Here is a 144,179-nt window from a genome sequence, read left to right on the forward strand (position 1 = left end):
ATTTGACCACTTCTCACCCTCGAATATGCAGGCTGGAGAGAGAAGCTCTCACCTTGTGCATCCCAGATTTCCAGGGCCGGGATTTCCCTAAGTGCCGGGGCGCACGTCCAAGTCATAGGGAGCGCTGCTCAGCCAGGAGGCCTGAATGTGGCGATGGGAGGGGGCCGAGCCGGAAAGGACTCACCAAGAAGCCCCGAGGCCTTGAGCAACCCCTACGCTGATCCTCACGCCAAAAACTAAAGTTGCAATTGCAAAAACAGCAGGGAGGGATGCAAACGCTCTCTGGAGACCGTGAGGCCTGTGCAGAGACCACGGGCTCTTGGCTTCGCCGGCGCACTAACCGCCCGGCTGCGGGCCGCACCCGGGATTGTGGGCGGGGGCGCGGAGGGAGAAAATCCGGCCGCTTGTAGGTGGAAGAGTGTGAGAGAGCGCGGGCCTTGCGCGGGTGAGTGTGTCACGCACACTCACGCAAGCGTGGGGGGACCTTGGAGCCCAGCACCGAGCTTACCTCGCTGGAGGCTCCGGGGTGACGCCCCCGCGGCTACCGAATATCCCCTTTGAACTTGACATTCCAATAGGAATAGAGAGGGGCTGTTCGCCCAGGCCGCGGGTTCCAGGTCAGCTCCGGGTGGGTCAGAAGCCACGCTCCTGCCTTTCCCTGCCCGATTCAAAGCCAAAAACTTCAACAGTAACGACAGCGCTTCGGGATGGGTGCGGGGCTGCAGGGCCGTTTGCCACATTTCTCACATTCGTGAATTGCCCTAAATTTGGACTTTCGACCCTTCCTTCATACACCCAACAGGTTTGAAATAAGTTCATTGTTCAACTTAACCTGGATCCCGCACTGGACCACCCCGCTTGTAATCTTTTTTTTAATAAATGCTTTAATGATTTTTAACGACCCAGTTTATGTTGAATAATTTCTATGTATGACTACAGGGGGACAATTTATTACATGATGTAACCATTTACAATATAATACACTTTTTGCAACCCTGTTTTGGCGTGTCTTCATTTCAAAAACATATTTATCAGGAAACTCGAAAACTGGAGGAGACCCAGGTTATCTATCCCTCTGAGGGCCCCTTCGTGGAGCACACCACAGAGCACTTAGAAACCTCTGAAGGATGCAGGAGTTCAAGGAAGATTGCTTAAGATCAGCCAATTCAGCATTGCCCAGAAGTTCATAATAATAATAATCATGGCAACAATAATAATAAGTCCACACCAGCTGCACAGTGCTTAATGGTTTTCAAAGCACACCCACCCTCTTGTGATCCAACCACCCTGAAACCAAACGTGGGGAATGCTAGCTCTGAAGCTAAAGGACAATTCACCCTGCTGCCTCAAATCCTAAAATATGCTTCTAATCTTTGAATGACTCTGACTTGGCCTCTTAATGGCCTGTGACTTTGGGCAAGTCACATTGCGTCTTTGAGCCTCAGTTTCCCCACCTGCAAAATGGAGGTCATGTCCACCCAGCTAAAAGGCGGCCTCAAGGAACTATGGAGGGACAGGATGCAGGAAGCACTTTTTCACTTGTAATGTCCCAGACAAAGGAATAGAGTTATAGTTATTGTTATCATTGTTGGTGGTGGTGGTATGTATTGCTTGGCTGCTCCTTCCGGCCTCTGCTCCTGTTTCCCTGGCCGCTGGCGGTGCGGCCTTCACACTTTTACTGGTGGCCTGACTTCTGCAGTAGCACGGCTACACCTGCGATGCATCAATCCGCCCCGCCTGCCCTCAGCTCTTTCAAGCATATGCTGGGTCCAGCAGGTCCCATGGAGCTCGATGTGATTCCCAACGAAGACTGTTAGCAGGGGGAGGTTGGTGGCCTGCGAGACTGAAGCCCTGCAGCTCCTCGGCATAGGCCTGAGCCCCAGCACAGGTCTGCCTCGCTCCCCTCCACTCCTTCGGACCCAGAAGCTGCTCCACCAGTGTTCTGGTTCCCGGGAATGTGTGATTCTCCCCACTGCTCAGCTTTCCCCGAGGCAGGAGCCCTTCTATAAGGCGAGGTGAATTCCGTGGACTTGAGAGAGGTTGGTTTCTACCTTTCTCCTGGTGATGAAACGCGGGTGGAGTATCGGCCTGGCCGGACCGAGCTCTGGTAGCCAGTTGGGGTCCCCACCCCGCGGACGTCTGCAGGCCTTGGATGAGGTCCTGCCTCTGTGGGATGCTCGGTGTGGCTCTGACACACTCTGCCAGTTTCCCGGTCCCCTAGATGCCGCTCTTCCTCGGGCCCAGCCTCTCGGGGTTCGGGGTACCGCTACCACTAAGCTGCCTCTCAGAGGCGCGGGGACATGTGTATTGAGCTCTCCTCCGACTTTCTCAAATGAAGTCAGATTCGCCGTCACCCTCTTTCCCTTGCTAGAGTGGAGGAGCGGGATTCGCTGTGGCCCGGAAGCCCTTTATTTTCTTAAATGGAATCTATCCCCAAACTCTCCCTGCTTCACCCAGCTCTTTAGAGATACTCTCCGGGGGTCCATGAACCCCTCAAATCAAGTCACTTTGAGTGAGATGCGCCTTGGGATCGCCATGGTGAACAGGTCGGGAGTTTGAGTTACACACACACACACACACACACACACACACACACACACACCAGTGACATTTGGTAGCCTATCATCCCAAATTTGCTGCCCAGAGCAAGATTTTTAGTCTAAGCCTGATTTCTTGGAACTGATTTCTGCACGGGTCACAGCGTGTTCTGTCCCCTTTCCCAGCCATTGCTCCCAATCTAAGTGTGTGGGTCGAACCCAGTGATCTTTAAGGCCAGGTCTGAGATTCACTAAGGGCTGAAAGGGATTGAGAAGGATGAAACCAAGAGTCTACCTGACTCAGGTGACAACTGTTCCTGGCAACCAGGTCCTGAGAAGGCCCAGAGGGCAGCGTGTCGCAGGGAGTGGATGAAGGAAGATCTCCTTGGACAGGAAGCAGGGCGGGCAGAAAGCAGAACTTTCTCATCTTCAAAGAAAGGGCGCGGGTGGGAGTAGAGAAGGAAAAGGAAACGAAGAAAGTGATACTGAAACTTTCCAACAGGAGCCGCATTTGCGGCCTGGGGTCCAGGTAAAGACATACATCTTGGGTCACGAAATGCGGTGGGAAATCCTTGGAGGGTGGGCTGGACCCGGAGGCTGCCTCCAGCTCCTGGAATCAGATCTCAACGGCGTTCGCGCCAACGCCAGCCGCGGAGCAGCTCAGAGTGAAACTGCAACAATCCGGGTCAAACTGAATTCGTTTGAGTCATTTTTCCCGAGCGACTCGAGCCAGCCCAGTAGAACTGACCCAAGCAGGGAGCCGGAGAGGGAACGAGGAAGGGAAGGGGCGACGCCTGGCCTACGGAAGAAACTCCCCAGTCCTCTGGATTCCAAATCCGCAAAGATGGAGAGCAAACTACAGTCTTAGGACGCAGCCACAAACAATTGACGTTTTCAGAAGGGGAAGAAAACCCTGCCCCCCTCAAAAAAAAAACAAAAAACAAAACCCAGCAGTAATGGCGATCTCTGGAGAGAAGAGGAGGGATTCTAGCATTACTGGAAAACTTCTAACTTTCTTTAAGGAAAATGCATTCATGAGTAATGATGAAATTAAAGTGGAATTTTAAAAACATATCAGAAAGAAACAAAATGATTGCAGGAATCCTTTGGAAGGTAGTTGGACTTGGGGGCTAGGGTGTGCATCTCCTGAGGGCGTTTGCTTTTCCCTTGCCGTCTCACTGTTTCCAGAAGCGGGAATCGTTTCGTAAAGCCTTTGTCGCGACTCTCGGCCCCCTCCGGGCTGAGGGGTAGCAGAAGCCCGGGCAAGGCCTTTGGGGTGCCAAGGCCGGAGTGTCCAAGGCTGGGAAAGATCGCAGGCGGAGGAGGAGGGCGAGGCGGCCTATCTGCTGCGGTGAAATTGAAAGTAGCCCGGGTCTGGGTTTCAGTGTTTTCCCGACTGAGGCCACGGACCGGGGGCCTTGGCGCCTGCCGTGTGGCATTAACTCTTGCTTGCTCTCCCCGGACCCGACGTGAGGGGCGTGTAGCGGTGAGCGCTTTGCTCCGGTGAATCCTTGGCATCTGGGGAATCATTCTGGGGAACGCCGGCGAGGCGCGTTCATCTTTAAAATGGAGTAATAAATAACCATCTCCCTGCCCATCCTCTGCTCCCACGGTGGGCTTCTGTGCGGATCAAGTGACAACGTGTCACTGAGGGAGTGAGTGGAAATGCTTTGGAACAAGGTGCAGCGTCATTTGCACCCGGCAGGGGTCAAAGCACAGGTGACCCTCCCCGGGAGACACCTTATTAGCTCCTCAGTCTCCCCTAACCGCTTCAGAATTCCAGTGAGTTTTTGCCTATTCTGGAAATGAAATAATGGCAGGAACACTTAGAGAAAACTCAGAAAATCGAAAGCAAAGAGGATGCCGGCAGGTGGAGGAGTGAAAAGGTTAGGGTGGGGGATGGAAGTTGGGAGCGGGTTCAGCTATGGCTGCTTCCTAGACTCTGATACTAGTGCCCACGAGTAAAAACGTGAATCCTAGGTATTTGCTCCGGATTCAGTGGGATTCCTCTGTGACTCCTGCAAAGTCCCAGAAATGACGATTCCCTGAGCTGCGCGGATTTAAATGCTTCCTGAGGGTGAGCAGCGAGGAGACTTCCAGGGGGAGCGAGGTGTCCTGTCCTGGACTGAAAACAAGTTGGGAAAATGAGCCCACGTTACCGGTTCCCCCAAAGCCGGACAGAGAGAGGCTCAGAGAAAACACGGCGTCCAGGAGGGCATGTTAAACTAAAAGTTTATAAATTAAAGGAAAAAAAATACAACGAATAGAACTTCCAAATTTCACAAATCTTTTTAAAGTTAATACTCTAGTTGAGTGCACAGTGCCCTTAAGGAGGCGACAAGCGGCGAGGTTGACACGAGGTTGACAGGATCACCTGTCTTAGGTTGCAGGGACAGGGATGGGAGAATCCTGGGTCAGGACGCAGGAGTCGCCGAGGCTAAACGGTAGAGACTGGGCCCAGCGGCCGAACTGCAGAGGACGCCGAGGAAAGGCCGGTCAAGGATATTCACATTGAATACAAAAATAACCATCATTTGAATACAAGCAACTGAAAAGTGCTATAAGTTTTAACCTCTGAAAGAAAGAAGGAAAGAAAGAAAGAAAGGGAGGAAGGGAGGAAGAAAGAAAGGAAGGAAGGAAGGAAGAAAAAGAAAGAAAGAAAGAAAGAAAGAAAGAAAGAAAGAAAGAAAGAAAGAAAGAAAGAAAGAAAGAAAGAAAAAGAAAAAGAAAGGAAGAAAGAAAGGTTCTGCGAAGGACTCCTGGGTTTCCTCTCTCCTGGTTCGGGGGCTCCCAGGAGCTCCCCCAGTTGGTCGCAGCCTGGACCTCCGAGAGGGAAGATGCGGGGCCCTTGCCCTGCCCTGTGCTCAGAGGCTCCCTTCCATACATTCAGCAACCAATCAGGCGCCCCCACCTGAGCTCTGACACCGGGGAGGGGTGGGGAGGAGGGCCCGCAAACCAAACATTTCATGGTTCAATGAACCCCTAGCCTGGGGCTCCTTGGGGCTGCCAGGGCTCTAAACCCCTTTGTAACAATTGCAATTTCCAAAAATAATAGATATGTAGATACACATAGATTGGTAGCATGGATACCATGAACTAGTGTGGCCTAGCGCACGAAGCTCCCGGCAGGCCTGAAATTCTGGGATTCAGGCTTGTGTGGTCTCCAGGAGTTCTCTCCTCTCTGGGAAACGCCATCCCCAGGCAGACACAATCCAAACCCAACATTATGGTGGTAATAAATAATGTCCAAGGGCTTCCAAGCAAGTGGGGCGGGGGGTAGGAACAGGGTCCCTAGGCCATAGGATGCCTCTGTTCAAACTAGAAAAAGGCGCCCCCCTCTGGGTAGACCCAGTCCCGCTGCCAGGGCGCACGTCCTGGAGAGCAGAGCCAGGGCTGGATTTCATCCTCCACCTGCCCCCTCCACGGGGCTCCCCAGTACAGGGCACAACTTGTACAGCCATGAGCGCCCGTCTGGAGCTGGGGCGCGGGGATCATTCGCTGCCTCATCCCAGGCCGGCTCACTGGGTGCCCGCGGCGGCCGCACACGTGGAGAGTGCCCAGCCGGGGAGGCAGTAATAAGGGTAATAGTAGGAGGGCTGCAGTGGCAGCAGCGAGGGAGGCCGCAGCACCTCTCCGGGCAGGTACTGTCTCTGGTCGTCGCGCACCAGCACCTTCACTGCCACCTTCTTGGCGGCGGGCGCCGAGGCCAGTAGGTCGGCGGCCATCTGTCGGCGCTTGGTCTTGTAGCGACGGTTCTGGAACCAGATCTTCACCTGCGTCTCGGTAAGCTTCAGCGACGCGGCCAGGTCTGCGCGCTCGGGCCCGGACAGGTAGCGCTGGTGGTTGAAGCGGCGCTCCAGCTCGAAGACCTGTGCGTGGGAGAAGGCGGCGCGCGAGCGCTTCTTGCGCGGCTTGGGTGCCACGGGCTCCTCCTCCTCCTCTGCGCCGCCCGCGGGCCCACCGCCGCTGCCGCTGCACAACGTGGGCACGCGTGCGCCTCCTGTGCCAACGCCGTCGTCCTCGACCCTCGGGCTGCGGTCGCCTGTGGACACAGTGAGAACAGAAACGAGACACTGTCAGTGCCGCAGAGGAGTGAGGTCCGGCCTCAACCGCTGTGGTCGGGGTGGGGGGCGGAAATACCCTTTCATGCCGCCGGAGTGGTGGGGTGGGCCTGGAAGCCGCGGGTCCGGGAGGCAAGTCTTAGAACCCTGTCCCACTCGCTTCCTGCAGCTAAGCTTGTTGTGAGCCGGCAACGAACTCAGCCGCTGTATCAACGCTGTGCAGCCAAGAGCCAGCTCCTTGCCTTCTCTGGGCTCCAGGCTCCTCGCAGCAATGTGGGCATTGGGCCTGAGCATCCTCGCACACCTTCTCCGCCCTCAGCCCTCAGCCCTCAGCCCTGGGGTTCTAGATGGCGTTTCGGATACCCTCCCTGGGTTCACCCGCCTCCCCACACTCACACTCACACACGCATCGTCACAGCACACACTTGTTGGCTGCGCGGAAAGAGAAAGTGGGGAGATGGATCCTGGAGACAGAAGTATTCGGAGTCTTACGCCCCCATCCACCCGGAATTTTGGGAGGGCTATGGCAATAGGCTGAGTCAAGGCCATGGGTAGGCTTCTCCCTCTCTCTTACAAAGGCAATGAAAGGAGGGCTGGGGTTGAGGGTAGAAGGGTGTCCCTGCTTCGAATCCTTGGACCCTAATCTGACGACAGCTCCTCTGCCTCTTCCCCGCTCTCCCCGCAGAACCCTAGCAGGGAGGTCCAGCACTCTGGCCTGCAGCAGATAATATTTGCTTGGGGCCAGCGTGAGGCCTACAGCACCGTCCAGCCGACGGGGCAGGCACGGGGGTCTTTCTGACCAAATGACATGCCAGCTCGTGGTTGAGGAGGTTCCTCCCCCTGCTGAGTCTGGGATGACCTAAATCAAGCCCCTCTGCCTTCAGCTGGCTGCAGGGTTTGCCTCCAGCTCTTGGGTCCTCAGACCGGCACTGGTCTCCTGGGCCTGGGGTCTGGGAAAGCTAAAGAAACCCTCCTCCCGAAGCTCGGGCTCGGTTGGCCTTTGGCCCACTTGAAATTATCCCCCGTTACCTAGAGTCTGTCATACAGAGTGAAGTAAGTCAGAAAGAGAAAGACAAATACCGTATGCTAACACATATATATGGAATTTAAGAAAAAAAATGTCATGAAGAACCTAGGGGTAAGACACAGACCTACTAGAGAATGGACTTGAGGATATGGGGAGGGGGAAGGGTAAGCTGTGACAAAGCGAGAGAGAGGCATGGACATATATACACTACCAAACGTAAGGTAGATAGCTAGTGAGAAGCAGCCGCATAGCACAGGGAGATCAGCTCGGTGCTTTGTGACCACCTAGAGGGGTGGGATAGGGAGGGTGGGAGGGAGGGAGACGCAAGAGGGAAGAGATATGGGAACATATGTATATGTATAACTGATTCACTTTGTTATAAGGCAGAAACTAACACACCATTGTAAAGCAATTATACCCCAATAAAGATGTAAAAAGAAAAATAAAAGAAATTATCCCTCGTTACCTATCTTTGAGCTGCGGGGCGGGCTCTGAGACCTCGAGCTGGGAGCATCTCTGATCTCTGGGCCAGGGCCCGGATACTGGCTACCCGAGGTTTCTGGGACCCTCGCTCTTCCCTTTCCTCGATTTTGGGGATTTGGAGACAGACTCTGGACTCAAAGCCAGGGTGCAGTGGTTCTCTCCCAGTCTGGTCTAAAGCACACTGCCCCACGACGTCGTCTGAGGCTATACCCCAGGACGCAACGTTCTGAGGAGTTTCTCGGTCCTCTCTCGGGCTCAGTTGCCAGAGGCTTAGAGCAGCCCGCGCCGATGCGCAGAGCTTAGGGTCTTGGCTAACCAGGGGGCCCAGGGAACAAGGTGCTAACAGCAGGCCCACCCCACTCGGCGTGGTTGCTCTCCTTGCCCAGCCCCTCAGCCCGGCCCCCTTCCCCGCGAAGCCTTAGCCGACCTGAGACGCTGGCCGACATCTCACTGTCGCTCCGGCCCGCGGCTTCCTCCTCCAGGTCCTTGGCTGCGGGAAGCTCACAGACCGGCTGGCCGAGGCCCAGGGTCGCCCCTGTACGGCAGGCCCCGCTGGCCCCCGGCGGGTCCGCGCAGCGCCGCCCGCCCTCGTTCTCCTCGCTCAGCGCCGAGTCCGAATCCCAGCCTCCCGGGCTCTCCGTGGTCCGCCCCGCAGCCGTTCTGGTCCCAGGAGGCGACGCCAGTAGAGAGTCCTCGGCGCCCCCCAGCGCGCCCGCGTCTGTCTCCCCAAAGAGCCGCCAGCAACAGACAGCGGGCGCCGCTGCCACCGCTGTACCGCCGGGTACGGGGCGCCCCTCCGTCGCGGGCAGCCCGCCGCGCTCCTCTTTCTTGTTGAGGATCGCCTGGATGGAGAAGGGCGTCAAGGTGTTGGCGCCGCGCACAGCCATCTGCGCCGCGGGCCGGAGCGGCCGGCCGGGCGGGCGGCTGGGGCGCGGGGCAGCTCCGAGCTGAATGGAGCGCGCGGGCCGCCGCAGCGCGAGTGAGCCCCGCGAGCGAGGCCCCTGCAGCCCACTCCTGGGCTGCCCAGCAGCCTCCGCCCCCCTCTGGCCCCGGATCAGCGCCGACCCTCACTCCCACTTCCGAGGCCCACCCCGCCCAGAGACCCCCTCCCCCCCAATCCAGCGCCAGAAGTTCTCCTTTCGCAGCTCAGCTGGATTATCTCATCGCCTCGCGCCTTTAGGGGCGGGCCGGGGTCTGGCCCTCGGAGGACTTGGGGGGAGGATCAGTGAGGCCCCTCTGCGGCTGCAGTCCCCTCCTGAGCGCCTCCGGGGTGCACGGCCCGAGTCACTTTTTCTTTGCGCCTCTGTCTCTTCCCCGCCTGCAGGATTTCGCTTCAGGATCGTCGTCTCCTTTCCCTGCTGGGCCGGCTCTTCCGGAGCCCACCCCCAGCGGCGGCGGCGACGACGGCCGCTGGATTCCGAGAGGCTCGGGGCACCCTTTTACCCCTTGTCTTGGTTTTATCTGTTTCTTCTCTCTTTCCTTCCTCAGAGTTCCACCGTAGCCCACCCCCCCACACACCCCCGCCCGGGTGTCATTCCTCACTGCTGAGGGACAGCCTCAGGCCACGCCCCTTCACTGGGCTGTCCCGGGAGCTCCCGGCCGCCCATTGGTTGGCTCTTGCTGGACGACGTCGACTTGAACAGACAAAACGCGGCACGCTGCGCGGAGAAAGTCAGGGTCTGACTTAACCCCTTTCCTCCCAAGCCTGGTCCTCGAAGCATCCTCCAGCAACAGAGAGGCTCACCCACCTAGACACGCTAAAAAACCACGATTCTTACCTCTACAGATGTAGCCACCTATTCTAGCACTTTTATGGAACACGATATTTGGTTGACTCAGATCTGGGAGGGAAACCCAAAGTTAACGCAGTTCCGTAAAACGCGCGTAGTTTCTGTTCTCTAGGGAGGTTTATCGATTCGAAGAATGAAATGCTTCTTCTTCTCCCCTTATACTTTCGCGGATTCCTCACTGGAATATTAATTATTTTCTCTGAAATAATAAGTGAATTAAAATCACTGTAGAAATAGTTTTCTTTCCTCACCGGATTTTATTTGTTTCAATTTCTATAGAAGAATTAAAAAGGAAAAGATGGTAGAGATAGAGCTAAAGTCAGGAGAGAAATTAGAGGGCATCTTTGGGAGAGTTTCTGGAAATTGCGCGGTCATTTCCCTGGGCTGTCAAAATTGAATGCACTTGGAGTTTGCTAAATTTTACACGAGGAAGAAAATTGAAACTTTGTTCTTTAAATATTCTGTTACTTGTGAGTTGAAAAAATATGTTTTTGTTTAAAAGAATATCTGGAAACTACCATAGTAAAGATTCTGAACTGATGACATTAATTCGCTTTAAAAAAAATGAGTAGTGCATTATTTTATGTAATAGAAGAAGCCAGGCTAAGAAACACAAATATTGTGGATATCTCAAAACATTTGTTGCCTATTTATATTATTTATTTTTAAATGAAGAAGTTGTTTAAGGAACATACTTCACTGTCTTCCGTAAATTTTACCAGAGATTTCAATTAAAACCAAATACACAATTTGAACCATTAAATACGTTTAAAGAACTGTGATTTTAATTTAGTAAATTGCTGAGATTGGTGTTTTTGGTGCCACTAAAACAAATAATATTCGCCCTTGTAGCTTTCTTTTTGGTAGTTGTTTTTCTACACCTCAGGATGAAATACATTAGTAGATTTCAGGGTCAGTGGCGGGGGGGGGGGGGCTTCACAGCATCTATACTTTCCAGCATTTCAGCCACGTGATGCTCTTTTGCATCCCAAATACACTACAGTGCACATCCTGTAGTGTATTTGTGGGGGGGAGCCTCATCCTTGAAGAGTTCATTGCCCATTTATAGCTCTTTACTGCTACTTCAGTTTTGAGGGAAAGATGTTTAAATTTGGTGTCAGTAGGTGGCAAGTGTAAGGAACGGGATGCTCTTCAGGCCCAGAGGGGGAACAGAACAGATGCTTAAGAGGTTTCAAAAGAAATGTCCTTTCTTTCCTCCCGCGGACCTTCATTTATTAAGTTACACCCCTCTCCCACCACCCTAGACAATTTGTAATTACTCTCTGGGGGCGAGTTGAGGAGGAGATTGACTGACACAGGTCACCCAGAAGAAGAGAAACGGGCAGGTGTGAACTGCCTGTCGCAAACAGCCATCCCTTTGTGGGGTTAGGACTTGATGTGGACAAATATAGAATGACTCCGGACACACAGGCAGGCAGAGATGTTTGCGGGTTGAGTGACTGAGTAGTAGAGTGAATTTGGGAGCTATACAAAGACTTACTTGAATATATAACCACCACTTAGTTGCCCCTGCCCGCCAATTTTTTTAAAGAACCCCAAATCAAAGTAGAATATACCCCTCGCCACAGGCTTGGATAGAGGTTTTCAAAGCTTAGAAAGATGCAATTCGGTGATTTTGAATTGTCCGTTTTTTGGTGTGTGCCCGGGGTATAAAAAAGTGGTCGCATTCCGAGTCTTCAGGAGGCTCACAGAGAGGGAGGCTCGTGTCATCTCGGGCAACTGCGGCGGTTAGTCAATCTTTAGGTCTGGGGAATGGCTGCAGGCAGGGCCGGGAGTTGGGTGTTGGCGGAGAGTAAACACACGGGTCTGGAACTACCACTAGAAGCTGTTGGTGGGGTTGGGTGGGAATGAAAAGGCTTTGGGGGCCGGTGAGAGGAGGTGGACGGATGCACAGAGGCTTCCCCGGGTACGTGCAGAGTCAAGGCCGGCGAGTGGGGGTGTGGGGCGAGGGCTCAGCAGGTCAGCGCATGTCGCAGGGCTGAATATCGCGGCGATAGGGGCGCGCCGGGGCCCCGCTTCCAGTTCATAAAGGGCGATTTGCTCCGCGCTTGACCGAGAGCTCCGGGGACCCACGGCTGCCTGACGGCGCCTGAGGTTCGGTGGGCGCCGCGCTCCGGCCTGGGCCGGCCCCGGGAATTTGCGGAGCTCCGGACGCCCCTCGGCCGGCCAGTCTTCGAGGGGGGCGCCAGGCTTGCTCTGAGCCGGTGCCTTCCTCCACGGCCCCTCGCTCAGCTCTGTCCTTCTCCTTTCCGACTTCCACCCTCGACCTCCCCTTCCTGCTCGTCAGTTTGGTTCCTGCGCGCCCCTACATGCCGTACCCTCCAGCCCCGGGAGCAGCCTCGAGCCGAAGCGCTGCCGGATGGTAGGGCTTCCGCGGGCCGCGGCGCAGCGCAGGATGAGGGTGGAAGAGCCGAGGGCCCCGGGAGGAGGCAAACCCCATTACTCGGGCGCACGCCGCAAGCTGCTACGCACGCTCCCGCGCTCCCGGGACCCGAGTCCGCAGGGATTTTCCTGTGGGGCCACCGCGCGCAGCGTCCCTGCCGCCCTCCACCTGCGCCCGGGGCAGGATGGAGGGAGATCCGGAGAGGAGACCGTCTGCTGTGCCCAGAGCGGCCCGAGGGCGAGCGCCAGAGGCTGTTTTGCAGTGGGAGGCCAAGCGCGTCTCTCAGACGCCAACGGCGGTGACCGAAGTCACCTGCCGTCTCTTGGCCACGGTTTCCAGTCCCTTAAAACGAGGGTTTTTACCCGGTGCTCTCCGATGCCGTTGCTAAGTTGCCCGAGTTGACGGGCAGGGAGAGGATGCCGGTGCTGGCTCGCCTGGTAGGAGCCAGATCCAGGCAGGCCGCGCTCGGCACTTACCCTCTGTCCCTATCCACAGGCTCCCGAGGGCACTCCAAGCATCCGAAGAATCCCAAGCATCAAGCAACACGCCACTTTCCCGCCAGCAGACACTGGCTCCTGGGTTCCTAGGTCATCCATTTTCAGACCCCACCAGGATTTTTCTCGTACGTGGTCCAGGTATATCAGACCATTACTATAGGCCGAGGTAGTTTTATATTTAAACAAATGTTGCTCACCAACAATGTGCCGGGACCGTAGCTTATTGTTTTCTTTAGTCTACATAACCCTGAGGGTGGAGTGAATAGAAGACATTATTATCCCTATTTTACAGATGAGGAAACTGAGACTCATGGAGTTTAAATGATTTCACCATCAGTAAGCAGCTAAATCAGGATTCAAATCTGACTTTGTGTAATGCCAACCCAGCTGGGTTTTCTACTCTAACCGCTTTTTCTCATAAACCTTCATGTTTATTCTCATCAAATGTTTCCCATCGTCTTCCTTACTTATTTCTATGCTACGCATTCATCAGAAAAGGAACTTCGAACTTAAGGAAATCAAAGAAAGAATTAGGCAGGAAAATCTAACGATTTTTTCAGTTTCGTACTTTTGAAAATAAAGAACGCTAAGGCCTGTGGATCTGAACCTAAACCTTGTTATGTAGAAGGAAAGAAATACGCCATTGTTATTCTAATTAATAAACTAAACCATGTGTAGAGGGAGACAGCAGGTGATGGAAGTTCCGTTGAGTTCAGAAATATGGGGACCTGGGTTTTGCTCGAGGCTCCTGAGATGCTGCGATACGTCCTCACGGAAGACATTGTTCCTTTGGAGTTAGTTTTCTTACCTGTAAAAAGCCAGATTTGGAAATCACCTCTCAGGCTTAAAAAGAAAAGTACCCTTTTCGCCTGGGTACAGTGGAGGACGAGCGCCACCTAGCGGGCACCTCTGAGGGATGTGAGGATATACCAAGGTAGAGAAGTAGTGTGATAAGTAGAGTCAAAAAGAGAATGTTGGTTTCATAAAACGGAATGTTTTTGCTCCTAGTTTTATGTTTCCACAGTCTCATGTTGTCAGGGATATAATAACCTAGGTGTTCCATTGAAGAGGCTCAGCCAGACACAGTCCGGATCCCCACTGAAGACTCACCTCCCTCAAGGGGAGGGGGAAACGATGGGGGCGGTTGCAGTGGGAGCTCAGAGATCTCCTGGTCTAACATCTCCCTGATTCCTCTCTGCTAGCTCCGCTGACTGCCTTTCATGCAAACTGGACCCGGGCACCCGCTGGATGGCGATATAAGGTACATGCAGTCTGTGAGATTTACTGGAGCCATAGGCAAGTTTTTCATTTTTTTCAGAAGCTAACTTTTTCATGAGACTAATTGGGGTATTTCACCCTAAACATCAATAAGTTCTGGCATTGCAAACAAGTCTGTCTTGTCTCTCTGATTTTGTTTCTTCATTTGGGTTGTCAGTTAAGACAGTGGGTGGATGATGATGCTATTTGAGGGGGCAGTTAAGGAGAAGAAGAAGATCTGAGTGGATAAAGGGGAAGATGCTATGTGCTGTTACTTGTACTGAGTTTGAGATGCTTGTAAAATAACAAGCAAGTCTTCTGAATTTACTGTATTTCTGTCTCTAAGTAACTATCCTGAGGGCCTTCGTGGTGTTATGCAGGTTCCCTTATAAATTTTCCAGCCAATTTCCTTTTCTGTAGTCTCTTCCTATCATTTATTTAAAAATGTTCAACAAATATTTGAGTGCTTACTGTGTCTCAGCTACTGTTCTAGGCTCTGGGGCTCATGGCCCTGTAAGACACTACTCTCAATAGGCTAACATTCAAGTGGAGAAATATCAAGAAGCAAATGCCTGCATAAAGCAATGGAGGAAACATCAGATGGTGTAAGTGCTCTGAAGAAAATTAGAATGATCTGACAGAGGGTGATTTGGGGCTATTTAAAAAAAGAAAAGAAAAATTTTTTAATTTATGTTTTTGTTTTGTTTTTTCCAACTCCACGCCTCTAAATTTATGTTTTTATTTCAGTATAGTTACATTACTTTCAGGTGTACAACATAGTGATTTGATATTTGTAGAGATTATACTCCATTTAAAGTTATTATAAAATATTGGTTCTGTTCCCTGTGCTGTATATTACATCCTTGTGTCTTATTTATTTTACACTTAATAGTTTGTACCTCTTAACCTCCTTCCCCTATCTTGCCCCTCCCCCATCCCCCCACCCACTCCTCTCTGCACTGGTAAGCACTACTTTGTTGTATGTATCTGTGAGTCTGTTTCTGTTCTGTTATATTCATTTGCCTGTTTTATTTTCTAGATTCCACATATAAGTGAAAACATACAATATTTGTCTTTATCTGACTTACTTCACTAAGCAGGATATCCTCCAGATCCATCTATGTTGATGCAAATGGCAAAATTTCATTCTTTTTGTGGCTGAATAATATTCCTCTGTGTGTGTGTGTGTGTGTGTGTGTGTGTGTGTGTGTGTGTGTGTGTGTACACCACATCTTCTTCATCCATTCTTCTGTTAATGGACACTTAGATTGCTTCCTTATCTTACCTGTTATAAAAATGCTGCTATGAACATTGGGGGTGCATGTATCTTTTCGCATTAGTGTTTTCATTTTCTTCACTTATATACCCATATGAACGATATGGTAGTTCTGTTTTTTTAAAAAAAACTTTTATATTTTATTTTTATTTATTTATTTATTGGCTGCACCGTGGGCCTTATGGGATCTCAGTTTCCCAACCAAGGATTGAACTTGGGCCACGGCAGTGAAAGCCCTGAATCCTAACCACTAAGCCACCAGGGAACTCTCTCTATTTTAATTATTTGAGGAACCTCCATACTGTTTTCCATAATGGTTGTACCAATTTACATTCTACCAACAGCATACAAGAGTTCCCTTTTCTCCACATCCTCGCCAACGTTTGTTCTTTTTGTTCTTTTTGATGATAGCCATTCTGACAGGTGTGAGGTGATATCTCATTATAGTTTTGATTTGCATTTCTCTGATGATTAGTGATGTTTAGCATCTTTCCATGTGCCTATTGGCCATCTGTATGTCTTTGGAAAATGTCTATTCAGGTCTTTTGTCCATTTTTTTTTGGTCCATTTTTTAATCAAGTTGTTTGTTTTTTTGATATTGAGTTGTATGGGCTATTTATATATTTTGAATATTAACCCCTTATCGGTCATATCATTTGCAAATATTTTATCCCATTTAGTAGAGTGCTGAAACTTAATTTTATTTTTATTTATTTTATTTTTTTTGCAGTACCCGGGCCTCTCACTGTTGTGGCCTTTCCCGTTGCGGAGCACAGCTCCGAATGCACAGGCTCAGCGGCCATGGCCCACGGGCCCAGCCGCTCCGCGGCATGTGGATCTTCCCGGACCGGGGCATGAACCCGTGTCCCCTGCATCGGCAGGCGGACTCTCAACCACTGCGCCACCAAGGAAGCCCTACTTTTATTTTTAATTAATTATTTTTATTGAGATATGTTTGACATATAACTTTGTATAAATTAAAAAAAATAAATTTAACTATAGTTGATTTACAATATTGTGTTAGTTTCAGGTGTACAGCTTCAGATTCTTTTCATTATAGGTTATTACAAGATACTGAATATAGTTCCCTGTGCTATACAGTAAATAACATTGTATAAATTTAAGGTATACTGCATGTTGAATTGATACATTTATATGTTGTAAGAGGATTGCCCTTGTAGGGATAATTAGCATCTACACATATTTATTACTTCTTTTTAGTGGTTGGAATAACTAAGATCTAATCTAGAAAGTTTGGTGATTATAATGCAATATCATCATCTATGTTCCCTATACTGTGCATTAGATCTCTTTTACTACTCATTGCATCCCCCTTAAGCATCTGTCCTATTGCCCTTCACATTCCCTGATAACTACATTTAATACCAGAGATTTATCTTTAGATAGGAGATACTAGAATATGGTTTTATGTCGGTGTAAATAACCCAATAGAGAAAGATTTTTTTTTATTATTCCAGTAACCCAATTTAAAAAAAAAATATGTATTTAATTTTTGGCCACACCACGCAGCATGCAGGATCTTAGCTCCCTGACCAGGGATCGAACCCATGCCCCCTGACCCTTAGGAGCACGGAATCTTAACCACTGGACCCCCAGGGAAGTCCCAAGAAGGATAACTGATAATGCAGAAGAGAAGAGAAAACTGCAAAGTCCTTGAGAAAGTGAGAGCAGTTGGTCTCTGGTAAAAGAGAATGATATAGATGCTTTTAGGCTGGTTACTGCGGTGACTGACAATGACGTAATAATAACCATGGTTGACATTTACTGAGCACATACTATGAGCCAGGTACTGTTCAAATGCTTAATGCTTATTACTTTATTTAGTTCTGTCAAAAAGTATGAGGCAAGCTGAGCACAGAGAGTGGGGCAGGGAGGATTATGGGGATAGGGAGAAGGTGCAAACAGCCGTTTGGGACAATGGGAAGGGACGAAATCAGGGTAGTTAGGTGGAACAGCTGAGCAGGAGTGAGGGTATATTTGAGATTCATGTCCATGACCTTAAAGTGTGACCCAAAAAAAAAAAAAAAGTGTGACCAGTTAGCACAGGTGTGTGCTTTTCTCCAGCAATATTCCCTTGCTCGGGGAAACAGAGAGACACACAGATACACACACACACACACACACACACACACACACACTCACATAGCATAGGTTGGATAGATAGTTGGGCTACTCAAGGTGGGGCCATTGCTGGATCATTAACAAGAGCAGCCAGGAATTTAAGGCTGTTTGTGAGGGAGGGCTTAGAATCATGGAACCTAAGCTGGATCAGGGCAAAAATAGTGACTCAAGGAAAGTGATTGATCGATTTAGGATCAATGGATTCTTTTTTTTTGGGGGGGGGTACGCGGGCCTCTCACTGTTGTGGCCTCTCCCGTTGCGGAGCATAGGCTCCGGACACGCAGGCTTAGCGGCCATGGCTCACGCGCCCAGCCGCTCTGCGGCATATGGGATCTTCCCGGACCGGGGCATGAACCCGTGTCGCCTGCATCGGCAGGCGGACTCTCAACCACTGCGCCACCAGGGAAGTCCGGATCAACGGATTCGAAGTCCTGAAAGAGTAAAACACTTGCTGGAGTCTGAGTGTGAGTATTAGGGTTGTGAGCTGGAAAGAGGAGTGGTCATAGATTTGGGTACTTAGTCGAGTTCCAGAGGTCCGCAGGTTATCAGTGACACAGAGGTCAAGGTTGATGCTGGTGGGTGAAGCATTGACTCCTGGGGGCACTGCCTGACTTCCCCTAGCTCCTGATACAGCCGAGTGACTCCTGATGTTCCTCTGAAACCCCTCAAAACCTTCACTCCTGTTCCTACCGCCTACAGGCCGTCTGTCCTGTTCCTCATTGTGGAGACCCCACTGACCCACCAGGTCTGGCAAAGAACACAGAAACAGAAAAATGCACTATTTTAAAAAGATACTGTTCTCCACCTGTCTGGCTCGGCTCACATATTATTTCAGTCCTAAGTCCTTCTGGGAGTCTCCCATCCCTACCTGTTGTGACCTTTTCCTTCTGGAAACAAGGAAACCCTCTACTTTAGAATGATTTGCCCATGCCCCCAACCTGAGCACTTGTCTTTCATTAAACTGACTCATCTGGGCAAGTTGCCACTCAGTGATGATAAAGAAAGATGTGTGATTCAAAAGAGTGGCTTTTTTAGAGTAGCATTTCTTAAATTACAACCCTTTGCAACCTCTTTTCACATTTTTGCCCTCTGTGTGTATCCATCTATAATCTCTATTTACTTAATACCTTTATTTAAATGACTACTTTCCTTCCTTCCTTCTTTCCTTTCTTTCTTATTGAAGTATAGTTGATTTACAAAGTTGTGTTAATTTCTTCTGTACAGAAAAATGATTCAGTTATACATATGTATACATTCTCTTTATTATATTCTTTTCCATTATGGTTTATCACAGGATATTGAACATAGTTCCCTGTGCTATACAGTAGGACCTTGTTGTTTATCCATCCTATAAATAGTTTGCATCTGCTAATCCCAAACTCCCACTCCATCCCTCCCCCACCCCCCTCCCCCTTGGCAACCACTAGTCTGTTCTCTATGTCTGTGAGTCTGTCTCTGTTTTGTAGATAGGTTCATTTGTGTCTAAATGACTACTTTTTAAACTTGAAAAAATCTCATTTTTAAAAGAACATTTGTATAAATAACATAAATAACGTGAATATGTTCGTATATAAATATACACATATATGAAGCATCATTAACCTATTACCAAATATAATATTTTAAAAATATATGTATATAATGCTGATAGAACTGTGTTGATACACTAATTCGATATAATAGGATGCTGAAGGCTCTGGGCCTGAGGTTGGCTCTCTGTCATAAGGACAGATTGACAAGAGCTAGAGAGACATTACAGCACACCAGCAGCAACCTGAGACTTTCTCTCTGACATAAATAGAAAAACTAAAATGGAATTGATCCAACAGAAATGTGTAGGAAAGTTCCCCGAAAGATGTATGCTAGAATGCTCAAAGCCTCTTTTCCCAGTTTCCAAAAACCCTGAAACTACTCAAATGTTCATCAAGAGGAGGATAAGTCAAATGTTGTACATTCACAGCATAGGATACTACTCAGCCATGAGGATGAGCCACTCCAAGGCTGAAGGCAGCTGTATGGACGAACCTCACGAACATTCACCTGGGTGTCCCCAGTGCCTAGAATGGGCCTGGCACGTGGTGGGCTCTTAGCAGATATTTATTAAATGAATGGTCTCTTTATTCTCACACAACCTGAGATCAGAGGGACAGGTATCAGGATTTCTATTTACAGATGAGGACTCTGAGACGTAGAGAGGCCAAGTGATTTATTCAAGATCACACAGAGCACAGCTGCTGCATCAGGATTCCCTGCTAAGGCAGCCTGCTTGGTAAAATGTGTTAGCTCTCTAAACTTCCTCACTTACACAGCTGTTCCCTTAGTCTTTTAGCACAAATAACATATTTCAACTTCTTTTGCTGTTGTTAAATCATCTTCTGAGGCCTAATTTGGAGATGTTTATTTCCATTATGGGATATTTTGGACTGGGTTTTGAAAGGGAAAGGGACAGAAGACTGTGCTTTCAGAGAAAGGGGTTTAGGATAGGGGGGAAGCTTACTGGAGAGATTTATGTCGAGGAATTACAGCAAACTCTGTCATTCTCTCTGATAAGTGTGGCTAGAAACAGGAAAGGGAGAACAGGATATGGTGGTAACACACGGGCTTAATGGAACATCAAGTGAACAGATGGGACTGAGCTGTCCTGGCAACTGTCAAAGGAAGAAGCTTGAGGAGCGATCCCTGCACAAAAGCAGGTGAACCAGGGCTGGAGACACGTGCTTCCTGTACGTTCAAAAAGGGCTCTTAGTGCAGTATCAAAAGCCCTCTCTTTAGAATCAATCCATATTTAGCTCAGAAGGAAGTAGGGGTCTGGGGGGCCGAGGGTGGATTAATTTATTGAGACTTGAATTTCACTTAAAGGTTGTTTTTTTTTTTTTAATTTTAAATGAGCTTATTTATAAAACAGAAACGGACTCACAGACTTAGAAAACAAACTTATCGTTACCAAAGAGGAAAGGTGGAGGCAGGGGAGGGATAAATTAGGAGTTTGGGATTAACATACACACACAATATATAATAGATCAACAAGGACCTACTGTATAGCACAGGGAACTTTACTCAGTATTCTGTAATAACCTATATGGGAAGAGAAGCTGAAAAAGAATAGAAATATGTATATGTATAACTAAATCACTTTGTTGTCTACTTGAAACTAACACAACGTTATAGATCCACTATACTCCAATATAAAAGAAAAAAGAAAAAAAAGTCTGAAGTGACCAATTATATGTCCTTTTAAACTCCAAGAATGCTTACTGGGGAAAGAATCTTTTTGAAGGATCAGAGGACCCCCAAGTGACAGGGATGAAATAAAAAACAATGTTTGAGGGTAAACAGAGACACATGAGCCCAAAATAGGAAAAGGCAAATTCTTGATGAATACTTCTTTAGGGATGAAAAAAATGTTATTTGACTCTTTCAAGTAAGACTTGTTGAAGAGTGACAAATTGTTTTCTGCAAATAAAAACAACTTTGAGCTTTGATGATATACTTATTTTGAAAGAATGACATTTGCAAAAAAAGCATGGGACAGATTCTGCCAGTGATCAGAAGGGGCACATTTATTAAAAGCTAATGGAGAAGCTGATCCTTCCGGAGATAAAAACTGAGTGAATGAGAACACAGATGATTTCTGCAGAGAATGTGAAAAATGTATTTGGAGTTTCCACTTTAGAAAGCATGGCATATTAGGTATTTGTCAAGGCTCCACTGTAGCAAAACAACCAGATGCTAGACTAATTACAAACTTGAATTGCATCCTTAAAGTGCAGTGTTGAGCTTGCTACATTATAAGGGAAATCCACAAGCCAGTTGTTCTTATATTGAAGTTTAAGTATGTGTAGTAGGGTGGAATAGAGTTGAGTAGTCAGAGGTGTGGCTTTGCCAATTATTAAGCTATCGTCTCCTAGCTTCACATCTACCTTCTATATTCCATGTTGTGTTGGCTGGGCTGGGACTCGGCAAACCCCGCTTCTTCTTAGCCAGATGGCTCTCCAGGTTCTTTCTGCCAATTTGGGGCACTAAGCACAGACTAGGAGGCTGAAGTTGGAGAAGGGACTTGCTTCTCCTTGTTTGGTCACTCTTGTTAGCCTCCCCCCAGCAACGGTTCTTCGCTCCAGCAGTGGCAGCTGATTGCAGACACAGTTGGCTCCAATTTCCCATTTTTCCCCCACTCTAGGACAAGCCACCCTGTCTCGCCAACCCGGCCACACGCCTCAGGGGTCTGCTCATCACCACTGCTTGGTTTCTTCTTCAGTTTCCTACCAAACTCCATCTTCTCTTTCTGTTCCCCAAGCCAAGCAGTGATGGTGGTTGCTTTCTGAAGTTACTCTGTATCATGGCAGGATTACTCTTTTGGTCTTTAGTCCTCTAATAGCTACTGAAACCAATTGCCAATATTAAATTATTTATTAAAATAACTGATATAGTTTCTAATAGCTGACTGGACCATGATTGAAACGGGTCTGAAATGATTTCCTATAACGTAGTAGGAAGAATATGGCTCTCAACAGGCCTTCAATCCAGCACTGAGAGCTGCTCCTGAGAAAGAAATAAGGTGACCTGGAGTTAAAAATTCTTGTAAATTTGCTAATGATTGGACCCTAGGCAAACAACGAATGGTGTTTGCTAGTGGGAGAGTTGATACTTAGGAAGTGCTTTCAACAGGACATACCTGGTCTGTCCAGGATTGCTTACAGCAACAATACAACAAAGAAAAAAACCCTTTGGAATCTATTGATGTATGGGGCTTGGCTCCTGGGAAAACATCATGCAGGCTGTGTAACCTTCTGAGTAGAGATGTTCAATGACTGAAAAGACTTTTTCCTATGTAAGAAGAGTAGCTGCAGGTATTTTTTTAGAGACTTCTTATATTAATCTGGGCACATGTGCATCCTGATGAGAAAGGACCAGGGAAGTAAATTGGCTACCCCGGATCTCCATGCTTCATGGCACCAAGCAACTACTTATATCCTTGAAATTATGAGTAAAGATTTGTGCTGGCTATGGTCTCTGATGAGTCTGATTTGACAGTTGGTCCTTTATGGTATTACAGAGGCCACTTCTCATAATGCTACTGGGGCTTCATCAAAATACAGCAGTAAACAAGCAAGAGGAAGATGGGGGATGCAGATCTGAGAGGCTCCCAAAGATGAGAGTGGTGAAGGGCATCCCCAGGATGGTGCGAGGAGAGTCAGGATGAGATGGCGGCCAGCCCAGACTGGAGGTGTGTGACTCAAACGACTAATAGGCTGAAACCTGCTTTCAGCCAGATCCTTCGGCCATGGAGCATCTTTTAAAATCTAGTGGTAACTTCGGGTTTGGCCTGAATTCTTTTTTTTTTTTTTGGCCTGAATTCTTTAGTAGACTTGGCTTGCCTGGGTCATGCACTGATACACCTCTTGCTTTCTTCTCTATGCTCTAAATGTGAGAGGCAACACATCAAAACTTAGATGTGTTTGATCTTGAGTCTTAAGACACAACAAGATCTAATTCCAAAGTGAAATTTATATTCAATTACATTAAAATTAACGACAAAGTACCATAAAGAAAGTGGAAAGATAAACCATCAATTGTGTGTGTGTGTGTGTGTGTGTGTGTGTGTTGTGTGTTTGTTTGGAGGAGTGGTATTTGCAACACATTTACATGAAGGTTTATTATCCAATATATAAAGATATATATATTTATATCTTTATATTAAATATATAAAGAATTCCTACTAGTCAATAAGAAAAACACAAAGAACCAAATGGTAAAATGACATGAACAGGCATATCACAAAAGAAGAAATAAGGATGGAAAATAAACACATGAAAACATATTCAACCTCCTTATAACCAATGCAAATAAAGACCACAATGAGATATTTTACATCCACTAGATAGGCAAAATCAAGAAGTCCTATATTACCAAATGTCCAGTGAGGTAAACACACTGCTGGTAGGAGTACAACATGGTGAAAGCATTTGGGAAGAAATTTGGTTATCTTATGAACCTGAAAATATGCTTACTCTAGGAATTAGCAGTTGTACACTGAAGCAGAAAGCTGAGTGTGTCTTGGCATGGGAAATGGGGATATATATTAATCCCTCAGCCTTTGAAATGGTTGAGTGGTCCTCTGGTTCACAGGCTAATGGTCGCCTCAGGCAGCAACCAGCCTGCTCCTTCGGCTTCCCTTAATGTGCCTATAAATGTCATCTTCTATATGTATGATGATAAGTTTGGGAGGCTCTGCCCATAAAATATCCATAGAATATTCATGGAAGCATTGTTTCACCTGGAAACAACCTAAAGACCAGTAACAGGCAAATGAACAGCTTAGTATATTGTGATGTATTCTTTTAACGGAATACTATACAGCAGCAAAAGTGTACTAACTGGAGGTACGCATGTTACCATAGAAGGTGTGCACATTACCATAGACGAATTTCAAAGCACAGTGTAGAAGAAAAAAGCAAGTCTCAAATGATCCTTAAAATATGATTCTATTTATGTAAAGTTCAAAAGTATTCAAAACTTAAAATATCGTTTAGGGATGTATATACATATACAGTAAAATGATAAACTTGTATTTAGAATGGTGGTAAACCTGGGGGCACGCAGGAAGCTTCCAAGGTGTGAGTATCGTTCTATGTTTCAATGTGTTGGGGGGCCCATAGCTGGTGTATTAAATAAAGAATGTACAGATTATAACCTGCTGAACAAGGAGGCACAAACCACCCTCAAGGGGTTGGCAGGTAGCTCTTCCGGTATCCGATCTCCCACTCTGGGGAAGTGAAGACCCCGGGGTCACTTTGATCAAATGTGCAGTTTCAGTACATTCATACAAAGGAAGTAAAGTCCCAAGATTTGTTGCTTACAGATCACAGATATGGAGGCGGGGTTGAGGGAAGTGCAGTGAGCTGGGGGAAGGGCAGTCCTCTGTCCCAGATCACAAAAGAGCAGGAGATGGAGAGTGGGGTACCAAGCACCTGTTCCTTATAAGGTGTTTGGGGCAGAGGTCACTTATTTTTTGAGTACTCAACTCTAAGTGGTTATTTTAAAAGGTTCCCCAGGAAAAGCAAAGCGGGAACTTAGGGCAGGAATCCTCAACTCAGGTTCTTATGTAAATGTCCAGAATCTGGGTGGGAGCAGGGTTGTCAAATAGATGTTAAATTGTTGAGTTTGTGTGTGTGTATGTGGTGTGTGTTACGGGGAGGTAGTAGGGGTTCTAAGGTTTTGACAACCTTGGAAAATTCTGGGTTAAACAAAGTTAGCCAGATTTCTTAGAAATCCATGTGTGCTCGTGTGACTAATGAATTTCCAAGAAGGTCTGCAGTGTGAGGAAGCAGCCTTTGGAGCTATGTATGTGTTTTGTGTGGTTAGAGCTATGTAGATATTATCTGTGTGCTTCTCCTCCTGGAAGTTTCTGGAAGGTTGACTTGGCAGTGAGAATGGGGCCTGTCATTGCCAGCCTGCTCCTCAGCTTTCAAAATGCTCTATTCTTTAGGTCCTAACCTTGCTTCAAGCTCCATTTTATACTTAAACAAAGACTCTCTTGTCCACCAGGAGTTCGTCCTTTGGCCGGCTTCTCTCAGGAAGGTAACTTTCTTCCCCGCTGCTGTGTCCTATGGTGCAGTCCCAGGGCAGCACAGCTGTCTGCTGCACGTGTTGTCACCCCTGGGACTGGGGCTCACACTTGTGTCCCTGGTGTTGGGCTAGGAGCTCAACAAATGTGCATCCCAGCGCAGCAGTTTCAGCGGAAGACACTGGCTATACAACCATTTCCTTCCCCTGAGAAAAGTGTCTCACTCAGTGTATCAGGAAACACTTCCTGTGCTTGATTTAATTACACAAGGATAGCTAAGCAGTAATTTTAGGAAATGTAAGGTGCTCTCGCACTCAGGATGAACAATAAATAAAAAACAGATGAAAATTAAATCATTGAGCTCGAATCATCCCCCCACCTCATCTCAAGTCAGTTAGGTTTTCAGTTGTGGAGATGTTTGGGGATTCCTCCACTATATCATGGTCCTGCCGTGAGTGAGCCTGCTGTTGAGGTAGGAAGATCCATCCTCCCTCTGTTGGGGCTTTGCAGAAAGAACCTGGACCTGGGGTTAGAAGACAGGAGTTCAGTCCCAACTTGGCTCTCTGTGAGATCACCAGACGGCCATTCCTAATGGCTGGCCTTGGCAAGCTGGAGTTAGTAGGTTCTAATCTTGAAGAAGTCTAGGTGATGAGGGGGGGAGTCCAGCAGCATCGCCCTGAAGAAAGAGGACTGAAGTAGGCAGGGAAGGACCAGCTTCAGCTGCAGAGGAACTGGCTGCATTACTTTCAGTCAGGGGACAGGCTGCCCCTTTGGGACGTCCCGCTGCATTGGCCCAGCCTTGTGTCAGCTCCACAGATGTGTGACTGTTCAGGTTGCCTACGGAGGAGCAACGAGGCATGGCAGTGGTCACTAAGCTGAGATGAGGGAAATGGAGAGTTTGAGGTGGTGTGAAAGTGTTTCCCAGTGGGATCTCGGGGGGAAGCTCCTGGCATTTTGGGCTGTGGAGTCAGGGACTGTTCTGTGCATTGTAGGACACTCAGCATTCCCAACCTCCTCCCTTCTACTAAATATGGACCAGTGATGCCAAATCCTTGTGATGACCAAGAACTGCTCCTGTGTAGTTCCAGTGCCCCATGGGGTGGCAGCTCCTCCCTACACGGGTTTCAGAACCGCTGGAGGTTAAGTGACCCAGCTGAGTTCCCCACCAGACGATTCCTTATGCAGCTGCAATGTTTACTTCCAACTTTGTTAAGAGGCTGCATTTCCTCACCACCCAGCTACTCAGTCCCGTAAGGTCGTGCCTAGGGAGGGCGTTACTAAACGGAATAAGACTGGTTTCACGTGGAGAATACATTCTCGGGTGAGCACTTCTGGTGAACCAATCTAGAACCATCTAGTGCGAAGATGGTTTGCCAAGGAGTTTGGAGCCTTGGAACCCAGTCTGGCTTCTTACTCTTAACTAACTTTGAGCTTTGGTTAAACTCAACCATATAAATGGAAATAAGGAGTTCTCACATTCCTTGTCTCCCAAACCCCTTCCAGATCTAACATTCAATTCTACCGAGAGAGAGGCCATCACCGACTCAAATTTGAATGTGAAAATGGAACAATATATCTAAGACCAATTATTTAGAGAGATGAAACAGTTTTCACAGGGAGAAATTTTAAAATAGGGGGAAAAAAATTCTTACCACTCAAGTTTTGGGAAACATTTTATAATTTATATATAAAATCTCAGTAAGAAACAATGTAAAATGACAGAAATATCCAACTTACATTAAGAGTTCAAAAAAAAAAAATCACACACACTGAATGTAAATTTTAATTATAAAACAAGAATATGAACAAAACATTTTAAAACAATCTCAATTATTTGGCAACTCATCACATCATTGCTAGAGGCAAATTTGATCTTAAGAAAAGCTTAATCTTATGAAAAACTTAAGTTGGACAGTTTGCTCATATGAGAGTTAAAACATGTTTAAAAAAGAATCTGGCAATAAAGCCAGTTTCTATCTTGAAATAACTGTGTATAAAATAACATATAATCCTGAAGCTCGATAAACAGGAGTGACTTTAATCTTCAATGCATTTCTCTTCACTGAAAAAGACATTATGGAAAGAACATGGGGCAGCACAGAGAGGAATGGACACCGACACAGGGGTTTATGCTGCAGGTAACAGATGTAATTTTACTTGAACCGGAACCTCCTACGTCAGTGGGGCTGGTAGTAAAGTCAGAGATGCGAGTATAATCTAGAAACAAGTTACATTCTTAAAAAACAGAATCACAACTGTGAACAGAAAAGCAATGGAGACCCCTTCTTGAGCTAAACTACTTTACTCATACATGCGAGAAGAGTCTGTATTTCCTGCCAGATGAAATTCAGATAGTTACAGGGCAGGCAGAGTCCTAAAACATCTCTACTAATGACTGCATAGCATTTAAAACCCTTTTTTTTTATTAAAAAAAATAAAATAAAATAAACAGATATATAGTAAAGTTCACAGATAAGTTTTCTCTGTAAAATAAATAAAGTGTTCATTGATTAGCATCATACATACAGTAAAATACAACCTGTTTTTACATGTTTATATACTGTACACAGATTACCAATTGGCAGCCTGGTGTCTGATGGGCTGGAAGGGTTTGCGTGAGTGATGTGTCACATCGGGAAATCCCAATTTCAAATGTTAAAATATACAACTACTTTGTTTTGAGTTCAGGTACAAAGTAAACTTATTTTCCTTTATCTGAAATAAATGTACATAATACTTCTATGAACAATAGTTTATAAAGCTGTTTAAAACATAACAAGAAAAAGCTTGCACCTAGGAACTTGGAGCACATGCACGGCCTTCCCCTGGTTAAAAACGACAGCCTGTGGCCCTGAGGCTTGTCCCTCTTCTCTCTACCGTGTCCCCTTGTGGACCAGCCAGGGGTGGCCGCAGTCAGATTACCGCTTTGCCTTCTTCACCAGGGTCTCCTCCACCCTCTGCTGGCCTCTGGTGCGTGCCCCGGGAGGGCTGGCTTCTCTCTTGCGTTTGGTAGGAGGGGAGAGCTGTGCCTTTGATCTGCAGTAAACAAAAGTCAAGGTCGTGGTAAGACTTAGAAAGAGCTGCTTCAAATAATTTGGGAGTTCTTCAAAAATTGGAAGATTTTTGACATTGAGAGCCAAGAAGAGAAAACCTGGATAAGGTCCACACAGGACAAGGAGACTCTAGAAGAGCCTATGCTGACTGGTTACTTGCTGACAGCCTCACATCCTAACAGGGCACGGGTGGGGGAGTTTGGAAGCCTGTACTCTGCTTCCGGTTCTGTCCTACTCTGGGTGTGGACCTTGGTCAAGACCACTTTCTTCTCTAGGCCCTAGTTCTTCTATCTATACAATAAAGAAATCAACGGCCAGTCCCATGTTGAAACAACTGGTGAGAACACAGCGGGATGGCAGCCTCCATCTGAGCACGCGCACAACCGTGTCTCACAGGACGTTACCACAGAGGTCAGCTGGCAGTGTTAGAAAAGGCATGGGAACCTGAGAAGAGTTTCCTACCCAGTCTCCCTGCCAGCAGCCTAGCCCTGCTCTCCATTCTGCCATTAGACTGATTTGTCGGAAACTTCAGTTAATCATGTCAATATCACCGTCTTACCTCTTCTCTAGGACCTCTGATACTTTCAGCACAAAGTCATCCAGAACGCAATACACAAAGTCCTTTACCATTTGCCCTCAACTGCTGCACCATTCTGGACTATAGTCCTGCCAAAGTAGCCCCATTCCCAAACACAAAGTGTTCTCTGACATGTTCATATTTTGGCATGTGATTTTTTTTGGAACAACGCCACACCTCCTATCTGGCAAACCTCATTTTGAAGCCCCAGTTCAAAAGCAACTCCTTCTGGGAAGCCTTCCTCATCACAGAGCAAGCTGCCCTTCGGAAACCCCACAGCACTTTCCGTTGTTAATTTATCCACTGGAGTTTTTCAAATTGCAGGCTAGAGCCATTATTTTAAAACAACGTATTAATAGAACACAATAGACCATTGATATCACTTCTATTCAGTTTGGCTCATGAAAATTTTGTTTCAGTGACAGCGACAATATTGCAGAATACATTCTTAACATGAGCTGCTTACTGTCAAAAAAGTTTGAAAGTCAGGTACACATACGTCCCTCCATTAGACAGGATGTTTCTCCAGGGCAGCTGCTGAGGTTATTCCTTTTCCTCTCTCCAGTGCCTAGTACAAAGCCCGACATGTGTGAGCGAGCAGTAAATGTTATATCAGTGAAGACACTTGGAAAATAAAACTGCAGGAGATGGGACTCTACTGATGTGAAGACATGTTTTACTTATTGTTCCTTTGACAGCACAAGTAAATAAGCTCAAATCGAGTCAAATATTGTTGTATATGATGTAGTTTCAGCATGTTATCTATGCATGTGTTGAGAACAGCTAAAAACCAGTGGTTGTCAATATCCCATTTCAAACCATGACCAGGGAAAGCCATCAGCCACTAAGTGCGCAGCTATTTACCTAGGAGTGGGCGTGTGCCAGCACTGTGCTGGATGCCATACCGCAGAGAACAGAAGCTTTGCGCAGGGGCTTCCGTCTAGCTGTGTGAGCTTGGCTAGGTCACCTGACAGACCCTTTCTTTCCACTCAGAGGGTGGCCTATGACCAGCAGCACTGGCAGCACCTGGGAGCTTGTGAGAAATGCAGACCATCAGGTCCTGCCCCAGACCTACAGAATCAGAGTCTGCATCTCAGCAAGAGCCTCTGTGATTGGCCTGCACATTCATGTTTGAGAAATAATGAACCAGACCTTTCTAAGATTCTTCTCATATATAAAATAAGGATAAATACCACATTTTACTTAATGAGGATTAATGGGAGAATATATGTGAAAGGTGCCCGGCACTTCAGTTTGCTTCGCTTTCTATAACACGGGGATAACAATGCATACATACAAGTATGCTAGGAAGATCAAGTGTGATAAGAGACATCAAAACAGCTTTCATACAATGTGAAGTCTTTTATTTTTTGATGCTATAATGTACAGAAGGTAAGGCAAGTCCCTGACCTCAAGGAAGAAGCTTATGGACCAGATAGGAAAACAAAACTAACACACTTAAAGCAATGGTATATGCCACTGTCAACTGCACAGCCCCAATTAGAAGGGCAACAGGAAGGAGGCGAGGATGAGCTGAACAGGCAGGGCGGCATCCTGAAGGGGGTGGGTGTACAGGATGGAAGGACCTGGCTGACTGGGGGCTGGTGGTGAGGGCGCTCCTCAAGAAAGAGCCAGCACAAGCAGAGGCAGGGAGCAGGGGTCGGCACAACCTGTGGGAAGCGGGAAGATGAACCAGGCCAGGCTGAAGGTGTAAGCCAGCTCGTGGCTATGCCTCAAGGGCTCTCCTGTCACCTCATCGCCTCTCCAGTGCTCTGAGCAAAACAGAAATGACCCTGGGCTGTTACCTCCTGGACCCTGCTGCAATGCTTTTAACCAAGCATTCAGGTCTGTGACCACTTGGGGAGAAACAAGCCTTGTCTTTGGTTCTGGGGGGTAGGAGTTGGCAGGTAAGGCTCACACGTGTCAAGGATAAAGCCTGTGCAGGAGGGCCGTGAGGTGGGGCAGACTGGTGAGGCCACCGAGACTCCTTTTGGCAGCCCTTCCTACTCTGTTTGGAGTAGATTTCATTTGGAAAACAAATGATTCCCAAAGACAGTTATTTGGCAAGACAAGAATCTTAAACTTAGGGAGAAAGCATCACTGCACCCACCAAAACCAATCTCAGGGGTTTAAAAGTGACTTGAACGTCAGCAGGGACTTACCTTCCTAGTTGGGGAGATTTACTAACTTTTTCACTGGTAGATAATTCCTCTTTTGCTAATTTTTGGTGATTTCTAAGGGAAATTCTCTGGGCTGCCAAGTTTGGATGTTGCATGTGTAGATGGCTCGCTATGATGTTTTCTGAAACAGATTATAGAAACACTGGGCAAATGGCAGCACTGAACACTCCAGTCCCTGGGACTCCAGAAAGGACGAGGCTCCTCATGGGCAAGTCAGAGAATGGGGACTAAAAGTAGGAAAATGGCTGTTTTTCTGGACCACTGTTGGTAAGCAGGTCTTCATGTCACCTGAGACTAACTCTGCTTATATGACTCTAGCTTTACTTTCACTGTGTGGGACAGTATATCGTGATTTAGAGAAAGATAAATCTGTGATAAACAGAAAATATATTGGCTGATGATATAAGATCCCAAAGTGCTCACCAGAGTAGAATAAGGGGCCAAGATCGATGAAAGTACAGTTCACAAAGCTGAATGTTAAGGCCCTGGAACCGGGTCCAAGCAGTCACCTGCACAAGCATCAGGTGAGAGAAGAAATGTCCCATGAGGAAAAAGAACGTGCTGAGTTGGTGTGCAGCCCAGGCAGAGGGAGCCCAGTGAGTTGGATGAATGTTGAAGCACAGTCTAGAAAATAAGGTGGACAGGCCTCTTCTAGATTCATCAGCGCACACTTGGTGTAAACATTTGCTTCTTAAAAGAGAATACAGATAAACTGAGGAGAACAAACAGGATGATGAGGGGGCTCAAAACAAGAGAAGACCTAGAAGCCACCCTCCAGTGTTTAAGGGAAAGTTGTACAGGCTCCAAAGGTAGAAGCTATGGGGAGGCCAGCATCCATTGAACACAAGAGAATGCCATGAGGAGGTGGCTTTCCTGTCCTGAGGTAACACGCAGAAGCAGAAATACCTTTTCATAGGAGCTGTGGGCAGCATGATCGAGGTACTGATGGGTTTGCAGTATGGACCCACTGAGACCCCACGTGACCCTGAGAATCTGTGGGATTATAAAGATGCCAGAGCCCTGGAACCAATCAACCAATGCCAAGGAATCTAAAGTCACAAGCTCCTAAAGTGCATTAAGGAGAAGCATTGATAATCTGGGTGATTATAGAACTGTAAGTCAAATACGATTTATTTTTGAAGAATAAATTTTAAAGGGAAAATCTGTTCGCTACTTTTAGACACTCACTTGAAGATGCCTAGAAGGCCTGTGGAACTTTCCGAGTTGGGCTCGACTATACTGGATGATCTTTCCACGAGTGTAAAAGAGGGAGGGGTGTCTGTACCCAAACGCACCCTCTCAATCAGCAGATCTCTTAATTCTGTGATTCCTATTTATCTGAGCTGCCCCACCTAAGAAACAACCATGAGACAACTCACCTTCAGCCCTGTGAGCTCGTAAAGTCTTCTGGCTCTAAAATCTCATTCTTTGAGAAACTAAACCACATCACGAATGCCTAATAATGTACAGGTTTAGAGGAATTAGAAATAGGCTCATTTTAAGTCTTTATGTAAACATAACACATTATTACTATTATACTACAGTGGCAGATGTTAATAAGTGATCCTCTTGAAATAAATATTCCTGAAATCTTGGATAATGAAATTATAGATGATGATACCAAGATTAACAGCTTGTGAATCACATTAAAAATGGAAAATATTCACGCTTCAGAAAAAGTTATAAAACTGTAAGGTGATGCAACACTTCTCAAAATGGGCTGTGGGGAAAGGAATACTGATTGATGTTAAAAGGTATAATAACAGGGGCTGGGGGGCAAAGTATAACTGACAAAGTTAAACAGGTTTCTTTCCTTTAGGACCATGACAAGCCCTTAATATGGTAATGTACACTACAGCTTAAAAAGGAGAGAAAATTCAGAGGCATTCCCCAAACTCACTTGACCATGGTCCTCTTTTCTCCAAAGGCTCTGGCTATACTAGGGTTTGGGAGAACGTACTATGGGAAACATATGAAATTGCCAGTTATGTAAGTGGAAAATGGTGGCCATCCTGGCGATTTCACGTGATGGACCTGTTACACAGCACTGTGAGGTGCATCTTGCAACGGGTATGGGCTCATGATTTCTCTTTCTCACTGCAGCTAAGCACGCTGCACACAGAGACTGTGTTGTATGTATCTGTGTTTCCATCCACGGTGCTTAGCACTGCATCTGAGACATCTACTCATCCTTGATAAATATTTATGAAGGAACTAAATAGGTTGCACCAAACAGGTATCTAAAGCCTGGAAAAGATTCCAAAGTGATCCTCAAAAATGGTTAAGAGGGAAAATAGCCTCTCCCAGAGGAACTGAAATGTCAGAGGGCTGGGAGCATGTGCTCTCTGCTGAGGATAAAACGAAAGGAAAGAGCTCACACTGTGGCACAAGTGAGTCAAAGACAAGAGAATCCCATGAAACCCACAGCTATTTCCTGATGGAGAAGCTGGTGAAGGTTCTGGAAGCTCTCCTTTGTCCCCTGTTACCTCTGAGCCTCTGATCTGGTGCTGGACCTTGTGGTGGCTCCTGTGGGCTCATCCTCTTCCTCTTCTTCCTCTTCCTCATCAGACTCCTGGTCTTTCTTGTCCTCAGTTGCTTCAGAAGCTGATTTCTGGCGTTTTCTTTCTGGCTCTGAGGATTCTGTTCAGACAGAAGGGTAACACCTGGATTGTACAATTCCCAAAGACACTTCCAAAGGACAGATATTAGGGCCTTGGAGGCAGAAGAAGTGGTTTTCCACTTCCTTTTTGTTTCAGCACTTGCAATTTACAACTGTTTAACTTAATCTCTGGGATAGTTTACTTAGGCAGTTCACAGCCAGCATTTGCAAAAAATTCACATCTACTCAGAAAAGCACCTGGGATGTACCATTTCTGACACAGGATTAGAGCCATTTCACACATATTTATGTAGTATTAATACTAGCTGCACCCCCTGGATTTTTCCTCATCCAAAGAAAAACTCTTAAAAGGTGATTCTGAAATGATAAGACTCTGTAATTAAGACTCTGCCAGGAACATACCAGCATCATCTGATAGAGTGAGTGAACGCTTGGGCTTTCTTCCTCTCCGACGCACATTTGGTACAGATTTTTCTTCACTGTCATCCTAGAAGCAATAAAATTAAAGTTGAAATGGTGGTCGCTTGAGCATTTACTAAGTTTATTTCTAAATGACATGTCTTGATAAGAAAATTAACACTTACATTGCTTCCACTTCGTTCTTGTAGGTTAGGTGTTTCTTTATTGGACTCATCTTTAAGAAAAGGAAGATCTCTGCATTAGTATTTTAATTAGTGTCAAATTAAATTTCAACAGTTTGGCTTGCTGTCTGTGAATGTACCAGTGCTAATTAAGGTATTCTTATGCGATTTATCATTGTTTTTGTATCAGCCAAGCAAACGTTGAGGTGGAATACCTAAGCAAAAAAGCACGTCAGAATGAAAGTCAGGATACCAAAGTTTGCATTTCAGATCTGTCATGAATAAGCTATGTGATCTAGGCAAATTACTTAAATTCCCTCAGCCTCAGTTTTCTCATCTGTGAGATGAGGATTTGGGTTAGATTGCCTTCATGGTTTCTCTCTTTCAGCTCAAATGCTCTGAACCTGGAAAGGGAGGAGGAAGGGGACATCTAGGGAGCCCCCAAGAAACAGCAGGAACTGCAGGTCAGGATTCCAGACTTTACTCAAATTGTAATGGAGCTCTATAAATAGTACAGCCCTCATTTGATAGGTAGGAAAATGAGGCTTGAGTAACTTAATTATTTGTTCAGAGTCACATAACTAGCAGGTGGGGGGGGGCAGTTGGAATTCTTATGACTCCATATACTTATACCATGGTACCTAGAAAAGTACATTTTATAAGCCTATTTTAGGTTGTGAATACCTATTCTTTATGTATTTGCTTTCTGTAGATATTATCATTTTCTGAGAATGTATCTTGGTAAGAAAAATGAAGTTTAGTTCAATGCACTGTTTGAAGCTAAGATTATGAGGATGCTGATTAGACACTCAACAACCCAAAAGTGGACTTATTAGTGATGAAGACTGCGTAGCTGCCTTTTCTGCAAGTTCACTAAACTAACGTAGGTAGAAGAGTTAAAAGCCAAGAAAAAGGCTCACAAAGAAGAATCCAGTCTTTAACTGGTCATCATTACCCTGATTCAGAAAACTACTGCCCAACGACAATACTAAAACATAATTGCATAGCTTACAATAGAGTCTTTAAAGGGCATTTGAGTTCTAAAGATTTCTTGTTGTATGGATATAAAATATTATAAAATTATGAATAAAAGATGGTTAAAAACAAAACATAAGCAAAACCTCCTTTTGTTAAAAAAAATAAACAAAACTTAATTTTCAAAGAGGCAAGAAAAAGATGATCATAAGATCCCACACATAGTTAAATGTGGAAAAAAATTTTAAATTACACATTTGCTTTTACCTTGCTAATCAAAATATGTACTTTCCTGATATGACCATGCTATTTATTTGGTCCAAAATACTTGTCATATTCTTTTTTTTTTTTTTGCCTGTGTCAGCACTTTCAAACCCATCAATGGCTATTTTTTGATTTATGTATCAAAAAATTTAAACCATGAAATTAATACATACACATAGTAAAGATTCTGGAAAATGCAGGCAACAGAAAAAACACGAAATGTTCCTACTATCTCACCAGCCAGAGCTAATCATTATCAACATTTTGGAATATTTTTTCTCCTTGGAATGAGGACAAAAACACTTCATTGAAACAATTTTATCTCTTGCATCTTAGTTCTGGAAGCTGCACAGGCTCCTTTCAAAATTCTTCTTCTGAAAACAATAGGCTCTTGGGCTGAATTCCTGTCTTCCTGATAAGAGTTCCCAGTCCCAGGTTGATCTATTTCTCCCTAAAACATGTCCATGAAAGTATGGTTTGGACACAGCAGTGCCTTCCCTCTTTTGCTCCGTGTTGCCCTCCCCCTTCTCTCTGAAGACTTCCCAGACTAACAAAATTGAGAATGACTCAGATCACAGGAAAAGCCACTAGCTAGAGTCTCTCATGGCTACAAGGACAGCCGCTTTTACCAAGGAAGCCACCCACTTCATTGGAAAACAATGAAATTCTAAAACCTTCCCCGACAGCCAGGCTTCCCCACCCCTTCCTTAAATCATACAGAGAGCAATGCTTTTAGGTACATACCTGTTTCCATTACTTTCTGTTTGCTGCCAGGTGGAGATTGTTCTACCTAAATTTAAACAAAGAAAAAAACTGAAGTCAGCAGTTTGTTATCATCCCATAGAAAGTCAATCAACAATGTAAAGAAGGTACAGGAGGACCTCTGTTTATTATGTAGGCAGAATATCTGGAACCTACTTCCTGCAGTTGATTAAACATACCAAGCAAATATGGATGCCTATGATTCTGAACACACAGGTCTTTCCACAAGGAGGATTAGGGCTGCCACAAGCCTCTTTCCCAGCCACTGTGCTGCTACGCTGGGGGGGCAAGCAATGGAGGGACACACATGGCCCGCTGTTAATATTCCCCAACCCGGCCCGGCAAACCATCTTATGTGTTGGTAAATGCATTCACACTCTTACATGTGGCTCTTTGGTTCTGTTGTCTTATAAGAATTCTAGTGAGATAATTAATGCAGATAATTAATGTTACACTACTTTATATCCAAGGAAATGGGAGTCTCGAGAGGGTCACATGACTGGTCCAGTATCACAGATCTGGGAGTAAGTGGCAGAGCTGAGGCTTGAATCCCATTTGCTTTTTTTTTTTTTTTTTTTTTTGCGGTACGCGGGCCTCTCACTGTTGTGGCCTCTCCCGTTGCAGAGCACAGGCTCCGGATGCACAGGCTCAGTGGCCATGGCTCACGGGCCCAGCCGCTCCGCGGCATGTGGGATCCTCCCAGACCGGGGCACAAACCCGTGTCCGCTGCATCGGCAGGCGGACTCTCAACCACTGCGCCACCAGGGAAGCCCCCCTGCATTTGCTTTTGTTAGGTCAGTGGACATGTCTGTCCTCTTAATAATGTTATCATTGAAACTCATGCAATGACGTCTTGGTACAATGATTTTGTTGGGTATACACTTCAGGGTCAAAGATAAAGAATATTAAAAAACAAAGTATTACTGCCAATTTTCCTGCATCAAAATTGGTGTACATTCTACTATAAAAGGGCCTCCATAAAAAGTAGTAAGATAGACACTTTGGAGGTTTCCATAAAGAAGCCGTTATCTAAAAATCATATAAAACAGCTATTTTCTGTATTTTAATCAAGGATGACAAGATGATAAGTCCCTATATAATTTATATAACTGAACTGACAGGTGAGGATAGAGTCAGAGTGAATTACAATTAATATAATTATATTTATATGATGCTATTAGTAATCATAATATTATCTGAATGGTTATTTGATGTTTTATTTAAGAGAATCTCTTAAAGCTTTTCAAATACTTTTTAGAAAAGATAGTTGAAAATGCTAATATTGCAGTATACTCTTTCCAGGTCAAGAGCAGATATTTGAAGAATTCTCATCTTTTGCAATTACTTACAGTGACAATGCCAGCATCTGTTTTGCAGTCATCTTCTAAAAAATAAAAATCTCACTTAGAAAATCAGTTTGAAAATTTCTTTTGTGTGAACTGAAAACACACCAAATACCTACTTGTTTTTAATGATGTTTCTACAGGGTGTTTACGAGGTCTTCCTCTTTTCCTTTTAATAATTACTGGCTGATCTTCCTAAGGGGAAAAGGAAAAAAAAGCAATACAAAGTTTTATCCTCTATTATACAAATAGTTTGCTTTCTCAAAATGGGATTTAGAGTTCCCTCCTAAGAGGTCTCAAATCCCAGCTTTGTCTCTTAAAAAATATGTGACCTTAGGCTTAGTGCTTCATTTCTCTCAGTACAGTCCCCTCACTTGACAAACAATGCTGACTGAGTATGAATTCACAGAGTCCTGAGGATTATGAGATAATGAGATAATGGAAGTAAGCGCTCAGTGTCAGCTTTTACTTCTGTAATAAATATGTATGTCCACTTAAATGTGGATTTGGTCCTAGTCACTTGTGACCAAATGGGATCCCTTATAAAAAATAAAGGAGGCCACTGAAAACAAACAGAACTATTAAAAAGCTGTATCAACAAACAATAAATGCTGGAGAGGGTGTGGAGAAAAGGGAACCCTCCTGCACTGCTGGTGGGAATGTAAATTCATACAGCCACTATGGAGAACAGTATGGAGGTTCCTTAAGAAACTAAAAATAGAACTAGCATACGACCCAGCAATCCCACTACTGGGCATATACCCTGAGAAAACCATAATTCAAAAAGAGTCATGTACCACAATGTTCACTGCAGCACTATTTACAATAGCCAGAACATGGAAGCAACCTAAGTGTCCATCGACAGATGAATGGATAAAGAAGATGTGGCACATATATACAATGGAATACTACTCGGCCATGAAAAGAAATGAAATTGAGTTATTTGTGGTGAGGTGGATGGACCTAGAGTCTGTCATACAGAGTGAAGTAAGTCAGAAAGAGAAAAACAAATACCGTATGCGGACACATATATATGGAATCTAAAAAAAAAAAACACAACGTTCTGATGACCCTAGGGGCAGGACACGAATAAAGACGCAGAGGTAGAGAATGGACTTGAGGACATGGGGAGGGGGAAGGGTAAGCTGGGACGAAGTGAGAGAGTGGCATGGACATATACACTACCAAATGTAAAATAGATAGCTAGTGGGAAGCAGCTGCATAGCACAGGGAGATCAGCTCAGTGCTTTGTGACCACCTAGAGGGATGGGATAGGGAGGGTGGGAGGGAGATGCAAGAGGGAGGGGATATGGGGATATATGTAAACATACAGCTGATTCACTTTATTATACAGCAGAAACTAACACACAATTGTAAAGCAATTATACTCCAATAAAAATGTTAAAAAAAAGCTGTATCAAGACTGGCAAACTTGGCAATGGTTATGTAGAAGATCTGGCTGGTGTACAAGTTGTTTCCCTTGATTTATGGACCTCCGTCTCAGGTCACTGTGATTCTGTGTCCCCCTGGGCTCTCTGCAAATCCGAAGGGGCCTGGAGTGAGCAGGGATGGAGGTCTGCCTCTCCTGCAGCCTCCCAGGAATCCCTGACCTCACCTTGTCAAACTGGGTCCCATCTGGCACTTGCTGCAGGCCTTCCGCACATCCTGATGCTGCTGCTCCCATTTCGTTCTGCTGGACTCCAGGGCTCAGCAGCTCCCTGTTCTCTGACCTGAGCTGGTGCCTGGCTTGGCCGTGCTAAGCCTCTGGGTCAGGAAGTGACATGGACACTGAGGTACAGATCTGGGCTGATCCCATGTGGCTGACAGAAGTAGGTCTCATACAAATGTTTGGATAAAATTAAGATATAGGGAACAAAATGAATCAAAATGACACTGATGAAGTGCACTGCATGAAATGCTGTCCTAGTGCACTAAAAAAAAAAAGAACTACTTCAAAAGCATTTAAGAGGAACTTTGGGTAAGAGCATTGAATGTATTTTATTTGTTTGTAGTACTTAAATAAATCTGAACAAATAAATATAAAAAATATTTCTCACCTCCTGAGATTTTATGTTGTCATCATCATTCTGCTCTGTCTTTTCGCCAGCGGCTTCACTGCTGCTGTATTCATCTGAAGAAAGAGCAGAGCTCGTTCACTGCTGGGGACTACACTCAGCCTCAGCGCCAGGACACCTACCAAGGTGACCTATGTCGTCCCCGTCACACATGCACACAGACTCCATTCTCAGGTGGACACACCAAAGTTAATAAGCCAGAGTCTGGTTAACCGATAAGAAGCACACTTTGGGTAAAACAGGAGCCAGATTAAAAATGATCCCCAAGCGCTGCTGATACTCAGCGCGACGTACTGTGTTATAACGAGAAGGCAGATCAGCAAACTGCAGTTTCAGTTGGTGAAGCCTGGTGAGAGATATGCTGACTGCTTTGAAGGATTAGTCTCCTCTTATAACAATTTATCTAAGTAGATGTATTACTCACCTTTTTCTTCCATGGCCCTTGAAGCAGTGTTGTTTGTCTTAGAACTTGTTTTAGGTAACTCTTCCAAATCTCCAGAGTTCTCTTCCTATGGAGAAGTTGAACAAGACAAGAAGCTTCTTTTTCTTACTTATTTCAACAACAATTTCCTAGCAGTCTTTTAGATATTTGTGGGAATTTTTCTTAAAAAGTAACAATCTTGCTGCTTGGGAGACTACACAAAAAGATACAAAATCTGAAGGCAGAAAAGCAAGAGATAAGGCTATAAAGCAACAAGGCCATTTTTTTTCCCCCTGCAAAATGGAAATTGCTCTCCTCCCTCACCCTGGACTTTTCAAGAGAAACTCCAAAGAAAGAACTGAAAGGAATTTACAACAGATTTTTTTTTTTTTCTTTGCTGGTGGAGGCGAGGGGCTGGGGGAAAGGACTAAAGCAGAAGATGCCAAAGAGAACTTCTGGGTATCCAGCTGGGCTGATTTAGAGCAATGATTTCTCAATGGTTAAATTATTTGCCCTTAGTTGCAAAGAAGTTTTGAGCATGAAATACCAAATTGTTTATACTATGATACTAATATAATGTGTAAATAAAAATATACAAGTTAAATTTAAAATCAGAATACTGTTTTATATTGAGAATATTACCTGTATATGTGATTTTTAAATGAAAATAATTAAGTCAGAGTATATTTAAATTTAACATTAAAAACCTTACACAAAGTTGAAGGGAAAATAAAAGAATACCCTTTAATCTGTTTCTTTCCAAATTCAGGAGTACTGTCTCAAGATTTTTGTTCTGGATAGGGCAGGGGGAGTGATGGGCTTTTTAAAACCCAGTATCTTTCCTTGGCCACAACCAACTGAAATTCATGACAATATGTGACTTTACCTCTTCGGCTGTTAAAATTCTTTTACTACTTTTTATTTAGTTCATCAGTTATTGGGAGGAAAAGAGACTATAAACTGGTTTTAGTGAGCTGGAAGTCAGCTGCATATACTTATAAGGTGACTTAAATACTTTTGGAACAAGTTGGAAAAACAATAGATTAGGGAAAGAGAGAGAACAAGAAGATGGAGGTGGACTGGAATAGACACTGAGAAGTACTGAGTCTCGGAAATGGGAGAAAACCCAAGAAGAGGTTATCTACCAGGAAATGGAGAAATCTGGGCCTAGAACAAAAGACAGGGTAAGAGCAGAAATGAAAATTTGTGAGCCGCTTCCCTGAGTCACAAGGTGAAAATAAGATCATAGGAAAAAAGAGGCAATGAGGGAGGGCCCATCCTTGGACTACCTATATTTTAGGGGCTGGAGTTATGGTAAAGAGAAAGCCAAATATTAAAATTTTTAAACAGTATGTATCACCGTATTTCACTGTTCTCATGTAAGTATATCTGCAATAAAGCATATTACACTTGGGAAGAAAGGACCTGGAAACCTAAGGAAGTCAATAATATGAACAAAAACCTAAGCAATGATTATATCTAAACTGTGATATTAATACAATCTTGCAGTTTAAGATTATAAAGTGCAACATTTGTTTTTTTCCTTTGAGAGAGCCTAAAAAATATACACCTTTTATTTTTAGAGATACATAAAGTAAAAGAGATATTAGAACTATATATATAATATACACACACACACACACATATATATAATACAAAATAAGTATACACAGTGATGTAATTAGGTTACCCCTAAAACTTAAAATTAATATGTGGAAAAAGTACCTTTGTATCTTGTGGCTCAGTTTCAGAGCATTGCCTCTGTCCTGTTTCTATTATGGAATCCAGGACATCTGGATTATCATCTGTAAATCAGTTTGCACAGAATCACAAAGGAATAAAAGCCAAATGAAAAAATGAAATGCATAGTTCTATTTAAAAAAATGACAGTTTGAGACCTCTTTCTTAGGCATTTATGATGTCATGTGACTTGAGCACTGAACACTGGCCTTGGCCCTAGCAAAACCAAAAAAATAAAAATAAAAAAATCTACAAATGCTCAAATGGCACCAACAAGGCAGGAGGTTCTGTGGAGAAGGCTTAGGACATAGCGTTTCCAGAGATTCTTTTATTCTTGGCTGAGCTGTGTGGCTGTGGTTCCCCAACCAGGGATTGAACCCAGGCCACGGCAGTGAAAGTGCCAAGTCCTAACCACTGGACCTCCAGGGAATCTCTGTCCACAGACACTTTTAACTTCCTGAACAGGTTAGCACCTAAGAGGTATGGCTTAGCAATTAAGACCATGCTCTTGGGAGTCAGATTTACTTGATGGCACCTGGCTGGGGCCCAGGCCCAGGTTACAGAGGAAGCCTGGGTTTTTGTGATTTCCAGGGGTTGGGTCTTCTGCAGGGAATAATCTAGTTTCTAGATCAAGTCCAGAAAAGACCCTGGAGGTGTCAAGCTGGTCTGGAAACACACTAGAGTTAAGAATTGTAAACAATTACTACCCTCAAGAATTTTCTATGTTACCGGCCCATTATTTTGGATGTGAAAATAATATGATTTTCAAAGATGTCTAAAACAGGAACACATATATTCTAGATACCCAGTTCATCTTCTGAAGAGAGATACTGCTTCTTACTTTTTCTTTTAGGCATGTGCCTTTCTTCCTCTTCAACCTAGAATTAAGAGTGACTATATTAAAGACAGTAGAATTTGGATCCAAATCTACTTAAAGAGGGGCACATTGTATTAGTTTCTAGCCCTTGGAATAAATTTTTTAAAAATCTAGAATATTGCTTCTGGCATCTAGATTTGGATTAGACTCATTTTGTAAGCTTGAGGTTTTTTTTTTTTTAAGATTTTAATATAAGTCCAAACAAAATATCCATATCTATTTTTGGTTACATACTGTATTTCAACAATTCTAAAATACGTTAAAAAAAATTCTCATTTTACCATCTCTGAAGTCAAACTATGTCTTACAATTGATGGCATGTCATAAATTAATTGGCAACATTTTTCTCCCGTCTTGGTGGCCTATTAAAGGGCTGATGAATGGCAGTATATGAAAAAACATCCTTGACTGTACCGTAGGGACATGTCCAAATAATCCTGGGACCTGCCAAATTACCTAAACCTTACAAGAACATAAAGAAGTAACAGTGATATGGAGAACTCTTAATACATACATTTAATTTCTTATATACACAAAGAGGTAAAAGTCTTTATGCACAGGAGAAAGCACTATGCATAAAACATGAAATACTTGAGTTTCTTATGAAAACCCACCTCTTTAGGATTTGTTTCAACACTATGGCTTCTTATGGCTTCTGTGTTGTCTTTTCCACTATTGGATGTCTCTGAGTAATAAATACAAAAGAAAAAAGAAAAAACAAAACCCCACCTTAAGTATTCACTCCAATACTTATTTTAGGGGTGTGTGTGGAAGGGGGAAGGAAAAGAAGAAAGAATACTTTACAAATGACTGTGGTGGGATCCTCACAAAAACTATGTCAGTTAAGTTCAATGATTTCCATTTCTAGACTTGAGTAAATGGAGTTGAAGGAGGGAAGAGAATCACTGGAATTTACATGGTAAATTTCAAAGCCATTTCTCCCCCCAGCTCCTGTTTCAGCACAGTATGAACAAGTGTCCAAGGGAAACAATAGATCATGCATGGTAGCTCTCTTTGTAATTGGGACAAGTTGCAAAAAACCTCAATGTCCACTAACAAAAGAAGCAAAATAGTAACTGTGGTATATTCACACCATGGAATACTAAAGAGCAACTGAAGTAAAGTAACTAGAGTTATACATGTCAACATGACAAAAAAGAGATTGGGATTGGGGAGGGGGGTGTAATAATATGGATTCAAATATATCTGTAACATTTTTTTAAAAGTTATGAAGCAAATATACTGCATTTTAAGATATGACAAAACTAGGTAATGGATACATGGGTGTTTATAATTATTGCCACTTTACTTTGGTTTGAAATATGGTATAACTTGTTATAAAGATAACTGTATAGGGGATTAAGACCTCTTTCCCCATTCTTGGAATAGGGAATCAACAAAATCAGTAGGTATCAACAAAATTCTACATTTTGTTTTGAGAAGAGAATTATTCCTCTGGGGTTGACAGTCTCTGCAGGTTGCGTGCAATGAGGTCTGACCCCTGGGCGATGAGCCTCATAAATGTGATGTCCCTGATCTGCTACCAAACTGAGACTGCTTGTCAGAAATCAACAGTTAAGTACTTAGCACAGAGCCTCTCCTATGATACAAACCACTGGGGTCTATACATTTTGTATCCACGTTGGATAAATCTACTGTGAGGTTTCTGGCAAAGTTCTAGTAGCTATTTAAGGCAAGGCACCACTTACAAGCTATGTGGCCTTGAATGAGACACTGGACCACTCCATGCCTCAGTTTCCTCAACTACAGATGTGATGCTGTTAACGCTCATTGTAATGGATCATATAAACTAGATGAGTGAAAATTTGCAAACTAATTATAATTAGCACAGGGCATGTCACACAGAAGGCACTCAACAAATGATAATTATAATATTAAAATTACTACTATGAAATACACTAACTTACCTTCTTTGCTTTGAGATTTGCTATGAATTTCATTTGTTTTTGAGCCTGAATTTTCGACCTAAACACGCAACAGAAAAAGTTACTTATGGATAATCTCACACAAATCTTGAATATCTAGAAAATAATCTGGCCATTTGTGGGAACGCTTAAAGGAACTGGAGTCCATGTTTTTTTTTTAATAAATTTCGCCCACAAGCTCAAGAGCATAGGGCATTTTCCTTTTGAAGAAGTTTCAGTTTAAGAAATTAGCATCCCACTCTGTTTACTCTCCTTGTCTTTAAAATGGTATGGCAAAAGAGTAAGAAATAAGAGAGAAAAAATTTCCGAATTCTATGAATTCTCTTCCCATCCAACAATCCCTGAAGATTTTCTTTACTAAAAAATGTTAAGGGATTCTGTCATTCTGTCATAAGGTTTCCCTCTGGGAAATCTTGTCAACTGTACTTTTTTTTTTTTTTTTAACACAGAGAGGAAGTCTTAGAATATCCTACAACATTCTAAATCCTAGCTACAGAATTTCATATTTGGAAAGGGCAGTTGTGCTTAGATGGGAAAAAGCCAGCTGGGGGATTCGGGGAAACAAGGTAGGATGCTGGGGAGCTCTGGAGGTTTCAGCCACATTTAGAATCCTTTTAACTCCTGGAGGGTAAACCTGAACAAAACCAAGTGGGGCTTTTCTCTTCCTTTTACTCAGTAGACCGTGTGTGAGCTTCTAGATACAGACTGGGATGTCTCAACAGGGTGAGGTAAGCCCTCTGATGCCATAGTTGTCTGGTAGGAAACAAAGCTCTTCTGAGTCCTCTAGGGGCACTGGAAAAAATGTAGCTGTCTGTGATTTGCAAGCATTTTACAAAATGTTCACTTCCCTATGCACTAAGAAAGAAAAAAAAAAAGCAAACAAAAACCCAACTCTTTCAAGCACAGAAGGGATTATGAGAGCCACAGCTGGGAAAAAATATGTATATATAGCAATTATAGTTTAGTATCTTCACAAAAGGTTTCTAAAGACATAAAGTGAACTTTAGTTTTTAAAATAAAGTCGGTTTGGTCTACAGCACCAGGATAATTTAAGACGTCACAGTCCAATTTGCATCCCATTATAGTAATAAAACAAACAGAAAGCTCCTAGCTCTTTGAAGGATTTCATTAGGATTACCAGGGGAGTTCCCTAGTCTGAGGGATCTGGGCCACCTTCTATTTCCTTAGTGCTGTTTCATGACATTGGCCTAAACAGCCACTAGAACACAGTGCAGCTGAATTGAGTGACTCCTTTTTTCTGAGAAAAACAACTAAATTTCCTGACATCAGTGGATATAATTGAACATGGAACTGAAGGTGTCAGTAAGTTGAACTTGAATGGAGAGCACGTCCTGTCTCCTAAAGAAATGCACAGCCAGCACCTCCCCTAAATGTAATCGCTCTCAAAACCCCAAATCAAAGCAACCCCAACTGATAACAACAAAACTCTAACCATTACAGTGACTTACATTTAGTGATTCAATCACCAACAAAGGCTCCCTCTGTAGTTCAGCTGTTCAAAAATAAAAATGAGAAATAAGGAAACTGAGTGTTGTTTCTGAACCACAGAGAAACAAATTTAAAGCTTTTTTAGTTAAGTCTGAATATGTCGCTAAGTGGCCTAGCTGCTTTTGTGAAATATACAATCCGTGTTCTGTCAGTACTATCAGAAAAACAATGTTGCCTGCATTTTTACAGTAATGGCAGTGATCCATTAAATCACTATAGTGATGTAGCCATGTCAGTGATCTGAAGCTTAGAAGGACGGTGGAAGGAAGGCCTTTGCTGTAACCGTTAAGCGACAGTGTAACACTGGTTCATTTAAAAATAATGCCATCAAATGAAAAGTTAGATCCTATCCCTTCAAATGGCAATGGTCTATTTACATTCTTTGGAAACTTGAAGTACAAGGTCTACTGTTTCTACTCAACAGTGACAGAACACACATTTTTTTTTAAAAACAACTTCCTTTTACATAAGTAGATCTCTTATTGAACCATACCTAAACACAGTAAAGTAACCTGAAATATAACTGTGGGAACAAAGGACTTCAGAATCCAAAAATGTTACCTTCTTGACAATTAACAAATGGGATATTAATTATTTGTATTATAACACATACATGCAAATTTTAATTAATGCATCTGTCCAAGTTTTGGATAGATTAGTCATCGTTAGGGTTTTAACATGTGAGCATGAATGGCTTACCAGGTCTTGGGGTGGTCTTCCAGGACTGCCTGGTACTTTTGCTTATAAGGCTTCTGAGGTCACATACTTTGAAGGCTGCCCTTTCAGATGGTTGTGCCTTGGAAGGTCCCCACCCTGACTGCCCCAGATAGTTCCCGGTGAGGATTTATACACACTGCCTTTCTCTTTGCCTTGTCCACTGAATATACACCTACTCATCCTTCAATATTTGCCTCCAAAGTAGGGGGAGTATCAAGTGCTTGAAATGAAAATGCAAAACTTACATATTCTTTGACCTCTCAACTCACTCTTATGAAAACACTTAGGGAAATGCATGGTTACATGCATATGGAAGCTCACTGCAGCTAGTAAAAACTACAAAATCTGGAGACCACTAAAATATCTAATAACAAATGGGAAAATGCATTACAGACCACTATTAAAACAAATGAAGTTGATCTGTATACAATGACAATGAAGGCTGCCCACAATATATGGCTGAGTTAAAAAAAAAAGATAGAACAATATAATTCAGGTACCTAAACTGAATCAGAGTAAGTCTCAGGATTTCAGCCATGAATGACAGCACAAAGATATCTTCCTAAAGACCAAGAATGAGAAAGTGATTACTTCTGCTGGGGGCTAAAGGAAAAGATAAGAAATTGGGCCTTTGCAAGCTGTGTCTTTGCTCCTGGATCATGCTTTACCTGAACTTTGCAGTTTTTTGAATGCTACGGACTGGATGTTTCTGTCCCGCTCACATGGAATATATTGCCACCCACCCCATATACTGAAATCCTAACCCCCAATGTGATGGTATTGGAGTTAGGGTCTTTGGGAGGTAATCAGATTTAGATGAAGTCATTTGTAAAGTGGTCCTGACACCAAAGTGTTTGAGAGCCGCTGTCCCAATCCTGTCTGACACTGAGGCTCTCCCCTAAAAAATACTTAGTGGACACCAAATACTACTGCACAGAGAGACTGAGAAGAGGCTATGCAACCGGGAAGTAGCTTCAGTAACTGGGCAACTGCCAGAGGCCAGGAGCCATGAGCGTGAGGTTAAAAGAAGTGGGAACAGGGGCCGGAGACTAGACTTTTGGAAGTGAACTGTGATAGCACCTTAAAGGACAGGGAGGGCCACACTGACACATTTGTGAGCTTGAGCAAGGGTTTGCTCCAAAGCAACTTGTTTGGCCACAATTATTTGGAGACATTGGATTTAAATAATTACCTTACATAATATTGATTGACATAATACTGATACTTCATGAGAAAAAGTATAAGTCAAAAATGAAATAGTAAAGAGTTCCCTCTAACCTATGTTAAAAAGTGAGAGGTAAATCCATATAGCCTGTCGATGTTTTATTACAAGTTAGCTACTAATTTTATGTGGCAATAAAAGATAAAACCACATGCAAGGAAAAAGTAATGTGAACAACCACTAAAAGGAGTTTACCGACTCCACTCAGCTTTCTCCCACTTGGACTTTCTGGTGGTGCTGGAATTTCATGATTTTTCTCTTCCTCTGATGGCACAAATACCTAAAAAGTCCAAAGCACCATAACAAATAAGTTAAATGAGGTTTTTGAAATAAGAAGGTAAGTTTAATTCACCTCAAGTGAATTAAACAAAACACCCAACATCCTGTGACAATATAAAAGTCTACTTTCAAGTTTGTGAAATTTAAAAATGAATACTGTCAACCTTCAGAAACAAAAAAATAAAATAAAATAAAATATGATAAAACTAATTTCATCCATCAATGGCTCTCCTATTGCTTTAAAGTAAAAGAGTACAACACACAAGGCCTTTCCTGATCTGCCCCACTTCCTCAAGAGGCTCAAGTCTCACCACAGCTCACCCTGAACCACTGCAGTGCCTGCTGTGATAAAAAAACAAAAACAAAAAAACACCCCCCAAACAGAGATTTTATTCTAAGTATGATGGGAAGCCACTGGAAATTTCAAGCAGAGCAATGACACGACCTAATTTATGTTTTTCAAGATAGCTCTCAGGGCTGTGTGAAGACTAGAGGAGGGACCGGAGAGGAAGAAAGTCCAATGGGGACACTACTGAAGTAGTGGCTTAGATTACGTGGCAGCTATAGAAATAGAAATAGATGGATTCAAGTTATATTTTGGAAATGGACTGAATGTGGGGTGACTGAGGGTGACTCTTGGGTTTCTGGTTTGAGTGGATGGAACTGATGATGGCACTATTAACTGAGGTACTGAGGTTCTTAGCTTTTCCCCTATAGGATGTGACAATAACAAAACTTAAATGTCTTAAGTACAATGAGAAGCTATACTCTGCTTGTATAGCTATACAGAATACAGGAACTATATTCTGCTCAAGTGTACATATGTCTATATATGGTGAAAAGGTACTTACACCACTGACAGTTCAGCATAACTGAATTACCAGCCATACCTCAGTTTTCAAGTTGGCTTTCAGTCCCAATCCTCCCAAATCATTCAATGGAGACTCTTCAGTGCCTAATGAAATTCAAAGCACTAAATCAACTTAAGAATTTGCTTGCAAAATACATCCTGAATCAAAAGGTAACAGAATGTTGTTATCTAGTATGCCATGCCCTCTTCCTCTGCTGTCAATAGAAAACAGTAAAAAGGAATATATACGAAAATTCTCAGATGAAAGGCAAGGGGTCATTTACTCATTTTTGGTGGAGGGGGTGTGTGAAAATGTTTTTTTGCTGTTAAGATGGCTGCCCACAAAGAATGATACAATATTATTTGTGAGGACATCTTATTTCCAAGAATTTTTCTATAGTGATCTACATCAAGTTTGTCCCTAAAAGAAAATATTCTAGGCCACTGTGGTATATTCCCAATAAAGAAGGTGATTTGTGAATAGACTCACTGTACTTGCTTCATGCTGACACAGCAAAGTTGAACATAAAGTTAAAAACTGTGAAGTGGATAAAAAGAGAACAGAATTTTCTCTGCTAGAGACTCAAACCTATCCCTGTCTTGGTCGTTTCTTTCCTTCTCTCTTCTGTCCTGTGACTTCCAGTTTCTCTCACCTGCCCACATGTAAGTCTCCAAAGAAAACCCTTCCTTTCTCCAAGAGGCTGCAAGCTTGCCTTTGCTAAAAGCCCTCCTATTTCTGTTCCTTCAGGGAGAAGAAAAGGGGGGAGGCAGGAGGAATAATAGACTGTAGCAATGGTTGAGTCATAAAAAAACTTCCAGACTGTTCAATTTACCCTAAGCTAAAATCAATGGAAAATTTTAAAGTCACTTATTTCAACCCTTGGGACATTTCTTAATGTCTCCTATCTAAGTCCCTATAATGAACAGGACTAAACCTACTGGCCTCAGCCTCTGGAGGCTGCATTTATATGGTATCTAAGGTCTATTCCAGTTGAAAAGTCCAGGATGCTACAATTTATACAATCAGAGTAGAAAGGAAGACAACATCCCTGATCCCTTCAAGTCCAGCCCATGTGCCCCTCTGAGTTCTCACAGCATTCTGTGGTTAACCCTATTCTAAGCACCTGTCACACTGCAGTGTCATGGCCTATGTACAATACATGGCTAGATTCACAGCTATTTTCCCATCTTGACTATTTATCTTTGAATCCACAGTGGTACCTGGTGTAATGTGTCTGAAGTGGGAGTGTATGAATGACCATGCTTAAAGCTTACACCTTTGAAAGTTACCAACTGTTTCTAACAAGACCAGCACTCTGAAATCTACCAGGAAGGAATGCTTTTCCTTTTCAAACAATTCTAAACCAGAAACTAACTCATTTATATGAACAATAAACTCCATTAAAAATAATGTGCTCCCTCGATTAGCAGTAGCCAGCTAGACTGAACTGACACATAGTTCAAGTCTGTAAGTCAGATAAGGGTTATAATGATGCTTGTTTTTGTACTATTATCTCCTTTTTATACAACAGAAAACTGAGGCTCTGAAGTAATTTTTTTTTTCTAAGAGGCACCTGAGTACTATGCAAGTTATTTAAACTCTCTGAATCTTTTTCCTCATTTGTAAAATAAGGGTGATAAAAAATACACTAATTTCATACGTTGTTGTAAGGGATCTTCATTTTGATTGATAAGAAACCTGAAGGTCCAAGAGGTTTAGTAACTTGCAACAGTCCTGCAGACAACACTTGGCCAGCTGATGACCTGGCTCTCAGGCTCTGGCCTCTGGCCTCATCGCACATGAGAAGCAGGTCTAAGGCTTTAAGCTTTTAAACACAATTTTAGAGAAGCTTGACCTTCAAGTTGGATGAGAGCTATTTTGTAACGTTCTAGAATCCAAACCATCTTTTGGAAGATTGTCTTAAATGTCCTCTACACACAATTATCTTTGTAAAATGCAACAATGTGCACTTAGGAGATTCTCACCTATGTTACGCAAATTCTCTTCAGAAGAAACAGTGACTTCAAGGCCTCCTTCTTCCTGGAAGGACACGGTCATGCTGCTACCATCTCCTGTTTTCTCAGCAGGCGCTGGAGCGCTCCACTTGCCACTGCGATCACTCCTGATAGCCAAGTCCTGCTTGCACTTAGGAGCCGAGAGAGCTACAGCATAGGCAGCAGGAAGAACTGTCATGTGAGAAGGAGCAACTTCTGATTCTTGGCCATTAATACACTCAGTGGTGGTTTTCAAGTTGCCCTCAGGCCCCTGCTGATCATCAGATTTTTTAGCACCAGTATTTACAGCTGTCAAACAGAGCACCCTGACGGAGGAGTCGTTGGCTGCCTGCTCTGCTCCTCGAGGGTCGAGAGGCAAGTCCACACTAACCCCTGCCGGACACCTGCCTGGAGTGCTGTCCCCCGACGTCCCTGCCTCAGGGCTTTCATCTTCTCTCTGATCTTTGCCTGCACAGTCCTTGCCAGACTTCAGTGTCTCTGGTGCACACCCAGCACCTGCAGAGAGCACGCTGACCAACACCCTGTTGTGCCCTTCCCTGGTGCCCACTGCCACCATGGGGCCCACTTCTTTTTCTCCTGTGGATGGCCCAGGATACTGACAGTTGTCCTCAGCAATTAGGCTGGGCAGAGGGGCCTCAGCCTTGCTCATCTTCGAGGCTGACAGGTCATCTTTTCCTTCAGGGTTGCCTGCAGTCAGCTGATTCTCTTCGTGCCTGTCTAGGCCAGTGGCGGCCAGCACACATTCGGCTGTGCTGGTGGAGATGATGGCAGCATCGCTCAAGTCCTCTGTTCCCACAATGGCGAGCTGATCTTCATCCTGTGGGACGGCACCCACCATGACTGCTTCACGTCCTTCTGAGGTGCTGGTGGAAATCATGGCGGTGTCACTCGTCTCCTCCGCTGGTGTGACCAAGGGATGGACTTCCTCCTGAGGGGCAGCACTGGACACTGGGCCCTCGCAGTCTTCTACCGAGCTTGTTGATATGATGGCACTCCCATCTTTCTCCTCCATGCCCAGGATGGATCGCTCATGTTCCCTTCCCACAGCCACACCACAAATGGAGGCCTCGCACTCTTCTGCGATGCTGGTGGAAATGAGGGCACACTCATCTTTCTCCTCCTTGCTGGTTGAAGCGAGGGGGCTCTCGACTTCCGCAGGTGCGCTGGGCATGGGCACATCGAAGTCATCAGCGCTCACCAAGACTGGCCCTTTAGCTCGTTCTTCAACTGCTACAACTGGCTGCTGACTCTCGGCACCTTGGATGGTTGTTGCACTGGAAATGGGCACTTCAAACTCCTCCCCTATGCTTGTGGAAATCATGGCACACTCGTCTTTCTCCTCGTTTCTAGCAGCCGGGAGTTGGCTCTCATCGCTTGACACCGCGCTGGGCATGGGGACCTCAAATTCTTCCACGTTCACTCTGGGGCCCTCCACACTTTCTTCAGTTCTCAGGGCACTTGAACGACCTTCTTCCATACCTACCATCGTGTTTAGCTGCAGGGTGAAATCATTTGTTGTACTGGTAGAAATCATCAAGCCTTTGCCTTGACTTTTACCGCTGGCTAAACAAGCTGGGTTCATAATACTGACACTGGCTTTAGCAGCCACAAGGCCATCACAGTCTTCATTTTCCACAGAAGTGATGATACCTTCATCTGCTTTTTCATCTGGTGACGTGTGATGAGCCTTGTATTCTGGGACTGCACCGGATACAAGAGCCTCATAACTGCCCCCCACCAGGCCAGTGGAAATAGTGGTATCGTTGACGTTTTCTTTTCTGGTGAGCTGACTGTCACTGTGATCTGAAGCTGCATTAGTCATGGGACCCTCGCAACCTTCACGAACCGGAGCCGCTTCGCCCTTTCCTGCAGCTGCGCTGGTCACGCTGCTTTCCACAATCCCTTTGGCACTGGAGCAGATCTCTGCATCTTTAATGTCCTTCTCGGCACCACTCATGCTATCAACATTACTCTCATTTGCATTCGGGATGGCAGCCCCAGCCTCGGCTTCCACATGCCCCACTGCAGTGCCAATCCGACCATCCCCTGCTTCTGCACTTTCACAAATGGACACCCCTTCACCTTCTTCTTCAATCCCTGTGCATGTTGATGCGTGCCCGATCTCATTTCCTCTTCCAGTACTGGTCACGACACCCTCCCCTTCGTCATCTTCCTCCTTCGCGCCTGTGCTGGTCACGATGTCTTCGTCATCGCATGGACCAGCAACGACTAATGGTATGTTGGTGACGTCTTTGGCAACTGTGCTGTCCATTGCACTCTCTCCATTTTCTTCTGATTCGGAACTTAGAGCAAAGCCTTCGCTGCTCTCTTCTGAACCTGTGCAACTTGCCGGCCCCTCCCCATCTTCCTCTGTTATCCCCGTGCTGGTGACCGCGCTTTCACCTTCTGGGCCGTCATTCACAGACCCGCCTCCCTCCTGGGTGGGACTGGTTCCCGCTGGCGTGTCATTATCTACTGGGACCTCAGGGGCCCCTGTAACCCTCCGCTCCTCCTGTGGCCCTGCACCAGCTACTGAGCACATGACGAAGCTATCACTTCTCTGTTCTGCTCCTGTACACGTCACAGTCCCCTCAGTTTCCTTCTTGGGGTCCATTCTCATCATATTTCTCTGGAATCCATCCACCTCTTCACTGCTTAGGGACCCCTCTCTGATTTCTGTGCCAGCACTTGTTACCGCTCCATCACTTTCAACCTCGCTAATAAAAGTAACAGCTCCCTCCACGAGTCCTGAGTCCCCACTTGAAGAACCATCACACTTCCCCTCGGAGCCTGCACTGGTCACAGCGTCATCCTTCTCTTCGGGTGCTGCGCTATTGATGTCGCCTTTGGTGGTCCCCATGGGAGCCGTCACTGGGTCAGCCACTCTTTCTTCTGGCTCGGCCACAGCGCACTCCCCACTTTCTCCTTCCTTGGTGCTTGTGAGGAAAGTTTCACTTTCAGCAAATCCTTCTGTGACAATGCCCCCACCCTCCTCTGCTGCAGCAAAGATGGTGCCTTCCCTGGCTTCCAGCCCAACGTGAAGACAGTGCTTTCTGGAGTGCACACCCATTGTGAGGCCTTCATCTGCCTCGATGCTTGTGCAAGGCAGGGCCACCCTGCCCTCTGCTGTCTCTGCAGACGTGGTTGTGGCATCCCCCGCCTTCACTGGGTTTAGGGGAACACCTCTGTCCTTCCCTTCAGTACTGGTGGCAATGGAAGTCTTTTCTGCTCTACCAGACCTGGCTGTTGCAGTCTCAGCTTTCCGGCTCCTCTGGTATAAAACAGAGGATGCAGTGTTGCTTTCAGCACTGGTGTCCACCTCACTGTTTTCATTCCTTCTGTCAGCATCAGTTGGCAAGTTTTCTATTTCACCTGGGCCTCTACTATGCTTAAGTCCAACAGTTTCAGCACCTTTTTCTGTACTCACACCTACCACCTGATTAACAGCAATGCCATCCTTTTGGCCATTTTCTACAGAAGACTTAATTGTCTGCTTTGAACTCAAGTTACTTCCTTTCCCAGCCACGTCCATTGAACCACCTTCTTTGATAACATTCTCATTTTCCATAGTCATGTCTGTTAACTCACTACCAAGAGGCATGTTTACTTTTCCTTGCTTGCTGTGGAGTACAGTGGCCTGGGAACCTTCTGGAATGTGTCTTTTGTTATCCATGCTTGCTTTTGCTGGTTTATCTACTGTGGAAACTGCATCACCTTCTTTGCTGTCACTTGTCCTAGGGACTTCTGATTCCCTAACGGTCAAGCTTTGGTTAGGGATTTCAGAGTGGTCCACAAGCAAGGTGCTGGCTGTGCCACCTTCTGAAACAGTTCTTTTGTCAACTGAAGGAGTTACACCTGAATCATGAGATTGTTTCTGAGGCACAGCAGTCACAGAACTTAATGACAGGGAGGAGTCTACATTTGTGGAATGTTCAAGAGCAGTATCTCCTTGAGCAACACGTTCCTCAGTGGGCCTGGTGGTGTTTTTCAAATTCTTTTGCGCCCTGTCGCTTTCTGACAGAGCACGAGGTAACAATCGATGACTTGTTTCAGAGTCTACATTCATTTCATGAGTTCCTTGTTGAGTAGGCTCTTTCTCCCCAGGATTCGGTTTGGACACAGCACCTTGGAGATGCACTTTCTTGGTCAGGGTGCTTTTATGGTCAGCGTGCTTTTCAGAATTACCAACAGTTCCTGTTCCACGTCCTGATTTACAGGCTGGAGCTGCTGTTTTTGAATCTACTATGGAAGTTCGTAACTCATCCTTTAGAACTGTAGTGGTTTTTTGTTTTGTAATATTTTCTGAGTCAATGTCTTGCTGAGAACTACTGCTTCTGATGTTTTGGGTTTTTGGTACTTCCAATGCATTTTCCATGGCTGGCTCCAGATCAATTTCCATTGGCTCTTGTTCAGGCATCAAGGCAGGATCACTGCTTTTTTTGGGTCTCTGAAGGGAGGAACTACTGGGAGTGCCCAAAGGGTTTGCTGCTGGCTTTTCTTCTCCTTTGGTCATTTCTTGGGATAAGCTTCCTCTTCGATTTTCACACAACCGTCTGCTTAATTTCTTTTCCACGACTGAACTGTTTCCTCTGGGCTTTTCATGACTGCTGTCAACTTCCTTACCATCCTTATCCTCTGACTTATTTTCTTCCTTCTTTTTCACGTCCTTACTACTATGCTTTAAGCTCCTGCTTTTGTGCCCATCTGATAACTTTCTCTCAAGTCTGGCAGAGCTTGACTCTTTATCACCCTTGTGCTTCTCCTTTGCTAGTGGTAACTTCGCTCTGTGACTGGACTCTCTCTGTGCACCGTGTGTTGAAGAGGCAGTGCTCTCTGATGCAGGTTCCATACCACTTTCCTCAGAAGGTCTGTCTTCAACTCTAGACTTCCGCAGCCTATCTGGGTCACTTTCTTCTGTGTTCTTCTCCTTATCTGGTTTTGAAGTGGTCACCTGTTTCGTGACATTTTCTTGTGATTCTGTTTCAACTGCTTTTAACTGTTTGCCTTGGCTTTTGGATTTAGACTTTAACACAAGTTTCTCTTCTAACAAGCTCTTGGTTCTTCGCTTCTCCTTGTGAACAACGTCTTCTGCTTTTGAATTACTATCTACATTAGTCGAGTCCGTATCACATTTATCCTCTGAGTAACTTTCACTTCTTCTCTGTAATGTGCTTCCATGTTGCTTGGAACTCAGAGAATCTTTCTGAATTTTAGAATCACTTGATCTTCTTGATTTGTGCTCTGCCTTAGTTTTGTCGGCTGAACCGTGTCTCTCTTTTCTGTTGTTTTCTTTACGAACATTCTCATCAGTTTTTATAATATATTCAGAAACTGGTTTACCATCTTTGCCCAAAATTGATAATTTCCTTTCATTCCTATGTTTACTTTTTCGTTCAGCTTTATCATCTGAAGAAAGCCTTGTTTGTTGACTTGGCTTCTGAATGTTTTCATCAACTTTCAAGCCTTTCTCAGAAGAGTGAAGCTCAGTCTCATCACCTGTTTTATGTGTACTGTCACCTTTATACTTGTGTTTTGTAGACAGTTTGTCTTCTGACAAAGTTTTCTCTTTTTCAGGCTTGTCCTTGGAGGATTTTGTCTCTTTCTTAGGCAGGCTTCTCAAGTATGGTGTTTCAGACTCATCCCTCTTTAGATGCTTTTCATTTTTAAGTGTGCATTTCTGTTTCTGGGGTTCTTCTGTGCCACTTTCTGACCGTTCCACTGGCCTCTTCCCATCTCTCATGTCAGTCTCTTCCTGCACTCCTTCCACCACAACAGGGGTTGAGGTCCGTCTTTTATGTTCCCTTTCTATTTTGGATTCATTTTTGTTTTCATCAGCTGAATGCAAAGACTCTGAAAGTCTCCGAGCAGGTTTACTTGGTTCACTCTTTGCATGAATGTGCTTCAAATCCTTTGAAGAAGATACTTTTTCCTTTTCACAATGCTGTAAGAAAATAAAAGTTAAAATGTAAGAAATACTAACATTAACTTTTATATTCACATCTAACATTTCGGTGCATATAGTACGTTGAGTGCTGTCACATGTTACACCTTACTCATTTAACCTTTGCCAGCAGCCAGTAGATATTGTTAACTTCATTCTATGCATCAGGAACCTGAAACTCAGCATGATTCAATAACTTGACACCTAGCAATGAGTTCAGATGATTTCATTCTGAGTCTAGTACCCTTCCCACTACATTGCAGCATCTTTTTAGAGAGTAGTTCTTTCTCCTGAGATAGGTCCATGCATTTAGGAGGCCTTCTTAAACTCTAAGTTGCCAAAGCCCACTAATGCCCAGTGGTCATTAATAAATATAAGCTGAAAGAATGACAAAGCAATGTTCTTTTTAGTCCAAAAGCTGAAAACCTAATGAAGCCAATTTAAAAATTTTGCAATGAAATAAAAGTTTCTTATATTTTAATTTAGAAACCCAAATTATTTACAGGAACTCCATGAATTTAGGTTACCTGTAAGACAAGCTACTTAGGAAGCTTCAAATGCACACAATAACTCATGGTAATAATAATGTTATATATAATGTATGTATACATTGATGTATCCAAGGGAAGATACTAATAGACCAGAACATCCAAACTTTCCTCCCTATCCCACAGTACAGCTCTGAGGGGATTAATGTTAATGACTAAGCACACTCTAATAAAGACTCATGGACTAGCTATAATTATTCTTATTCAAATAATGGGCTGAAGTACTCAGAAAGCCCTCTGTGTCTCTGGGTCAATTTATCACTGCATCTTTTTACATTTTAGCAACTACTAATATTGGGATCAACATCTTAAAAAAATACTTTAAAATTAAACTCCTCAAAGAAAGAACAGGGATTTCATCAACCTAATTTTACAGTAAGTTCTAACCAATCAATGTGAATAAAATTTTATGAGATTTTTCACAGAAATTTCTCATAAAATAAAGTTAAATATTTTAAAGATATGCCATTAGAATATCAGGATATACTTACAAATATGCCTCTAATTTCTGGATGAAGACATCAAGAACATTTACTGGCTATGAATAAATAATTACTAAACCATTGTTTCCCTTACAAGTGTTAAGATAGTTCAGCTACAGAGTTATAAATATGGCAGTATACATAAACATTTAAACCCAGTGAAAACAAAAGTTTATCTCAAGAAAATAAGGCAAAAAGGAGAAGAAATGTACTTATTGACCATTTTGGGGGTAGTTTTATGTACATATTTTTACTATTTAAAATGATCACATCTTAGAAACAATCTAAGTGCTCAACTAAGAGGAAATGCTTAAATTATGGTATTCAATATAATATTATACAATCAAATATTATAATTAGGAAGTCACAGCATATAATGAGCAAAGAGGGAACATTAAAAACACTTTGCAGGGCTTCCCTGGCGGCGCAGTGGTTGAGAGTCCGCCTGCCGATGCAGGGGACATGGGTTCATGTCCCAGTCCAGGAGGATCCCACATGCCACGGAGCGGCTGGGCCCATGAGCCATGGCCGCTAGGCCTGCGCGTCCAGAGCCTGTGCTCCGCAGTGGGAGAGGCTGCAACAGTGACAGACCCACGTACCACAAAAAAAAAAACCCCAAAAAACAAAAACACTTTGCAAGATTACATCTATCTACAAAATTATGAACATATGTTGATGAGAATGGAAGAGAATAGAACAGACAATCTATTTGTAGAGGGATTTTAGCTTTTTTCCCTTTTCTTTTTCATTATTATTCCTGGCAATTTTATTATTGCCAATATAGGAAATAAGAAGTGGGGAAGTTGGGGGAAGGGAAGGGAGTAGAAAAGTAGCTATTATCCAGATAAAAGATCATAAGAATCAACTTGCCAAAATGAGGACTTCACGTCATAATACGATGGGGGTGTTAGAATGCTGAATGTGATGGATTTTTTATTCAACTTGGAAAAAATCAGATTGTATTCTAAGTTTTACTACAAAGGACTGAATGGCGTATATCTAACAAAAGAACAGTTAAAATGGGGTTTTATTAATTAAGACACACCTCACTTGTTTTGAGGGTTTCTTTGGAATCTTCTTCAGATTGCTGTTTCTTTTTAGAATTCTCGTCAACATTCCTAGGTGGGGGAAAAAATGAAATATGAAAGACGGAAGAGATATGGGAACATATGTATATGTGTAACTGATTGACTTTGTTATAAAGCAGAAACTAACACACCATTGTAAAGCAATTATACTCCAATAAAGATATAAAAAAAAAAAAAAGTGAAATATGAACTCTGAATCAAATATCAGAATTTCTCAGCAAGATTAAAAAAAAACCTTAGCTTTTCTTTACTATAAACATTTAATTTGTACATAGAGACTTGTGAATTTCAATTTAAATCCTATTCTTGGTCAACAGTGAAGAACTCAATCCCAAATGTGACATGGAACACTCTTGGCCCTATAGGAAAGTATTCTTGAAACAAAATTTCCTGAATGTTGCTTGAAGATGAATATGATATGGGCTACAATTTCATTTTGAAAGTCTTATCTTTTGAATAAACAGGGTAGTTTTATTTATTCAGATCGACAGGAATGAGGTCTATAAGAAAAATGAGAGGTAACTCCTCCCACTGAGTTCTGCAAATGATTGATTCAGCTATCTTCAAGTTTAAGATAAATTTATATAACTGCATCACAATGGAACAGCAAAGTTATAGCCCATGGCTAGACAGCCACTCTCAATCTCTTCAGCTTTGTAATTCTTATAGAATTAACCATGATAATGCAGTGCTAAAAAAAATTTTGGCTTGGACCTCTGGTTTATGGGGAGAAGCATGAGATTCTGGTGAAGTGAACTGCCTGGAAAGTCTGGAGAATGGAAGCAGTCACTGTCAGTAAGAGGTAACTGAAGGCTTCCCTGGTGGCACAGTGGTTGAGAGTCCGCCTGCCAATGCAGGGGACATGGGTTCGTGCCCCGGTCCAGAAAGATCCCACATGCTGCGGAGCGGCTGGGCCCATGAGCCATGGCCGCTGAGCCTGCACGTCCGGAGCCTGTGCTCCGCAACGGGAGAGGCCACAACAGTGAGAGGCCCGTGTACCACAAAAAAAAAAAAAAAGAGGTAACTGAATGTCCAGAACAGGGATACTTCCTGAGTACTTCTAGAGTGTCTATAAAACTCTCTGAAATTCTAGAGCAACTGTGTGCTTATGCATTTGCATTTTTCTGGGCAAAGAGCCCATAGCTTCCGTCAGATTATCTAAAAAGTCTGCCCCCTCAAAAGATTAGTATACACTACTTTGAAACATTATAGATATTAATACAATGAATTATGATACTGAAAAGGAAACCCTAAGGTCTTTCATAAACATGAAATAACATACACATTAAAGGTCTCACTCTTTACTGTCATTTTCAAAGCCTCTCTTCTGAAAGCATGACGAGAGAATGTTACAGTGAGAATGTGGCCAGATAAAATATGTACCTGGAATCCTTTTTTCTCTTTTTGCTTAAGGCTACCTTTTTCTCTAAAACTTTCCGTTCTTTAAGGACTTCTTTACTTCGGGGGGCTTTGGGTTCCAAACTCTTTGTTGATGATTCTTCTAAGTCCACACTACTTTTGCCTGGGAAAGAAGCAATCAATAAACTGTATCTCACAACAGAGTTTTAAAAACAGTGTAATATTTATTTTTCATTAAGGTTTTCTAATCACTGTAAAAATGCAAAATGGCTTTAATATCTCTAAGCTGTGTTAGAATAAAAATAATTTTTTAGATGGAGAAGTCGTATTTTTTATTTCAAATGTTCATATATGTATATCTGTGTATTTTATATCACACAAGATCAGTGTCCAGAGGAAGTTCAATTTTATTCAATGAAATATTCCAGATAAATGTTTGACATTTTGGTTAACATAAAGTGTAGATGAATTCCATTATTATCACTGCAAGGCTTGAGGACTCACAGGTTAACAATAAATTTTCCAGTGATAATTCATTCCACCATCACTGGAGAATAAATTGCTAACATGTGAGGTGTATTATCTGGTATGTGATAGAATGTTTACTTTAGATACAGAAATATAATTTAAAAAGTGATGAAACACATTAGATTAAAAAGGAAATCTTCCATACTTTAAAATACATAATTTAAAAAAGTGAAGTTTTTTTGAGATATGATTATAAAATGATCAAAATTATATCTCATAAGTTATATTAATAGCTACAAAATAATGGAGTATATAAGGTAGTTTAAAATATTAAAAGTTAACATCTCCCATACCTTGATTCTTAGCTTTTGAAGACTTTGTCTTTTCTGCTTTCTGTTTTCGTTTTTCCTCAAGTTTCTCTCTATTAATTTGCCTTCTTAAAAGCCTCTCTTCTTTTTCTTTAGCCTAAAACCACAAAATATTCATAATTATCCTGACAGATTATCAGGCAAAAGCAAAAACACTTTGGGGAAAAAAGCACACTTGCCCTTCAGATGTTCTTACAAATTAATGGGCTCTGCAAAAGTGCATATTTACTACTATATACATATGTGCGTATGTGCATGTGCATGTGTTTCAATCTGGACGTTACCAGAGGAATAAATGAGAGAAAAGTTAAACTTTTCCATTACTCTTAAAGAATACCGTCAATTTAAAGGTATCATTTTGGGAAGTGGTGGCTTAATAAACTGCTATTTCAGTTAAAAGGATAGCTGTAAAAATATCTATGAGCATCAAGTGTAGAGGTAGGTCTCCATAATTTTTTGATTTTCTCAAAAAAGAAAGTTGAAATACAGATTCAAGTGACAGGCTAGTCCTACAACAAATGTGACCTTCTGGTCATAATCTCAGGACCCAGGTTTTAGACATGGGACTTTCTGCAGTCATATTTTAAAGCCAGGGAAAATCCAGTCATTGTGTGTTACTCCACCATCTCTTTCCCACCCAGAACTCAAAGCCTCAAAGCACCAAACATCCTAAGCATAAGCGTAACTCCTTATCAACTAATCTCAAGAGATAAGCCACTATTAACATTTTGGTGCACTTCCTTCAAGTAATTTTTCATGTAGTAATATTTCCTCAATCTATGATGCACAATTTTTCATATTTTAATGTTTCTGATATCATAAGCCATCTTAAAATTGATGTACATATACAAGGTAGCAATTTTTTTCTCTAAAAACCTGTTAATAATAGCACATCTTAGAAGTTTTTTCAAATGCAGGAAATATGTGGATGGACTGCGCTTCCTTCTTAATATTATGTTAATGGCTGATGTCATCTCTCTTTATGGCTGGATCCATATTTGAGTCAAACATTTCGACACTGTGAAACACCTAGGTTGTTACCAGTTTTTCACTACCACGAATCATGATATGAACACCTCCATCATATGTTTATGTCTATTCTGCCTAGTTAAATGACAAGGTTCCTGAAAGTAGAACCTATATGTCACTGTTTCAAATGCTCACCAGTACCTTGTAAACAGACTAGTCAAGTTTGCCAACCTGACTTAACATGTTAAAATAATAAGAGATCAAATCTGACTTACTATAGATTGCCGCCGTTGTTCTACAGTAAGCTCGTCATCAGAATCACTATAATACTTTGAATAAAGATATGGTTTATGAACATAAGCATGCCGTATACTTTTTGCTTTTCCGTCACTGGGATCATTGGTTTGAGTTTTTGTTTTGTTCTGCTTGTTCTTTTCTTCGTCTGGAAGAAAATCAATAGAAAGATCAGTGCTTCTGTCAATCAGCAATAAGATCAACATTATGCTTGATCAGCAGTAAGAGGCAAAAGTAGTATCAATGTAGTTTGAGTGTATTTGTAGGTCTGACAGGAGAAATATCAGTATCTGAACATCCAGATATTGACATTTTTAAAGGCTATAATCCATTTATTTATTTATTTATTTATTTAGGCTGCACCACATGTCATGTGGAACTTCCCCAACCAGTGATTGAATCTGTGCCCCCTGCACTGGAAATGCGGAATCTTAACCACTGGACCACCAGATAAGTCCTCTTGACTTATTAATTTTTTCCTTTCTTTCAGCTTCTCACATATCAAAAAGGCAAAGAAAAATTAGGCCTTATAGTTATTTATGTTTCTTTGACAAATAGTTAATCCTCATTTGTATGAAAATAGACTTGGTATGAATGCTTTACCAGTATTTAATTGAAAAAATTCACCTGAAGCAACACTTTAAAGTAAACTTGAGATGTTAATGATAACCTGTGATCTTTCTTTTATGGAAGAGGGAAGAATCAATAATTGGCCCTACACCAAGTATATACTAAAACCCCTCTACCTGAGGAAGGAGGATAAGTTCCCCATGGCACAGCAAGAAGTAAAGAAGTGGTACTAAGTACTTCTTAGTACTCTCAAAAGAGCCATTTTCTTACTTTTTGGATCTCATATATAGAAAATCTAGTTCTGTCCAGGAAAAACCTTGAAAAGACCCAATAAAGGATCTAGAATTAAAATTTCCATTTGGCTAGAGAAAGTGGAGTTTTAACAGGAAGACAGCATTCTTCCTACATTGGTACTCAAATGACCTCATGACGATAATTATGAAGAGTGGAGATTGCTGCTAATTCAGTTTTTTAATGGATACTAAGAAAAGAATGAAAAATGGGAGATACAGAAAAATACATCTGTGGCATTAAAACCTTCTACTTTTTCTCCCCTATGGTTTTCTCTCTAGGTATTCTATCCAAGAGCCAGCAACAAAGTTACAAGATGCTACCTACAGGCAATTGCAAATCATATTCAATATTTTTGACTTTTCAAAAGGCCATAAATAATATTTAATCATGTGGTAAAGAGCAGCATAAGGTATTGATTATAAGCCCAGACACAGGTTTGAAATGGCGCTGTGCTCACTAGTTATAACACCCTGGACGAGACACCCTGTCTTGGCAACTCTGTTTCCTCACCTGCACCTATACAATAGTGTAATAACTGAGCACAGTGCCTGGAACACACTAAGTACTTAATAAGGGTTGGCTGAAAAACAAACTATATAATAAAAGAGAGGTCTGGTCTTTCTTCTCCATTCTGGGAGGTAATCTCTAAGCCTTTGGAATGCCATGCCTGATAGGAGTGTTTTTATTTACCTAGGGTCATGGGTCAAGCCAAATTGCCCTAATAGTGTGATTTAGGGTGGAAGCATTGGGTCATGGGGTACCAGTTTGACCTCCAGAGGGGCTGGAGGCTGAGGCCAGACACATGGGCAGTCAACTAGGTGTATATGATGAAGCCCCAATAAAAACTTCAGATGTAAAGACTCCAGTGAGTTTCCCCGCTTGGCAATAATCTGTATACTGTCAGATATCAATGCCAGGAAGGGCACCGTGTCCACAACACCACAAGGAAAGGACAATTGGGAGACAGCAGAAGCAAGAAGAAGTACAATCCTGCAGCCTGCAGAACAAAATCCACAATCACAGAAAATTATATGAAATGAAATGGTAAAGGTATACATGTCCCAGGTAAAGGAAGAAGATAAAACCCCAGGAAAACAACTAAGTAAAGTGGAGATAGGCAACCTTCCGGAAAAATAATTCAGGATAATGATAGTGAAGATGATCCAGGATCTTGGAAAAAGAGTGGAGGCAAGGATTGAGAAGATGCAAGAAATGTTTAATAAAGACCTAGAAGAACTAAAGAAAAAACAAACAGATGAACAATATAATAACTGAAATGAAAAAGACCCCAGAAGGAATTAATCACAGAATAAGTGAGGCAGAAGAACGGATAAGTGATCTCGAAGACAGAATGGTGGAAACCACTGCTGCAGAACAAAATAAAGAAAAAAGAATGAAAAGAAATGAAGACAGTCTAAGAGACCTCTGGGATAACATTAAATGCACCAACATTCGCATTATAGGGGTCCCAGAGGAAGAAGAGAGAGAGAAAGGACCTGAGAAAATATTTGAAGAGATAAATCCTAAAAAATTCCCTAACATGGGAAAGGAAACAGTCACCCAAGTTCAGGAAGCACAGAGTCCCAGTTAGGATAAACCCAAGGAGGAACATGCTGAGACACACAGTAATCAAACTGACAAAATTAAAGACAAAGAAAAAAAATTAAAAGCAACAAGGGAAAAATGACAAACAACATACAAGGGAATCCCCATGAAGTTATCAGTTGATTTTTTAGCAGAAACTCTGCAGGCCAGAAGGGAGTGGCATGATACATTTAAAGCAATGAAAGGGAAGAACCTACAACTAAGAATACCCTACCCAGCAAGGTTCTCACTCAGATTTGACAGAGAAATCAAAAGCTTCACAGACAAGCAAAAGCTAAGAGAGTTCAGCACCACCAGACCAGCTTTGCAACAAATGCTAAAGGAACTTCTCTAGGCAGGGAAGACATCAGCAGCTTAAAACAATCTTGTACATACATAGACTGCTATATCAAAACTGCATGGGAACAGCAAACCCAAAAACTACTACACACACACACACACTCTCTCTCTCTCTCTCTCTCTCCCACACACACACACACACACACACACACACACACACACACAGAAAAAGCAACCTGAACACAACACTAAGGATGGTCATCAAACCACAGAAGAGAACCAGAGAGGAAGGGAAGAAAAAAGACCTACAAAAACAAACCCCAAACAATTAAGAAAACAGCAATAGGAACTTATACATTGATAATTACCTTAAATGTAAATGGATTAAATGCTCCAACCGAAAAACACAGACTGGCTGAATAAATACAAAAAGAAGACCCATATATATGCTGTCTATAACAGACCCACTTCAGACCTAGGGACACATACAGACTGAAAGTGAGGGGATGGAGAAAGGTATTCCACACAAAGAGAGATCAAAAGAATGCTGAAGTAGCAATACTCATATCAGACAAAATGGACTTTAAAATAAAGACTGTTATAAGAGACAAAGAAGGACACTACATAATGATCAAGGGATCAATCCAATTATAAATATATATGCACTCAACATAGGAGCACATCAATATATAAGGCAAATACTAACAGCCATAAAGGGAGAAATCAACAGTAACACAATAAGAGTTGGGGACTTTTAACACTCCATTCTCAGCAATGCACAGATCACCCAGACAGAAAATTAATAAGGAAACACAGGCCTTAAATGATACATTAGACCAGATGGACTTAATTGATATTTATAGAGCATTCCATCTAAAATCAGCAGAATTCACATTCTTCTCATGCACACATGGAACATTCTCCAGGATTGACCACATGCTGGGCCTTAAAGCGAATCTTGGTAAATTTAAGAAAACTGAAATCATATCAAGCATCTTTTCCAACCACAATGTTATGAGATTAGAAATAAACTAAAAGAAAAAAAAATTGTAAAAAAGCACAAACATATGGAGGCCACAAAACATGCGACTAAACAACCAATGGATCACTGAAGAAATCAAAGAGGAAATCAAAAAATACCTAGAGAAAATGAAAATGAAAGCAAAGATCCAAAACCTATGGGATGCAGCAAAGGTAGTTCTAAGAGGGAAGTTTATAGCAATACAGTATTACCTCAGGAAAAAAGAAAAATCTCAAATAAACAACCTAACCTTACATCTAAAGCAACTAGAGAAAGAAGAACAAGCAAAACCTAAAGTCAGTAGAAGGAAAGAAAATATAAAGACCAGAGCAGAAATAAATGAAATAGAGATGAAGAAAACAATAGCAAAGATCAATGAAACTGAAAGCCAGCTCTTTGAGAAGATAAACAAAATTGATAAACCATTAGCCAGACTCATCAAGAAAAAGAGGAAGAGGACTCAAATCAATAAAATTAGAAATGAAAAAGAAGTTACAACAGACACTGCAGAAATACAAAGCATCCTAAGAGACTACTACAAGCAACTGTATGCCAATAAAATGGACAATCTGGAAGAAATGGACAAATTCCTAGAAAGGTACAATCTTCCGAGACTGACCAGGAAGAAATAGGAAACATGAACAGACTGACCACAAGTACTCAAATTGAAACTGTGATAAAAAAAACTCCCAACAAACAAAAGTCCAAGACCAGATAGCTTCACAGGTGAATTCTTTGAAACATTTAGAAAAGAGCTAACACCTATCTTTCTGAAATTGTTCCAAAAAATTGCAGATGGAGGAAATGCCCAAACTCATTGTATGAGGCCACCATCACCCTGATACCAAAACCAGACAAAGGTATCACAAAAAAAGAAAATTACAGGCCAATATCACTGATGAACATAATAAAAATCCTCAAAATACTAGCAATCTGAATCTAACAGTACATTAAAAGGATCATACACCATGATCAAGTAGGATTCCTTCCAGGGATACAAGGAGTTTTTAATATCCGTAAATCAATCAATGTGATACAAGAACAAATTGAAGAGTAAAAACCATATGATCATCTTAATAGATGCAGAAAAAGCTTTTGACAAAATTCAACACCCATTTATGATAAAAAACTCTCCAGAAAGTGGGCACAGACGGAACATACTTCAACATAATAAAAGCCATATACATAAACCTAACATCATACTCAGCGGTAAAAAGTGGGATTGCAGGATCCCACTTTAGCTTTTAGCGGTAAAAAGCTAAAAGCATTTCCTCTAAGATCAGGAACAAGACAAGGATGTCCGCTTTCGCCACTTTTATTCAACAGTTTCGGAAATCCTAGCTATGGCAATCAGAAAATAAATAAATAAATAAAAGGAACCCAAATTGGAAAAGAAGAAGTTAAACTGTCACTGTCTGCAGATGATATGATACTATATGTATAAAATCCTAAAGACGCTACCAGAAATCTACTAGAGCTCATCAATGAATTTGGTAAAGTCGCAGGCTACAAAATTAATACACAGAAATCTCTTGCATTTCTATACACTAACAACAAAAGGTCAGAAAGAGAAATTCAAGAAACAATCCCACTTAACATCACATCAAAAAGAATAATATATGTAGAAATAAACCTACTTAAGGAGACAAAAGACCTGTACTCCGAAAACTGTAAGATGCTGATGAAAGAAATCAAAGATGACACAAACAGACGGAAAGATATACCACATTCTTGGATCGGGAGAATCATTATTGTCAAAATGACTATACTACCCAAGGCAATCTACAGATTCAATGCAATCCCTATCAAATTACCAATAGCATTTTTCACAGAACTAAAACAAACAATCTTAAAATATGTATGGAGACACAAGAGACCCCGAACAGCCAAAGCAATCTTGAGAAAGAAAATCGGAACTGGAAGAATCAGGCACCCTGACTTCAGACTATACTACAAAGCTCTAGTCATCGGAACAGTATGGTACTGACACAAAAATAGAACTATAGATCAATGGAACAGGATAGAAAGCCCAGAGATAAACCCATGCACCTATGGTCAATTAATCTATAATAAAAGAGGTAAGACTATACAATGGAGGAAAGACAGTCTCTTCAATAAGTGGTGCTGGGAAAACTGGACAGCTACATGTAAAAAAAATGAAATTATAACAGTCTTTTAACACCATACACAAAAATAAACTCAGAATGGATTAAAGACCTAAATGTGAGACTGGACACTGCAAAACTCTTAGAGGAAAACACAAGCAGAACACTCTCTGACATAAATCACAGCAATATCTTTTTCAATCCATCTCCCAGAGTAATGGAAATAAAAACAAAAATAAATAAATGAGACCTAATTAAACTTAAGAGCTTTTGCACAGCAAAGGAAACCACAAACAAAATGAAAAGACAATCAGAGATTTCAAGAAAATATTTGCAAATGATGTGACTGACAAGGGATCTGCCTCCAAAATTTACAATCAGCTCATGCAGCTTAATATCATCAAAACAAACAACCCAATCGACAAATGGGCAGAAGACCTAAATAGATATTTCTCCAAAGAAGACATACAGATGGCCAAGAGGCACATGAAAAGATATTCAACAGCACTAATTATTAGAGAAATGCAAATCAAAACTACAATGAGATATTACCTCACATAACCAGGCCATCATCAAAAAATCCACAAACAATAAATGTTGAAGAGGGTGTGGAGAGAAGGAAACCCTCCCACACTGTTGGTGGGAATATAAACTGATGCAGCCACTCTGGAGAACAGTATGGAGGTTCCCTAAGAAACTAAAAACAGAGCTAGCATATGATCCTGCAATCCCACTCCTGGGCATATACCTGTACAAAAACATGGTCTGGAAGGATACATGCACCCCCAACGTTCATTGCAGCGCTGTTTACAATAGCCGAGACATGGAAGCAAACTAAATGTCCATTAACGGAAGAATGGATAAAGAAGATGTGGTACATATATATAATGGATTATTACTCAGCCATTAAATAGAATGAAATAATGCCATTTGCAGCAACATGGATGGACCTAGAGATTGTCATACTGAGCGAAGTAAGTCAGACAGAGAAAGAGAAATATAGTATGATATTGCTTATATGCAGAATCTAAAAAAAAAAAATGATACAAATGAACTTATTTACAAAACAGAAACAGACTTGCAGACTTAGAGAAGGAACTTATGCTTACCAAGGGGGGAAGAATGGGGAAGGAGGAATACTTAGGGAGTTTGGGATTTCCATGTACACACTGCTATATTTAAAATGGATAACCAACAAGGACCTACTGTATAGCACAGGGAACTCTGTTCAATATTCTGTAACAACCTAATTGGGAAAAGAATTCAAAACAGAATAGATACATGTATAACTGAATCACTTTGTTGTATACCTGAAACTAACACAGCATTGTTAATCAACTATACTCCAATATAAAATAAAATGTTAAAAAAATATATCCTGTGATAAACCATAATGGAAAGGAATATGAAAAAGAATGTATATGTATGTATAACTGAATCACTTTGCTGTGTAGTAGAAATTAACACAACACTGTAAATCAACTATACTTCAATAAAATAAAATAAAAAAATAAAGGACAAGTGGAAGCTCTGTGTTTGAACTTTGCCAGACTCTATAGGCTATGTGCCTCTTCCCTTGGCTGATTTTAATGTGTCCCTTAGCTGTAATAAAACCATAACTATGAATTTAACAACTTTCAATGAGTTCTGTGAGTCCTTCTAGTGAATTACCAAAACTAAAGGTGGTCTTGGGGACTCCGAATTTGCAATTGGTGTCAAACATGAGGGCAGTCTTGTGGACTGTGCCACTGACACATGGCAAATTCATACAAGATCACATCTTTTATAATAATCCTAGGGAATGGAGTTAAGAGATAGAAAACCTAGGCTTGTTGAGGTTTAATAACTTACCAAGCTTGCTCAGACAGACAACCTTGGAGCTGGGACTCAGGAACAAATCTTCCACCTATAAAGTCCCGTGCTCTTGCCGCTGTACCACACTGCCTTTCATGATACAGCCATCTGAATATACAAATACTGCTCAATGCGAAGCTTCACAAAGGCATTATTAAGTAAAATGCTTTACCATCTGATGTAATCTCTCCTTCTTCCATGCTATCAGACATTACAACTTCCTCCTCAGTGTCTTCTTCAAAAGATGAAAGGTCACTGGTGTGGACAGAGCTAACTGTGATGTCTGTAAGTCCATCCACATCAGAATCTATCAAAGAGAAATCTTCAAGAAGGAAATATAACAGAAAATAAATCATCTTGTTATATAAGAATACACACAGCACCCAATTCCTAAATTACATTTAAATTTTTCTGGTTTAAATACTGTCAAAGAACTTCAACTTCAGAAATAATCCCTCACCATTAGTAACCAATATCAAATAAGGTACAGTTGTTTGCAGAAAATACAAAGGCAAATTATCCTGTAAAATTAATGAAACTTGTAATTCATGGTCTGAATGATATAAACAAAGGAAATTTTAAGTAAGCAACTGAAATATTTACTATGTAATATTTTAAAGACTATGAATTAAGTTGCTTGGAATAATGTATATGAATAAATTACGAGTTACAAAATAAGGTTTAGAACTTCTCTGTTCATTTACTTTGTGAATTGGTAAATTAGTATAGGAAAGAAATATACAAATGTTTATTGCTCATCTTTTAGCAAAGAGGGTATGAGTTTTCAGGCTTTTAAAACACACACATCAAATACATTTTATTAAAATTTGAAAGCAAATCTGATGTGCCCCCAATGGACACTCATTGTTCCTTAAACTGTTGTTGATTTTTCCAAATTTTTACCTTCTTTGGTCCCTTCGCTGGTTTTAGCTTTATTATTGTTTTTTTCTGAGGGAAGTTTTGAACACTCTACTTCTTTATCCTTTGCTTGTTTTTCATCTTTTACTTTTTGGACATCTTCACTCCTCTTTGAGTGATCAAATTTCTTTTCAGTCTTTTCCTTCTTTTCTTTCTTTCTTTCTCCCTTTTCATTGCTATCTGGCTTCTTTTCACCTTTGTCTGTTGATTTATTTTTTTGGTCACTGCTTTCTTGTTGAACATCCTTATTTAGCAGAACTGAACTATTACTTTCTTTTATGTGATTTTTAATTTCTTCAACTGGACAAGGGAGATCACTAAATTCTTCAGACTTAGGGACTGTTTCCGGTCCTTCCCCTGCAGAGTCAGGTGTAGATTTTTCTTTATCAGCCGTGTCCTCTGAAGTTCTCTCTTTCTCAACAGTAGTCTCAGTGCTTGGCTGAGATGGGAGTTTTTTGGATATTCTCTCACTGGTCTTTGCATTTGACATTTCTATCGAAGCCCTGGCAGCACTAGCTTCTTGGTTAAGAGAAGTGATGGTTTCCAAGATTGACATGGCATCACTGGCCACATTCGCACTGGCCCCAGGGGCAGGGACACCTTCGAGGTAAAGACATGTTTTAGAATAAATTTATGCAGAAGGTAAACCCCTCTGCTGAATCAAGGCCACTTGCCACTGTCATCTTCACATGACACATCACCTTTAGACTTTCAGGTACTGGTGCTAGTACTTAACACATTCTAAATTCTCTACCTCTGTAATACAGTATATTAGGAAAGGCACCAGCAAATGTGATACTAGTCTAGTTCTCAGAAAAAGGATGTGTTTTCTAATTATTTTAATTATCCCCTCTATTGAAACACACACACACACACACACACACACACACACACACACACACACAGAGTACATTACTAAAATGCTCATCATTAAAAAAAAAATGTTATGCCAGTTGAAGAATCTGGGTAATAATTAAAATAAATATAATTTCACTAGAGTAGCCAAATAGATAAATGTTTTAAAGAACTAAATACCCCTAACTTGATACTCAGTTCAAGAATGAAAGCAATGGAACTGACCAAGAGTAAAAGCAAAGCACCTTGTGTAACGATGGAAGAGTCTGGTTTCTCATCATCGGGGGCTGTGCTGCCACCTGTTTCCTCTTTGTGATTTAGCGTGGCCAAAAACTCATGCACAGCTTTCTCCACTTGAGGTCTGAATGTGTGGTTAATCTTTGGATCCACAACCTGAGAAATAATTCTGTCAATACCAGACTCCAACATTCCTGATCTGAAACACAGGGTAATTTACAGAAAGGTGAAAAAGATAATACTACATTATTTGCATTAATTACTTTTAAGTAAAGCCATATCTATTACATATATGTTCAACCTTAAATTGCCTCCAATCCATTCACTTGGAATATACAGAAAGAATACACAAAAGAAAATACGTTTCACAATACAGTGGCATTTAATACATCATACTGCAAAAAAATATGTAAACTCCCCACCACTGTGTCACCAGTGGCAATACTAAGGCAGACAGAACAAAAACAAAACAAAATACCCTTAGAACTAGACACAGCACATTACCTAAAGACCAGGCTTGTAGGTGATGCTTATCTTACCTCAAACATGCCCATGGCTTATCTCACTAAATGACCTTAGTGATCATTTAGTGATAGGAATAAATGGTCATTAAAGCGGAGCTCTGGGTATAAAATAAATCTATGCATTCTGCAACCTCTTTTTTTTTTTTTTTTAACCAGAAAAATGTATGCCTCTTGTAAGTATTAGAGCCTCCAGGAAAACTGAAGAATATAAACAAAGTATAATTTTACCAAACTTACAAAAAAGGAAAATAAAAAGAAAAAAAACTTTAAAAGAACAAAAATAAAACTTAAGATTTCTGGCCTTCTTTTTATTATCTTCTTGCTATAAAAACTAAATGATGTATTCATTCAACAATTATGTTACGAGTGGCATCTACACAACAGGCACCATGCTAGCCACTGGGCCACTACAAATCAGATCTGGTCCCTGTTCTGGTGGGAGAGAGAGACACAAACAAAATACAACATGATAGGCACTAGAACACACCATACACTGTAGGAAAAAAGTAGGATATTATTATTATTAGCTATGTCTGAGATTATTTGCGAAAGCTTTCCTAAGGAAAGCTTGATTTCCAGAGAAGAGAAGGGGAAGAAAGTGCACAAAGAAATATCATACATAAGAGACAGAGGAGCAAAAGGCACAGTAAAGTCTGAAACGTGCAGAAAATCACAAAGGTGTCTGAGCAAAATAAGATGACATGAATTTATCTGAAGAAACACACTTCCACCTTGTCCCTTTCTAACAAAGAACTTGAGGAGTCACAGTTCCCTGGATAGAGTTGGGTGAGTGGGGTGCTGGTCTTCTGCAGCTCCGAGGCCTCAGGCTCTCCCTGCATAGTGGGTGAGGTGTCTCTCCTTATACTTTGCAATGCTATTTCTGAGTGCAGCGCTGTCTGGAGTGCAGGATGGCTGTGATTTTCATTTCCTGAGGCACCTCGCAGGCCTGGGATACTATAATTCCACTTATGTGGGCCATAGAGAAAAATGAGTCAACACTGCCCAAAGTAGGTAACCTGCTTACTAAAGTTCTAAGATATAATACAAAAAACAAAAAAAAAGCAAATCCTGAAAACATTGTTGTTACATCTTAGAGGTGTCTTTAAAATGTAGCAGGTGGAAAAGAAGCAATGACAAGCAATCTGAAAAATATTTTGATTTAAGGCACAAGCACAAAGGCACAAAATAAAAAATAAAACCCACCCACCTCCAAATTACTGCTTCAGTCTCTTTCCCTGATGCCTATGTTCTGGTCCCTGGTGTACTTTAGTCTACTCTCACTCAGAGGTCAGCTCTGATCTTAAAAATGTGTATGTATAGCTGATTCACTTTGTTATACAGCAGAAACTAACACAGCATTGTAAAGCAATTATACTCCAATGAAGATGTTAAAGGAAAAACAAAAACGGAAGCCAGTGCTAGCGACCACATTGCTCTTTGTGGGCTCACTTCATTGAGGTGTGGCCAGAGCTGCCTCACCAGAGGAAGAAGAAGCCACACTTCTAGGTTCAAGGGCAAAGCCAAAATGCCAGCAGCTGGCACTGTCTTGGTTAAAGCTACTTCCTTGTCTTCCTTTTAAACACTGTACAGTTAAGGTCATTATTTCTGAGCTCCCTAGTATTTTTAGGTTTTGTTGTATAAACGAATGCATAAACAGAATAAAATAAAACTTTTTTCCGCCTATTGAGTTGGCAGACTGGCTATTAAACTGAACCATCCAAAATTGCTGATATTAGACTATTTTGTCCTACAAAAATGGCAATTGTAGACGGTTCAATCTAAGAGTCAACTGAGTATTTCTCAAAGTATATGTAAGAAAAACTGTCTGACATTGTTTTTATAGGTGATAGTCCATCCCTTATACCATTAGTTAGATACAACTAGTCTTTTAAGAAACTTTAACATGTTATTTAAGAGACATAAATTTACTAATGGAATTTAAATAAGAGAACAGTTCTATTAAAAATAAATAACAGAGCTAGAAGAAAATATACAGATATCCCAGTAAGAGCAATGCCTATATTACCCAAGAGACAGCTATTTCCCCTGTTCTAAAACGTCTCTAGAGGAGAGTCCTCATCACCCATAGGTGGACTGCTCTAGTGTTAATTGCTGACAGTCACAAGAACCCTCTACTGATGTGTCCAGCAATCCCTCACCAAACAAGATTCTGTGAAAACAATGCCTTATATTGGTACAACAACAATTTTAAGTGCTTGATTTTACATGGGCACGATTGAGTTTAGTTCCCTTTGAAGAACAAAATAAATGACTGCTCCTCTACTTTATAGGTTCTGTATGCTAAGGAGTAAATTCCAGGAAATTTGCCTTCCATTTAGTCTCTCAATATATGGAAAAAAATAAAAAAGGATCCAAGACTCTACCCTTGCGCTTTTAAAGCAATGTTTTCCTTTGAGAGAGGGAAGCAGATATGCAAATTGTTGCCTGACAGTGCTCGGCAAGTGTGGACAGTGTCAGTAAGCTTCCCTCCCCCATCCCACCCTTAGCCTCCCATCCCCCTACTATTTTGGTTATTGTTCTCCTGAAGGTCTGGAAGTGAGTAGCCACCCCCACCCCAGGGCTGCCACCCAACAGGAAAGGCTTTGACTTTTTCCCAAAAGGTATTATTATGCAGCCCTCTAATGGCATCTTTCATCTTACCTGGATTCTTTTATAGGTTCCTGAACATCCTTTAAAATGCAGACAACAAAGCTATTGTCAAATTTCCCTCTTCTCTTATTTACTAGGACACAGAGTCTGAGCCCCCAGGCTCCTAGTATCTAGTATTACCTGTGGCTAAATGGGTCTTTGAGTCAGAGTTTAAAGTTTTATTTGTGGGGCTTCCTGTGGGTGGAACTATCAATGGAGTAGCACACTAGGTAGGTGTGCAAGGTTCCTGAGGGACAAGAGGGAATTAAGAGGTAACAGCTATAGGGACTTCCCTGGTGGAGCAGTGGTTAAGAGTCCACCTGCCAATGCAGGGGACATGGATTTGATCCCTGGTCTGGGAGGATCTCACAAGCTGTGGAGCAACTGAGCACGTGTGCCACAACTACTGAAGTCCGTGCACCTAAAGCCCGTGCTCTGAAACAAGAGAAGCCATCACAATGAGAAGCCCGCACGTCGCAAGGAAGAGTAACCCCCGCTCGCCACAACTAGATAAAGTCCACGCGCAGCAACGAAGACCCAACACAGCCAAAAATAAATTAAATAAATAAATAAATAAATAAAAGATGTAACAGCTGTAAAAACATTTGTCTAACTGTTTAAAAGCCACATTTCGTAAATATTTGTCAAGGCAGGGAGACTAAGGCAGTTTTTAAACAATGTAGTCACGTTTTTGGGGTGTGAAGCAGGGAGAGAGGGTCCAAGTCTTCTTGTCTTGGCAAATACTTATATTCAAGAACAAGATAATATTGTTAATCTGCTTTTGGGGGTATAAATATGATTTTTTTAGGTCCCTCTAACCATTCCAGCTTTTCACTCTCTTTATGTTTACCAAAAAATGACTCCGACATGTCTAAATGCACTTCTCCCACCTTTTTTGGATATGTCATCATTAAAAAGCACAGGTAAAATCACAGTAAAATGCAAGTAAAAAGACAAAAGAAAAGGAGAGGGGCAATATTAGAACACAGAGGACACAGCCTCAAATCAGGGGAAAATGTTTTAATCTCAGTGACCTTTAACGTCTTTATTTGTAAATCAGGCATAATAAACCCTGCTCTTTTAGGGCCAAGAGAATAACTGTGAATGTAACTGTATAGGATATATTTACCTATCTGGCATTAACCATCTATTCATATCATATCTAGAGGGTTTTTTTTTTTTGAAGTCACGCTGTCATTCCCTTCCCTCAATATTTCCAAAGGTCTACAGGAGAAATCAGACTGTTAAATTTATGGGGGAAATGTGAAGTGATTAGCACCTACTCTAAAATCACACTGTATCATAATATAAAGTAGCCACACCAAACTTGACAAAATTATCACCAGGTGAACAAACTTCTGCACAATGTCTCTGCTTTCAGGCAAAGTATATGGTGACATTCTCAAGCCCTTGTAGAAACTCTGCAATTCTGAGGCTTACTTGAGCACTTGCTGTCGAATATTGTTTCTTAGCTGGTTCTTATTGAGGTGCGGACTCCACGTATGAGTTGCTAAGTGGTTTGCAACAAAGTTGTCAACACGTTGTCTCAGATTCTGATAGGCAGGCTAGAAAGAAAGAAGAAAAAAGACATAAATGTTAAAAATCTCCATTGTTATACAATATCGATAGTCTCAGGAATTTGAGTATCTTTAACAGTGTTAAACATTTCTTAGATTACAGTGTCAATGTGGCAACAAAGTTTCACAGCTTATGACAATCCTGCTTTAGGATAATTTCAGAGTCATTCAAATACCATTTATTTTGTCTAAGACAATATGTTTGGAGATGAGGAATACAAAGAAGACAGACATACCTTCTATTTACAGACAAGGGACTAGAAAATAAGATACCAGTAAGTGTTACTGTTAGATGATTTGGAGCAAAGAAAGGGAGAAGAGCAGAGAAAGTAAGCCTTCATTGAGAATGTGGCACCTGAGTTTCACAACGCAGCTGGGACCAGGAAAGGCAGGCCTTGCAGGTACACCCAACAATATAAGAGCAAGTAGGTGAGAAAATGTGGGGTCAGGAGCATTAGGGAGCCCCCCACATTGTTAAATCCAATTTGGATGGAGAAGAGACTATAAAAAAAAAAAAAAAAGCAGAGAAATGTAGTTGGAGACAGAGCTTGGGGCCAGGGCCTAGAAGGATCTGGGGACCTGTATACGAAGTCTGGAATTATGGGATAGAGAACGGGAACCCACAACACATATAAGCAGAGTGATATGTGATAGCTGAGCTTTCTGATGAAAACTTTCTGATAAATTAAAAGCTTTCTGATAAAGCTTTTAATCTTCCTACGGTGAAAGAGTAAACAGACACAAAATATACTCAGGAAAGGATGCAATGACTACAATAATAAAGGTCTGAACTGGGGTGGCAAAAACAGGCTGAAAGACATGGATTCAAGAGAAATTATGAAGTGGCAACCACTGGAGCTAGGCATTAAGTTTGATGTAGGTCACCAGTTCGTAACTGGAAGCAATTGTTGCCCCCCTCCCTCCCGGGGTGGCGGGGGACATCAGGCAACGTCTGGAGACATTTTTGATTCTCACAGCTAAGGGGAGTTGCTTCTGGCATCCAGAGTGTCGAGGGCAGGGATGCTGCTGAATATCCTACAGTGCACAGGACAGACCCCCACACAAAGAACTATCCAGCCCAAAATGTCAGCTGTGCTAGAGCTGAGCACTCCTGACATAAGGGAAGCAGGAGAGAGGACACATACTATGTCATCTCATCCTAAAAGGATGCTGCCTAGAAGGAATGTTTGACCACTCAGTCAGGACTGCATGCTTCGTTCCTCCAAGCTGTCCCCCACATGTCATGCTGTTTATATCTTTCTTTTATGTGGCTCTTAACGTAGATGAGTTTGAGTGTTCCGAATGATTTTAAGCAAAACTGTACAGCCTCGTCTTCTGCTATTTGCTCCCTTACCCTTCAAAGCTAATTCTCTAGTGATAAGTTCTCATGCCTTCAATCTTGTACACCTACCATTCTTTCTCCCTGTCCATTTGGCAAATTTCTCACTTTTGGAGTTCACCCAAGTCTGTGAAGTCATCCTGACACCCAAGGTAGGCTTCCGTGGCCCTTCTCCCACGTACCAACTATCTCCTATACATACTGTCATTCAAGTAATTCTTGTGTTGTACTATATTTTGAGGAGAGGGGGAATATTTATCTCCCTACTGAAATGTAAGCCTGTTCCTTCCACTCTTTCAATCTTTGTTTCCACACACCTTTCCAACTGCTAGGCAGATAAGCAACTGAAAAGTCATTGTCAGGTGAGATGACTGGGTAACTATCTAGGTAGCACAGATGATAAAGATTTTATCCCTCTGTGACACCCCTTCATCTCTTCCAATTTCCAGACTTTTGCTAATACCTATGTTCAATCCTACCAAAAATGGTCTCACGAATATTTTTCATGTTCTTCTCCATTTATCCAAAACCAATGTGAATGAAAATTAATTTTCTCCCCAATGATTCTAAAACATAATTCTTCTTTGCAGTATTCCCAAATCTCAGAAAGTTAGGATCAAATATCACAACAAATTTAGCACTCTAGTTGCCCCACAAAACAAGCTTCAATCTGAACTATAACAGGTAATTCTCCTGGTTGCTAAGTTCTACTTTAGGTTAAAAGCCTAGTGACTAGAGAAATATTTTAGATTCCATTACTCTTCTGGGAATAGCTATCTATCTCTTCTTCCTTCTCCAGTGCTCCGGGTCAAAAGCCTTGATGTCCTCCTTGCTTCCTTCCTCCCTTTCTCTTCCACCCCTCTTCCAAAACCATCAGCAAATCCTGTCAGCATTAGCATCAAAAAACAGCCAGAACCTGACCACTTCCCTCCTGCTTCACTGCTACCACTCTGGTCCAGAGCATTCTCATCTCCTTTCTAGATTATTGTTGCTGACCTCCCTGAGCTACCTTGTTTATCTGAAGTCTGTTTTCCACAGTGCAGCTAGTGCCAATCTTCTAAAATTAGGGTAACCATATTAATTTATTGTCCAAACCAGATCATGACTGGGTGCAAAGGGGACACTGTTAATAATTATACGAGGTCAAGCTATCTAAAATGAAAGTCAGATCATGTCCTTCTTCTGCTCAACTCCTGCCAGTGGCTTCTCAGCTCCAGTAAGCGCCAAACTCTTACAAAGGCTTCCAAGGCCAGACAGATCTGTGAAGGAAGGGAGGGAGGGAGGGAGGGGCAATTCTACCTCTCCTCCTGTCACTTTCTCCCTCAGTAGGTTCTGCTTTAGGCCTTCCACACTTGCTGTGGTCTCCACCTGGAACCCTCAGCCCTGATAGCTGGACAGCTCCTTCAGTTATGGCTCAAATGTCATCTCATTGAAATCTTCCCTGAACAACTTACTCAAAACACATCAGCAATCCTTTCCACCCTCATCCTGCTTTCTTTCTTCCAAAGAACCTCTCACATATTATTTATTGTCTGTTTCTCTCTGCTGGGATTCAAGCTCCATATAAGCAGACACTTTGTGTTCACTGCTATATCCCTGGCACCTAAAACAATGCCTGGTACATAATAAGTATTTGTTGGGTGAATAAACTTATATACTTCTGTCTTCTATTTTCCTTTTGAATCTAAAAAGAAATAGACAATAATCATAAGTGACCAGGAGCCATTTATAACTGAGAAAGTATCCAAAAATTGGCCTTTACCACCTGGGGTGAAAGGTGCCATATTTACTTGGTCAGTGAGCTCCCTGCCTGGGACAGAAAGATGGGCCTCTCTTGATTTTCCCTCCTCATACTCTACTCAGTGCAAAGGGGTCAGAACGGCTTTGTAACCTCTCAGCTTGCTCCAGGGGTCTGGGAACTGGTAGTCTACAGCAGAGGAGCCTCACCATTAGCTGGATCTTATGGCTGCATGTTAATGTGAACATATGCATTTTCCCTAGTTTTCATTAGACTGTCAAAGCCCTGAGCTTCCCTCCTTCCCGCCCAAGAACTGTTTTAAGACTCCACTTTGAGAGGATCTGGCAGGGATATTACAGATACAGCAATAACACTCAGTGGGGATGGGGATGAAGAAAAAGTTGAGCCTTAGACATTGCAGCCCCCTCGCCCCCACCACCAGCATATTAAATTTTCAATCTGCATACACAATAACACACAGATTTGTAGGTTTCTGAGAACAGCAAAGTGAAATTTCTACTTGCTGGATACAAATAACCAGCTTTATTTAGTTGGGTAACATTTACTTGGCCATGTCCTTTGAAAGGAAGGAAGGGAAGAAGGGAGGGAGGAAGGAAGGAAGGGGCAATAGGCATTATTTTCAAAAAGGTGGTTGTGCATATTCTCTAAAAGTGAGAAAACTACATATCGATACTTCCTACATAGATAAATATCCCCAAGTAAACTGAATTTTCTGTGGTGCTGAAACTCTGACAACTCAAAAAAGGCACATTCCATTTCTGGTCTACAAGGTGGGCCAGAGTTTTTAAAAGGGAAGATGTTCCCACATGTCAGGAAGGTTTTCCCAGAGAAGATAAAGGAATTGTGCGCAGTTCACCACAAAGCATTTTTCTCAAAGAAACGAGGTTCTTTAGAACAGCTGAACACACTATGAGAAAACCCTCACCCCATCAAAACTCTAAAAGCAGTGAACCAAACCAGACCTAAGGAAAAAAAAAAAAGAAAACAATTGTTTCCAACAGAAGCTTCCTGCTTCACTTGCTTCCAGACCCTACTGGGTTTCCATTCACCTCACTGAGTGCTCCTTCCTGGTGTCCTCTACTCATCCCTTGCAGAACCAGCTAAGTTCACCTGTTCCTGCTAATGCTCCTTTCACTTTGACATTTGGTATAAAATCCCTTCCCCTTCCTAGCCCCTAACTCTTTTTGTACAGGGAACCACCGTGCTGACCTTTCCCTTCTACCACTTACTCTTCGGAACTCACTATTTTGTCCAGTCCTTCTTCCACTTCACTATCTGCTGCCCCCTCTCCTCCATCCTTTCCTCAGTTTTCTCTGCTCCTCACCCCTCACCCCACCTCCCTTCTCACTTCAGAGAAGTGACTTGGCCTAAGCTACCTAAATCAGTCATCGGTAGAAACAAAAGTCCTGATCTCCCCAGCTCTGCCTCTTCACCCCTGCACCCCTCACAAAGTCCAGCAATGCACACTGCAAATAACTTGATTCATTACCACTTAGTAATTTCTGCAAAGGACAAAGATATGATCCTTGCCAGAAATCTTCGAGAGAAGGCAAAAATAACTTGGATACAAAGTAAACGTGGCGGGGGGGGGGGGGAATCAGAGATGAAAGCACAGTTAACGTTAATGTTTCCAAAAGAGTCTCCAAAAGAACAGTGACTCCGTCTTGCTCACCTCTACATTCCCAGCACCTAAGCAGTGCCTGGCACGTTGGAGGTGCTTAACGCTAGTCTGTTAAACGAATGAAAGGCTAAGCGAATGAATGAACACAGCGTGCCCTGCACAGTGCCGGGCACAAAGCAGCAGCTCAGAGAGGAAGCGGCTGCACAGGGAGCTCGGCGGGAGATGCGCCTCAGAGGGGCCTCGGCAGGGGAAGCCAAGGCGCCGCCGGCCCATCGACGGATGTGGAAGACTGCCCATCAAGGCGGCCCGCGGGTCCTCCCCTGTCCCCGCACGCCCGCAGCACCTCGCGCCCCGAACCTTGGTGTCCACGTCGGCCAGGCAGTCCCTGCGGAACTGATCGAAGAGCCCTTGACTTTTGAGGTGGTTCACGATCATGGCAACGAGCTGCGGGTCCCCGACGCCAGCCCCCGCGCCGCCCGCCCCGCCCGTGCCCGGGCCAGCCCCGGGGCCGGGCGGCGGCGGCGGCGGCTGCGGCTGCGGCGGGGGAGGCGGCGGCGCGGGAGGAGGCGGCTGAGGCTGCGGGTTGGTGGCCATGGCGGTCTGGACCGGGGAGGGCGCGGGCCCGGGCGGCCGGCGCTCCTGGCAGGCGGCGGCTGCACAGGTCCCGCCGCCTGAGGTAAGCCAACGGGATGTTGTTACGGAACCAGCGGATCCAGGGCAACCCCGGAAGTGAAAGGGAACCGGGGGAAGGGAGGAAAAGGCGGTGACAATAGCAACGAAGGTCCGGCTACGGGGGCCGCGAGGGGCCAGTTACAGCAGCCTCCGACTGCGGGCGCCCTCGCAAGGCTGGGCTGTGTGGCAAGCGGCGGCGGGCGGCGGGCGGCGGGTGGCGGGTTCTGCGCGCGGGTCTTAGGTCTGGAATCCAGGGCAGTCGGGCGTTGGACTCACGCGCCCCCCAGGACCTGAGGGCCGACTGGGCGCCGGCTAGCACCTGGCCGGGGCGGGGGAGCGAAACGTTGACCGTTGGTTGGTTACAACCGCGGTGGCGTTTAGGCCTGACGCTGTTGCTCCTGATTCACGGAGCAGTCGAGATCCATAGGCGTTCGCATCCGTAGACATGCGACCCGTTGGTAGAACTGCTTAGTCCAAACTCTCCCAGCCCTCTTCTTTCTCAGTCTGTGATCCTGCCCATTTTTCTTCCAGGCAGGTAGCTCCAGGGGCCTCCTGTCTCTCCTCCCCGTCCCATCCCGTTTTCTCTTGAGCGTCCCGTTGCTCTCCGAGTGTGCCTGTGATCTAGAACCCGATCCCTCCAGCACCTCCTTCCTATCCGTGAAGACAAACCGCCAGGCTTTTAGTTTTTAGGGTGTTGCTGTTGATTAGTTTGATCAATAAGTAATGCTTGCTTATATAGCACGCACTAGGAGCCAGGCGTGGCGTTTAGAGCTTTCTATGTGCATTAATTCACCCAGTCTTTGGAACAGCGCTAAACTGGGTCTTATTATCACTAATTTGCAAATCAGGAAACTGAGATGCGAGGAGATTAATTGTCCAAGGTTACACAGAGAGCAAACCGCCTGATTCTTGACTGAGTTATCTTTAAAATTATTCTTAGTACACGATCAAAGCAAAATAAATATTACAAATTTTCATAATTATTCAATAGAATGTAAAAGTTATGGGAAAATACATATCAGTGAAATGGATTTTGTTGCTTTTTAAAATTCATAGATCTGTGGATGAATATGTCTTATTGCTAGAACGGAAAAGATTGAGCAACAATTCTATTCGTATTTCTAGTTTTTATAGCTGTATGACCTGAGAAATTGTGTTCATATAAACAAGTACTCTACCTGGGAACGGAGTTTTATTGTAGCAATATTCAATTCTTGATCTCAAAAAATTAGATTTGATGATCTTTGAGCTGGCTGTTCAATTAGTCCTCCTTCAATTTTCTTGAAAGCAAAGAATTGAAAACCACCCGACTTGCCAAAGGATTTGTTTACCTAGTCCTTATTCTTCCACTTTTTCGGTTACTAGAAAATATACCAGATAGGATTTATCAAGACATCAAATGATAAGAGTAGGGTGTTAAAAAAGAAAAAAAAAAAGACATCAAGTGACTATGAATTAGACTTTTTTAAAAATGAGATGTACCTTGTTTAACCCAATATACTCAAAGTTTGGGAAAAAACATTGTTCATTTGCATAAATAGTTTTGGATAAAATGCATTTTTTTTTTTTTTTTTGGTTACAGGTGGTTCAGTTTTGTTTTGTCAAAACTTTGCAGCTAATGAAATAGCTGATTAAAGTTAAAACTGTCAAATATAGGAAATATTTGTCATATAACCTAATTAACAGCCATTTTCATTGTCAGACTAGCCAGATCAGCCTGATTGGGTTTACTTTCTATCAGAAACAGTTTGACTTCATTGTTTCAATTCAAATAAAGTGTCCTGCATTTTTTTTTTTTTTTTTTTTTTTTTTTTTTTTTTTTTGCGTTATGCGGGCCTCTCACTGTTGTGGCCTCTCCCGTTGCGGAGCACAGGCTCCGGACGCGCAGGCTTAGCGGCCATGGCTCACGGACCCAGCCGCTCCACAGCATGTGGGATCTTCCCGGACCGGGGCACGGACCCGTGTCCCTTGCATAAGCAGGCGGACTCTCAACCACTGCGCCACCAGGGAAGCCCAAGTGTCCTGCATTTTGAGGAGTATAATGAAGACTGCAGAGAGCAGAAGTCGTGCAATAAAAGCTTTATCACTAAAAGCAAATCAAGATCAAAATGGTATAAGATATAATTGTTTTATCTATTTTCAAAATTAGTTATGAAAACAAGATGAGAATATGACGTTGCCCTTTAGTTAATTACCAACAATGCAATACAATATATTGTTAAATGTATATAGTACTTATTGTGTGTAGTAGGGTAAAAGGCATGGTATTTCTTTGGTGTATATAGATGTGTGTATCAAATTTACTCAACTATTTGGGAATAACTAAAGAGTCATCCATAAGAATTCAGCAAAATTCCATAAATTTAATTAGGCAAATGATCAAACTTAAGAAAATAATGAAACAATAAGATATTTGCTGCTAAAAATGAATTGGTTCAGTGGCTAGTAAATAATTTTATGTTTTGTAAACAACATATAGAAAATCCTAAATATTTTTAAAACATCATAGGGTGAGAATTAACTATATTCTGTTTTTACTTTTTTATTGATATTATTAATTTTATTTATTTTGATTCATTGGTTACTCAGTATTCCAATTTTTTTTTTTTTTTTTTTTTTTGGCTGCGTTGGGTGTTCGTTGCAGGCTCTAGAGCAGAGGCTCAGTAATTATGGTGCACAGGCTTAGTTGCTCTGGGCATGTGGGATCATCCCGGACCAGGGCTTGAACCCGTCCCCTGCATTGGCAGGTAGATTCTTAACCACTGCGCCACCAGGGAAGTCCCCAGTACTCCATATTTTTAGAGACATTTAAAAGTACATATTTTTGTGATTGTAAGGTTAATACTTGTAGAAAATTTGAGAACTATAAAATACAAAAGAGAAAAGAAAAACAGTCTCTTTTTCAGATAACCACTATTAACGTGTTAGTATGAATACTTTTGGATATTATATTGATATATATGTATATACAATTATTCAATTTTTTTAAAAAACTAGGTAATACATTCACATGGAACACAGTGGAATATTAAGTCTCTCCCCTGTGCCCCAGTTTCCCTACCCAGAAGCAACCTCTATTACCAGTGTCTGGTATAATCTTCCAGAGATGTTACACACACACACACACACACACACACACACACACACACTCACACACACGTGTTTTAAATTCCTCTTTATAGTATTAATTGGTGAAAATTATAAATCATGGTTGGTTTAAGATGATGGGTCCCTTTTCTGGTCCAATATGGTTTCTTTTTCTTTTAGTTTGTCCCACTTCTATTAATCCTATTCTTTGCCTATTATTTTGCAGAATTATCAGTCTCTGTGTATGTTCCAAATTCACTTGAAGTATTGAGTTTTTATAAACGGTATTCCTAAGAAAATGTACTTCTACAATATGCTCTATAAAATGTCTCTAGTAGTTACACAAAGAAAAGTTTTAACTTTCATGGTTCCCTTAAACTTGCTCTGAGTGCTCTAATTTAGACCTGTATAGGGATTGGACAAGGCAATTTAAATTCTGTTCCTTTTGGCAAAAAAAAGTAGAAAATTATAATTTAAATAGATAATTCACAATTGATTTTATAAAATGTATGTTAACTGTCTTATTGAATAACACAGTTAATCTAAAAGAAATGAGAATATTTGTATCCATGGGTTTGTTACACTGGTTACACACAGACTGGGTACAGTGTAACTCTGAACAATTTTTTAGCCTTGGAAAGCATTCTAGTTACATTGAAAAGAATCAGGGTCACTGATCTGTACTGCTTTGTCTGTTCCAAGGTGCTTTTCTTTCCACTTGAAGGCAGGTCCTAGGGATGAGTATCGTGAATACCTAGGGGGAAAATGGTGTACATTTAAATCTAAAAAAAGAGGGGAAAAAAGCTGTTTTAAGCAGTCATCATTTCTTACCAATGGCCTTGTTGCTTTGTTCTCTTCTCTTACAGTTTCTTTAGAATCAGTAATATAATTTTTGATAATAGTGGGGGCCCTCTTGGTGAGGTGTTCAAAAAAACTTGCCATTGCTCCCCGACCCCACTGTATGTATGTCTGAATTCAGAGCATCTCAGCAAGAATCAAATACTTTCTCCTTTTTTTTTTTTTGCCGTACGCGGGCCTCTCACTGTTGTGGCCTCTCGCGTTGCGGAGCACAGGCTCTGGACGCGCAGGCTCAGCGGCCATGGCTCACGGGCCCAGCCACTCCACGGCATGTGGGATCTTCCCGGACCGGGGCACGCACCCGTGTCCCCTGCACCGGCAGGCGGACTTTCAACCACTGCACCACCAGGGAAGCCCACTTTCTCCTTGAATATGATCGAGCTTTCATTTGGTTTCCCAAGTTTGATGCTCCGGTGACTTTAAACAAACTTTACAAATACTTTGGGAAGGAGGGGAACAATGGTGGGTTATTATGGCAGCCATTACTGGTAGCCATTTGTGTCCTTGGGCACCAGATACCTGCCAAATATCTGACCCCTGTGATTTCCTCTCTTTTCTACAGCCCAGCCTGCCCCATCGCCACCCCTACCCAATCCTCCAAACCCTGTTTCCGGGGGCTAGTCCTGTGAAAGTCAAACATCAGTTTACAGTGATCTCCTAACCCCAGGGAGCCCATATGCTTATTAGGCAGAGTCATTTGTTCCCATTCCAAACCAGGCCCCAGGCCTTGCCTTTCATAATCAAAAGGCTGATGAATATTATTTCCTAAATGACTCTCCATCAACTCAAAGTTCAGGTGAAATCTTGAAAGTTCACTTTTTCAGTGATAACAGAACACATTTTAAGGTGGGGTTCAAAACACCCTCATTAACAGTTTTTGTAAGAGGCGGGGAAGAGGATAAGATGTATTATTTGTCTTTCCAAAGCAAACTCTGTGGTCACAGCTAATTTCTATATTTCTGCTGCGGTATACAATAGTCAATGAAGGTGGAGATGGTAGTTGGGCAGAACATTTTATAAAGTGTTAATGTGAGAAGGGGAATTGCTTTTTCTCCTGAAACAAGTTGAAGGGCTTGTCAGGACTTGGAGGTGAGGGTGGCACAAGGGGATGGTCAGGTGGAGAGAAGGAGGGTCAGTTCTGGCAGAGATGGGAAACCTCCTCATTCCCTGCCAGTCTAGGAGTGCCCAAGAGTAGGGGTGTTTTGGGAATTGTGGCTGTGTGAGCATATGCTCCCTGGACAAGCTGCAGAATTGAAGGCAGCTGAGTTCTAGCAGGTGAGAGGTGGAAGATGGGTCTGGGACAGCAAGATGGCAATAATGGCTTCAGAATACTAGGATTGGATTGCATAAGCCCCTGGGATATTGGGGCAGGAACTCCAGAGGAGGAGAAAAATCATGATTTGGAGCAGAAGATGTGAGTGGAAGGAGGTGGAGAGAGGCTTTCTGGTGAAGTGGGGCATAGCCATCACCTTAGTTATTCATACTTTATGTGGGAGGGTCCTGTGTGGGTAATAAGGAAGATTAGCAGTGGCTCTCAAACTTTAGTGTGCAGTAGAATCTCCTGTAAGACTTGTTAAAACAGTGCTGGCCCCATCCTCAGAATCTCACTTTTGGTAGACCTGGGGCAGGGCCTGAGAATTGAAATTTTTAACAAATGCTGATGGTTCACCATTTGAAAAACATTGGACTAGACTGTGTCCCACAGGCCTAATCTGGTTGATGTATATTTGTAAATAAAGTTTTATTGAAAGATAGCCAGATCCATTGGGTTTGCTTTGTTTGCATTGTCTAAGGCTGCTTTTGCTGCAAGGCCAGAGTTGTGACAGAGACTGCATGGCTTAGAGAACTGAGAAGCTTGGGCCTTTATAAAGCCTGGACTAAAAGGAGGCAGCAAAGATGTGGTTGTGAGACTTTGGAGGTGAGAAGCCTGTATTCAAGAATGTATGCATTTCACTAGATAAGAAGTTGCTTCTCTGAACAGTGAAGATAATGCCTAATTCACAGGGTTGTTGTAATGACCAAGCCAGCTCACGTAAATGACAATGTGACATATATCATTTTGTCACATGACAATTTGTTATATGAAATGAATTATTAAGAATGGGTGGAATTTGGACAACGAGAGGGGGAAACTCTGCATGCTGAGGAAAGAGCAGATTACTGGAAAAGGGTCCAAGTTTTCCTTCATTATAGTTTCTAATGGTACTGTGAATGAGAATAGAATCAAGGCAGGACGCTGGGTCTCTGGTGTGGGTACTGGATGCACACGACGTGTCCAATAAATGCTCATTTACTATGATACATTTATTTCATTTCTGTTAAAATGTTCTGTGACATAGCCCATCAGTTAATTAATACACATGCAGATGTGCTACTTTGAGAAGAAATTGCTTTTGGCATTGGGGGAGGTACAGTAGGTAGGCTGAGACAGAATTCTAAAATATGAATTTTCTCATCAATGTTTGGGGAACTCTGATGGCCATTCGTGGTTCCCTTAAGTGATTGGTTGCCTTTTAGTCAGGTTTTTATTCCACACTTCCTAGTTTCAACATGTTTTTATTTTCAGAAGAGGATACTCCTTTTAGGTAGGTGACATTACTTTTTTTCACATTTCTTTGCCTTTAAGATTTAAACTTCTGGTAGTGATAACAATAAGATTTAAAGAAGTAAGATTTATTATGAAGTTAAGCAGCCAGTGTCAATTAATGTTAGGGAGTTGCTGGCTGTTTTGACAATTGGGATGGCAGTATATCAGATAGCTTGAAATAAAAGATATTCCTTAATATGCTTATAAAAATCGAAAGGAATTTTGCATTTAGAAGAGTTAGTCTTTAAGAAGATTGTTTTTATTTTAAAAATAACATATGTGTGTGTGTGTGTGTGTGTGTGTTTCCTGAATATTCTAGATGATAGATCGTTCCCTGCAAACTGAAAGCCACATCTCCAGGAATGAAATTAGGAAAAGTAGAAATGAAAGCAAGTTTGTAGAAATGATGTAATATTATCTGAAACACCCAAATCTAATCCAGGTCATCTGTGTAGAAATTCTGAAAGGGATGAGAAGGTAGATTATAACCAATAAATCTTATACCTAAGTAATGAAAGTATTCTACCTCTGAATGAAGAATCTTTTCAGAGGGGAAATGGCTGGCATAGCATCTATGGAAGGCAGGGATCCAAAGTGTCTAGAACTGGCATTGTTTCTACAGAAAGCATGCATTTGCTAATAGGTGCCAGCCATTAAGATCATCTAATTCATTCCTCTTCTGACTCTGTGATCATTGGACAACTTTTGGTTCATATTTGGCTTCACATTTGGCTTCGCATCTAGGAAGAAAAAAAAAGTGCTGTTCAGCAAATATAGGAAGCTCTCCACTTGGTGGTTATATCTTTCCCCATGGATGATTTTTATGCATAAGGCTGTAAGAACTTGGTTAATGGTGAAACCATGTGGGATTCAGATCCATTCTTTGTGTACTGATATTCACCCTCTGACCTTGCAAAACGGAAAGCTGGGCCCCACACTGTGGTGAACAAATTGAGATATTGCTGTGGGACCATTTCGGATGGTCTATCTCAGGTAACATCAAATTTTCTTGGCCATGTTTTAAATTTAAATTTAAATTCCACAAGTTCCTTGTGGAAAATGAGGAAAACACAGAAGTTTATTGAGAACAGCTAATCATTTAGAGATAAGCCCCCATACAAGCTGTACCAATTAGAACTATCCTTGGGGTTTTTGAAGATAATTGATATCCCTCTCTGGTGGCCACACTGTAAGCAGATGTCTAGTAGTCAACCACCAGGTCCTCTGCCATATGGATAGAGCCAGTCTGCAGAAGAAAAAACATCTGACAACCGGCAGAGTGAAGCACAGATAAGGGATGGACAGTGAAGGCCCTGCCTGTCCTCCACTTGTTTCTGAGGCCTAGTTATATTTGTTCTTACCCATCGTTTGATTAGGTAAAACAAATACTGAAAAACATTCAAACTAATAAAGATTCTATTGTTTAATATGGAGGATGCCTTGTTAGGGTGGTGGGGAGGGACCCGAAAGGGAAGGGATTGTGAAAAATGGTGCCATGTGCACAGGAACCTAGTGAATATCAGCATTTGTCACCATTTGCCCCCTTTGTAAACTAAGCCTTGGCTTGACACTTCCTACTAATCCATGCTGGCATACTTCAAAACATCAATACAAATCTGATATTCTTTAAACCACATGGCTTGCTTTTTAATACTAGAGCCTCTGTTACTCCTGTGAGGCCATGGATTGGGTGGGGACAAATGCAAGTTCATGTGTCCCATGCACAGTGAGGCCAAACAAACTGAAACATTGGAGTTTGGAGCTGAGAAAGGTTTATTGCAAGGGCCAAGCAAGGAGAATGAGTGGCTTGTGCTCAAAAAAACCCAAACTCCTTGATGGTTTTGAGAGAAGAGTTTTTATAGGCAAAATTTGGGGTGAGGGCTGCAGAGTGTGTGACTTTCTTCTGACTGGTTGGTGGTGAGGTAACAGGGTGGTGTTCTGGGAATCTTGTGCTCAGCCTAAAGTCACCATCCTCCACCTGGGTGGGGGGGGCCTTAGTTCCTGCAAAAGAAGTCAAAGATAATATTGTTTTGTATATTCCTTGGGAGGAACCAGGACACTGCTTTATTGCTTCACCATTGTTTCTTGACTGCTCCTCATTTGTTTCTGAGTTCCCTCCCTTCTCTAATTAGTAACTGTTTGAATCTGCCCTTTGGAATTCAGGGAATGTCTAGGAGGCTGACACCTTTTCCCTACAAACAAGAAACAGGGGTCATGGAAAGACGTTTGTAACTGGGAGAGCCTCGCAGGGTCTTCCTTCATTTCAAAAGCAAGAACTTTCTTGCTAGAGAGATTTGACTCAAGAATGATTTTCATAGAGTTGAATCATGTGTCTCAAGAGATATGAGTTACTTGGAAAAAGAGAAGTTATGCTTACTCTTGAAAGAAAATTGAATAAAAATACTCATCAAGTAATTCTTATAGACAATGAATACTAAACTGACAATTGTACTCTTCTGGATATAAGTAAGGAGTTTATGTTGAAATGTCTTGCACCACTCTTTTTCTGTGATAAGAAGAGACCATAATTAACAGGTGAGATTCAGGTAACCATTAAGAACATAATAAAAGGCTGAGTAACGGCTAAGATTCTTTTAGATTAAACATAAATTTGAATTTTTACTATTTTAGGTTATTAGAAACACGTACTTTGGTGTGGTAGATACATTGAGCAAGTTACAATGGTGGTTAAACAGTGAGTTTTGCGATAAAGAAAGCATTTGTGTTGTTCCCAAAATTCAGAACTTTCAGAACAAGGAAGGAAGAGGGAAGAAAGTGTACTTTCATTTATATGCACATGTTTTCTGTTATTAGGCAACTGTATAGGAATTCTATACCATCTTGTTGGTTCTAAGTAGAGTTCCCTAAAATAGGAAGCCCAGTGGGCATGGCCCACAGTCTCAGGGAGCTAACACGCTGATTATAAAGACAAAACATGCTTGTTATGCACACACAATACATGTGTGAAATAAAATAAGAGGAGTTGGGTAATGTAGAAGTTGAAATTAAGCAGGACCCCATAGGGCCCTCCCAGGTACAAAAGCCTTCTCAGGTCCCCAGTTTCTTATTTGCAGGACAAAGGCTTCAGCCTCCTAGGCTTTCCTGAATACCAAAGAGCAGATTCAAAGAGTTGTTAATCAGGGAAGTAAGGGAAAGAAGAAACAAAGGAGGAGCAATCGAAAAAGGATAGTGCGGCTATTGAAGCAAGATCCTGGTTCCTCCTCAACGGAGATACATAACAATATCTTTGAGTTCTTCTACAGAAACTAAGGCCCCCATGCAGGTAGAAGTGAAACCGTGCAAGTAAGATTGGGACTTGAAACCACGGTCTTTTAACTGAGATCACACACCTGGTCTCAGGACTTAATGAAACTCAGGTTCTTGATGTCTCATCGCAGAAAAAATTCAGTGAGAGACAAAGTGATAGGTAAGAAGTAGATTTATTTAGAGAGAAACACACTCCACAGACAGAGTGTGGGCCACCTGGGAAGGCTAGAGGCCCCAAAATATGGCATGGTTAGTTTTTTCGGGCTGGGTAATTTCATAGACTAATGAGTGGGAGGATTATTCCAACTACTTCAGGGGAAAGAGTGGGGATTTCCAGGAATTGGGCCACCACCCACTTTTTGGCCTTTTATGATTAGCTCTGAACTGTCCTGCTGCTGATGGTTGTGTCATTTAGCTAATGTATTACAATGAGCATATAATGAGGCTTAAGGTCTACTGGAAGTCAAATCTTCCACCATCTTGGATCTAGTTAGTTCTAACTAGTTTTTGTCATGTCCTATGGCTATGTCATTCTTTTAAAAGTTGTGCCCTGCCCCCTCCCCTCCTGTTTCAGAAGATGGTAACTACATGCTGAAACCCCAGACTGGTTGAAATCAGGAGGCTGATGGTTCACAATCCTGGAATCCCCCACTTACCTCACCATCAACCAATCAGAAGAAAGTCACACACCCTGCAGCCCTCACCCCAAATTTTGCCTATAAAAACTTCCCCTGAAAACTATTGGGGAGTTCAGGTTTTTGAGCACAGTCCACCCATTTTCCTTGCTTGGCCCTGGAATAAACCTTTCTCTGCTCCAAACTCCGACGTTTCGGTTTGTTCAGCCTCACTGTGCGTCCAGTACACGAACTTGCATTTGGTAACAAAATGAGGGCAAAGTGGAAGAAAATGAATGTGTACATTTGTAGGAGGGTGGCTGGAATGGACTGAATTAATCAATGAAGCCATCTACAGGAAGGCAGCCTGGAACTTGGTTTCGAAAGAAATGATGGATGCTGGATGGACAGAGGGGATGGAAGGCCTGAACAAGTTAAGTACCTTAATCTTCAAGGGCAGTACTAGAAAATATATATTCATACAATTAAAGGCATATTCACTCCTGAAGTGGGCATTTTCCTTAATTTAGATTTACATAAAACAGTAGATAGCATTTTGACTAATGAATGGCAGAGAAGCTAATTTAAGTCTAAAGCAAAGGCAGATTTACTTCCATTTCTTAGACTAAATGTGTAATATATAAAACAGGAACAGTGAGTGAGGAAGCTTATTTTTACAGGCATGATGATGAAGAGGTGGAGCCTGAGGCCTTTGGAGCCACAACTGGGTTTGCTTTGCTGTTTTCTAGCTTTACGACTGTGGGCAAATCACTCAACCTCTCCGTGTCTTGTTTTCTTATTTGTGAAATACACAAATGGACCTACCATAGGGTTTGGGGAAGACTGACTGAGATCATTCATTCATTCTGCAAATATGTTTGGGGTCCTTCTATGTGCCAGGAAATATTTTAGTCATGGGAGAGAAAGCAGGTAAGCTAGGCAGACAAACGCTTGCCCTACCTGTGCTTCCATTCTAGTGGAATTAGCTGGTCAGCAAACAAATGAATGAATAAAATATCAAGAAGAGATAAGTACTCTGCCTAAGATGAAGTAGACAGATACAGCAGAGGTTGACTGGACAGCAACTCACAGGTTAGGGAAGGTCATTCTCAGATCTGAATGTTGCAGTGAAGTCAACCATGAGGAAATGAGGAGTAGCTGGTGCAGGAAGAACTGCTAATGCTAAGGTCCTGGGGCAGGAATCAGCTTGATGTGTTTGAGGAGCCGAAATATGGTCATTGCAGCCAGAGGATATTGGGGTAGAGTAGTAGCAGGTGGAATCAGATCACAAAGGGCTTTGACCACAAGGATAGGAAACATGTTTTGTCTTAAGTGCAATGAAAAGCCCCTAAGAGAATTGTGAACTGGCAAATGACGTGATTTCATAATGGATGGAACGTGTTCACCACTGGTTCTGGCACAGGAAAAACACTCTGTATGTGTTAGCTGCTGTTACCATTTCATATAATCCTCACACCAGCCCTTTGTGATGGTTACTGTGAAAGAAAATCATTCCAAACCTGATCTGGGGCACAACTTTGTGAGTTGACGTGATTTTCAGCCTCTTTGGGAAGGATCTAGCATTCCTAATAAAGCTCCGGAGTATTTTTCTGATGGACTTTAAAGCAATTTAGATTCCTTCTGGGAAGTTAGATTGACTCCACTCTGCTCTTGTTTAGATGTGCCCAGTAACCCTTAACCAGATATTCAAAGGTACAACACTCTTTAAGCCATGTGCTTTCCTAATAACCTTCAAACCAGACATTTCTGTTTTAAAACTTTAGTGGAGTGGTGTTTAAGTCACTTTTGGTGTCTTCCCCAAAGAAAATATTTGAGCTAGCTTTTTTTTTTTTAAGTCTTTCGCTTTGCCAACAAGCTTGAAATGAAATGTGGATAAATGTTTATAAATCATTAATATCACCATTCTACAGACAAGGAGACTGAGCCTTAGAAATGTTAAGTAACTTGGTCAATGCCACAGATTTCCGCCCAAAGCCTATGCATTTAAGCACTCCACTGGGCTCCCCACCCCCACCCCCGGGAAGACCAAACTCAACTTAAGCTAGTTTTCCAAGAAGAAGCAAAGCAATTCTGAACCTGAGAGATGACACAGTTCCCAGTAATCATACTTTCTTTTATTACAATTCCATTGTTATCTTTTTTTTTTTTGCGGTACGCGGGCCTCTCACTGTTGTGGCCTCTCCCTTTGCATAGCACAGGCTCTGGACGCGCAGGCTCAGCAGCCATGGCTCACAGGCCTAGCCGCTCCGCGGCATGTGGGATCTTCCCAGACCGGGTCACGAACCTGTGTCTCCTGCATTGGCAGGCGGACTCTCAACCACTGCGCCACCAGGGAAGCCCTATGTATTTTATTTTATATTGATTTTTAAAGGCTGGTATTATATAATTCATTGTAACCTTGCTTTATTCCACCCAAGATGTATGTGTAGTTCACATCCACTTTACTCTGCTTTCTGATTTTTAAGGGTTTTAATTTGTTCTTTCACTAAGTGAACCCAATCCTAACTAGAATGGACCTTCTCTCCTATTTGTCAAGATTCACAAAATCTTTTCTTCTGGTCTAGGACATCACTTACTTGAATCTTCTGTGCATCCAAGCCCAGAGATTTAAATCATTAGTGTCTATGATTAATGCCAAACATACAACCAGATTGTATGAGTCTACCAAGCTGAAGTAAACAATGTATTAGCCCTTGTGGGAAAAATCCTGAATGAGATCATTGAAGGATGCTAAAACACTCTGGATTGGGACTTCCCTGGTGGCGCAGTGGTTAAGAATCCGCCTGCCAGTTCAGGGGACACAGGTTCGATCCCTGGTCCAGGAAGATCCCACATGCCCCGGAGAAACTAAGCCTGCGCCTAGAGTCCGTGCTCCACAACAGGAGAAGCCACTGCAGTGAGAAGCCCGCACACTGCAACGAAGAGTAGCCCCCGCTCACCGCAACTAGAGAAAGCCAGTGCACAGCAATGAAGACCCAACACAGCCAAAAACAACAACAACAACTACAAAATTCTCTGGGTTATTTTGGACTGGAGGATGGGGGAAGTCCCTACTTCTAGCTAACAAGCCTCATTCTCTTAGAATGGAATTGATTCCATAGATTTACTGGAGCCAGTTTAAATAAGCTCATGTTAAAATTTCAGGAAATTTGTGAAGTAGTTGATGCCAAGTTGGTAGCTCGAAACTGGCCACCGTGGGAATATTTATACCACAGAAATTGGCAAATGCCACAAATCAGGGCTTTCATACCCCATAGAGCCAGTTTTTAAACACTCAGCAGTACACAATTGCAAGTACCCTTCTGGCTCATGTTTTTCTGCCTAGTTATAGAACAAGAGGACATAGAAAAGCAGTGGGATGGTTTCCAGGACAGGTTTTTGCTGGCATTTGGTTTCCTGCCTGCATTTTTCCCGTGTCACATACACTGCCAAGAGTTCTGTAGTCAAACAGACCCCACATTCCTAGCAGAAATGAAGTTCACTATTATTTTTCCCCTCAGTTGAATCCCAAATCCATTACTAGCTCTGTGACTTGTGCTGGTCAGTTATCCACATCTCTAGACCCATATCACTCCAGTGAGGATAGTATTGCCAACATCGGAGTTTGCAAGTGTATATGGGATGCGGAGGGTACTCAGGAAAGGCTTTGCTTAGAACTTGGTGCATTGTAAGCTTTCAATAAGCGATGGCTCTAATTAAAACGATATTATTATTTACTGGGTGTTCACAGACCCTCAGAGGACTCCTGCCCTTGAGGCACTTGTAATGTGCTAGTGTCTAGAGGCCTCACATTTCTGGTCCAAAGCCCTGAACCAGCATGGCTTGCACCATTTCCCCACAAGATGGCGCTCTGTTTCTGCCTGTGCTCAGTGAGGCTGGGAGCCCTGGCCCTGGTGGGATTCCTTTGTAATCCAAGCCACACCAACCACACTTTCTCCCTTTCATTCAATGCCTGCCTCGCAGTGATATAACAAGTGCATGAAGCTTGACAAGCTTTTTGGCTAGAAAGAAGTGGGAGAAAGAAACCTTTCTTGAAGTATGTTGATTTGGCCTGGATGGCTTTTCACTGACATGACATGAAGAAGGAAGATTTTTGTGTCTCTGTGTAACATCTTCCTTTTATTCGCTGCAAGGATTTTTTTTTTTTTTTTTGCGGTACGCGGGCCTCTCACTGTTGTGACCTCTCCCGTTGCGGAGCACAGGCTCCAGACGCACAGGCCCAGCGGCCATGGCTCACGGGCCCAGCCGCTCCGCGGCATGTGGGATCCTCCCGGACCGGGGCACGAACCCGTGTCCCCTGCATCGGCAGGCGGACTCTCAACCACTGCACCACCAGGGAAGCCCTGCAAGGATGTTTTTAACTGGTAGGAAGCTGAAGTCTTTGGGGGGTTCTTTCTGTTCTCTTCTATCTTGGGTCCTTTTTCCTCATTCTCCAGAATCTTCAAGGCAACATGATAGAGTAAAATCAATATGGGGTCAGCAATCAGTCAGACCTAGATTTGACATATGATTCTGAAGCTTATCAGCTGAATTACTTTGGGCTACTTATTTGACTTTCTAACCTTCAGCTTCCATAAAATGGGGCTATCCCTATCTATCTATCTATCTATCTATCTATCTATCTATCTATCTATCTGCCCTAGGTTAGTCCTGTTCTTCACCACCTCCTACACATTAGATTCACCTATGGAACTTTTCAAATATAGTTGATTCCTTGGCTCTAGTCCAAAAGACTGATTCAATTCAGCTGGGTTCAGCCCAAGTATCAGTCTGTTTTAGGACTTCCCCAGTAATTCTGTGTGCAATGAGAGTTAAGAATGGCTGAGATCCTATTATTAAGCCTCTATAAGCCTCAGTTGGCTCACATGCTCAGAAACTGGAAGTCCCTAGACCTCAAGAGCTCATACAAAAGCAAAATGAATCTCTTTTGTTAACAGCCACTTTGTGACGGCAATCCTTCACCTGTTCAGATTAGCAGGCAGTGCAGTCTCTCCCACATCCACACCTTGTCTTCAGAGATCTTTCCTGGGAAGCCCAAGAACCCCTATTGTTGCTCTCCAGGTGAGAAGAACTAAACCTGGGATGCCTGGCCCTTGCTGAAGCTGGGCAGTCCCTGTGGTCAGGAGAAATGTCAGCTCTTGCCGCGGTTCCACAGAGAACAGAGGACGATGCTTCTTCTCCTGGGTTACCCTTGGTCAAGGATACTCTTCTCTCCAATTGACCTGGGTTGCCAGGGATGTGGCCCATCAGAGGTCAGCTCTTTCATTTCACACAGAAGCAACCGTATTCCCTAAGACCCAGCCCATTATCCAGAGAGCAGTATCGTGAGCTAAAGCACTCACTGCCCAGAACCAGCTGCTTCAACAGCCTTTGCCTGGGTTGCCCAGTCCACACTCCTCCCTCTTGATGAATTTCCTCTTGGAGACCCTTCTTTTACTTCCCATCGTCTGGCCTCAAGTAGGCCCACCCTTGTCAGATGTGTTCTAAAGAATATAAGAAGTAGATAAATAACCAAACTATTTTCTCACAGAAGGCTCCTTGACCCACCATGTAGTTTCACATATGTAAACTGATGTATGAGAGAGGATTCATTCTGAATTTACATATCAGCCTCTTCTAAACCCAAGCCCTTTCCAAGCCCCATCTCCACCGAAGAAGTCCCTTTCCCAAAATCAATGGGTAGGAATGCACTTACTTTGCACACCTGTAACTCAAAGGGACTGCTGAAATGATTGTTTCCAAGATAAAAGACAACTTGCCCCAAAAGTAAGTTCAGGTTTTTACCCTGAGCACAGAAATCACATAAAATAGCCAAGATGGCAGTGTTCTTAGTTTCAATTAATTCTAAGATTTAAACTCCTCTGGGCAGCCCATTATATGTAAAGGGGGTTGATATGAATGGCAACCTCACAGGGTGGCTGAAAATAAGTGAGAAAAGATGCAGAAAGAGCAACTTGTAATGTCTTATTGTCACTGTTACTAATCATTAATGCTCATCAGCATCTAATCAGAGTTGTCCCTTTGAAAAGTGGGTACCTCAGGACCAAGTTATCTTCCCTCCTCTTCCTGCCTCTGTATGGTAGTCAGTATAGGGATCCAGACCCCTGACCAATACAACTCAGTGGTCCCAGGTTCTTACCCTATCACCAGTAAGAATAGTCACATTAATTAGAGTAATGGAGCCTCTTCACTTAAATGCAGAGCTGTGGGCCCAAGTATTACTTGCTGTCTTTCCCTCCTGCTCTGGTTACAACAATTCAAGAAAGCAACTTTTGGTCAGATGGTTTGAGTTGGTTCTGGAACTTTGGTTCTCCTCTGAATAGACCCAAATGTCTTCAAGGGGTTAGGAGTAAAATTGGGGAAGGTTTGGTTTGAGCCATGTTCTCCAACATGGTAAACCCAAAGCCCTAAATATTGAAGCTATTGGTACTTGCTTGGCCTTTTAGGAAAGTGCAGTGCTGGATCTTGATTCTCATGTGGTTCCTTGGGTCTGCTGTCTATTTCTCAGGAATCTGGAAGGGAGGAGCTTATAATAAGCACCCCTAAACCTACAACAGTTCTCCTGGTTGAAGGGCTAAACACTTCTACCCTGGGGTTTTAGTGACCACTGACATTTTAAGAAATGCATACATGTCTCTCAAAGGAAGATCAATTTGGGGGTCTTCCTGCAGTTGTTAACTATGGAATATGTGGGTTTGATTACTTAAGGTGCCGGCTTGTCTCTCTTATGGATGACCATGAGACATATTCTGGAGGTAGTGCTGACTTGGCTCAGTGGTTGAGTGGATGAAGCAGGAAGGGAGAGGGCAGTATTCAGGTGGATAAGTTTCCCCTAGAGCAAGCATTGGCCAACTATAGCAGCAGGTCAAATCTAGCCTGCTGCCAATTTTTGTTTTTACCTTTTTATTTTGAAATAAGTTAAGACTCATTTGCCACCTATTTTGTAAATAAAGTTTTAATGGAACATTACTACACTTATTTGTTTACAGATTGCCTATGGCTGCTTTCCTGATACAATAGCAGAATTGAGTAATTGCAACGAACAACAGCGTATGACGTGCAAGGCCTAAAGTTTGTGCCATCTGGCTGTTTGCAGAAAAACTTTGACGATCTTTGTGCTAGAGTCAAAGATGCTTCTCACATATGCTTCCCCAAACTGCCTCAGATTCCCCCTTGCTGCAACCCAAAGGCCACAGACCCCCGTTGAATCAGAAAACTCTGGAGTTGGAAGGAGGTATTAGTGGATATCCAGTGAGATTTCCCATCTGAGACCAGAATCTTCCAAGGATGCCTTCTCAAGTGATCCCCTGACGGTGAAGGCACACCATTGCCTGAAGGGGCCAACTCACCTTTTTTGGGAAGTTCTGGCTGTTGAAAAGTGATTCCTTATATTGAGCTAAAATCTTGTAGAAAGTAAAATTGTTCAAGTTTAATTATTTTATGATGCCATCTCCAGCCTTTGGAGGAGGAAGACTCCATCATCAGCAAGGTGGGCTGTGCTGTCTGTCTTGTGTAGAGTAGCACGATGGGTGGGGAGGAGATGTGCAGAAGCTGGCGTACTCTGTAAGGGAAAAGATGCTGGATGCCTCTAGAGAGAAAGATCCAGAGAAGGGAGGCTGGAGGGTCATGGCTGGACAGGGGTGGGTCAGAGAGGAGCTACAGGTGAGGAAGGAGACAGAAGTATGGAAGCTGAAGCTATCTCAAATTATTCTTCAGTGCTTCTGGAATAGGATTTGAGTTTGTGGCATGCTTCTAGATGCTTCAACTAGTTGAAATGTTCTTCAAGGGAGAAAAAGCGGGCCCAAATGGTACAGATGTATTGAGCTATGTCAGTTTCCCTGAGGTTCTTATTCATCAGTGTTATATTCTCAGTCCAAAGAGCTTTCAGACCAAGCAGCACCATAGCCATAATGGTCCAAATCCCACCTCACTGCCTTTGCTCCTAGTCATAGATTTCCTCTTCTCTCACCTCAAAGGTTGCTTCAAACCAGAAGGCATGGAAGGAGATAGAGGTGGAGGGAGGCCATGTGCCATCTCTTTGGCCCAGGGTTGAAGGTTTTCCAGGTCACAGGACAGTGCACAGATCTCCAGAGGTATGTCAAAGACCCTGTGTTCAAGATCTATTTCTGCAATAATTTTGTATGCAATATTTTGTCATTAGTTCTCTTTTTGGTGCCTTAGTTTCTTCCTCTGTACAACAAAAGTCTGGCGCTAGGGCAGTGTTCAAACACTGCTGTTGAGCTTTGGGTGTTCTACAAGGGTACTCGGGGGCTTGGGGCAGGATGGGCGGCAATGAGGAAGCTGAGGAGCTGGGTTTCCTGGCCATCTTATTCAACTTTCATCAAAGCTTCTTTGTGCTATCTATTGGATAGATTGGGGTTCCTCAAAATCCTCTATTACCACTAAATTTCTGCTGCTAAAGAAAAGAAAGGCTAGAGTCCGATGAACTTTATCGGTATTTCTCAATGCTGTGGTACTTGTCCCATTAGAGGGACTCAAGCTGTTTTTATGTGATATGTGGATGAACACATTTTTTATTGAGATATGCTTGACATTATATTAGTTTCAGGTTTACAACATAATGATTTGATATATGTATATATTTCAAAATGATCACCACAATAAGTCTAGTTAACATTCACCACCACAAATAGTTACAATTTTTCTTGTGGTGAGAACATTTAAGATCTACTCTCTTAGCAACTTTCAAATATACAATACAGTATTATTAACTCTAGTCACCATGCTGTAGATTACAAGTCCAAGATTTATTTATTTTATGACTGGAAGTTTGTACCTTTTGACTTCCTTGACCCATTTTTCTCACCCCACCTTACCTCTGGCAACCACTAATCTGTTCTCTGTATGAGCTTGGTGTCTTGTTTTGTTTTGTTTTTAAGATTCCACTTATAAGTGAGATCATATGATATTTGTCTTTGTCTGACTTATTTCATTTAGCATAATGCTCTCAAGGCCCTGCAAATGGCAGAATTTCACCCTTTTTTTTCTCTAAATACTATTCCATTGTGTACATATACCACATTTTCTTTATCCGTTCATCCATTGAGGGACACTTATGTCATTTCCATGGTTTGGCCATCCTAAATAATGCTGCAATGAGCATGGAGGTGCATATATCTTACGAGTTAGTATTTTTGTTTCCTTTGGATAAGTACCCAGAAGTGGAGTTCCTGGATCATATGGTAGTTCCATTTTTAATTTTTTGAGGAATCTTCATACTTTTTTTCCATAGTGGCCGCACTCTTTATATTGCTACCAACAGCTCATGGGAGGTCCATTTCTTTACATCTTTGCCAACATTTGTTATTTGTTTTTTTTTTTTGATAATAGCCATCCTGACAGGTGTAAGGTGGTATCTCATTGTGGTTTTGGATAAACATTTAAAATTATCATAGTTCCCATGTTTATTTTAATATCTATAAGGAAAATATAACCAGCACATCAAGTGTATGATTTTATTGATCTATAGCTTAGGATGAGGCTAAATGTAGTCAAATAAGTGGGCTTATTTAAAGAAAGAGAATATGTCAATAATAGTACAGATCATATAGGCATATGGCAAACCTGTTGACATTTGGGAAGACAGGAAAAATGGCTTTTGTAGGCTCTCCTGGCTGTGACATTCTAGCATTCTTCTCCTTCCCAGTCTTTTCTCTTGTTCCCTCTCTCTCCCCAGGAGAGAAGGCATTGCAATGTGTATTTTCAGACTCAAAACAGTGGTCCTGACATGCCTGGGGTCTGGGCTCACTGGTCCTCTTGGTCCTCCACTGCAAAGACTTCTGCTTTGTCAGGGGGCAGCTCTGCTTTCCCACCTCTGGTCTCTGATGAGATACACAAAACTGGCAGGAAAGCAGACCAAACTGAAAGCAAGAAAAACAGGCAGGGCTCTGCAGAGTGTGGGCAGCTGCACTTCAGGAGATTAGCCAAGGTGCTCTCTGTTCCATTAGCAGAATACCCAATGGGCTCGTGCTTGAAAAAGCCAATCTGCAGAATTAGCAGCCAGTAAATTGTTAATCTTGCAGACTGTTGATTATGTCTTGCTTCTTTTAAATTATCAGACCTCACTTATTTTTATTTACTTCTTGGCATGAAATCATTTTCTATATTCTCTTTTTAACTCACTCCTATGGTATAATGCATGTCTATTTCCTTGTTCTGGATTCTGGATGATGCATCCACAATTGTCTAGTTTCTAATAGACATGCACTGCATGTTCAAGTTAATGAAGCATGGCATGCCATGGCGGACAGACTTTGGGCATTAGACTCTGGATTTGAACCTGGTTTAGCCACCTCTGACCTGTGAACTGGTGTTACTTAAATAAGCTTGGGTCTTACTTTCTCTGGTTACTCAACAAGAATTATGCTTCTTTCATAGAATTTTTGTGAGGATTTAAGTGGTACCATTAAAAACATAAAAAACACCTGGTTTGAGTATGTTGAGTTTTAGATGCTAAGTAAATATCAGTTGTTTTTCCATTTTTTTACAAGCTCGACAGGTCTTTGTGCTAGATGCTGCAGACAAGTCAAAGATGAATGTGATGTAGGTCAGGATAGCAAATAGGTTTTATTTCATATGTCAGCTCTCACGGAGTGTGCCGCTTCAGGGAGAACTGTGTGGAGATGGATTTTGAGGGTCAGCGGGGAAGAGTGTCATAGTTGATTAGCCATGTCCTAGGGCTCAGGAGTGGGCAGTGGGGGACACGAGTGTCCTACATTTGCCATCACTGACACAAGCCCTGCTTTGGGGAAGTCAAAGCTAATGGAGTGTGAAATTCCTGGAGAAGCATAAGGACAGTGGTAGCACTTCTACATATGTTACGTCTGGAATCCTCTCAGCCAACTGGAAAGGGATGAATTGTTATTCTCATTTTATACATGAGGAAATGGAGGCTCAGACAGGATAAGTAATTTTCTCAAGGTCTCACAATGTAGAAAATACTGGCAATGAGATCTGAACCCAAATCTGTCTGACCTCAGAGACGTTTTGTTTGCAGTTACTAACTCTTTAAATTGGGGTGTTCAAATAGAGTCTTTTTTTTTAAATGAGGTGAAATTTGGATATTTTAAGGTTTGTCAAAGTGCACTAATCTTAAGTGTCCAGCTTGATGAACTTTTGATTACACCTGGGTAATTTAGATACACCTGTAAAACCATCAAGCAGACCAAGTTACAGAATTTTCTCACCTTTCTGGAAAGTTCCCTGTGTGCTTTCCTAGTCAATAACCTCTCCACCAAAAGATAACCACTATTCTGATACTTATCAACATTGACTAATTTTGACTGTTCTTCAACTTCTATAAGTGAAATTATATAGTAATTTCACATTTGTGTCTTCTTCAATGAAATGTCTGTGAGATTCATCTATGTTGTGGTATTAGTAGTTTGTCTTTTTTTTTTTTTTTTAATCACTGTGTACTACTCCACTGTATGAATACACCACGATTTATTTATCCATTCTCTTCTTGGGGGACATTTGTGTTGTTTGCAGTTTTTGGCTGTTATGAATAAAGCTGCTGTAAACATTCTTGTAATGCCTTTGGGTGGGCATGTACCCTTATCTCTCCAGAGTACATACCTAGTAGTGGAATTACTGGGCTATAGGTTAGGAGAATATTTAGCTTTAGTAGATATGAGCCTTTGCCTTTTCCAGTGAGAGTTCTACAATATCAGGGGCTTGAGTCTTTTTGATCTCTACGGCATCCCAGAACCCACAGCAATTCCTGGCTCAGAGTCGGTGCTAATGATCTATTTTTGAGTAAATGAAAATATATGCATATTGTGCATCTTGAGTCTTGGCTTTGTATTGGGGGCTGCCATGTTTCACTGAACAAAGAGGTCATAATCTCTCTCCCTGTGCCCGGAGTTCCCCTTTCAAAACAAGTCTTTTATAATGCTTCTTTAAATATCTCAAAACAAAGTTCACAGATAATACAACCTGTCTACACACATATTTTCTTTTTAATCAATTTGGTGTACTAACTTTTCTGTGAAGGAAATATAAAAGGAAAGTAATTTCTAGTAAGGTAATGAGTATTTCAATATACAAATGTCTGGGGACTTCTATATTGGAAGACATAAGGAAATACACAGATACTTGCAACAGATACTATACATATGATCAGTACAAATGCAAAGTGAGAGAGGGGCAATGTTCTGCTAACTCCTATCATGAGACGCATTGTTATCAGTGATATGATTTTCCTAATGGTGACCAATGCTTGTTAATATTTTTAATAAAAAAAGCACAATCTTCCCCAAATTGGCTCTGAAAAATTCATTATATATTAAAACCATATAAGAATGCTTTATTTTTTATGTAAAATGGTGTTGGGGTCTAGGTTTAGATAAACTTTTCAACAAGAAGAATGTTTTGTGGGATATACATGGCATGAAACATATTCTTCATTGGACAGGATTATTCTAAGCATTGTATAGGGTGTCTAGCCTTCTTGGTACTCAACCATGAAATGCCTTTGAACATCTTCTCATCATAGTGCCAACTATTCCTATAAATTTACAAAATATCCTTTGGGATGGTATCACCCCCACGAGAATCACAGTTCTAACTCAACTCTCTCATTTTACTGATGAGGGAAACTCTCCCTTGAAAAAGGAAGAACTTCCTCCCAGACCTCACAGGGACTTAGAGGTTAATCATGGATCACAATCTTCTGACTCTTTAGTCTAAATCAGGACTCCATCCACCACAGCAGTTGGAGCTGGGGCTTTAAGTCAGATTTGGGTTCAAATCCTGACTCTGATCTTAGGCAAATTGCTTCGTTTTTCTGAGCCTCTGTTTCATCATTTGCAAAATTGGAATTAAAAATAACATTTCCCTTAGAGAGTTGTTTTGAGAATTAAGCAGGATTATGACTATGAATACCTGACACATAGTGAGATCTCAACACAAGGTAGCTATTATATTATACCCCTTTAAAGCACATTTATTTAAGTGCCCACAGAAGTTGGTGTATCCTCTTCTGGGAGAACTTCTCCATTTGAAGTTTTCTCTACAGAGAAGCACTTGTCTTTATCTGTTGTTTCCAAAGCTTCAAACAGTCCCTTTCCAGGGCAAAGTGTCCTTCTAACCTCCTCCCCACCAAAGCTGTCCTAAGTCACAGTCAAGGACAAAATGTCTTGAGCTAGGTAGCTCAGATCACCCTGACACTTAGCCTCTTACTTAAAGGATGGAAGAAGAAATTTGGGGGCTGCAACTGATTTGAAAATAAGGAAAAAAGAGGATGAAATTTTGTACCAGATGCATGGTGAATGGTCTAGATTTTTCATTCTATCAATACCCTTTGAAGTGGAATTGTTTATTATCACCTCCATTTTACATATGAGAAAATGGGGACTCTGAGCTGTTAAGGCCCTTCATCTAAGTCACACAGAAACAAGACTGATACAAGGTTTGATGGACATTCTGTTAATGTGAGTTCTTTCAAAATCAGACCCTGAGAAAAGGATTTGGGTGCAATAGTTTATTTGGGGTTTTTTTGTTATCAATTTATTGCCTCTTAGATCTGATGCACCCTTGAATATGTGGCGTATGATAAAGGAATTCCTTTAAGTATTTCTCCTTTAACATGAGCATGATGCTAAGCTTTCTCAGTAAAGGATGCTGGAGGGATATTGCTGGAGAAGGAGGGTCTCCTGCCATTTCTGTGCCAGATGAGGCTCAATTATGGGTGTGGGGACATTCTGTGGAACCTGCCCACAAGCCAAAATATGGTCCTGAAGCCGAATCCAGCCTCTGTACCTCGACACTGAATTAAATCTCAGAGACAGAGTTTTGGGTAAAGTAGAAAAAAAATAGCTTTTTTATTTTGCCAGGCAAAGGGGGCCACAGGGGGCTAATGCCCTCAAAACTGTGTGTCCCCTCCCCACCCCGAGGGGGTAGGGAGAAGTTTTATAGTGGTGGTTCAAAGAAGACTTGATCAGCTTGTGGACATTCTTCTTATTGGTTGGTGGTGAGGTAAGTGTGAGTCAGTGGCATCAACCTTCTGGTTTCAACCTGTCTGGGGTCTAAGTGCTTGTGGGCAGCATACCGTTAATTTCTCCACCTGGCGGGGGTTTCAGTATCTGCAAAACAGCTCAAAGATATTGCTTTATATCCCTTGAGGGGGAACCAGGACCCTGCCCCAAGGCTGCACTACTGTTTCTTGACTGCTCCTCCCTTGTCTCCGCATCCCCTCCCTTCCCTAATTAGCATCTGTTTGAACCTGCCTGTTGGAACTCGGGGGAAGCTCATGGAGCCGTGGTGTGGTGATAACCTTCATGCAACCCCCTTGGTATGGAAACCAGAGCCAGGAGCACAGCTTACATGCTCTGAAGGACTCCTATCCCCCCGACTCCCAGGCTGCACATCCCCATAATCAGGTGCTGATTGACTGCTCCCCCATGTGCACTCTGGAGGGTGGCTTCTTGCTTGGAGCACCTCCAGACCAGCTCTAGCCTAGCCAAAGCAACCGACTTCTCTACTACACTGTGGACTGAGCCACACCTTCTCAAAATATGTCTGGATTCCTCCCAACTTTGTCCTTCCGTGGGTGTTCAGCCTAAGCCATAGGGTGCCTTAAAGAGTTTACTTGTATCTTACAGTTACTCTTCATCATAGTTAATGGTTCTTTGTATTACACTTCCTCTGTTTTAAGTTACTGTGTGCTCTGTCTCCTGATTGGATCCAGACTGTCATAGGAAGTGATCACAGGAAGAAGGTGAAAGAGTGCGAAGGGACAAAAGCCAATAAGGAATGTACTAATGAGTGGGTCACTATTGTCAGTACCTGGGACTCAATCACACTGGTGTCCCTTTGAGAGTCTGGGTGCCACACACTTCAGCATTGCCCCAGCAAGAGGCAAGAGGACTGGATATTTATCTACCAACTCCTGTCCCTCATTGATTGAGGGTTGCTTGGGAATTTTAACTCCCTGGTACTTTTGTCCTGCCCTGCATGCCTGGACTTTCCAGTGCATACTTATGTAGCCAGAAAAAGCCCTCAGGTAGAAACAAATCCTTGATGGTAAAATATCTGTGTGCATGGGAACTTCCTGTGATGCTGCAGGTGACCTCTAGGGTGGACCAAGAGGATGTGGGTCAGCACGAAGTATCTACTACAGACATGTTGTAGGATGCTGGGTGGCAGAAGGAAATTGGTCAGCTAGAAGCTGATGAATGGCTCAGATTGATTCAGGGTGAATTTTCTGGAAAAGTCCAGTTGCAGAGGATCAAATGTTTTCCTGACTGGTATAATTTAATTGTATGGTCAGTGTTTGCTATGGATAATTGGGTTTTTCTTTGACCTTGACACTCTCACTGGCTTGCTGTCTGTACTAGAAGACACTGTCTTCTAGCCATTTCAAATACAAAAAGCCAAACCTGGTTTCCATCAAGAGCTGGCAGCCCTACCATTTTCAGGAGGCGCCGATGGCTGTGGTATCCAACCAGCAAAAAGGCAGTGGTGTTTGTATTTTCCACTTTGCTCTTTACAAGAACATTTCAGCTGAAGTGGAAGCCTTTTTCTTTCATCTTGGGTGTTTTAATAGAAATCTTGGTGACATTAAGCTCTTTTAATTCTGAGCACTAGCTTCTAAAGTTCAGTGACGCAAAGCTCTGTTCTGCCATGGAACACAATGGGTACCAAGGCGACAGACTGTCATCACCAGGAGTACCAGAATAAAAATACAGCCAGGAGACAAGGTGATTACAAAGGACCATGGACAGTGTTTGTCTGTGGGAAAGTGTGAGCTGAAGGAGGTTATGTTTATATTAAAAAATTTAAATCATTCACATTTTGCAATAATGTAACCAATTTATAGGGTTTTGCAACTGGCAATGTGTTCTTTCCACATTTAAAATATTCTGTGAAGAGAGAGCAAGGAAGTTTACTCTGTCCTGAAATGGAAAGATCTCCAAGACATGGTGTTACATGATAAAAGCAGTATGTAGAACAATATTGAGTAGCTAACTATTGTACGAGAAAGAAGGAAAAAAAATTATATAGTCACGATTGCTTGTATTTACATGAAAATCTAATAAAAATATCTAGGTATGGTTTAGGAGGGCAAAAACAAGAGGTGAGATTTTTTTCAATTTATAACTTTTATATCATTTTGATTTTAAAATCACATCAATGTATTTCCTGTTCAGATAAAGAAATAAATAACCGGGACTTCCCTGGTGTTGCAGTGGTTAAGAATCTGCCTGCCAATGCAGGGAACACGGGTTCGAGCCCTGGTCTGGGAAGATCCCACATGCCGCGGAGCAACTAAGCCCGTGTGCCACAACTACTAAGCCTGCGTGCTAGAGCTCGCAAGCCACAACTACTGAGCCTGCGTGCCACAACTACTGAAGCCCACACGCCTAGAGCCTGTGCTCTGTAACAAGAGAAGCCACCGCAATGAGAAGTCCACGCACCTCAACGAAGAGTAGCCCTCACTAGCCTCAACTAGAGAAAGCCTGCGAGCAGCAACGAAGACCCAACGCAGCCAAAAATAAACAATACATAAATAAATTAAAAAAAAAAAAAAAAGCCCAGTGAAGAACATAATCATTCGAGAGCATGCCTCTGTTCTTTGATCATTTTTACAACCTTTGAAGGTAGCTTTGGATGGGAAAATGCATTCCACAAAATCAAATATCTGCACATAGTGATTCCTTTGCAAACATTTAGGGAGTGAGTGTTTTTATTTGATCACGGAAATTTTTTACATCGATGCTGCTATTTACCACACAGGCAGAAGGGGGCAGTGTTTCTCTGTTTTTCTTTGTGCCTTTCCCTATCTCCCCAACCCAATAGGCAAAACCAAGATTTCTCTAATTCAAATCTATGATAAAATGTACCACATTTTCTAGATTCATGTTGTTACTCTCTCATCCCAAAAATCTTTTGAGGACTTGAAGCTTCCAACAGGCTGCTTAATGATTATTCAAAAGGGGCTGATTTTTGGGTTTGCTCTTGTGAAGTCTTTCTTCTCTCTTCTCTCTCTCCCTTTTTGTCATTCCACTCAGCTCCCATACATCACTTTCCATGATCAAGTCAAAGAAAAAGACCCTTAAATTATGAAAATTCACAGCCCTCTCTCTCATTCTCTCTCTCTTTTACTTTGCAGATGAGACTCAGGATTTGGGAGGCAAAACAAACAAACAAGTAAAAAGGGAGAATTTTGGACCTCCGTGAATAGTGCTAATGGGGAAAAAAAAAAAAAGCTAAAAGGGAAAGAGAATAAGCTTTGGCTGAGTGTTTATCTCTGTGCCTGGCTGGCACCGCACCTGCCATAACTCCTTTTACATCTTCACTACAACAAGGATGTGTCATTAGAGCCATTTTGAGAAGGAGGAGATGAAAGCTCGTAGGCAATGAACAACTCGCCTAAATTTATGTTGCTGCAAATAGATAGAATTGGAATTGGGAGGCAGATTGCATCCAAAGCTGGACCATTTACGTGTTTTTTCCCTACACCATCCTAAAGAAATGGAAGGCAGTGCCTCCCTTTCGACTCTCTCTCTTGTCCCCCATCCTCCCCGGTCTCTGTACCTGCTCTAACACAAGTGTGCACCAGCCTCTTCCTACGCCACATGGTGTCTGTAAAGAGAGAAAACGGAGACAAGGCAGCAGCCTCAAGAGCTCCCCAATGTTCAGTGGAAGCTGGTCTTTGTTATACTCAGGCAGAGATTCCTTTAGAAAAGGCAGCAACATTGAACAGCCCAAGGTCAGACATTCCTCAAGCTGTGGGCTTGGGGAAGTGCCAGGGGAGGCACTGCACTGTTTCCAAATTGTTTTGGAGTATTTTGTGCTTGTGTATTTGTGTGTGTGAGTGTGTGTGTGTGTGTGTGTGTCTGTGTGTCTGTGTGTCTGTGTTTCTGAGTGTTCTTGTTTTCTCATTCCAGCTTCCTGGCAATACCTGCAGATGAAGGTGACAGTGAATATGCAGAAATAGACAATTTGGAGTGTTGGATGGACTAAGTTTAATAGGGAACAAAGAACAGTGGTGAAGACATTTTACCCAAAGTGAAGGTCTTGGGAGTGATCTTGGGTGGTGTCCATCCTCTGTATTGAATAACACCAACCCCCCTGGAGAGAGAGCTGTGGCCCTTGCCAATGCTGCGTAGGACAAGGAGAAAGTCTCCTTGGAGGCCAGCATGACTTTCGCATGCTTTAACACTTGCTGTGCTGCCATTTCAACAGAGAGGGCCAAGCAGCAGACCGGGGTCTTTGGGTGGACAATAGCATGTAGCTAGGATTTTTTTAGATTGTTTTCCTTTAGTTATAATTCTATTTATGGCAAATGATTATGATTTTCTGCTCATGGTAGTGAAAAGTATCCTTTTCAACACATGCATTTTGATAAAAATGTTAACCTAAAAATAGTTGAGCAAATAATAGGGTAGGTGGTGTATACATGTAGCAAAAGTGATGAAATGGCTCCAAAATGAAATATGGAGTTGTTGTAGCAGATTATTTCTAAAGTGTCTTCCATCTCGGACAACTTGTGACTTTAACTCCATCATTTGAGAATCATGTGAAAATTAGAATTGTGCAATTTCAGAGCAGAAAGGGATAATCTAGCCCAACCTTCTTGTTTTATAGTTAATGAAAAGGAGGCTTAGAGGGGCATGGCTGGCCCAAGGTCACACAGTGTCCTGCTGGCTGATAATCTGTGTGGGGAGTGTGTACTGACTGCGGAGACAGACTGAGGATAGCAGGGCAGGATGATAGTCTAGACAAAGGGCTGCTTGAAGTAATTCAGTTCGTCTTGGCACCAGGGAGGGAAAGAGGGAAGAGGAGGGGGAGACAATCTTTGAACAAAATGAAAACTCCTAGATAAAGCGGGGGAGAATCCTTAAAATCTCAGTTCCTTCTGCTTACTGCAGCAGCAGTGACAGGAGCTGACTGGTTTCCCCCCAATAAACGCAGCAGTAGCTCTTTGCTGCGGAATGTGGCGTTAAATGCAGTAGGTCAGCACTAAGCTTGAACAAAATGTGATGACTGATTAGGAAATGAACGGTAAGTCATGGACGGCAAGTCCCGATTATGGAGATCTTATCAACACCCTCCACCCACTTCACCCCGCCCGAGCCAACAAAGCTGCACTTGCAGACTGACGAAACCGAACCCAGATGTCCTTGTTGCTCTGGGGACACTTCAATTCTGGCTGTGACAGTCATCTGTGAGGAAATCAGATGTCACAGGGAGAAGACTCAGCCGAGCTGCAGGCACTCAGGACCTGCTGGGGGGGTGGGGAGGTGGGGGAGTCGTGGTCCCCTGCCTCCTCTTCACTGTGAGTCTTGCTTTCCTCTGGGGGTACTGAGATCATAACGGTGGGATGTACTCAAGGATTAAAGACAGCTCCCCCTTGTGGATGGGGCTGGGGAGCCCACGGCATGGTTCAGGGCAGGAATTTAGCATATGTTCTTGCGTTGAATGACCAGAAGCCCGGGTAAATCAATCAACAGGCTTTGCATGGTGTTTGGCATTGAGCCAGATCGCTGCTCACTCACATTCCTGTGTGAACAAATTACTCAGTTTTTTTCTCTGTCACTATTTATTTCATGACTAATATTTCGATAAGAAAACTCTGTCCTACAAGTATGTGGTTGGGATATGAGGGGTGAGTCTAATGAAAGTAGTGGTTGCCTTTTCACTCATTAAATTATTTATTCATTAAGCACTTAGTGTGGAGATAACCTAGGCCCCTCCTTATAGATTAAGATCTAGTTAGGAAGTCAGATAACAACTTTGTAAATAAGAAGATTACCAAAATAATGTTTTCTAGAATATCAAATATGCTAGAATCAAATAGTACTTAGATTAAAAAGTAATAGTAATAAAATTGATAATGTATTAAATACATTAAATACTTACTACATGCCACCCCTGTTGTAAACAATTACCTGTATGATACATTTAATCCTTACCACTGTACTAAAAGAGGTATAATAATTATCTTTCAATTTATTAAGGGAAGCTGAGGCAAAGAGTTGGACAGTAATGGGAAGAGGTGGGATATTTTAGACAGCAGACTTCATTGGAGTAAGTCAGACAGAGAAAGACAAATATCATATGATATCATTTATATACAGAATCTAAAAAAAAAAAAATGATACAAATGAACTTATTTACAAAACAGAAACAGACTCACAGACTTAGAGAACGAACTTACGGTTACCAGGGGAGAAGGGTGGGCAGAGGGATAGACTGGGAGTTTGGGATTGACATGTACACATGGCTATATTTAAAATAGATAACCAACAAGGACCTACTGTATAGCACAGGGAGCTCTGCCCAATATTCTGTAATAACCTAAACAGGGAAAGAACTTGCAAAAGAATAGATGCAGTACATGTATATGTATAACTGAATCACTTTGGTGTACACCTGAAACTAACACAACATTGTTTATCAACTGTACTCCAATATAAAATAAAAATTAAAAAAAAAAAAAACTAATTGGGAAGTGACATTTAAACAAGGGCCAGGAGTGTACATTGCCTATATATCTTTAAAATCTATGAGTCCCTTTCTACTCATTCCCACCCAGCCCCACCCCACAGTTGTTTGGTAAAGCCTACCACGTCACTCAAGTAGTCCTTGCAACTACATTCTGACTAGACTGACCCTTCTTGCAGCCAGAGTGGTGTGACAGCAAGTGGAGGGGACAGACGGATGGACTAAATACATTTGACCCTCTTATTGGTCTGTTGATCTGTCTAGGGTGTGGCTTATTGGTATCCTCTGAATTTGAGAATATAAGGCTTAGATCTCTGAAGTAACATAGCAGGGAGTAACAGCTTGCCACCGTGCACTTACTCATGGGGAGGCTGGGTGTATTTCTCCTCTTCCCTTAAACATTGAGTCATGACCATTTACTGTGGGAATGGGGGTAGAAAATAACCCAGTGGTGGGGGGCAGGGCAGTAATCAGAATAAAATTATCCACATGCATAGTACAATAAGTCCTACAGACTTTCATTCCAAGATTCCACCTGGGTCTCCCAACAACCTTGTGGAACAGAGATTGTCATGCATTTTTGGGTGATCAGAGAAAATGAAGGCTGATATACATCAGAACTTTAGCCAAGGTCATGCAGCTGGTGGGGGACAGAACTAGTGCTTGAACTTTCTGATAAATGAAAAATCTGTTTAATCCATCTGACTATAGGCTATAGGGATAATGCCTTGCTTAGAAATAACCATTTATTGTTATGAATGCCTACCTTGTGCTGGATTCTGAACCAAGAGCATTGTGTACATTAACTCCTTGAATCCTGTTGCACACTGCTCGGAGAGCAGTTGGCACAGTGCCTGGCACATGGTAAGAACTCAGTTAATGTTAACTTATATGGTTGTATTTTTGAATAAAGGGAAACTGAGGTCCAGAAAGATTAAGTAATTTGTCCCAAGCCATCTGTCAGTAAACAGTGGGACTGCAGTTTGAATGCAGGCCTTGTGGTCATGGGGTTTATCTCTCATCCATGATGCAGGCTGCCTACCTGCTTCATGGTTGGATCCCCAGTGCCTCAATGTGTCTTGTGGGCTATGCAAACTGAATTTTAGACTTCTGCAGCTTGTCTCTGGCAACATTTACAGTTTATTCCATTTTTCATTTGATTACCATTCAAAGCCATTTCGGCTTTGGGCCTTCAGCTCTGCAGAGATGAGTGAGGCTGTGGCCCCCTCTAGACCCATTTGCCCCTCTCTTCACTCAAGAGAGGCTGAGAATTCGAGGTAGTGGAGGAGGAGTTTTTTTCCTCATTGTGCCTGAGGGATGCATATTTCTTGGAGGGGTTGGTAGAATCTCATCCCTATGAATGCAGTGGGATTTGGAATTCAAGTTGTAAGAGTTTCCTGTTTCGTACTTTGCCAAATTTTCAAACATAAAACTATTTCCTAAGTAGACAACATCTTGGAACTCCCCAATCTCTCTGCTCCAGGCTGCAGCTTTACATTCACTTTGCTTAATTCCAGAAATAATTTATCTGTGGGGCCCTGGGCTCAGTGACACAGAGAAGAAAAATTGAGAGGGATTTTGGGTTCTGTTTCCATGTTGCTGGAATGTGGCAGAGAAAGGACAGATGATTTTTAGTGGAACCTTTCATCCAGGAGGTAGAATTTTAGCCAAGCTTTGAAAGACATTTGGATTTTGATAGGTGGAGAAGAAAGGCAAATGCAGCAAAGCCTACATCTGATAAGGTGTTAATATCCAAAATATATAAGGAACTCAATAATTCAATAGCAGAAAAGCAAATTACCTGATTAATAAATGGATGAAGGATCTGAATAGACATTTCTCCAAAGACGACGTGTACGAATGGCCAACATGTACATGAAAAGGTGCTCAGCATCACTAGTCAGCAGGGAAATGCAAATCAAAACCACAGTGAGGTATCACCTCACACCTGTTACAATGGCTATTATCAAAAAGACAAGAGATAACAAGTGCTGGTGAGGATGTGGAGAAAAGGGAATCCTAATGCAATGTTGGTGGGGATGCATATTGGTGGAGCCACTATGGAAAACAGTATGGAGGTTTCTCAAAACATTAAACATAGAACTACCATATATAATCCAGCAATCTCATTTCCAGGTATTTATACTCAAAGAAAATGAAATCAGGATCTTGAGGAAATAGCTGCACCTCCATGTTCATCATGACATTATTTACAATAGCCAAGATACGGAAGCAATCTAAGTGTCTGTTGATGGATGAATGGATAAAGAAAATGTGGTACATATATACAATGGAATATTATCCAGCCTTAAAAAAGAAGGAAATCTTGCCATTAGTGATAATATGGATGAACCTGGCGGGCATTATGCTAAGTGACTTAAGTCAGTCACAGAAAGACATACTACTTGATCTCACTGATATATGGAGTCTAAAATTGTGAAATTTATAGAGGCAGAGAGTAGAACAGTTTGTTGCCAGGGGCTGGGGTATGGGGGAAAAAAGGGAGATGCTGCTCAAAGGGTATAAAGTTTCAGTAACACAGGATGAATAAATTCTGGAAACCTAATGTACAGTATGGTGACTATAGTTAATGATACTGTTTTGTATACATGAAATTTGCTAAGAGAATAGATCTTAAGTATTCTCACCACACACAAAAAAGTGGTAACTATGTGAGGTTAATTAGCTTGATTGTGATAATCATTTCACAAAGTATACATATGTAAAAACATCACGTTACACACTTTAAATATATACAATTTTTGTTAATTTTACCTCAATAAAGCTGGAAGGAAAAAAAGCCCCAAAATACCTTAGACTGAGTGGCTTAAACAATAGAAATTAATTTTCTTACTGTTCTGGAGGCTGGATATTCAAGATCAAGGTGTGGTCCGGTTTGGTCCTGGTTTGCAGATGCCTGTCTTCTCTCTGTGTTTTCATGTGGTCTTTTCTCTGTGTGCCTGCACCCTGGTGTCTCTCTGTGCCTCCAAATTTCCTCTTCTTATAAGGACTCCAGTCAGATTGGATGAAGGCCTACCCAATAGCCTTGTTTTAACTTAATCTTTAAAGACGCTTTTTCCAAATACAGTCATGTACTGAAGTACTGGGGGGCAGGTTAGTGCTTCAACATATGAATTTTCAAGAGACACGATTCAGTCCATCACAGACAACAAGCTAAACATTTTACATAATTATTTTTAATGTTCATAATAATCCCATGACTAGTACTATTAGTAACTTCATTTTTCTCAGGCAAAAAGATGTCAAGCGTCTTGTTCACGGTCACACAGCCGGTAAATGGCAGAGCCAGGATTTATCCATAGCCAGGTCTATCTTAAAAGCGTCTTCACTCTTACCACCGGGTCTGGCCGCATGAAAGCGGGCTGTTGTCATGATGGGTATATCTGGGGTGTGATCAAGGGCATGCTGTACCTTATTATCAGTTCTGCCTAATCATGTGTGGAAGAACAGCATTGTCAGGGCATCAGGGAAATGTCTCCAGAAAGATGGAGAACTTGAGAGTGCAAGTAAGTTTTCATTGTTTCCAGATAGACATTTTGATCTTGGGATGGAGAGGTAGATTTGGGAGAGGCAAGGCCACTGTACAGATTGGGTTGAATAATGGGCTTGACATCCTGAGCTAAGGAGGAGATGAGGATGGCTTCTTGGGCTAGCTCCATTCTGAGCATGAAGAACACGTTATTTGTTCTGAAGTGTAGTTGACTGAAATGCAGGGATGCAAAGTAAATATCAGTAGTGTTGGGTTGAATTGTGTCTCCTTAAAAAGGTGTGTTGAAGTCTTAACTCTGGTACCTGTGAATGTGACTTTACTTGGAAATAAGATTGTTGCAGATGTAATTAGTTAAGATGAGGCTATATTGAGTTAGGGTACCCCTACATCCAATGACTGCTGTCATTAGAAGGCTGTATGAAGACACAGAGAGACACAGAGAGAAAAGACAGCTATGTGTAGACAGAGGCCAAGATTGGAGCCATGCTTCTGCAAGCGAAGGAATGCCAAGGATTGCTGGCAACTGCCAGAAGCTAGGAGAGAGGCATGGGACAGACTGTCCTTCAGAGCCTGCAGAAGGAACCAATCTTGCGGACATCTTGACTTTGTATTTCTAGCCTCCAGAACTGTGAGACAATACATTTCTGTCATTTAAAGCCATTTAAAGCCATCTGTCATTTAAAGGTTTGTGGAACTTTGTTAAGGCAACCTTAGGAAATTAATATAGATGAGAAGGGAGAAACACTCATGTAAACTATTGCTTAGAGTGATAGTAATTATGACTCAGAGAGAAGAATGGAGGTGTAGAATGTGTCTGGGGACTTATAAAAAACAATTTTCAAGGAGGATGAAAATTATGCTTTCAGGATCTCCATACAAATGGGCAGACTATGAGAAGTAAAAGAAACTAATGACAAAAGGTGGTAGATGTGACATTTTAGAGTTACCAGGACTTAGGATGGGATTCAACATTGGTATATGCTGAAATGAAGGGTATAACCTATTATGTCGGGACATATTTTGTGTTAAAAAAATGGAAATTAGAGGGCTTGAGAGGGGAAACAGGCTAGCAGAGCATAGGATAAGGATATAAGTAAAGATGCATGGAAGTTCTGTCTTTAAAGGTATAATAAGAGCCATGTGAATTTTCAAATAAAGTGGCTGCATGTCTTTCTTGCCCAGGTCACAAACTTGCTCAGAGGTAGGATATGGTAGTAACTGGAACTTCCATTACCTCCCCAGATATCAGCTTTATCTGGCTGAAAGTGGGAAAACTTGACGCATTTTTGTCTTGCTTTACTGATAATTTCATCTCACAGGGGCAGTGACTAAAGAATTTCCACTCTGAATTTAATAATGAATTGCTACTTGGTTAGTAAAGTAGAAGTGACAGAATCTTAAGATAGGGCCTGATGGAATTTCTCTTTTTGGGGTGACCATGGCCTCATAGAGTTTATGAGCTCCAGTGAGAAGGTGGATCAGAATTGTACCCTAGACTTCGGGAGGAAAGATTTTTAAAAATTCAGAGTATATCCATTCGTCTGTTCTTGTTGGACAATGCAAAACTCCATAGGTTTTTCTTCCCTCATCCCTCCTTTCCTTTCCACAATTAGTGTCATGTACTTCTATCTTTTAAGTGAGTCATTAAGGGACATTACATTTTAGCCTTTAGAAGTTGAATCTAGCCTGTACTGGAGTATGGGGAAGGCTGGAATTGGTGTTCAGAAGGAAGTCAAGCAGCGTTATCACAAAGCTCCCATGCCTGGCTGCATCCAGGTGGCCGACACTCCCGCTATATTCTGGAAGGACGATTAGTCATCATGTATCATCAGGGCAGTCGGTAGCTTATGCTTTTCACTTGCCGCTATTTATACTTGATAAATATAAATGGCAGTTTGTTTTGTTTCATCATTATTAATTTAGATTGTTGTACATTATTAGATGAACGTTACACTGCTCTGTTGGCCTTCCTGTGGGAAATGAAAATATTTGCATCACTTGTGTTTTAAAACTATAGTTCTCTAATAGCTATAGGTTAAGATATATATTACTGTGGATTTTAATGTGAAACAGTTATCGTTAATGCAGGGGTATACATTATCTTCATTATCTCTAAATATTGTACAGAATACAGCCATGGTCTCACCTAAGCTGTTTCAGCTTCACTCTCTTTATCTATAAAATGGGAATAGTAGGACCTGCCGTAGTGAGGATTAAATGACATCATGCGTGTACACTGCTTACACAATGCTCAATAAAATGGGAAATAATTATTACCAATATTTAAAGGATGCTTGCAATTTGCTAGGCACCATATGAAGGTTTCATACGCTGAGTATTGATCCTCAGAATGAGGTGGGTATTACTATTCTTTTTTTTTTTTTTTAGAATTTTTGTTTTTAACATCTTCATTGGAGTATAAATGCTTTACAATGGTGTGTTAGTTTCTGCTTTATAACAAAGTGAATCAGCAATACATATACTATATCCCCATATCTCCTCCCTCTTGCATCTTCCTCCCCCACTCCCTATCCCACCCTTCTAGGTGGTCACAAACCACCGAGCTGATCTTCCTGTGCTATGCAGCTGCTTCCCACTAGCGATCTGTTTTACATTTGGTAGTGTATATATGTCCATGCCACTCTCTTACTTCATCCAAACTTACTCTTCCCCCTCCCTGTGTCCTCAAGCCCATTCTCTACCTCTGAGTCTTTATTCCTGTCCTGCCCCTAGGTTCTTCAGAATCAGTTTTTTTTTCTTTAGATTCCATATATATGTGTTAGCATACCGTATTTGTTTTTCTCTTTCTTACTTACTTCACTCTGTATGACAGACTCTAGGTCCATCCACCTCACTACAAGTGACTCAATTACATTTCTTTTTATGCCTGAGTAATATTCCATTGTATATATGTGCCACATCTTCTTTATCCATTCATCTGTCGATGGACAATTAGGTTGCTTCCATGTCCTGGCTATTGTAAATACAGCTACAATGAACATTGTGGTATATGACTCTTTTTGAATTATAGTTTTCTCAGGGTATATGCCCAGTAGTGGAACTGCTGGGTCGTATGGTACTTCTGGTTGTAGTTTTTTAAGAAACTTCCATACTGTTCTCCATAGTGGCTGTATCAATTTACATTCCCACCAGCAGTGCAAGAGTGTTCCCTTTTCTCCACACCCTCTCCAGCATTTATTATTTCTAGATTTTTTGATGATGGCCATTCTGACGAGTATGAGATGATATCTCATTGCAGTTTTGATTTGCATATCTCTAATGATTAATGATGTTGAGCATCCTTTAATGTGTTTGTCTGTAATCTGTATATATTCTTTGGAGAAATGTCTATTTAGGTCTTCTTCCCATTTTTGGATTGGGTTGTTTGTGTTTTAGATATTGAGCTTCATGTGCTGCTTGTAAATTTTGGAGATTAATCCTTTGTCAGTTGCTTCATTTGCAAATATTTTCTCTCACTCTGAGGGTTGTCTTTTCGGCTTGTTTATGGTTTCCTTTGCTCTGCAAAAGCTTTTAAGTTTCATTAGGTCCCATTTATTTATTTTTGTTTTTATTTTCACTTCTCTAGGAGGTGGTTCAAAAAGGATCTTGCTGTGATTTATGTCATGGAGTGTTCTGCCTATGTTTTCCTCTACAAGTTTAATAGTGTTTAGCCTTACATTTATGTCTTTAATGCATTTTGAGTTTATTTTTGTGTATGGTGTTAGGGAGTGTTCTCATTTAATTCTTTTACATGTAGCTGTCCAGTTTTCCCAGCACCACTTATTGAAGAGGCTGTCTTTTCTCCTGTATATTCTTGCCTCCTTTATCCAAGATAAGGTGACCATAGGGGTGTGGGTTTATCTCTGGGCTTTCTATCCTGTTCCATTGATCTGTATTTCTGTTTTATTTTTATTTTTATTTTTTTTGCACAGGCCTCTCACTGTTGTGGCCTGTCCCGTTGTGGAGCACAGGCTCCGAACGCACAGGCTCAGCGGCCATGGATCACGGGCCCAGCTGCTCCGCGGCATGTGGGATCTTCCCGGACCGGGGCACAAACCCGTGTCCCCTGTATCGGCAGGTGGACTCTCAACCACTGTGCCACCAGGGAAGCCCTATATTTCTGTTTTTTGCCAGTACCATAATGTCTTGATTACTGTAGCTTTGTAGTATAATCTGAAGTCAGGGAGCCTGATTCTTCCAGCTCCATTTTTTCGTTCTCAAGATTGCTTTTGTTCTTCAGGGTCTTTTGTGTTTGCATACAAATTGTGAGATTTTTTTGTTCTACTTCTGTGAAAAATGCAAGTGGTAATTTGATAGGGGTTGCATTGAATCTGTAGATTGCTCTGTGTAGTATAGTCATTTTCACAATATTCATTCTTCCTATCCAAGAACATGGTATATCTCTCCATCTATTTGTATCATCTCTAATTTCTTTCATTAGTGTCTTATAATTTTCTGCATACAGCTCTTTTGTCTTCTTAGGTAGGTTTATTCCTAGGTATTTTATTCTTTTTGTTGCAGTGGTAAATGGGAGTGTTTTCTTAATTTCACTTTCAGATTTTTCATCATTAGTGTATAGGAATGCAAGAGATTTCTGTGCATTAATTTTGTATCCTGCTAGTTTACTAAATTCATTGATTAGCTCTCATAGTTTTCTGGTAGCATCTTTAGGATTCTCTATGTATAGTATCATGTCATCTGCAAAGAGTGACAGCTTTACTTCTTCTTTTGTAATTTGGATTCCTTTTATTTCTTTTCGTTCTCTGATTGCTGTGGCTAAAACTTCCAAAACTATGTTGAATAATAATGGCTAGAGTGGACAACCTTGTCTTGTTCCTGATTGTAGGGGAAATGGCTTCAATTTTGCAGCATTGAGAATGATGCTGGCTGTGGGTTTGTCATATGAGGCCTTTATTATGTTGAGGTAGGTGCCCTATTCCCACTTTCTGGAGAGTTTTTATCATAAATGGATGTTGAATTTTCTCGAAAGCTTTTTCTGCAACCATTGAGATTGTCATATGATTTTTACACTTCCATTTGTTCATATGGATTATCACATTGAATGATTTGCGGATTGAAGAATCCTTGCATTCCTGGGATAAACCCCACTTGGTCATGGTGTATGATCCTTTTAATGTGCTCTTGGATTCTGTTTGCTAGTAGTTTGTTGAGGATTTTTGCATCTATGTTCATCAGTGATATTGGTCTGTAGTTCTCTTTTGTTGTGACATCTTTGTCTGCTTTTGGTATCAGGGTGATGGTGGCCTCATAGAATGAGTTTGGGAGTATTCCTCCCTCTGCTGTATTTTGGAAGATTTTGAGAAGCTTAGGTGTTAGCTCTTCTCTAAATGTTTGTTAGAATTCACCTGTGAAGCCATCTGGTCCTGGGCTTTGTTTGTTGGAAGGTTTTTAATCAAAGTTTAAATTTCAGTGCTTGTGATTAGTTGGTTCATATTTTTTATTTCTTCCTTGTTTAGTCTCGGAAGTTTGTGGTTTTCTAAGAATTTGTCCATTTCTTTCAGGTTGTCCATTTTATTCTCATATAATTGCTTATAGTATTCTCTCATGATCTTTTGTATTTCTTCAGTGTCAGTTGTTACTTCTTTTTCATTTCTAATTCTGTTCATTTGAGTCTTCTCCCTTTTATTCTTGATGAGTCTGGCTAATGGTTTATCAATTTTGATTATCTTCTCAAAGAACCAGCTTAAATTTTATTGATCTTTGCTATCGTTTCCTTCATTTCTTTTTCATTTATTTCTGATTTGTTCTTTTTGATTTCTTTCCTTCTGTTAACTTTGGGTTTTTTTTGTTCTTCTTTCTCTAATTGCTTTAGGTGTAAGGTTAGGTTGTTTATTTAAGATGTTTCATGTTTCTTGAGGTAGGATTGTATTGCTCTAAGCTTCACTCTTTGGACTGCTTTTACTGAATCCCATAGGTTTTGGGTCATCGTGTTTTCATTTTCATTTGTTTCCAGGTATATTTTCATTTCCTGTTTGATTTCTTCAGTGATCTCCTGGTTATTTAGTAGTGTATTGTTTAGCCTCCATGTGTTTGTATTTTTTACAGGTTTTTTCCTGTAATTGATATGTAGTCTCATAGTGTTGTGGTCAGAAAAGATACTTGATATGCTTTCAATTTTCTCAAATTTACCAAGGCTTGATTTGTGACACAAGATATGATGTATCCTGGAGAATGTTCCATGAGCACTTGAGAAGAAAGTGTATTCTGTTGTTTTTGGATGGAATGTCCTATAAATATCAATTAAGTCCATCTTGTTTAATGTATCATTTAAAGCTTGTGTTTCCTTATTAATTTTCTGTTTGGATGATCTATTTATTGGTGAAAGTGGGGTGCTAAAGTCCCCTACTATGATTGTGTTACTCTCAATTTCCCCTTTTATGCTTCTTAGCATTTGCCTTATTTATTGAGGTGCTCTTATGTTGGGTGCATAAATATTTACAATTGTTATATCTTCTTCTTGGATTGATTCCTCGATCATTATGTAGTGTCCTTGTTTGTCTCTTGTAAGAGTCTTTATTTTAAAGTCTATTTTGTTTGATATGAGAATTGCTACTCCAGGTTTCTTTTGATTTCCATTTGCATGGAATATCTTTTTCCATCCCCTCACTTTCAGTCTGTATGTTTCTCTAGGTGTGAAGTGGGTCTCCTGTAGACAGCATATATATGGGTCTTGTTTCTTTCCATTCAGCCAGTCTATGCCTTTTGTTTGGAACATTTAAACCATTTACATTTAAGGTCGTTATTGATATGTATGTTCCTGTTATCATTTTATTAATTGTTTTGGGTTTGTTATGGTAGGTCTTTTCCTTCTCTTGTGTTTCCTGCCTAGAGAAGTTCCTTTAACATTTGTTGTAAAGCTGGTTTGATGGTGCTGAATTCTTTTAGCTTTTGCTTGTTTGTAGAGGTTTTAATTTCTCTGTTGAATCTGAATGAGATCCTTGCTGGGTAGAGTAATCTAGGTTGTAGGTTTTTCCCTTTCATCATTTTATATATGTCCTGCTACTCCCTTCTGGCTTGCAGAGTTTCTAATGAAAGATCAGATGTTAACTCTATGGGGATTCCCTTGTATGTTATTTGTTGTTTTTCCCTTGCTGCTTTTTTTTTTTTTTTTTTTTTTTTTTTGCAGTATGCGGGCCTCTCACTGCTGTGGCCTCTCCTGCTGCGGAGCACAGGCTCCGGACACGCAGGCCCAGTGGCCATGGCTCACAGGCCCAGCTGCTCCGTGGCATGTGGGATCCTCCCGGACCGGGGCACGAACCAGGGTCCCCCACATTGACAGGTGGACTCTCAACCACTGCGCCACCAGGGAAGCCCTCCCTTGCTTTTAATATTTTTTCTTTGTATTTAATTTTTGATAGTTTGATTCATATGTATCTTGGTGTGTTTCTCCTTGGATTTATCCTGTATGGGACTCTCTGCACTTCCTGGACTTGACTATTTCCTTTCCCATATTAGGGAAGTTTTTCAACTGTAATCTCTGCCAATATTTTCTCAGTCCCTTTCTTTTTCTCTTCTTCCTCTGGGACCCCTATAATTTGAATGTTGGTGCATTTAATGTTGTCCCAGAAGTCTCTGAGACTGTCCTCAATTCTTTTCATTCTTTTTTCTGTATCCTGCTCTGCAGTAATTATTTTCACTATTTTATCTTCCAGGTCACTTATCCATTCTTCTGCCTCAGTTATTCTGCTACTGATTCCTTCTGGAGAAATTCTAATTTCATTTATTGTGTTGTTCATCATTGTTTGTTTGCTCTTTAGCTCTTCTAGATGCTTGTTAAATGGTTCTTGTATTTTCTCCATTTTATTTCCAAGATTTTGCATCATCTTTACTATCATTAGTCTGAATTGTTTTTTCAGGTAGGCTACCTATTTCCTCTTCATTTATTTGTTCTGGTCGGTTCTTATCTTGCTCCTTCATCTGCTGTGTGTTTCTCTGTCTTCTCATTTTGCTTAACTTACTGTGCTTGGGGTCTCATTTTAGCAGGCTGCAGGTTAGCAGTTCCCATTGTTTTTGGTGTCTGACCCCACTGGTAAGGTTGGTTCAGTGGGTTGTGTAGGCTTCTTGGTGGAGGGGACTAGTGCCTGAGCTCTGGTGGATGAGGCTGAACCTTGTCTTTCTGGTGGGGAGGACCACGTCCAGTGGTGTGTTTTGGGGTGTCTGTGACCTTATTATGATTTTAGGCAGCCTCTCTGCTAATGTGTGGGTTTGTGTTCCTGTCTTGCTAGTTGTTTGGCTTAGGGTGTCCAGCACTGTAGCTTGCTGGTTGTTGAGTGGAGCTGGGTCTTAGCTTTGAGATGGAGATCTCTGGGAGATCTCTTGCCATTTGATATTACATGGAGCCAAGAGGTCTTTGGTGGACCAGTGTCCTGAACTCTGCTCTCCCACCTCAGAGGCACAGTCCTGACACCCGGCTGAAGCACCAAGACCCTTCAGCCATGCGACTCAGAAGAAAAAGGAGATAAAAAGAAAGAAAGAAAGAAAAAAAATAAAATAAAATAAAACAAAATAAAGTTATTAAAGTAAAAAATAAAAGAATTATTAAAAATAAAAATATATATATAAGTAATAAAAAAGGAAAAAAAAAAAGAAGAGAGCAACCAAACCAAAAAACAAATCCACCAATGATAACAAGTGCTAGAAACTATCCTAAAACAAACAAACAAACAAACAAAAGAATGGACAGAGAGAACCTTAGGACAAATGGTAATAGCAAAGCTATACAGAATAAATCACACAAAGAAGCATATACATAAACACTCACAAAAAGAGAAAAAGGAAAAAAATATATGTATATATAAGAAAAAAAAGGAAGAGAACCACCAAATCAATAAAGAAATTTACCAATGATAATAAACTCCTAATACTAAACTAAGACTAACATAAAGCCAGAAACAAATTAGATGCAGAAAGCAAACCCCAAGTCTACAGTTGCTCCCAAAGTCCACCGCCTCGATTTTGGGATGACTTGTTGTCTATTCAAATATTCCACAGATGCAAGTTGATTGTCAAGGTTTAATCTGCCTCTCCTGAGGTTGCTGGGAGAAATTTCCCTTTCTCTACTTTGTTTGCACAGCTCCTGGGGTTCATCTTTAGATTTGGTCCCTCCTCTGCATGTAGGTTGCCTGAGGGTGTCTGTTCTTTGCTCAGACAGGACGGGGTTAAAGTAGCAGCTGATTTGGGGACTCTGGTTCACTCAGTCCGGGGGGGAGGGAGGGCTATGGAATGTGGGGCAAGCCTGCGGTGGCAGAGGCCAGCACGAGGTTGCAACAGCCTGAGGAGTGCCATGTGTTCTCCCAGGGAATTTTTCCATGGATCACGGGACCCTGGCAGTGGGAGACTGCACAGGGTCCCAGGAGGGGAGGTGTGGATAGTGACCTGTGCTTGCACACAGGCTTCTTGGTGGCTGTAGCAGCAGCCTTAGCATCTCATGCCCATCTCTGGGGTCTGTGGTGATAGCCGCAGTTTGCACCCGTCTCTGGAGCTCATTTAGGCAGTGCTTTGAATCTGCTCTCCTTATGCACCTGGAAAAAATGGTCTCTTGCCTCTTTGGCAGCTCCAGACATTTTCCCGGACTCCCTCCCAGCCAGCTGTGCCGCACTAGCCCTCTTCAGGCTGTGTTCACGCAGCCAGCCCCAGTCCTCTCCCTGGGATCTGACCTCCAAAGCCCAAGCCTTAGCTCCCAGTCCCCATCTGCCCTGGTGGGTGAGCAGACAAGCCTCTCAGGCTGGTGAAGGCTGATTGGCACCAATCCTCTGTGCAGGAATCTCTCCGCTTTGCCCTCTGCACCCTTGTTGCTGCGCTCTCCTCCATGGCTCCAAAGCTGCCCCCCCACCACCACCCCCATCTCCACCAGCGAAGGGGCTTCCTAGTGTGTGGAAAGTTTTCCTCCTTCACAGCTCCCTCCCAGAGGTGCAGGTCCTGTCCCTATTCTTTTGTCTCTGTTTTTTCTTTTTTCTTTTGCCCTACCAGGTGCGTGGGGAGTTTCTTGCTTTTTGGGAATTCTGAGGTCTTCTGCCAGGGTTCAGTAGGTGTTGTGTAGGAGTTGTTTCACATGTAGATGTATTTCTGATGTATTTGTGGGGAGGAAGGTGATCTCCACGTCTTACTCCTCTGCCATCTTGAAGGTCTCCAGGTGGGTATTACTATTATCCATGCTTTACAGATAGGAAAAACCTAAGTCACAGGGCATTTAGGTCATGTTCAAGATCACACAAAGTGGCAAAGTGGGGATTTGAACCTGAGAAGCCTGGTTCTAGACTTATTGCTGGTAACTACCACATCACCTCTGATAATAACAAGAATACACACATTTATTTTCCAATGGGTCATACAGTGAGATCAAGGCCAAGTGAATGGTCTCTATTCATTTGCAATCCATTAAAAAATATTTATTTATTTATGGCTGCTTTGGGTCTTCATTGCTGTGTGTGTGCAATCCATTTCTTTCCTCACTTGCTGTGGGTATCTGGAGGGGCTGTGTCTTACTTACCCCCAAATCCCCAGAATCTAGCTCAGCCCTTGATCTATGAATGGATCCCCCTCAGTGACCTTTTCAGTTACCCTAGTCTTTGCTGATGATGCTGACAAAGTATTGTTCTGCTTGGGAACACCACCTGGATCGAAGTCTTTGTAGATTAAGCTTTGAATTCAGTGCTCCTTGTGTAAAACTTGTGGAAATTTCACGAGCTTAGGTCTCCTTCAGGATGGAAGCCACCCGGTTGAGCATCTGGAAAATGTCATTTTCTACTAGTACTTCTTAAAATTCCTGGAGCTGACTGATGGTAGCTTTTTAGTCTTAAAATGAAACTTAGTGATAGCCTACAAGAGAGGGAACGGGTCCAAAGACGTGATGTTATTTTCTGGAGGTTACTCAGACAGTAGAGGGTAGATTCCAGACTGTAAACCAAGATTCCCACACTGTTCAGGGTACATTTCAACTTGCATATAGAAGGAGAATTTGGAATATTACAGATTTTACAATATGGGCTTTGCTTATATGTCCCATAACATTTGGACTAAAGCTGAAAAATTCAAACAAGTATTCATATTTTGCTTTTTTAAGAAATGGCAACTGTAGTTTTAAAAGGCTTTTTAAAACAATGAACATTTTTGAACTTACATGAAGACATTTGTAGAATGCTCATGGACAATAAAACTGTGGCACTCAATGAGATTAAGGCACTCAATGAGATCTTAGTGAATGTTCTGTACAATTAGTATTTTGTTTTGCATACCATAAATCAAGTAAATTTCTACAAAATATTAAAGACATCCAAAACATTCTGAAGTGTATCATTTGTGGAAATCTTTAAGCATCCATGAAACAAACTAGACAAACTCAAATGATTTTACTAATGGAAACCTTAGAAAAAATGGTTTGAATCAAGGTTTGAATCAAGATCCATTAAAATATTGCTTTAACAGATACGCCATTTGTGAAATTGGATTTTCAAACAAATGACTTATCCATATTTTGAAATGAGTGGCTTACAGTTTTGCTTGAAAAGTAAGAAATTTGTGAATTTAGGGGAAAAATATTTTCCTATCGACTATATTAATAGTGGTCAAAGATAATGATTATCAATTAATCGATGTCAGACAATTACTCGATAAATGACCCAGATACACTCTGTTGCTCTTTCCTCAGAACTAACTCTGTCCTTTCCACATGTTTCTAGTATGGCAATAATCTCACCCTGAAAGAGTAGGAAGCTTGTGAGCTATGATGGGCAGGGACCCTGCCTCTTTCTCTCTATGTTTTAAACAGAAAAGTTGGGTTATTCAGTGTCACATATGGAATGATTGGCAGATTCAGGATTAGGACTCAGCTCTTGTGACTCCAAATTCTGTGGAAATAAATGGGGATCAAACAAATGAGAAAAGCAAAGACTATTTCTTTCTGAACTTGCTCTAGCAAAGGAGTCAGCCACCATGACTTACATTTAAGCAGAGACTTAAAGGCAGGCAGAGGAATAGAAAAACTTTATCGTGGTAAAAAGGGAAGGCTTCATATGTGTCCTGATTGGAGGCTGCAGCATGAGGAAATTGTCGGGTAACTAGAAGAAGGACATCCTATGTTATTGGTTAGGGATGCAGATTTAACTGGTTCGTCCTAAGTCAGAAACGGGGACAAAAGTTAGGAAAGCTATCAGTTATTAATCAAGTCCTAGCTGTTTTGGGTTGATTATTATAGGACTTATTGTTTGCCTTCCTGGACGAGTTGCCAGAGGTAGTGTCTGACTTCCTACAAGTCTGACTGACAGGTAGCAGATTGACTTCTTGGGCTGGTTACTGTTGGTAATGGATTGGTTTCTTGGGCTGGTTGCTGTAGACTGTGGGTCAGAATTCATATGGGTTCGTGTGGTCATTTTTTATGTGGTCTGGCCAGTATTTACTTGCATACTCAGTCTGTCAGTTCAGTTCTCTTCCTTCTAAATTAGGGGTAGCAGACTTTCTGTTAAGGGCCAGACAGAAAGTATTTTCAGTTCTATGAGCCCTGCAGTCTCTGTTGAAATTACTCAACTCTGACATTTTAGCACAAAAGCAGACACAGACTATATGTAAACAAATGGATTTGGCTGTGTTCCAACAAAACTTTATTTACAAAAAACAGACAGTATGTTTGATTTGGCCCTAGGGCTGTAGTTTGCCAATCCCTGTTCTACAGTGAAGAGTTTGCATAAATCAACAAATGTGCAAATAAGAGCTGTCTCCTGTGTCGTGACTCATTTCCTTTAGGCTGGTTTTCATACTATTGAAATTATGATCATTGTGGTCTAGTTTCTGAGTGATGTCATAATCAAAAAGCATAGTTCAACAACCAAAATTTTTTTTTTTTTCAACCAAATTTTTTTAAAAAAATTTCCATTATTTTTTCCTTCTTGTCAAAGGACATTATATGGTACCCATTTAATAACTAAAGTGATCCTTCTTATAATGTTATTTTCCTTCTGTCTCATTCTTTCATGGCCCAAACTCCATTTTCAGAAGCTGTTATTTGTCAAAACCCACAAAGAAACCCTCTGTCATGCACAGTGAATCAGCACAGTGAACCATCTTTTTCTGTATACGTCACATGACAGACAAAATTAGGTGAGAGGAACATTGTTAAATTGGCAAAGATGGTCTGTCCTTAGTCTGGCCCCCTCATGTTTGCAAGATGGCTGCCACAGTTCCAGGCATCACAAATAGACAGAAAAGTATCCAGAGGAAGTAGCAGCCATTTCTTTCTGCATCCCTTTATTAATAAAAACCCTCTCCACAAGCTTCCTGGCAAACTCATCCTCATGTCTCATTCACCCAGTTGCATCACAAGCTCATGCCTAAGTCCCCATTGGTAAGGAAAATGGGACCACCAGGACCATCTTCGATTAAGCAGTAGTTACCTGCTGAGGTTGGGGGTACATCCTGCCTCCTCTGTTGCACATGGCCTTCAGAGAAGGGTGGATGAATGAGTGCAGTTGAAGTTCTGTAGGAAGGATGAGGGAGAGGGGGTCAATATTGAGAAGCCAATAAGCTGTAACTTCAGCAAGAGGCAAAGAGAGAAAACAATTGTTGTAGAGAAAAGGCAGCAGGAGAAAAGAGAGGACCTGTGAGGAGTCCATCTCTAAGTTTTTAACATCCCCAAAGTAGTAACAGTCAAGCCTTCCTCTTTGTGGCAGACAGAAGGCTTGGATCCATTGACAGAGTTGTCTGTCATCTTCCCCTGAACACATCATATATCAGGCAAGAGGAGGTAACAACAACAGTGTCAAATTGGCAAAGGTAGTCTTTCTTCTCTCCAGCCCAGTTTTGATGTCTGCTTTCACTCTTTCTATAAATCTCACCCTGTTGTGCATTGAGTACCTTGCACACTTGAGCAGAAGGAACTCTGTATATGGAGATGGAAAGACCTGGGCATGAACCTGGCTGTGCCATTTCCTAGTCTGTGACCTCGGGTGAGTTACTTAATGTGATGAATATCAGTTACCCTGTCTGTAATGTGGGAAGATGGCATCCTTTCTTACTCATGCAGTTGTGAGGACTAAATGAAATTAGTTTCCGGTGCCTATGGTGCATAGGTGCTAATTAAATATTTTGTTTTTTCTTTGGATTAATCAAACTCATTTGCTCATTGTTCCCTGAAGCCCCGTGTTTGTTTTATAATATTCTAACTTCACATGCCATTTCTTCTTAATCCCCCACCATCCCCCATTACAATGCCTTTCCCTTTCTTCTCCACCTTGGATCTTACCTGCTGTCTGAAATCTGGCTTGACTCCATCTTGCTTGTGAAGCCCTCTTCTCCATTCCAGACACAGGGCAGCATTCTGTGAAGGAGCCCTCAGAGGCCTGTGGGATTGAGGGCATCACTGGGAAAGCCCTCAGAGCATCAGATGAGGGAGATCCAGAAGGTCAGCATTGTCCAGGGAATAAGTGGTCCTCAGGATTATCAGAATGTAGAACCATATGGCTGCCAGGTCTGGGATCAGGGGCTACGTAAAACAATGGAGTAGGGCTCCAGGGATAAACAGAGAGAAAAATTATACTGGGAAGCTTTAGTTGGAGTTCTGGTCCTTCCACATGTCATTTCTTTTTTTTTAATGGATGCATTATATATGTTATTTGAGCATAAGTTTTCTCATCTTCAAAATGAAGTCCATACCTACTTTTTCATCCCTCTTATCCTCCATGAGAATATTAACTCCAAGAGGCAGGGACTGTATTTATTTTCAACTTACCTATTACATCCAGCTCATAGTATATTACCTGGCACCCAGCAGGCAAAATACATACTTGTTGAAAACTAAAATGAGTATAAAATAAGACAGCATAGACGTTAACGTCTGTAAACTTCAGGTATGACACAAATGGAATACATTTTGTTCTCACCACCTCCTACTGGTCATAGCATCCATCTCTACACCCAGTAGGGATGCAGTTTGTGTTGGCTGATAGGCCATACATCCTCTATGCAATGTACAGCATACTGTGAGGCTGTTTAAATAAAAATCTGGAATCTTTTAGAGTGGGAGAACACCTGTCCTGTGTCAGACCATACCTCTAAATCTTGCCTTCAGGTTGTCTAATGTCTAATGCAGGTAGGTAACATGCATGCCTCTTACCTGCCTCCTGTGCACTCAGGGAAGACATTGCTAATTGATCATGATGCTTTCCCTCTGAGTCTGGATGTAGCTTCCACATTCTTTTAAAACTATTTTTACAGGCAGCTGCTACCAACTGATCAGAATTGATCAGAAGTCAACTTAACTTGAAGTCTATCTGCTATCCCTGGTCTTAACTGAAGAGAACTCTCTTTTTGCTTGTTTATTTTCCTGAAGATCTCCATTGACAGAATCTCCACCATCTCCTTTTGTCGACCATTTGTTTGTTTTCTTCTTTGGCCATCAGAAAGTTCTCATATCCAAATACAGTCTCTCCTGCTATAAAAATAAAGCTGTCCTGGGAATTCCCTGGGGACATGGATTCATGTTCGATCACAGGTAGGGGAACTAAGAACCCGTAGACCGCATGGCACAGCCAGAAAAAATAGCTGTCCTTATCCTTCAACCCAAACAAATATTGCAAAGAAATGTGATTTGGCTTTGCTTCTAGGAAATAAGAGAAATATCAAAGGGGGAATGGATCAGTCCACCTCAGTAATATTACTGTAAAATTTATTAGAAACAAGCCCCTCCCCATACAAAGGCCACACCTAGAACACCAGATTCAATGGCCCAGTTTCTGTAACATGCTGCACGTAGCCACATTTTTTATCTTTTAAAGCACTTTACAAACACTTCTTAATTGATTTATTGCCCTGGAACCAGTTCAGAACACAGCAACAAGAGTGATTAAAAGACCAGAAGAACTGATTTATGATGAAATATTAAGAATGGAATATGATCTGAAACTTGACCAAACAAAGATCCATGGGCAGACATCTCAGCCACCTGTAGTTACCCAGCGGAGTGTGAACTCCAAAGCGAGAGACGAATTATTTCATTCTGCCATTAAGGGTTTCAAAAGAGAAAGCTGATTTTTGTGTGTGTGTGTGTGGTATGCGGGCTTTTCACTGTTGTGGCCTCTCCCGCTGCGGAGCACAGGCTCCGGACGTGCAGGCTCAGCAGCCATGGCTTACGGGCCCAGCCGCTCAGCGGCATGTGGGATCCTTCCGGACCGGGGCACGAACCCGTGTCCCCTGCATTGGCAGGCGGACTCTCAACCACTGCGCCACCAAGGAAGCCCCAGATTGATTCTTTAACAGCTATGGCCTGTCCCAGAAAGCTGCAGACTCAAGATTGCTGCAGGACCAAGGTTGGGAGCAGAGAATGACTCTCTTCTTCTGTGAAGCATAAAACCAAAGCCTCCTTCTATCCTACTGCTCCCATCCTCTTCTCTCCTACGGTCCATTGGTTTTCGCATATGATTTTGGAAGACTTTACTATCTTTGTGTCTCTGGGATACGCAACACTCAACCTAAGGAAAATTACAATGCGATCTTCTGTGGAGGATGCTCCCCATCAAAAAGATTGTTTATTGATTATAGGTACAAAAATGGGCATTTATGTGATGACTTCTTCCAGGTTTTTGGCAAGCAACTCTTCTCAGGTTTGTAGAAAACGTGTAATAATAAAATCAATGAAATAGCTCATGGATTCTTTATGTTTCAAAATTAACTTTTGCTTAATTTATTATTTTAAGAATGCATTTCTCTCAACTAAAGATAAATAATGTTTCTTAGCTTCAAATTATTCATTAATTTATAAATGAGTTCACCTAAAAAGCATTAAATGAGTATTTACTATGCACAATTTATGATTCAGCCAACTTGGAGAGAGAGAAATGTTTTGAAGAAATTAAAGGCATGACCCCTGTCTGCAAGGAACTAATTTAGAGACTAAAAGGGCAAGGAGTCCCAAACTCTTCTTGAGTGCCTTCTGTGGGGTTGAATTCTTCTCATTGGTGACTGAGGGCTGGAACTCTGGCCAGGGTGAAGTTTTGGGAATTGGGCCTGTGTGGGGAATTGTCCTGTCTATTTTTGCCAGATATAACCAAGTGGAAATCAATGATACCGACCCAGGAGAAGTTGAACTTAAGAACCACTGGAGAAATGAACACTTTCAAATCCCAAAGCATAGTGTCTGCAAAAAGGGTTAGTTTGGTGAAGTAAACAGGTTCAAAAGATGGGTGGATCTAGAAGGGAACCTGAGGACTTACAGGCAGAGGAGGGAGTCTCTGAAACGGAGCTGTGGTCATAGTGATAAGGGAAAGGTTGCTAAGGGGGATACAAGGGGATGGGAGACAGACAGGTAAACAATTGATTCAGGAGCAAAGGTTCAGAGCTGCCATCTCGCACAATGCGGGGGAGTCCCCTTCTTACAGTGTTTGATGTGAATCGTGTCTCTGGAGTTCGGGTAAGCAGAAACACTGGAAACATTATGACAGAGAGTTACAGGGGTGCAGAGGAGGAGACATGATTTTTTCAGAAGTGTTTGGGAAGAAGCTTGGAGGACATGGCATCTAAGCTAATTCATGATGAATTAACTAGGAGAAGAGAGTGAAACAAATTTCAGACACAGGACAAAGCAGCTGCAAATGTAAGGGGGTCTGGGAGAGCATACATTGTCCTAAGCATGGTCTGTAGGGAACACTTGGGTGTATAAGTAGGAGTGGTACAGAGAAGGCAGGGGAGAGGCAAGTTACTCTATGGAGATCCTCGAACAGCATGTTGGAGTGCAGACATCATTCCCCAGGCATGGGGAAGTCATTGCAGAATTACACAGGAAGCTATTTGATCAGAGAATGATTGAGAAATTTTGTACTGTCCAAGGTATAGAGGGTGGAGTTGGGGTGAGACCAGCAGTGGGAGACCAGTTAAGAGACTGTCGAAATAGTCCAGGCAAGGAGCAATGAGGGTCTGAACAATGTCACTGTAGTGGGAGGAAGAAGCAGCAGGGACAAGACCTCATGGCTCTTTCCCTCATACTTTTGCCCACGTCTGCTTCCTTTCTAATGAATCAGGTTGGATGTCTTTCACATTTATGCTATCGAGGTCACTGCTGGCTAGTACATGGAAATACCTGGAAATGTTTTATTTTTAACTTGCTTGGGCATAGAGGCTGACAAATATCTAGAACGACAGAACCTGCCATGTCCTTCATCATCTGGCAAAATGACTGCCTTATTAATAGCGGGAGCCAGTTCATAAGCCTTTACTGCATTTCTAACAAACAATTTTCCTTTCTCTGGGGTTGATAAATTTGATAAAAATTTGGAGTAGTGTGGAAAGGTTATGTGGAGCATATCCCACAGGTTGAGAACCAGATGGATTTTAAGGCATAGACTCTAATAATGTGTGATATTATAGGGAGCGAGACAGAAAAAATATTATGGCAAGTCCAAAGCACCATACCTACCACAATCTCCTGAGTTTAGAGCCCTCCCACCAGATATCTAATATATAAGATTGCAGTCCAATGCTATAAAAGGACTTATATAGTCTATTCTGAAAAACTGGTACTTCAATAATTAAGATAAGTGGAGGAACCAGGATATAAGAAAACATATAAAAAACCTTTAGAAGGTCAATGAAGCCTAGGGAGATAAAACTCAATAGTTCAGGGACAGAAATGAAATGGAGTTTTCTTTGTTTCAGATAGAAAATTACAAGGCACTGTTTGAGGTTATAGCTGGAGTTAGAGTAGTCCCTTGTTGGAGTGCAATTTAACAAGCCAGCTGGGAATCTGACCCCATCTGCCTAAGGGAAACGGATAACTTTTTGCTGGCTCTTCACCATGATGAAAAGTGTCCCACTAGTAAGGGAACTTGGAAGGGGATGAAAAATTTCAGTGCCTTGTTTTGGGTGGTGAATACATTGGCAAAACTGACAAAACTGCACTGTTGGCCATCTCACTTCTTCAACACTTCACCCTTTCTAGTCCAGATCCTTAAAAAAAAAAAAAAAAAAAAAAAAGAACAGATTGAGTATACATACTGTAAAGTGCAAGTGCTCAACCTTTGGCGCCTCTTTTGGGGTGATCACCAGAGTGACCAGTTGTCATACTTTGCCTGGAACTGAGGGGTTTCCTGGGATGTGGAACTGTCAGTGTTAGAACTAGGAAAGCCTCAGGCATACCAGGATGGTTGGTCACACAATTCTGTCTTTGGTCATTATTGATTAATTTTGCCTGGTTTCTAACTTCATTCAATGGAGTCAGACATATGTACTTGTTTGTATCTGGCTTCCTTCATGCAACACCATATCTGTGTGAGTTCACTCTTATTATGGCAGGTAGCAGTTCTTTTTAAAATTTTTATTGCTGGTTAGTATCCATGGTATGAATATATCGCAGTTTGCCCATTTTCCTGTTGAAAGGCATTTGGGTTCAGATACTTTCTGACGAGAATAATAAACACACTGACTGGCCTGCTTTTATTGTGAGTTTCCTCTAATTTGTAGGAATTAGGAGGAAGGATAAATTATATGCACATCTATAATCAAATAGGGGTTGGTGATTATTCCATTTCCTCAACACAGTTTCAGAGACTGTGCCAGGCACTAGGTGAAGAGATTAATTATTCGGTTTTCATGACGACCCTACCTCGTACCATAATAAAGCCCCATTTAACAGCTGAGAAAATTGAGGCACTGAGTGGTTAAATAACCAGTATGTGCCAGAGTTAGAATTTGAACCCAAGCCATCTGGCCCCTGTGCCTGATTTCTCAACACTTCGCTTAATGTTTCTTGCAGAAATGAGCAAAATCTTACTAGGATTCAGCTTTAGGTTTTCCTGACTATAATATTGCAATCTGCATGGCCTCCATAAATTTGGAAAATTGATGCTTTCCTGCCTACCCCAGGATTATAACTTACTGTAGACTCTAAAGTGATGGATACTCATAAGGAATTGAAAAATTTCTTCCAGTGGTACAATGGCCCAGCCATTCTGAAACCATGCAACTCAGATTGGGACTTGAACCCACATTCTTATAACTGAGATCACGCACCTGGTCTCAGGACCAGGTCCTGAAGCTCAGGTCCTTGATGTCTCATCGCAGAAATAATTCAGTGAGAGATAAAGTGATAGGTAAGAAGTTGATTTATTTAGAGAGAAACACACTCCACAGAATGTGGGTCATCTGAGAAGATGAGAGGCCTTGGGAGAAACACACTCCACAGACAGAAAGTGGGCCACCTCAGAAGGTGAGAGCAGCCTCAGGGTATGGGGTTGTCAGTTTTTATAGGGGTGGGTAATTTCATAGGCTAATGAGTGGGAGGAGTATTCCAGCTGTTTTGGGGAAGGGGCGGTGATTTCCAGGAATTGGGCCACTGCCCAGGCCCCCCCCCCCCGGTTCTCGGGCCTCTCACTGCTGTGGCCTCTCCCGTTGCGGAGCACAGGCTCCGGATGCACAGGCTCAGCGGCCATGGCTCACGGGCCCAGCCGCTCCGCGGCATGTGGGATCCTCCTGGACTGGGGCACGAACCCTCATCCCCTGCATCAGCAGGCGGACTCTCAACCACTGCGCCACCAGGGAAGCCCCACTGCCCACTTTTGACCTTTATGGTAGGCCTTGGAACTGTCATGGTGCCGGAGGGTGTGTCATTTACCTTGCTGATGTGTTATAGTGAGTGTATACTGAGGCTCAAGGTCTAGTGGAAGTGGACTCATCCGCCATCTTGGACCTATTTGTTTGTAATCAGTTTATGTCATGTCCTTGGGCTACGTCATTCTTTTAAAGGTTGTGCCCAGCCCCCTTTCCTCCTGTTTCAATTTTACACTTTTAAACTAAAGATCTGCCTCACTTTTTCCCTGTTTTTATGGCTCTCTGATGTTCCATGAAGTTCTCTGTACGCGAAACATTATGACTGTCCTAGAGTTAAGGCGTTATCGAGTGTGTTCTGTGTTTCAAACAGTGGGATGCTCTGAAGGGCAAGACAATGACAGGAAATGAAGATCCCGATTTTCTTAGCAGAAGAAAACTAGTTTCCTTCATCATGCTCCTCAGGACCCTGGTAGCCCACAGGCAGGAGGAAGTTTTGTCCCCAGGTCACTAGTGCCTGGGAGTCTGGAGAGAAAGGACGTGTGAGTATTTTGTGGAATGGAGTTAATCAGCACCATCTTTAACTGAGTTGTTTTCCACCTCAGCCAAATGCTAAAGGTGAAGTGGGCAAATAACAGGAATAATAGCTTTATTTCAAGGGTGAGTCATTTCTAGCCTGAGGCACTAGAGCCAGATTTCAGTTTGACTGTATCACATTCTGCTTTAGCACAGAGATTAATTTCTGCCCTGGTGGGCTTGTGTGCTGAAATCGTTCTGTGAGATGTTTAGAGGTTTAATAATTAAAGCAGATGAAGATCTGTGATTAATTAAAGTTTCAAAGGACTGTGACTTTTAAAAAAAAATATTTATTTATTTTTTGGCTGCACTGTGCAGCAACCAGGGATTGAACCCATGCACCCTGCACTTGGAGCACAGAGTCTTAACCACTGGACCACCAGGGAAGTCCCAGGACTGTGACTTTTAAACAAAGACCTGATGAACAGTAGGCTGTGACTTAAAAATCAACGTTCATCTCAAAAATCTTCTGAGTTCACACCTGCTTTGTCTGTTTCCCTCTCTTCTTAGCTTTCTCCTTCTTTCTTCTCTGACTCCTCTGTAGTTCCTATTCCCTTCAATTTCTTCCACACTTCTCTGGCTCTCTCCTATATTCACAAATTGGCCACATTGTATAACAAAAGCATTGAACCCAAGATACTGAGGGCAACCGTTGTGTTTTGTAGATGAGGACACTGGAGCATAGGCTAGGGAAGGGATTAGAAGTAGAGTCAGAATGGAAACTTGACTTTTGTGATTCACTGATCAATATTCTTATTCAGTATTTGCCAAAAGTATTTAAAATATTGATTATTTTATCTCACAATAAAATAGTATATGGCCTTTGCAAAATATGTTTTAAACTACAGAAAACTGTAAAGAAAAAAATAAAGTTCAACTACTATCCCTTCACCTAGAGATAACCATCAGTAACAATTTGGGTATACTTCCTTCCAGTCTTTTTTCCACTCAAATCAACAGAAAGTACATATATTTTAAAGAAATAGGATACTGTTATAGAGGCACATTGGACTCCTGACTTTTATGCTTAACCTCTTGTTAGCATTGTCTCATGGCATTAGATATTCTTGAAAATATCACTTTTTTCAAAATTGAAGTATAGTTAACTTACAGTGTTGCATTAGTTTCTGGTGAAATCATTCAGTAATCATTTGTAATACACACACACACACATAGACACACATATATACAATATGAAATCATTCAGTAATACACACACACACACACACATACACACATATATGCAATATGAAAAAGAATATATGTATTTGTATACATATTATTTTTCATATTCTTTTCCTTTGTAGTTTATTATAAGGTATTGAATATAATTCTCTGTGCTCTAGTAGGACCTTGTTGTTTATCTATTTTATATATAGTAGTTTGTATCTGCTAATCCCAGACTCCTAATTTATCCCTCCCCTTCCCCCTTTCCCCTTTGGTAACTGTAAATTTGTTTTCTTTTTTTTTGGCCACGCCAGATGGTGTGAGGGACTTTAGTTCCCCAACCAGGGATTGAACCCATGCCCTCAGCAGTGAAAGCTCAGAGTTCTCACCACTGGAGTGCCAGGGAATCCCTGTAAGTTTGTTTTCTATGTCTGTGAGTCTCTGTTTTGTAAATAAGTTCATTTGTATCATATTTTAGATTCCACATATAAGTGATATCATATGATATTTATCTTTCTCTGTCTGACTTACTTCACTTAGTATGATAATCTCTAGGTCCATCCATATTGCTGCAAATGGCATTATTTCATTCTTTTTTATGGTTGAGTACTATTCCATTGTACATATGTACCACATCTTCTTTATCCATTCGTCTGTCAATGGACATTTAGGTTGCTTCCATGTCTTGGCTATTGCTGCTATGAACATTGGGGTGCATGTATCTTTTTGAATCATAGTTTTCTCCAGATATATACCCAGAAGTGGGATTGCTGGATCATATGGTAATTTTATTTTTAGTTTTTTAAGGAAGCTCCATACTGTTCTCCATAGTGGCTATACCAATTTACATTCCCACCAACAGTGTAGGAAAGTTCCCTTTTCTCCACACCTTCTCCAACATTTATCATTTGTGGACTTTTTAGTGATGGCCATTCTGACCAGTATGAGGTGATACCTCATAGTAGTTTTGATTTGTGTTGCAAATATGACTTCTAATGAGAGCATGCTACTCCAATCTGTGCTGTACCATAGTTTGTATAATCATATGTGGAACTTATTGAATGAAATTCCCTGTTTTTGATTTAAAAGCAGACGAGTGGAAAAAAAAAAAAAAAAGCAGACGAGTGAGACATTTTATATGCCCCAAAAGGGAGGGGCGAGATCAACAATCCTAAATGAGTTGCTTTTTGTTCAAAACTCTCAATTGATTTCTCCCTCTGTGGGTCAGAGACTCTCATAAGGGAGAAAAGGATGGTTCTGTACCCTGATCGTGTTGATTTAATTACCATCTTTGTCTAGAGACTCCCTTCACTCTCTTGTTCCCACACCAGTGGAGAATCCACTTCATTCTGTGCCTTTTTCCCTTGCTACCAATGTCATAATACAATCCAGTTGCTAGCTCCTGTCGCCTGCCTTATGTGGAGCACTCCCCACTTGTCCTCCCCATGCTGGCTTTGCTCAAAATCCTTCTGCAGCAGAAAAATTACCTGCTGGGCACTTGCCAAGCATTGCCAGAAAGGGCAAAGAAAAGCTTGTTCATTGCTTGAGGATGGTACTTTACAGTTTACCAATCCTTACCTGCCCTGGGAAAGGTAGAGAGAAAATGTCTCAGAGGTCAATGGAGACTCACTCACAAGGCTGGAATCAACTAGTTTTTGGAATTGTTTTCCATTGCAAAGATGAGACAGTATATGTAGCACAGGCTTTGATGGCAAACAGACCTCTGCTTGAATCATACCTTTGCTCTAACTTGTTGTGGGACACTGGAATTCATGGAAATTACTGGTGCCTCAGTTTCCTCATCTGCAACTCAGGAATAATCATAGGTCCTGACTCATAGGCTTGGGCAAGGATGAAAAAAGACATCATGCAACTGAAGAGTTCAGCACAGTGTCTGGAATGTCAAGGGGATAACAAATGGTGGCAAAGACCATCACTTACCCTGCCCGCCTGGCTTGTTGTTTTCCACATGCAAGGTCAATGTTTATCTTCTCAATGAATAATAGAAAATGAAAATTAAAGTGATAGCCCTGAGATGATCTCTTGCATATATACATAAAATAAAGCATACTTTGGTTTAAATTGCAGAATGAGAGCCTCATTATTAGAACTTGATGGGGAGCTGGAGATCAAGTTTGAGAACATCTTACTAAAGGTATTTTGAGCAAGGCACTTAAGTTTTTCTTTCCTAGATGCTTATATGCCTACGAAGCTCTATAGTTTCTGACTTTGAGGCCTGCGTCCTGCACACTGACCTTCCTGTTTCTGAGCCCGTTTCTGGGAAGCTGCCTGACCAAGCTTCCTGTTCCCATGTGAGCTGACCTGCTGCCCTTTGGCTTTGGAACCTGGTTGGAACTGTCACGTCCACTTAAGAGGATCAATGTGACCTTCATCCCACACCTGAGAGTGTTCTCTGTGAGCCAAGTATGGAGGTCCCCGGTACAGAAAATATGTTCTGTGCTGTGGAGAACAACTTAGAGTAATATCTGTTCATAAACACAGCCATTTCCTCTGAGAGTGGTGCATTAGCATGCTGGCTGGCCGCTCTGCTGCTCTTTCAGGCTGAATGGCAGCGAGGTGTGAATCACCTTCCAGGAGCACCTTGTGGCAATTTACTAATTACTTTTATAATGCTAGGTCAGCAATAAAGGTGGACTTTCTGCTCTGCTCTTTCTCCACAGCTGTAAGACAGGACAGACCATTTTTCAAATGAGTTGAAGCGCCCAGCCTGCCAGGCTTGGGAGGCCCTGAACACTGGCCCAGTTGCTTCTTGTTCCTTTCTCTTTGCATTTTCTCATCCCATGTCTGGGTTTTCATCCTCCATGGAGTTGGAAGGTGTTTTCTGGTTTCCTAGGGCTGTCGTAACAAAGCACCACAAACTAGATGGCTTAAAACAACAGAAATTTATTGCATCACAGTTCTGGAGGCTGGAACTTCAAGATTAAGGTGTCAGAAGGGCTGTGCTCTCTCTGAAGTCTCCAGGGGACACCCTGTTCCAGGCCTCTCTCTTAGCTTCTGTGGTTGCTGGCAATCCTTGACATTCACTGGCTTGTGGATGCACTACTCCAACCTCTGCCTCCATTGTCACATGGTGTTTTCTTTGTGTGTGTCTGTTTCCTCTTCTTATTAGGACACTGTTTCCAAATAAGGTCACAATGTAAGGTACTGGGGATAGGATTCCAACATATTATTTTGGGGTGGCCACAATTAAAATTATAACAGACGGTAACAAAGTGTACTTCATTGATGAAAGCTTGGGATCTTATTTCTAACTATTTATTAAGGAAATAAGTAGTTCTGGTTAGGAACTGCTTTAAGTGTTTGCTTTGCAGGTGGGAAGAGGGGGCCCAGCTCCAAGCTTATATTGGTTGTGTGTGCACATGTGTTTACAAGCATGTCCTCTGTGAGCAACTTTTGTTTGGCTGAACACAACTCTCTGAGTATCCTGACAGGATTATAGTGTTCCAATGAATAAAGAAATAGAGGCTACCACCTCCTAATGGGGTCCCAAGACTCCTAGGCTACGGGCTCCCTTGTTCTGGTGGTACCTCTTCCATGATGAAACCCTGCTTCCAGCCTGAAGGGAAACATTTATAGGGTCATAATAAAATTCCCACAGAAAAGTTAAAACTCTAAAGTTAGTCATTTCAGAAAAGTCTTTTAACTAAACAGGGCAGCTTTGAAATTTAATGGAAACCTTGCAAGCTGTAATATAATGTGAAACACCTTTTTCCTTTTAGTAATTTCATGAAAAGTCAGGCATTTCTGTGGTGACTTTCATCTGAAGTGCCTCAAATGCCATGCTACTTTTATAAATTATGCTGTCTCTGGGGCTTCCGTATCCTGCCCGTGTTTCTTTCCAATTTCTGAATCTTACGGAGGTTCAACCCCCTCTGGGGTCCAGGTTGAAGGGCTCTGCGCAGTAAGGAATCTAGTTAAATGAGTTGTTTGAGGATTTTGAGAATTTCTCATTCCTAATTTATATCACAAGGAAATATTTAGCACAGTGGAAAGAAATATGGATTTGAAAGTAGCTGTGTGAATCTGGGCCTGAGTTTCCTCGACTGGAAAATGAAGCATTTGGACTTATGACTTCTCTGAGGTAGTCTTCTGAGTGTAAACTTCCAGGAGTCTATGGTTTGTGATGACTTTTCTAAATTGCTTCAAAAAGGTGATCAGGAAGTTAACCATGCTTTTAGGGAACCGTCTGTGAGTTGGCATCCTGCTCAGCTCTGTTGACAAAAATCTTCTGTTGCATGAAGGATTTTCTAGTAGTCGACGTCCATTTTCTTCAGGCTTGTTAATGTCCGTAGCACAGCAGTGACCTTGCAAAAGGAAACGGCCATTTTGCATTCTTTCTGCCGGCATTCTTGCTCCCTAAAGGCTGTCCCAGAGATTATTGATGAGGGCTATGGCCCAATGTGATCCCTAATATCTGGATAGCTCTTTATACTTTTCACAATGAATTCATGAACATTCATTTATTTAATCCCCACAATAGTCTGGAGACAAGCTAGACTGGCATTATTATTCTCAGTTGAGGAATGAGGAATCCAAGGAACGTTGAGCCTACATCACTTTAACAAGGTCACAGAAGAAATGAGTGGCAGAGGGAGGACTGGAATACGAATTTTCTGGCTTCTAGTTCAAGTTTTCTTCCATTCCATTACAGTTGAACTGAACTGTCCAGGTGGGGAAGAGAAAGACCTTAACATCTACACCCACTATGTGCTGGAAACTACGTTAGACTGGACTCAAACCACCATCTATGTGATTTCAAAGACTAAATTCTTTCCATTACCTAATATTTCTTCCTTGACGACTGGAAACAAAATTTAAGTACCAAGTGCCATTATATGAAGTAGATCAAATTAGTTTGGTTTTATAAGCAGCTTGAACTCTCCTGATTGTGATGGGCTAGTGTGTTTAGGGATGCAAATAGCCCTGGGCTGGGTTCAGTTTCCTTGGTTTCCTCCAGGGAGATTCTATGGGTGATGAGTAGGGAGTGAGGGAAGCTGTACAGGGAGTGTGTTA

General features: G+C 42.1%; 2 protein-coding genes across 5 annotated transcripts; both read right to left on the reverse strand.

The window, feature by feature from the left end:
- Positions 1-4,802: 4,802 nt before the first annotated feature.
- On the reverse strand, positions 4,803-8,995 carry NKX3-2 (NK3 homeobox 2). The gene is made up of 2 exons (XM_067734676.1): positions 8,536-8,995; positions 4,803-6,579 (listed from the first exon to the last, which is right to left on the reverse strand). The coding sequence occupies exons 1-2, from the start codon at positions 8,993-8,995 to the stop codon at positions 6,056-6,058; spliced, it is 984 nt and encodes a 327-aa protein (XP_067590777.1). The 3' UTR covers positions 4,803-6,055.
- Positions 8,996-26,803: 17,808 nt separating this feature from the next.
- On the reverse strand, positions 26,804-82,482 carry BOD1L1 (biorientation of chromosomes in cell division 1 like 1). Of its 4 annotated transcripts, none has more exons than XM_067735534.1 (26): positions 82,127-82,482; positions 76,914-77,038; positions 72,309-72,499; positions 71,194-71,808; positions 70,463-70,612; positions 62,544-62,710; positions 61,285-61,396; positions 60,488-60,626; positions 59,062-59,134; positions 51,016-56,986; positions 49,070-49,134; positions 48,096-48,180; positions 45,922-45,965; positions 44,435-44,492; positions 43,121-43,191; positions 42,471-42,507; positions 41,615-41,694; positions 39,893-39,977; positions 39,451-39,524; positions 37,513-37,588; positions 37,400-37,434; positions 36,033-36,078; positions 34,053-34,102; positions 33,871-33,955; positions 33,335-33,488; positions 26,804-28,074 (listed from the first exon to the last, which is right to left on the reverse strand). In XM_067735534.1, exons 1-26 carry the CDS (start codon positions 82,361-82,363, stop codon positions 27,957-27,959), a joined length of 8,943 nt encoding a protein of 2,980 aa, XP_067591635.1. In that variant the 5' UTR covers positions 82,364-82,482; the 3' UTR covers positions 26,804-27,956. The 4 variants fall into 4 exon arrangements, 3 of the variants coding, with proteins under 3 accessions (XP_067591635.1, XP_067591633.1, XP_067591632.1); XM_067735532.1 differs by having other exon boundaries at positions 37,400-37,431; positions 42,435-42,507; XM_067735531.1 differs by having other exon boundaries at positions 42,435-42,507.
- Positions 82,483-144,179: the final 61,697 nt, after the last annotated feature.

The sequence above is a fragment of the Pseudorca crassidens genome, chromosome 4, assembly GCF_039906515.1.
Source record: "Pseudorca crassidens isolate mPseCra1 chromosome 4, mPseCra1.hap1, whole genome shotgun sequence".
Taxonomy (NCBI): domain Eukaryota; kingdom Metazoa; phylum Chordata; class Mammalia; order Artiodactyla; family Delphinidae; genus Pseudorca; species Pseudorca crassidens.

Coding starts and splice junctions, on each gene's coding strand:
- NKX3-2 (XM_067734676.1), bottom strand. CDS start 8,995: ATGGCTGTGCGCGGCGCCAACACCTTGACGCCCTTCTCCATCCAGGCG. Junction 6,580..8,535: donor GATGTCGGCCAGCGTCTCAG/GTCGGCTAAGGC, acceptor CTGTGTCCACAG/GCGACCGCAGCCCGAGGGTC.
- BOD1L1 (XM_067735531.1), bottom strand. CDS start 82,363: ATGGCCACCAACCCGCAGCCTCAGCCGCCTCCTCCCGCGCCGCCGCCT. Junction 36,079..37,399: donor CAGATGCTGGCATTGTCACT/GTAAGTAATTGC, acceptor GTTTAAATTTAG/GTAGAACAATCTCCACCTGG. Junction 33,956..34,052: donor AAGAACGAAGTGGAAGCAAT/GTAAGTGTTAAT, acceptor TATTGCTTCTAG/GATGACAGTGAAGAAAAATC.